Source organism: Alosa sapidissima, chromosome 24 (assembly GCF_018492685.1).
Source record: "Alosa sapidissima isolate fAloSap1 chromosome 24, fAloSap1.pri, whole genome shotgun sequence".
Lineage (NCBI taxonomy): Eukaryota > Metazoa > Chordata > Actinopteri > Clupeiformes > Clupeidae > Alosa > Alosa sapidissima.
Genome location: NC_055980.1, coordinates 17,477,472 through 17,614,442, shown reverse-complemented (window position 1 = coordinate 17,614,442; position 136,971 = coordinate 17,477,472). Strand labels below are relative to the sequence as shown.

The following is a 136,971-nucleotide window of genomic DNA, read 5'->3' as shown; positions in this document are numbered from 1 at the left end:
GAATTCAATGAACCCAGATATTTTTTAGAATGTTCATTTCTCAACATTCCCGTCACACCGGTGTGACGGTACTCCTTTAAGGGTTAACAGACTGCTTACTGGTTTCAACTTTTTGTGTTCACTTGTTTATTCTGTTCTTTTGGTAAATAGAATCATGCCCATATGGACCCTTTCAGGAGAGTTCCATTATCAGCATCATAGTTGGCCCCACAAGACTTCCTTTTTAACATTCCATATGTTATCTTAATGCAGAGGAAGTAGATTGGGGCCCAAATAGAACGTTCAAGCATTGTTTTTGTTTACCTTGTTGAAAGGGTCCATAACATTGTTGTGGTGCTGAGCTTATAATGTTTCAATATTGATAGAGCTAACACAATAGTTACTAAAAAGGTTTCTTATCCAACTATTTACATTTCTCCATCCAATTCTCTCTCTCTCCCTCTCTCTCTCTCCCACTCTGTCTCTCTGACTCTCTCTCTCCCTCTCTCTGTCTCCCTCTCTCTTATTCTCTCTCTCTCTCACCTTGGTCCATCTGTCCCCAGCTTTGGCCACATGATGAGCAAAGAGAAACGCGATAGCATCAGCAAAGAGGACCTGGCCAGAGCCACACTCGTCACCATCACCAACAACATCGGCTCACTGGCGCGCATGTGCGCCGTCAATGAGGTACGAGGAACACCTGTTGTTTGTGTGTGTATGGTCCATTCCATATCTCATCCCGCACTAGAACACTGTGGTAAATCAGACATTCTAAAACAGATAGTTATGGTCAAAGAACCCAGCACAACCCTTCACACTGACCGCATTTCATTTCTATATTACTGCGCTACGACAAATTTATACAAATGTTAGAGTTGTTGCATTTCGACGTTGCTTGGCAACCATTATGATAGAAGAAAAATGTTTCTTGGCGGAAGAATGATTATCAACAATGAACAAATTGTGAAATGTCTTGTTGCTGTGCATTTATTAAAAGGGGGGGGGGGGGGGGGGATTTAGACACTCTGGGTTTAAACATCGTGCCATTGGAACCTATGGTCTCTTGGGGCTTATTGCTTAATTATGTCAAGAATTTCAGGAATTTCCTCTTGCCTCTCACATATTTTTTTTTTATTATTTGAAAAAAATATTAATAGTTTATAATATTATTACAAATTAAAGGCCACTTAACTGGAACACTCTGCAATTTGTGCAGTTTCAAGTCCCTTGTGAGATGCAGTGAATACATACACAATTCAGGCTTTTTGCCTTTTTCCTCTTCATTAAACACGGATATCATGATGTATTGTAGGTGCATCTTTTGTAATGTATTGTAGTACTTCCGAATCACTGAATCGTGATATTATCATTATCATGGACAAAGTATTGTGACAGTTTTGATTTGTGAGTTACTTGGCGATCCTCCCCCCTTATTCCTGGAAGGACAGTCACATCTCTCTTAATGTGAAACAATAGAGTGGTAAAATGCAGAAAAGCAGAAAAGTGAGAAGAGAAATACACGTCATCTATGGCACTGTGAAAAAAGCATTTTGTTTATTTATTATGTTGTGAGCTTTTTCAATTCTGCAGTAAATTTAGATATATGTTTATTGAGTACAGTATATCATAAAAAAAATGCATGCACCGTCTTTATGTTATACCATATCTATTAGTTTTGAACTTCATTGGGAATTGACTTGAGACTGACACAACACTTCGTTAATTACCTTGTGGGAATTTAATGTGCTTTTCTGTAGTAACAAGTAAACACTATTCAAAACTGCAGTTCCTTTGGCAGATTTCCTGTTACCATATCCTCACGTAGACATAGCATTCAAGCTCTTATCATTTGACATAATTGGTGCCAGGGTAGCACAAACGTTTCATTCCGTCACACCAGCGTTCCAACAATCGGGGGTGGGGTGGCAGGGGGCTCCTATTTCTCTGAATGGTGTCTACCTGGAAAAACAGGTTTGCTGTTCCAGCAACACCTGTTCCTGACGTCAGGGCCCGGGGCCGAAGTGGCGGTGTGTGGCCAAGGCCCAGGCCCAGGCCCAGGCAGACAGTCACTCTGTGGGCTTTCAGCTTCTTTACAGTGTTGCCTTGTAGCCATGGAGATCAAGCAGCATTGTACAGGGCTATCAAAGCGCACAGAACCCACAACAGGAGACAAACAAAAAATAATCTAGTTTCTGGAGTTCTTAACTTGTGTGGTGATGTTATAAAGACCAAACGTTTTTTTTTACTCAATTGGTTTCTTTGACACAATGAGTGTGGTTTACATTTTTAAACCTGTTAACGTTTGTGCTATAGTTAAATGCTTTAGAATTGTAAATGTGGTCAGAAGATGCTTCCAAACTCACTTACAGTCAACAATCATATTTAACACTAGGGGGCAGTCAAACCTTTTTTGCTTACTTGCTGTTGTGTTTCAGAGTCAAATTGTGAACCATCTCCCTTGCTGAAATGTGATAAATATGTGACATAAATATTGACAAGTGATATTTTTTATTCCAGAATATTGAAAGAGTTGTTTTTGTGGGCAACTTCTTGCGAATCAATACTGTGTCAACCAAGCTGCTAGCCTATGCTATGGACTTCTGGTCAAAAGGACAGCTTAAAGCCCTCTTTTTGGAACATGAGGTAAAATTAGTACTATTATTTAACTGCTAACTGTTTTTGTTTTGTTTTTTTAAAGCATGACTAATAACTATGACTAATTGTGTTAACGTGTAGCTCAAAAATTCACAAAAATTGTCAAAAACGATTCTTTTGATAATTTCTCTATTTTGCTTTATTTGTTATATACTATACTATATATATTTGTTATATACTATACTATATATATATATATATATTGTTATATACTACACTATAATATACTATTGGTCTAAATATTGTGGGTTTAGTGCTGTAATACAATTAAGATGGCAGATAAATGTTATTTTCAATTTACAGTTCTATCTTACCAATGTATAGTAAGGTGTACATATATTCGGTACATGCATATTTAATGCCATGTGTTCACAGTATGACCATGGCATGGTTACCAGCTGTGCTTTAGGTGAACTGAACGGATTCCTTTCTCACATCTGCAGGGCTATTTTGGGGCTGTCGGCGCTTTTCTTGAGTTACTAAGGATGACCGATGACCTGTAAAACATGAAGGAGAACCAATAGGAACCAGTTTGTGAGGTTCCAAGCCCTAACATGACAAGCTGCTTAAATGGTGTCAGGAAAAGCCACTATCGGGGAGAAGCCATTTTTGAAAATGATGTAACTGTCTAACATCATTGCCTCTTTCCCTCCTCACTATTAGTCGGATTTACTACTAATTAATGTAAACGGTCTCTTAGAGGAGAGAAAAAAAATAATATTTATTTTTTATTTTGCTGCTGAGAAGCACGCCTTCCTGGTACTGCCTGTAGAGAAATAACAATCCATGTGTTTCTTACCAGTGTCCTCGAAAGCCAGAACCTACTGATTCACTTTTGTTTTGTTGTTTTGTTGTTGTTTTGTTTTTGTTTGTTTTTTGTTTTTGTGCTAACTCTCTGACCACTTCGTAGGAAATGGACCTAAAAGTTAATGTACAGTAGTAGGTTTTCATTCCGCTTTTGCGGTCCAACGTGCCGCTTATATGCAGTCTTCAGTCAGAATCAGTTCATCATAAACGATAGAGCTAACTACAGTGCTACCAAACATCTCATCCTAGTCACTCATGCAGGAGACTTTTGCTTGTAAATACTTTTGTGTTTTTATTTAAAGAAAAAAAAGATATTTGCCTCCCTACTTTACCTAGAATGCCGTCTCCATGCACGTCCAATGATTGACATGGACCAAACAGTGACTCTCGATAAGGAACCAAGTTCATGCCCTGAGATGTGACCTCAGTGCAAGTCTCACAAAATCAACTGTCACGTATACAGCGACTCAGTATCCATTAACTCACATGGCAATTTGGCGGTGTATGACTTACAGGCGATGAGCAAAAGACACCGGTCAAAGCCAGACTAACACCAGACTTCAACCGTACTTAACTGTACTTCCATGCCCATATAGTTCCTGAACCCTGTTATGGTTGCTGTCCATGCTGGACTGAGTCTGTTTTAAACTCTAGCCCACTGTAAGATGAATGCAGTCATGGCCTTTAGGGGTGTTTAACTAGGGTTAGAGTTATAGCTTTCGAGTTTAGTGTTGAACTCTCGCCAAAAGATTCAGAAACAAACGTCTATGGTGAGAAATGAGATGCTGCTTGTTGCATGGCCTGTAAAGAGCTAATCTGCATTTTTTTGTTTTAAACTGACCTGTTAAACCCTTCTTCATAATGCCTTCCCCCCTCCTTCTCAACCACCTTGTCCCATAAAGCCAAATGTATTCTGTGCAGGGTGAAATGCATTGGAGTGGGACGCAAACGTATTTTTAATGTTTTTAGAGTTGACTCGGAAGAGAGAAATGCCTTTGCCAGTCTTGAGCAAAGCTGTGCACAAATGCTTTATCATATAAACTGGGCAGTGATTCCAAAATGTTATATAAACTACTATAATCAACCAATGTTAAATCAACCGGAAAATCTCCGAGAACAAATGAAAAGCTGCAAGTCACTGGAGTAGTGCATAAAAAAATGTGTTTTGTAGATCTGGATTCGCAGAAACAAATCCTAATTTCAGTGATTTCATAATCTGCCTAAAATGCTTATAGTCAAAAAACCAAAATGGCATTATTCTTCTCCCTACCTCAGTCTTCTACGACCCTGAAGTGCACCCCTTCACACTGTGGCTGGGGTGACTCCAAATTGTCTTGTTCTATGCCAGTCTACAAGCCTAGTTTGGGTTTTCCAAACTGACATTACAGCTAAAATCTGGTTAATATACATGATATACATACAAAAATGGTTGGCATGAAGTATATCTTACAGGACTTTTATAAAATGACAGGATCATGGGAATGGCCCGGTAGCAATTCTAAGTCACTGAATCTAAATGTTGCCTTTCTGGTGTAAATCAGAAAAGAATTCAAGCATATTGTAAATAGCTTCACCCCAGCAATTGAAAACAAACATTAAGCCATTAAATATGAATATATAAATGGCCAATATCCATCATCCCAGTCAAAATCACTCCAACAGGATTGTTCTAAGCAATATATGAAAACAATCACTTTGTTGGTTTATTCCACCTACATGAAAAAGTAATATATGAAGAAGATATAACTGAAGAATCTTAAGCTGTCACCCAAGTGTTTTACACTCCTTACAGGATGTCTTAGTGACCATACGAAACCTGCGTATCCTTTCCTTTGACACTCTTTGGTGTCAAAAAAACAACCAAGCCAGTCAAACTCTACATCTGCTGGAGTGAGACTAGCCAAACACTATGAATATGTCAGTGAAAGTATTTTTGTCTTACTTGTAAATAGAACCAGGTCCCTCTTTCCTTCGCTATCTCTCGCTACCTCTATCAAACTTTCTATATATCCATTTAACTTTCTTCTCTTTCTCTTACTGTCTATCTATTTTTTCTTCCTTTACTGTCTATGTCTGTTAGTCTCCATTTCTGTTTCTCTATGGCCAGTCCCCTTTATTGCCTTATGCAGCTTTATATAATGTTGAAGTTGGTTTAATTGTGTAACACAATAGCAACAGTCTTTCTTTTTTTTTTTTAAAGCTTTAGTTTCATAATTGCTGTGATGCTACTGCTTATGTTTCTGACTTATCCATGATTTTCTAATCATAAAATAACTGGCACGTTTGTACAATCTTTCTTTGCAAATGCAGATAAACTAATGATAAATAGAGTAGCTATGCTGCTAATTATTTAGTTATTGATCATTTCGAAAGATCGACTGAAAAATGTCATATATGGTAGTTTTTAATGTGCAGGTATATTTATCAGATATGTATAATCTGTGTTTTTTTTATTAAGGAAAATGGCTTTGAACATCTTGTTGGCTGTTGTTATTATGGAGTGGTACAAATTCTTGCATATATGCAACTGCATAGAGTCAAACATTAACTCTTTGAGACACTCTTCCAGCTTTTAAACGGGGTGCCTTCGTTCATTCAGCTTGAACTGTATTTTTCTTCATGTTGTGTCTTCCTTCACAATACACAACACAGACGTCACAATATCCCCTTCTGCTGTCCTAGCCACTGTCCCGATGTCAGTCCCAGATGTCTTACTCACGTTCCTTTGCCTTGTTGCATGTGCCCTTGTTTGTGTTCCTGCGTAAGACACGGCGGCCCTGTGATGGGCACGAGTTAAAAGCAGTGTTTAGCACGTCACACTGAAACCATATCGGTGGGAGCAGTATAAACCCCTCAGCATCAAACCAGAGGCTTAAACTTAATTACGTCTGTAACTTAACCCCGAGGTGGAGTGGGGTTGGGGTGGGATGGATCATGAAAATGGTGAGGAATGTGGCTTTGCACACTGTCTTCTGTGGTTACAGTGTTTGTGTTGTCATTCATCACTGTCCAGGCTGTTAGTGAGGTTTTCGTTTTACCCACAAGAGCGGTCTGCGATATGGCTGAAAACCAGACCATAAGGCACTGGACAGTGGCTCGCGGGTCTGCCGGGCCTCCCCCAGGGCAAATGGTTTTTTGTTTACTTTAGTTCGGCATGAATGAATATGGCCGCTCATCCTGGCGGCAAACATTAGCCTCAGAAGTGCAGCGGCTTTGCAGTTTTCTTGCTGATGGGGTTTATTCCAGTTACTTTTTTTTTTTTTTTCATGTGATCAGAGGCACTCTAACCCGGCTTCAAAAAAAAGTAAAAGTGCTGCTTTGTACTCCCTCTGCTCATGCACTACAATGCAAATTAGGATCAGCCACTGAAGTGACTGGTTGGGACAAACATGTGATAGGACTTTTATTTCCTGAAGCCGGGATGTCTCCACCTCTGCTCACGATTAGTTGATGCACAGAAATCACGGCAGGTTTTCCTGTTATCTGGAAAGCTGTCGTGAAGCAGCAGTCTCACACTGTAACCTCACTCAGAGCCAGACATGCAGTACTGTGCAAAGTTTGGTGTGTACTTTTCCATGGCCTGAAGGCCAGGCACCTTTCCAAAAAACAAAAACAAAACAAGACAACAATAACGGTGCCTGAGTAAACAGGTGTTGGTTATAAAGCCCTTTAGTGTTGGGACACACCGGCCTACTTAAGTATCCTGATGTTTGATGGGTGTTTACATGATAAAACAGATTTTGTGGTGTAATACCATGAGGAATGAAGTGTTTATTAATGTATTTTTTAATCATCAATGTCATGATTTTCTTTTCTTCCTCTTTAAGTCTATTGCTCTGCTCTCTCTGTCTGTCTGAACATGTTGTATATTTTCATTAAATGCATCATAACTCACCTGTGTTGTGCTTGAATGGTCTTTTACGTAGTTTGACCATCGACTAGTTTGATAATACAACATGATTGCTTAATAAAACATAAAGATATATCCTCACAAATGTGCAAGGCAAAATCATTGTTTTATAATGTGTGTTAAAATTAAGGCCAGAATTGGTGGTGCTCTATTATTTTTTACACACTTGCACATGGACTGTACACACACTGCACTTTTTATTCTCTCTTGCTATTTATTAAAATATTTCTTGATCTTTCTTTCTTCATACTTGCACAGAAAAAGCTGAACACCAAATGAAATGTCACTACATGCTTTACGTTAGTATTGCGATATATGTGACAAATGACAAAATATGTGACACCTCCTTGTATCAAGGCCCATATTGTGGTGGTGGTCTAGAGGTTAGGGGGGTATTCCAAGTACGTGGTTTAGTGACAAACCTGTTAATTCAGAGTAAGTGGTAAACCTAATAGAAGAGCTGTATGGCTTCATTCTCATAACAAAACAATGTCATAGGGCTCTTGCTGTAGGAGTTTTACCACTTAGTCTGAGTTAACTTACATAAGTCCAACAGTGCAACAGTGAAGGTATAAAGTCTAGGGATCAGCATTAAATATGGACAATATAAGAGACCAGCATTAAATATGGACAATATAAGAGAGAAATGTAAGGATAGTAAAATAATAATTATAGTATAATTATATGGACAGTATAAGAGAAACCTAGTAATATAAGAGTTATAACAGCAGTACAATAATAGGTTTGAAAACATAGTAATAATAAATAGGTTTGAAGTAATAAGGTATCAGCCATTGGTCAAGTATGAAGTTAGATCACAGTCCAGACTGGGGGATGGAGGGAGGGGTTTTGCATGTGGGCTAATATAGCCAGTAAAAATAGTGTAGACAGTGTAAGCAGTAAAACAGTGGACAGCCACTACATCAACATTGTTATAGGAGCTTGTGGAAGTGTATGAGAGGGTGGAGAGGCAGACAGACTATGCAGAGAAGGCTGGAGAGGCAGATAGACTATTCAGAGAAGTCTATCTCTCCTCTTCCCTTTGGTGAAGCGTTGTATGGCCCTGGGGACAAATCACTTACTCAGTCTGTCAGGCGTGCATGGCAGTGAGAGTAGTCTCCAACTGGTCAAACTCTTCTGCGTTATGATAGTGCTGTTGAGCGTATGACAGTCATTGTCTAAGATGTTGATTAGTTTGTTCAGTCTCCTTTAGTCTGATATTGAAGTGATGCACTCCAGTTCAGCACCCACAACAGAGCCAGCTAAAATCCTGGCGCGCCGGCGAGATCTACGCCATTTTGATGTCACATTGTCGCGCTGCAGGTCGCATATGTAACACGTTTAAGCAGCCTTGGACACAGTCTGTTTGGTTCATCTAGCATACATTCTGATTTAGGTTAGATGAAACTCATAATATTGTTATATGTGACATCTAAACATACAAACATCCAATAATGAATTCTGAAACAAACAGAGGTGGAAAAAGTATGAAAATATTGTACTCAAGTAAAAGTACCAATACCTTGATGAAATATTACTCAAGTACAAGTTAAAATACCGATCTGAAAATGTACTCAAGTAAAAGTAAAAAGTAATTCATTTAAAATGTACTTTAAGTAAAAGTTACTTAGTTACTGTTTTTTACCAGAGACTTTCTAATGAGGAGATACAGCACTCAAAAAATCCTCCATAGTAATGCATGGGGTTAGTTTGTAACGCCAATATGGCAGTTGTATACACATATCACAACCCTTCCGCGGCAAAACGTTGACATGTGAATACATTGAGCCAATCATGTGGTGTGCTGTGAAGACATCGTGCCAATCATCTGTTGTGATCTCACTGCTGGAGCAAGATTGGTGTCGTGAAGCCTTACGCACACGCATTTCTGCCGAAATAGATGCACGATAAGTGCCCAAAAAGTGTTGCAATATGGCCGCCGAGTGGAGGTACTTGCCTGATAAGGATGTTGAGAAATGGAGATCTATGTGAAAAATCTCCTTTAAGTTTGAGCAGTAGTTGATTTTCAAAAACTCATCCTTGGGTCGCTTTGCAGTGAACAGTAATCCAGCACAACTGAAAAGCCCCTCACAGGCAGCTGAGGCAGGCAGGCCAATGTTGAGTTGCAGAGAGTTTTTTTTATATTTGGAAACGAGCAGAAGGTTCAGCAGATTAAAGGGCATCGAACTGGGGGGGAAAGTGGAAAGTATAGGGCAATGGAGGAGAGGGCCCTTGAAAAGTGGAATACAGGGGGCACAACATTTTCATCAGGCATTAGTAATATAAGTATAAGTATATATACTTTTTTGATCCCGTGAGGGAAATTTGGTCTCTGCATTTATCCCAATCTGTGAATTAGTGAAACACACACAGCACACAGTGTACACACAGTGAGGTGAAGCACACACTAATCCCGGCGCAGTGAGCTGCCTGCATCAACAGCGGCGCTCAGGGAGCAGTGAGGGGTTAGGTGCCTTGCTCAAGGGCACTTCAGCCGTGCCTACTGGTCGGGGTTCGAACCGGCAACCCTCCGGTTACAGGTCCGAAGTGCTAACCAGTAGGCTAACGGCTGCCCTAATAACTCAGGTAATCCACACATAAAAAATCCAAACAACTCCATAAGTAGAGTCATGTGTAATGAAGTGGAATAACAGGTAACAAAAAGTATTGAACACGCTATGAAAAAGCACTAAGGCAAGGAAAGGGAAGGAACGAGCTGGAATCTGTAAGTAGTTAGAGAGTAGTTATCCTTTCTATCTGCGCAAATTAATATAAGCTTGGTTAGTAGCCTACATATTGATGGGCTATAAAAAGGTTTTTCATTACCAAGGTGTCACACAAGAAACATTTCATGATGGATAAAAGCAAAAAGTTCTCCCAAGACCTTTGCAACCTTATTGTTGCAAAACATATCAATGAAACTGGTTACAGATGCATTTCAAAACTTCAGAATCTTCCAGTAAGCAGCATGGGAGCCATTATCTGCAAGTGGAAGAAACATCACTGCATCATCAACCGGCCTTGCACAGGATCTCCTCGCAATATTTCTGACCAGGGAGTCAGAAGGATAGTCAATTCCAAGAGCCAAGGACCACTCGGAGAAAGCTCCAGAAAGTCTGGAAGGCAGCCAATTCAATTAAATTCAATTAAACAGTTCTGGAAGTAACTAAAGATCAGGATTCACAAGAGGGACCCCTGGAATCTGTTTAGAACAATGGACCAAAATCACACCTGATACTGCGACTAATAAGTTTTGTCATACAGGAAATGTCTTGAAGCTGTCTTTACAAACAAAGGCTTTTCCACAAAGTATTAAAGAAATTTCAGTATGCACGTTCAATACTTTTTTCCTGTGTCATTCCACTTTAATACACAAAACTCTTATGTTTGGATTTTTTTATATGTGTTAATATAATGTGTGGTGAAAATTCCGAATAGACTCACTGGAAGTTTAGGCTAATTACTGAAAAAAAAAATTAAGCGTTCAATAGGCTTATTTCCATCATATATTTATTTTACCTGAATATTTTAACTTCCAAATTAAATGTCAAAATGAATGTCAGACGAAATGTAAAGTTTGACTGACTGGATTTTGTATACAAAACATAGTGAAAACTGTCTAAGGTCACTCTTACTCTCCCTTGCTAAAGAGCTAAATGGTTCAGTCCGCCTGCACGATTCATAAGGTAGTCTATCTTTTGTTTATTTAGTTGAGCATTGCTAGTAGTGGACCGCTAATTGTTGTGCTGCTGGAGCAATGTCTTTCTCTAAGAAAGCCAAGTCAGGTTACTAAAAACAAAGGCCAAAACAGGAAAAAGAGAGACATCAAAATGAGGGGAAACAACTGCTAATAAACTTCTTTCCAAAGAAAGGTGAGCACAAACATCAAAACACGAAATCCCATGGTGTTTGCTTGAATATATCCACAATCATTGGTGCTAAAACGAACTGAGACAACCCATTGGAATAGCGGAAAATACACTTTCATAGGTTAGGCTAAGCTGAACAACGGCCCTCACCATTTGAAATCTCTCCATATCGAGTCCTGTGGCACAGGCATCTACTGGACTGCATCCATAATTAAGGGGGTGTCATATCTCTTTTTGTCTTGGTGTATACCAGCCAATCAGAGCAAAGCACATCAACATAATTAATGTGACACAATGTAGTTATGTTTTCCTTGAAATTATGGCTTCAAACTCATTTTTATGATACTGAGACTGTAATAAGCTGAATTGTGTCTCTCTCCATATGGATAGATGCCCTGGAACTCCTAGTTTTGCACTATGCTTTGTTACGCAAACGAACATGACCCTTTTTGTTCTGTTATCAATGAATTGTTTGGAAATTGACAAAATGGGGAATTCTGTGTTAGTGTAATAAGCCAACAAAAGGGGAAATTAACTTGTTTTATATTAGGGCCAAGTCATATAGGGTTGCAAATAATGTCCCTGGACAAGATGGCGGCAGCCCCCTGACCTTCTTGGGATTCTGGCTTTAATGTTCTGTTTGAGCCTTTAGATTCTGGGTTTGCTTTGCTATGTTATTGGCTTGCCCAGCTCTTGTTCAGGTCACCCAAGGCGTACTGTACAGCATAGGCACAACATTACACACACATTAGATTATTCTCGCACGAGACTGGATGAAGTGGGGGTGCTCTGGAGCTCGTAACACGTCGGGGTACACGTGCCCACTGCACTGGCTACATTCCTAAAACGAATGTGCTGAAAACAACACAACTTGTACTAACAGGATCAGTAAATCTGTCCCCACTTACAGACAGGTAGGACAGGTTTAGGTGTGGTGTGTTTAGGTGTGTTTTTTTCAACACAGTCTCACTCCCTACTCGTCAAAGCCTACTTCAGTCCATCAGCCCGACCATCGCACCAGCTATCACACATGTGATCAATGCCTCACTAACCTCCGGCACATTTCCAACAGCGTTCAAAATGGCCCGGGTAACACCGTTACTTAAGAAAGCTTCTCTCAACCCTACTCAAGTCGAGAACTACCGCCCTGTCTCACTCCTGCCTTTCCTATCCAAAGGCATTGAACGAGCAGTCTCCAAACAGGTCTCTGACTTCCTTTCACAGAACAACCTTCTGGATCCAAATCAGTCTGGGTTCAAAAGTGGCCACCCGAAACGGCTCTGCTGTTAACAGAAGCCTTAAAAGAAGCCAGGGCGACCGCTCGGTCATCAGTACTCATTCTGCTGGACTTATCGGCTGCCTTTGACACGGTTAATCACCGCATCCTTCTCTCTATACTCACTAACATGGGAATCTCCGGTTCTGCTCTCTCCTGGTTTGAATCCTACCTCACAGGACGCTCGTTTAACGTATCATGGCTTGGTCAGCTATCTGCACCTCACCATCTCACCACAGGGGTCCCCCAGGGTTTAGTGCTGGGCCCCCTTCTCTTTTGCTATCTACACCACCTCCTTGGCACAGATTATCCGTTCGCATGGCTTCTCATACCACTGCTATGCAGACGACACACAGCTCTATCTGTCCTTTCCACCTGATGACCCCTTGGTTTCAGCGCGGATCTCAGATTGCCTCTCAGACATAGCTACATGGATGAAGGCACACCACCTCCAGCTGAACCTCTCAAAGACTGAACTGCTGGTCCTCCCAGCTAAACCTACCATACACCACGACATCCACATCAAATTTGACTCCCTGTTTCACCTACCAGGACTGCAAGAAATCTAGGAGTTGTTCTCGACAACCAACTAAACTTCTCAGATCATGTTGCCTCAGTCGCCCGTTCATGCCGTTTCACACTCTACAACATACGGAAAATCAGGACTTATTTGACTCAAGATGCTACCCAACTTCTGGTTCAGGCAATAGTCACCTCACGACTCGACTACTGCAACGCCCTCCTGACAGGTCTCCCAGCCTGCGCAGTGAAACCACTTCAGATGATCCAGAGCGCGGCGGCGCGCCTGGTCTACAACCAACCCAAAAGGGCACATGTTACCCCGCTGCTCATCCAGCTACACTGGCTACCTATGGCGGCCCGCATCAAATTCAAGGCTCTAACGCTTGCCTACAAAGTAGTCTCCGGTTCTGCTCCCACCTACTTGAATGCCCTCATACAGACATATGCTACCTCCAGGCCGTTGCGCTCCTCAGACGAACGACGTCTAGCTCTACCACCGGTACGCTCAGGCCAATCCAAACTTTTCTCATCTGTTGTTCCTCGTTGGTGGAACACACTACCAGTTCCTACAAGGGCAGGGACATCCCTCTCCATTTTCAAAAAACTCCTGAAGACCCAGCTCTTTAGAGAATATCTCCTCTCATAGCAACACTTACAACAAGTCGTGCTGATCCTAGCACTCACCAGCCGTCTTAAACTGACAAGTAACTATTAAAAACAGCACTCACTGATGCACTTATTCTTACTGTACTCTAATGTTTTTTTAAATTGTCCTAAAATTGTTGAGAATTAAGTTAAGTTAAGTTACAGTATGCAATCAAGCAGTATCTCAAAGCTAATGTTAGAATACTGTTTGGATGTCAAGTTTAGCATGCTTACTTACAGCTGCTTGTATTTCGTTACTCATGCAGGGCTCATTTTATTGACTCTGAATGTTTGCAAAATCCCGATGTAAATGGAAAGGTGTTTTCCAAGACTCAAAAGTGCTTGTCCCAAGGTACCGAACCGTTATTATGACCGCCGCGCAGCGAAGCGGCGGTCATATAGGTTTAGTCAGATTTTTTATTTTAATTTTTTTTCTTTTTTTTTTTTGTTTGTTTTTTTTTTCTTTTTCTTTTTTTGTTTTTTTTTCTTTTTCGCATGCCCAATTTCTAAAAATGAGGTGGTGTAATTGAAGGTATCTGTGACCTAACATAGTCAAAACTGCACGAAATTGGAAGTGTAGGATCATTATGACACCCTCTGTATGCACGCCAAGTTTTGTGGAATTCCGTTAATGGGGGGCCACACAATAAATTAATTTATGTTACTATACACCAACTGGCCTGTAGGTGGCCGGAGACAGTTTTCTGTGAATATCTCGAGAACCGTAGGGCCTAGGAGGTCCACCTTTTTTTTGTATGTTGGTCTTAAGGGGGCATGTCAACCCATCCCATTACCACTTATTTCATGTAGAGCGCCACCTAGTTAAAAATTAAAAAGCAAAAAATTAGGTGTTTTCATCTCAATATCTCTGGCTGACAAGGTCAAAACTGCACGAAATTAAAAGTGTAGGATCATTATGACACCCTCTGAATGCATGCCAAGTTTTGTGTACTTTCGTTCATGGGGGGCCTTACAATAAAATAATTTATGTGTACATTTAGTGACGTACACCAACAAGGATTCCCGGGACACTGAAAGACCGGGGTACACAAAACTTGGTGGGCATGTACCCCCACATGGATAGCATGGAACCGTCATTTTTCGTTTTCATCTGCAGCCCCCCCGCTGGACTGGACCCCCCGAAAGGAGGGTAGGGCAGACACAGTTCTCTGTGAATCTTTTATGGTATGTTGGTCTCAAGGGCCCACATCAACCTGGCTCATAATCACTCATTTGTGATTTGCCCCCCGCCCCAGTCAAAAATGAAAATGCAATATTATTCTGCTTTAATCGCCCCTATCTTCAGTTAAGATGTTCAGAACTGCACCAAATTTTATGTGTATGATTGACCTGGCATTCTCTGGGGGTCTGGGGTTATGCCAAGTTTCGTAGAATTTCATCCATGGGGGGGGCTAAAAAAATTAGGTTATGTGTACATTTAGTGACTGTACACTCATTGGCCTGTAAATGGCGGTGCACACATATAAACATGCACACACACAGGCACCCACATACTATCGGTATTAGAACGGCCGATACATAATTACAAATTCAATAGGATCAAAAGAAAGCCAAAATATTCATCATCATCATCATGGCTGCATTTTCAGTATTGGCGATAAGTAGTCGTTTGTCCACTAGATGGCGCATCGTTGCAGTGAGACGTAATTTTTTTGGAAGTTAAAAGTGGGTTGAAAAAATAATGGACACTTCCTACAAGGACTGTAATTTACCGCAGCGAACATCTAATAAGGACAGGACGATGTTCACATGAAGTGTAAGTGAGGATGAAGTGAGGATGTTTATCGGACATGCTTGGTTTTTACTGCAGGTACGTTAATCTTGTAATATCAATAAGGACCTAGGTAATGTTACCGTTAGCGTTGGTTGAGTGATGGAGGCCCATTTGATTGATTGCATTTGTAGAAAACTATAAATGCGGTTATACCAAGCAAATTGATAGCAGCACTGTTTGTATCTTTCGACTGTCATTTATTGCACGTGCTACAAAATCATTCTGTGCAATGGAAGATTTACCAACGTTACACCGGTCTGATACAGTTTTGCCTATACATGCGTGAGACTGAGACGCCTGTTTATTTTGTTTTAAGTGCGTGCAGGGTGTGAGAGGGGAATCGATGTGCTTTGATTCCAGCTTGGTAGTTGTAGTCTGTGAAATTAAAAAGCACGTGTGTGTGAAGTATCCAAACAATGACACCTTCATTTCATTATGGCTGCTTTAGCAACACACCTTAAGCTACTGTGTAGTGGGTCCCATTTAGAAGTGGCTACTTCATTCGCGCTTTCCTTGACTCATGGAGCCGCGTGAATGTTATTACAACTTTTCGCCACGATATGGCAGTTTAAGTCCGCTTGATACTGTAAGTCGTAAGCCATTGGTTTCCAAAGGAGATTTTATTTGTGTCGCCAGCATAGCCTATTGACAATTTATGTTGTAAATAGGCCTACCTTATAATCCTACCTGTAGCTTAGGGAAGCTAACAGCTTTCTATTAGGATCTAGTTTGTTAGTTACAGTTTTGTCATAACTCCCTAATGCATTTTTGCATTTAGAATAGCCAGAGCGTGTATATCGCAATCTGAAAATTAAACAATATCGGGTGCCTATGGACTAGGCTGGGTGAACCCAGCCTGATCTGCCCGCTATTTATTTTTTGATTTCTTAAAAGATTGAGCTTGGTCTGATGAAAGCCAGACTAGCCATGGACCTCAGTTACACAATGCAAGGGAACATGAATCAGCCTATATTTGCACGAACAATAACGGACAAAAGCTCTTCAACTTTGGCCCGTTAAAATGTGTATGAACAGTCTAGCGACGCATTTCATCAAGGCCCATTTGGACATGTCAGTTATTTGCACCACTGGTTAGATGTAAAACAGCATTTCGTTTCAGACTAGGCTACTGTTACTTAATTTGTGCATTAACAATAACGTTTCAGACTACTGTTACTTAATTTGTGCATTGACAATAAAGTATTACATGAACTAAAGATGACTAAAATCTTATGTAGAAGAAGAAACATTCACAAAAAATCCATCCATCCAAAAATGACCGTTGTTTTTGATAGCTGTTGAAAACGGCATGGAACTGACAGAGATGTTTTTGTTTAAAAATACATAAAAAATAAATAAATAAATAAATAACATTATGCTGATACCTTTTGCTTTTCCCAAATACAATGTAGCCTACAGGTGTAAGTGACCTTTCATCAATCCAGTTGCAATGGATGAACTGTGATGACCTCCCCTACTTGTGATTGTTTAGAGATTTTAAAGGTTTTATAACAATGCTACATCTTCTTTGGCTATTCTACAATCTATTCACCTTTTCAGCACAAGTAGGCTACTTTCTGTGCAGCCGCACACACACACTCAGGCATGCCAAACAAGCATACACAAAAGTTTCAAGAGTGGGGGATGGAGTAAAAGATGGAGACAAATTGAAGTGTGATTTATTTTCGCGGAATGGATGTACAGGACTGAGCGGCGGTCATATTTTGTACCGCTATGCGGTACATCTAGTTTGAACTAACTACGTTATGAATTGCATAAACACATCAGCAGCCTTTTAACTGTGTTAATGTTAATTGCAAGACGTCTTACAGTGACAGTCAGAGGTAGCATTCAATAAAGTTCAGTAGTGTATAGATCTAATCGAGTGCCTAAGAATGCATTACTTTTCACTTGTATAGTCTTTTATTTTGGAATCTTAAGTGCAATAAACATATATTGCAATGTTAAAGAATTCATGTTTAATTCATTCAGATATGTAAATAAACATGTATAAGTTGCTATTAGCCAATAAATGAGGAGATAATCGATAATCGAATCGAAATCTAATCGGACTGAAAAAATGAATCGTTAGATTAAAGGAGAATTCCGGTGTGATATTGATCTAAAGTGTGTTGAAACATGATACCGAGTGTGAACGTATGTCTCATAGCCCATCTCGGCTTGTCCCCTGCACTCCAAAATCTGGCGCTAGTTAGCCGATGCTACCAACAGCTTTTTCAATGGTGGTGCTTCGGCATCTGGCTAGCCATGCAAATAAATCACTGTTTTACACCATTTACGAGGCTCAATGTATCTCCACACTTCATTGGTAGACTTCCTAGGGCCCTGACATTTAAAACGAGACATTGAGAACTTTGAAAAAGCACTGGTAGTTTACTTACAAGACGATTTATGCAGACCGTATCTTCACGAAGTTTAGCGTTTGCAGCCATCTTGAATTTAGTCACGATGACAAGTAAGAATACAATAAACAATAATGTCTAATAATACTTTTTTTCTCATCTTCTTGTGCCATTTTATCTTATGCCATTGAAGGTTCAACAAATTACAACCACAACTATAATCGTATGAACATAAATGCATTGGCATGTCCCCCTCAAAGTATATTATAATTACAGCCTTGCTGTGATTTCTAATATTCATACAGCATGTGATTTCTGTCTGGTTTGAGTAACTTTGTGAGGTCCATGCCCTAATAGATAGGATTAATAGTTGATGACAAATTGACAAATGTCTTAGTATTCTAAAACATGGCAGATGGCGGGTGATATATATATATATATATATATAGTTCTGGAAATAATTAAGAGACCATATTTGAATATGACCGTCAACTCATTTGGGCTTACTCACAATGACAATATTAACAGCTTCTGGTTATTTGTCTTCACTTCAGTGAGCTGAGTAACATCTAAAGATAAACTTGTGTAGGGCAAATTCTCCAAAGCCAAAAAAAGGAGGGCACCTCATCAAAAATATAATCGGAGCGATCCGATATTTTGTAAACTTCAAATAATCTATTAGGCCTAATTTCAAAATCAATTTAAAACGTCTAAAGCATTTTAAACTACCTAATGTATGCCTGCATTCTACAGGACCTTTAAAGCTATTAATTTCAGCATATGTGAAATTACCTATTGATTGTTGTTGTTTGTTTATTATCTGCCTGAGCTTAGGCCTACCACTGACAGAAAGCCATAGACCAGCTAAATAATAGCCTATTTGCTATTTGACCTTGTCTTTACTTGATTCATGATATCCACAATAACATAATGGGATACTTTAACTGGAATAACAATGTAAGTACACCGCCCTAAAGTGCGCGCAAACTGGAAAGCCTCACGGTTCACAGTCATGCATAATTGCATAATTTTGTTTCACGTGTTGGGGGGGGGGGGGAGTGGAAAAAGAGCTAGGTAAATCCATTGGTTGTAGGCTCAAATGCTTTCATGAACCCCGGGGTTCGCACAACTTGTGCTTGCCAACACGCCAACGGGAAATGTGCGGTGATACTTCGGCATAAAGTCTCAGCATGGACTGAAAGTTTCGTTGGTGTCACTGAGGTCGTTCATTAAGACTGCACGGGAAGTAGCCTACGGCTGATTACAGAAAAATGTGGGGACAACAAGGGGTTTATAAGCCTATGTGAAAATGGTAAGTTCCTTTGAATAATTATCGTTCTTGCGTAGTTTTGACTGCGAAAATCAGTTTGCAATCTACTAGTAATTAGGCTAGAGAATGACGACGCAAAAGGTAAACATTGAGGAAGAAAATGTGGAAACCTATATGGCAACATGTTTGGGTTTCTAATACTGGTTCAATGTATGTGATGTACAAAAATGGCTCGGGCTCAGTACTACATATAGGTGACAAAGAGGGACTTGCAGCTCTATGCGAAGGGACATAGCGCAAAAAAGATGCACATCTGTCGCAACTGGTTGTTTTCATTTGGAGCTCTTTGCAGGTTTAGATATAGTTAAAATCATAACGACTTTTAAAGATATGTGTTAGAGATAGCCTACGTTATTGTTAGGCTTACCAGTGCACCATGGTTTAACACCCAGGCGATCACAAACAGGGCTTGTATCGTCCGTTTTCTAGTGTTTTGTCGCGTTAATTTCTGTAAAGTTTGACCATAACAAGACTTAAGGTTCCAATTAAGTTCATATCGCTGGTGTTCTCAAAGAAGCGCCAAGGAGTTGTGTAGCCACGTGTTAGACTGGGAATTCTTGACTGAATGGACAACAGATTACTCTCGTACATTTGTTAGGGTTTTCATTCATCTTTGTTTTTCTTAAGTTTCCTGACTTATGTAAGTATATATAGAGAGAGGGTTATCAGGTTGTTATTGAGAACACCAGTTAAAAGTAGATGTCTGAACATAGAATTGAATTCTTCTTACTAGTTCAAGCATGAAATCTGTATAATTAAAATACATAGACCTATTAACAATAAATACCCTCATTTCACTCTTAACAATAGGCTGCTGCAATCTGGCATCATATTGTATTAGCGTATTCAGATAATTGGATAGTAGTTAAGGGCCGTTATTGTGTTGTGGGGGCAACTTCACATGTTTTCTGTAGAATGCACTGAAGGAGTCTCCCCTGCTGTGGACCATTGTTTTCGAATCTTCTTCTGCAAGTAGCTCATGGCCTGAAATAATTTAGTCTGACTGTTAGTTGAGCATTTAGAGTGAACTTCCATTTTAAGTCCCCTATTAGTATGTCTGGTCAGTGACATCTGTGTGGCAGGTGCATGGATAGGGTGATTCTCAAACTGTAAGAGTTGATTAGGCTGACTGCAACAGATCTTCATTCAGTTAGTGAGCGTGCATGGAATCTGAAATGCAATATACTGTTTATTTGTAGACTTTATATTATAATGTACCAAGTGGATTAGTCTACAGCCACTCTCTGGTCGAATGCAAATAATGGATGGTGAGTTGTTGGTGACTAAAATGTTTTCACAGCTTTTCTGTGGACCATTTCTTTTCTAAAGTAAAGGGGGCGGAAGGGTAGTTAAATCAAGTCAAAGGTACGTCAGGCCGTGAGAGAAGGAGGGGTTTGTGTGAGCCTTGCAGTGGGGTCATAGATGTCTAGCCAGCTGTAAACGGCAGTAAACACCTCCCTGAAGCTGCAACCACCCTCACACCCCCCCAAACACACACGCACATACCCCCCAACACACACGCACATACACACACACCATCACCATACTGTATGCCAGTGGGACTGCCCTCCCTCACCCTCCACCCCACCCTTTTTAAACCCTTGATGAAAATCTAAACTTTAACAGATTGGAGGTTGGCCAGTAGTTAGCCAGTAAACTTATTCGCACTAGGTCCAACTGAAAAAAAGTGCTGATTGGTTCTGAAGAGAAGATCAGTAACATAGTGTTAGTTGTGAGGATGAATTTACGGTAGGTGTGCGTTCTGTGAATGAATGAATGAAACAGTGTCATCACCTTTGGGTTTTGTTCATTAACCCCCCTCCCCCTCCTTGCCTCCCTTGCCTCTCTAAATACAGGAAAACCACTGACTGACAGTCAGTCAGTTGTCAGTCTCTGCTTGGTCCTCCATTGTCAGCATTGGGCAAGGCCTGCCAGAGTGCTTCCTGTAATCTGGAGCAAGACGGTGAGCTGGAGGACCAAAGAAGAGTGGGTGCAAACTGTGGAGCAAGAAAAGTGGGATAGTGTGTGTGTGTGAGAGAGAGAGAGAGAGAGAGAGAGAGAGAGAGGAACCACTGTATCAGCTACTGCAGAGCCATGTCCCAGGAGAAGAGGAAACCGAGGACCGTGGATGTGCTGCCATCGGACGGCGGCTGGGGTTGGGTCATCGTGGCCGGCTGCTTCATGGTCACCATCTGCACGCGTGCCGTGACCAGGTGAGCTCCGGCAACATAACACGGTGCCGCTGGCACACCGAACAGACACTAACGTGCACAGGAGTTCATTAAACTGGCAACAGTTGATAAGAGTACTGTAGATTTATGAGCTGCCATTTTGGGAGTATGGAACACCATGACTTCTAGCAACTTGGCTGCAATCTTGAGTTTACGCTTACGTGGGAATGTTAAATTCACCTTTGCTAAACATCAACATTTCAAGTCTGTATAATGATTTAAAAACCGTTGAACCTTATATGGATTAAGCAAGGGTGTTCTGACAGAAGCAGCTACAGTATTGAGTATTACACTGATGTTGACAGGAGTTGAAGGAATATTGAGTATTAGACTGATAACTAGTGTGCTAGTGCCAGTTGTACACACGAGTACATTTTAAAGGTCCCATACCATGTCTGGTGAATGTATGTCTAACCAGGTCAAAAACATATGACTATATTTAGGTGTTGTTTGACCCAGAATTACTAAAGAGTAAGACAGCGCTTTACGTTGTTGGGGAGTGGGCGACCTTGTCTGGCTAGCCTCCAGATCAGGTTTCACATGCCATTCGGTAAACAACTTATGTTTCCTGAGTAGGAACAGAAAGCACGTTCTTCTCTTTTGAGCTTCCTCTTTTTCAAAAAAGCTGTTGTCATCTCCAATATTCACAGAGCTAGTCATTTAATGTTCTGGAAGAGTTTCTAAAGGCCACATTTGTGTGTATCTTTGTAGAGCAGAAAACAGTCCACGTCTCTCCAGCTGCGATGTGTGAAGCATCATGCCTTAATCAATAGCTTTCTGGCTTGTGAGCCGAGTCAGCACGCGCCTTATCTTAAAGACACCATAATGCCCTCCGTCAGTTATGTAATTTACTTCTCAGCATCAGCTGTACTGTGAGTTATTGCGACGTTATCTGCCAATAGCGGCCATAAAGATATTCAGACAGAGAGTCAGTATGTGGAGGGTCGCCCGGGATGCCTACTTGTGCACCTCCTGCTATAGCTGTTTCCTAGTGTGCTAATTTGGTGACATTTGAGTCATTTGTTGTGGTTGTTGGTAATGATGAAGACGAAGGTGTCAATTTTCCCTTCTTAAGGGTGTGAAGGATTCTGATGTCCCGGAACAAGTTATCAGGTGTCAAAATCAGGCTGTTCGAGCCTTAGGCCTGGTCTTTTTTTTTTTTTTTTTTAAGATAGGTGACCTGTTGTTGTGTGAGACTCTCTGGTGAAAGAAGTGAAGGCATTTGTGAGCACAAGTCTTAGCTCTTACCTCAGAACGTTTTGTTTTTTGTATAAGTTAAGTGTAGTACTATATGGTTAAGTACTGTATGGTTATGTTATCTCAAAGATTGTGCAGATTGTGTGTGTGTGTGTGTGTGTGTGTATGTGTGTGTGTGTGTGTGTGTGTGTGTGTGTGTGTGTGTGTGTGTGTGCTTTGTGAATCACATTTTGTACTGTCCCAGTGTTTATGATATTTTAGTTCTCATCAGTGCTCATGGGTACATGTTTGCTTGTCAATGATTTTACCAAGGTTTGTGTATGTGCTTTGTGAATCATGTGCTTGTATGTGATTGTATGTGTGTGTGTGTGTGTGTGTGTGTGTGTGCGTATGTATGCGCACGAGCAAGTGTCTGTGTGTTTGTGTGTGAGCATGTGAGTGTGTGTGTGTGTGTCTGTGTTTGTATGTGAGTCTGTGAGTCTGTGTCTGTGTGTGAGGGTGCATGTGTGGGTATGTGCGTGCGTGCATGAGTGTGTCTGACACTATGCCCACATGAGTACTTTCTCAAACATAAGGACATTTCCCTGGAAAGTACGGGCACATGCTTGGCCCTGTGTGTGTGTGTGTGTGTGTGTGTGTGTGTGTGTGTGTGTGTGTGTGTGTGTGTGTGTGTGTTGTCCCAGCACTGACGTGGCAGGGATATGTACTAGAGGGAGGCTGCTTGTCCATCCGTGTTTGACCTCAGTGCCCCCCCCACCCTCAATGCTCCCTCTGGCCTGGCACCGATGCTATTGTTTGCACAGGTGCAGAGCCAGCGCAGGATAGCCCTCAACCCCCCTCCCCAACACACACACACACAGGCACAGACACACACACTCACACGCTCCCACCCAGCAGTCAGCATGGATCTTTAAACAGACCCAAAAGCTGCTGTCACCCCTCGCCCAACACCCATACTCCCATCCCAGTCTACCCCCAGTCTCCAGCTGCTAGTTAGGTAACAGTGTTTCTGTCAAGCTCTTTGTTAAGCTCCTGCAGGTCAAGCAGTAGAGGGTCCTAGTAATGACAGTGCTGGGGCTGAAGTTTTGCGTTCCTCTCGTTGTTCAACTGGGAGCCCAAGATGCTACTATGTCAAGATCAGGTGTAGGATATCGAGTGGGAATGCATTCTGAATATGAGGGAAGAAATGTATCTTTGCTCTATGTCACATTGTGAAAAAGCATGTGTGAAGTTGACAAATGAAATGAAGTCAGCTAGTTAAACTTGGTGGCAGCAATAACAGTTAAATCAAGATTAATTTTATCCAATTATAATGAGAATATTCATGTGATGATTGCATCATATCTGTGTCACTGCATAGGCCTATTTTAAGTGCATTCGTGAAAATTCAGCTAAAGGAAACTTTTGTGTTTGAAAGTCTGCTGTGTGTGTCCATTGTCTTTAACTGTTCCTTATTAGTTCACCAAATTAAATGGTGTGAACAACTGCGAGTTCAAACTTGAGCTTGTCAGGGCAGTTTAAACTGAAACTCCCAATAAAACCACAACGAATTATATCTGCTGCCGAAGCTAGCATGCATTATTACATTTTATACTAATATTATGCATATCCTCTCAGGAAATTTGCACTAAAGCGTTGGATGGAAATTTGACTTGTCGATGAATTGCAATCAAAACAGTTATAGGCTGATACAGTTATATAGTCTAATACTTGGGATTGGAACTTAGAACCTTGACTTTACCAACATCCCGCCGTCACCCTTGCTGTTCCCCAATCCGCTCAGCTAAGAAATCAATTACTGCGTCAATTTATTCATTCCACGGCTATCTTTATGCCGTGTCAGCTCACAAAGCAAGCCAAGTCTGGAATTTTACTATGGATTGAGTGCAACCAGGAAAACAACTTGAGATGTCAAAGGTAATTATGAATCTTGAGTTTGCATAAAATTCTCTCTGTGTTGCAGGTGTATCTCCATTTTCTTTGTGGAGTTTCAGATGCACTTTGGCCATGACTACTCAGGGACAGCATGGATTCACTCTTTAGTTGACTGCACAACTATGCTTTGTGGTAAGAGAAGGAAAAACATGTATTTTTGTTTACTATTTTATTTGTTTTTGTGTATTATTAAGACTGTTGTAAGTGAGACATTCACTTGTTCCTAGGTTCTTGTTTTTTTAAGTTAAAGTTATTGAGATGTCAATATGATAAAGGTAATCTCTAGCTTATCAGGGACTTGCAACATCTATAGGAAATACTGTATGTGAAAAGACTGCTGAACAGGCAAACATATAAGGCCTAGCAGGTCAGTGTTCCTTAACACCGTAACGGTTCAAGCTTTGGTTCAAGCCTACATAGGAAGCATCCAGGGTCAGTTGTGCAGCCTCTGTTTCAGTGTTTCTTAACCAGGTGTTGGGTCAGCCTGTGAAATATGTTTGTTTGCAAGTTAGCTTTTTGTTGTGAAGTAAATAACAACAGGTAGTGGCTAAATTAATGATCAGCTAACATAATTATTGGTTAGAGATATCTACAGATTTCCTTGTTTGTTTTATAAACATTGCTAAGATGGGTCTATAGAGTTTAGCTGTGTATACCTGCTCTGTAGAATGCTTATTACTGTGCAGCTGCTAGAGATTTTGTGTCATCAAAGCAGTCGAGTGATGTTGTTACAATGCATTCCTCCCCAGACCTATTAAGTCACTCTGCAAGAAGTGTGTCAGCTAATAAACCACTAACATTGAAACGGAAGATTGCAACCTCAGGCATAAAATCAACGCTTGTTTAGTTGTATTTGTCAAGGACTAAAGGCAATGATGTGAATAGATTCATCCAATTTCATCCATTGCAACAGTCTTTGAAGCCATGCTCCCCCTGTTTTAAAATGTGTGTGCCGTAACACGCAGGCACGTGTGTGTGTGTGTTTGTGTGTGTGTGTGTGTGTGTGTGTGTGTGTGTGTGTGTGTGTGTGAGAAAGAGAGAGAGGATTGAATAAGACTTGCAAACGAACAGCTGGAGGGAGGCCAGTGTTCCCACTGCTCCTCCTCTGTCTCTCACACAGCGCACATCTTGAGAGAACACGTCCGTGTCGCCACACAGTGACCCCCGGAGAGCTAGTCTGTTTGTTGACCTCTCGTCTTTGTGCTTGCTGATCTTGGAGAGGGCTAGAGAGAATAAGGAAAATAATATATAAATATTTTTTTTTAAAAATGTATGGCTCTTCAAAGACTAGATGCTCTAATTGACTTCCTTGAAATATGACAAAATTTTCTGTTTTGGTTTAAGCCAAAACTATTTGCCTGTAGCTGTCCCGCCTGGTTGATGTTTTTGCATGTTTATGGCTAAACGGCCACAGGCACAGTGCCGGAATTCAGGGGCGGGCCTGGTCATGCTGTTTAAGATTTGAGAATAGATAATTATTTTTATACAAGGCTTAGAAATAACTTCTCTGCTTTAAGCCCTGCTTGTCAAGTCAAGTCAATGTATAGGCCTAGCGCATTTCATAAACAGAGGTCATTCAACGTGCTTTACTTAACAAAAGCAAACAGTAATAGCTAATGAAAGCATAAAAGAGCACTAGTCAAAGAGTAGTTTAAACTGTAAAGTATAAGAAAGAGAACATAACACACATGGTAATAGTACACAATAGTTTAAAAAAGTGTTCAAAAAGTAATAATTAAAAGACATAAAACAACATAGAATGATTACTCAGTGACAGTGATACTAATCAACTACCCAGTGAACAGCAGCACTCTATGGATATACTTGAAGTAGTCCCAAACTGTGCGCGCACACATATTATTTCCTTTCAGGGCAAAAATGTCCGACCATAGGGCTCGATAGTCCCCCTCGTGGAGTATTAACACCCAAATAGGTAACACTCAGAGTTTCAGAGAAACCCGGTAAAGCTGTAACTCTCAAGCCGTTACACTCTGACTATGCCCAATCTGTCTATTCTGTTAGAATGACAGGGCAATTTCTTTACATAATCCCCCTTTGCCCAACTAAGGACAGCAATAGTACTACAACCAACACTCACCCCAAACAGTGCACTGAGTAATGAGGATCTTACCACAAACAGCACTCAGACATGTTACAAAGATTGCCTTTAACAGACAATCACAAAGCAGTACAAAATCACATCCAGGATGACGCTACACACATACTGTAACCCACGGGTCAGAATGCCTTCTCTTCATTGCATTGCTTTGCTAGAAATGGCACAAGTAAGACCAAGGCTGTGGGAGCAGGGGTGTAAGAGAGTAGGGGTGTAACGGTTCACAGAAATCATGGTTCGGTGTGTGTACCTGTTTGTTCGTTACTGTTTGTTTTTTGTTTTGTTTTCTGTATGGTAAGCCTGTAGGTACCGCAAGCCTAAATTTCACTGACAATATTGCTGATGCGGAATGGGAATAGTATTTTGTAAAGGCGTCAAATGCTTTTTTGCAATTAAAGCTGCAGTTGGCAAGTCTGACAGATTGAGGGGACTTAGCCAAAATTTTGCACTACCAACGAGCACCGTCTCATTGAGTTTGTGCTCGTCGGTGCGTACCAGACTGTACCAGACTGTGATTGACAGTCAGATCTCACACAGCCCTGCTCTGATTGGACCAGAAGAACCTAAAGCTGTGGATTTAGGTGGAGGTAGAAGTGTTTTTTTTTTCTAAAACCGGCTGATTTATGTTGTTCTGTCAGAGCATAGTGTCGGTTTTTTGTGAATATGATCAAAAAAATCTTGCAACTGCAGCTTTAATTGACTAAACTGACATATGATCCGTTATTTAATATGTTTTGTGTGGGAAACATGGTCCAAAGGCAAAAAGGCCTACTCTTAATACCTGTTAGACTGCATTCGGTACACATCTGTATTGAACCTAACGTCCTGTACCAAACGGTTTGGTACGAACACATGTACCTTTACACCTATTAAAGAGAGCACACTGTACACCATACTGATTAAATGTCTGGGATGCATTGATAACACTTTTTTTGGACTGAGTTTGAGTACTTACATTTTAGTATGAGTACCTTTGTGTTATCCACGATACCAAGTACCATAACAAAATTATCGTCAAATTGCAAATAATTTTGACGACGGGTTTGATTTTCATCAGATGCACTCTGGCTATTACAAAATACAATAAATTATTAACTAATTCCATGTTGTTTATTAATGTAATGTTGCCATGAACTAGTATTGGTACATGGTATCAGATTTTTTTTATTTTATTGATGTGATTATATGAATACCCAATACCCACTATCCAATACCGGTTTCGTTATCAGTGCATCTTCATGAAAAGTATTCTTGTACTGTATGGTAAGCTACTTAAAATGGAAAGCCTATGAAGTCTGTGAATGTACCTGTTGCATTTATTTGTCAATCTTTATTCTCTACAGCTGATAAACCACTAACATTGACACTGAATATTGTAACCTCAGGCATAACATCAGCACATGTTTAGTTCCTGGCAATGTTGTGACTCATGTGAATAAATTCATCCTATTTCATACATTTCAATAGTCTTTGAAGCCATGCTCTACCTATAAATGTAGTTTCATTCATTATTTCTTTCTTAATTTCTTTCTCATGGAAGCACCTCTTGGCAGCTTCATTGGGAACAGGTTCTCGTGTCGCGTGGCCGTGATTCTGGGCGGGCTCCTGGCGTCCACTGGCCTGGTGCTCAGCTCCCTTGCCACTAGCCTCGAGTTCCTGTACCTCAGCCTGGGGGTCCTGACAGGTGAGCCCACTGACATGCCTGTCCAATGCCTGTTGTAATATTGAAAAACTGAAAAACATAGTATGCAAAAGAAAAAACATTCACAAACCCACTTTTGACATGGCTGAACTCATCCTCACTACTTTTGTGAGTTTCTAAAAATATATTTTGATGATGCGTATGATATGTTTATGTTTTGCCATGAATTTTCCAAGTTATAAGACCTGAGAGCAAAAAACGGCCTGGGGCGTGTTACCCAAAACCAGTTGGTTGGCAATGGGAAATTGCATTTTGCAACTTACTTATTAACAAGTTACTTAGTTAGCGACTATGGTTTTGGGAAACACACCCCTGGCTAAACTGGAAGCGCAACTGAACACGACTGCTCTGATTCAGTTGCACTTTCAGTGTTGCCCAGGGATGATGATATCACCCCTTTACCTAAATGAATGACTAAGAATTGAATACCGGTATTTAGAAAGTAACCTCTCATTATTTTGTTTGTTTGTCTCCCAAATGCATGTTTCGTGACAGGCGTTGGGTTCGCTCTGTCTTACACACCGGCCATTTCCATGGTGGGGGCGTACTTCTCCGAGAGGAAAGCCCTGGCCTTCGGTATTGCCATGTCAGGGAGCGGCATTGGCACCTTCATCCTGGCGCCCGTTGTCCAGCTCCTGATTGACTACTATTCGTGGCGCGGTGCGCTGCTTATCCTGGGCGGATTTGTGTCCAATCTGTGCGTCTGCGGGGCCCTTCTCCGACCCATCGTCCTCAAAGAGGACGAGGACGAGGCATGTCCACTTGCCAGGGACTCAGAGTGTGGCTTCAAAGCCCCGACGGAGAAAGAAGTGCTTCAGACCAAGATGGACAGTGAGCGTTGCTCTTCCTCCTCATCGTCCTTCTCCTCCTGTTCTGTCTCGTCCCTGTCTTGCTTCCAGTCCCTACAAGAGTACAGCTTCCTGCTCATGCCGGACTTCCTGGTGCTGGCTGGCTCCTTTCTGTTCCTGGCCAATGGCTGCAGCCTGCCCTTCGTCTACCTGGTGCCGTACGCACTGGATGTTGGGGTCAGCCACCACCAGGCTGCGTTCCTCATGTCTATCTTAGGCATTGTTGACATCATCGGAAACATCACTTTCGGATGGCTCACTGACCGGAGGTATGTAATAAATTAAATTATATTACCGTATATTATATTATATTATATTATATTATATTATATGTTGATGAATTTGATAAATAGACCCTACATATACAAACTAAATATTGTGTTCAATAATTATCAATGATTATCATGGACGATGTCATTGAGACAAAGAATTAGGCATAACTGGTCTTGTGTTCTTAAAGGCCGGTCACAGGAAAATAATTAAGACTAACCCTCAAAGGTTTTGATTTACAGTCAGTGTCTAATACAATGTACCTAGCTGTTTTGCAACCTCACTGCTAAGTTATCTAAGGTCATCTCATGGACAGTGACATTATGTTCTTAGCCAACTATCTTAACTTGCACGAAAGCATTTTTTTTTTTTTATGGAGTATGGTTAGGAAAGATGTTTAGTAGTTTATTTATATCTTTGGACGACCGAGATTTAATGTGTACAAAGTAAATTACTTTCTTGCATTTATGGTATTGCATATTGATGCTCTGATAATGAGTGTATCTTTCTTGACACTCTGTTTGACCTTGCGTCTAACCCTAGATATCGCCATAATGCGTGACTTTTACTTTGAAGCTTTTACTGTTTTACTGTCAGCTCTTCCAATCACATACAGTAAAGCCAGAGAGATTCTAATGAGGGGACACAGCACTCAAAAATCCTCCATAGAAAGGCATGGGGTTAGTTTGGTTTTGTGAAGTCTTGCGCACGCGCAGTTCTGCCCGAAATAGATGCCCGATAAGTGCCCAAAATGTGTTGCAATATGGGACTTCAAAAGGAAAAGGACTTTGATAAAGATGACACCCTTCTTTATGGTGGCATCTAGACGTACATTTTTAAAGTTCAGGTCAAGTTCTAATTGCAGTTCTAATACAAACACTACGGGGCAAAATGTGGATGCCAAATGTGTCTTGGATGTGTTTTTCATGAATAAATGTTTGTGTTGATCTTATGTGTGGGGTTGAAAACTATGTCTTCTTTAAAATTCCATATATTAAAAAGACTTTTACTAGACTTCAGCTTAGTTATTTTAAACTGAAGTATATGGAAGAATACAGTTTGGCCTCAGTAGAGGAGGTCTATATTCTACAAATGTGTTTTCTGCCCAGATTTATTTTAATGGGCCATGGTCCCATCTGCCTATGTGCCGAATTCAGGCAGGTTAATCTCTTCTCTTGAAGTGACCGATTGGCAAAGCCTCGCTTGCCTCAGGAATATCACAACTGTTTGTTTGTTTTCCCTCACAGTCAATTGACTATCACTGTGTCCACTTGATAAGCATGGGTCAGACCAGGGAGCCAAGGGAAGGTTATGGACTGAGACCTAGTTCTGCCAAAATTGTTGACTGATTTGCCAATGCGTGTGTGCGTGCGTGCTTGCGTGTGTGCGTGCGAGTGTGTGTTTGTGACTGTGTGTGTTTGTATGAGAGAGAGAGGGAGAAGAAACAGTCTCTATTGAGTCTCTTGTATCTATTTGCATTTGCAGGGTTGGGAAGTAACTAGTCACCTGTTATGGATTATTTACAAAATAAATGTAATTGTACAGAACATATTTGTGCAGTTGTCGCCTACTGGTTAGGGCTTCGGGCTTGGAACAGAAGGGTTGCCGGTTTGATCCCCGACCAGTGGGAAAGGCCAAAGTGCCCTTGAGCAAGGCATCTAACCCGTCACTGCTCCCCGAGCACCGCTGTAGCAAGGCAGCTCACTGCCCCGGGATTAGTGTGTGCTTCACCTCACTGTGTAATGATAGTAAATTACGGTTAAGGTGTACAAGATGTATTCAAATCTTGGTGATTACAAGGATGGTTACATTTTAACAAGATAACAAATAAACTTGCATTTCAAAAATAATTGTGTATTTGTGTGTGTGTGTGTGTGTGTGTGTGTGTGCGCGTTCTGGTGTATTTGTCCTTGCATGTGTATGTTTGTGTGAGCGTGTGTGTGTGTGTGTGTGTGTGTGTGTGTGTGTGTGTGTGTGTGTGTGTGCGCGCGTTCTGGTGTATTTGTCCTTGCATGTGTGTGTGTGTGTGTGTGTGTGTGTGTGTGTGTGTGTGTGTGTGTGTGTGCGTTCTGGTGTATTTGTCCTTGCATGTGTGTGTGTGTGTGTGTGTGTGTGTGTGTGTGTGTGTGCGCGCGTTCTGGTGTATTTGTCCTTGCGTGTGTGTGTGTGTGTGTGTGTGTGTGTGTGTGTGCGTGCGTGCGTGCGTGCGTGCGTGCGTGCGTGTGTGTGTGCGTGTGTGTGTGTGTGCGTGTGTGTGTGTGCGTGTGTGTGTGTGCATACTTTATGCTGACTTCAATCTCTTTTCCCTTTCCCTCTCTCAGGTGGTTGAAGAGGCACCGCAAGCTGTGCTACATGTTCGCCTTGGGCATGGAGGGTCTGTGCTGCCTCTTCATCCCCCTCCTCCGCACCTTTGCCCTCCTGGTGCCGTTCTCCGTGCTCTACGGCTACTTCGATGGCGCTTACGTGGCACTCATACCCGTGGTGACCTCCGACGTGGTGGGCACATCGCAGCTGTCGTCGGCCCTGGGAGTGGCCTACTTCTTGCACGCCATTCCGTATCTTCTCAGCCCGCCAATCGGAGGTGAGGGTCAACGAGGTCGTCAGATGATCAATGGTGCAGCGAAACGCTGCATGGTCAAGATGGTGTTCTAAGCTTTCACCTCTTTTTACCAGAAGTGACCATCAACAGTACCATCAACTATTTAGTCGTAGTCGAAAAGAAAAAGGATTGACGAATTCAGTTAGTTAACAGGACCTGCCAGGAATTCTCCAAAATAGCACTGGTAAATGACTGACAGGTGTTTCCGTTCCCTTGGATTTATCAGGGAAATGTTACTGCAACGGCTGCAGATTCTACCATACAGTTGCCCAATCATTGTAAGAGCAGGTGTTAAAAAAACTCAAGGATTGCATTGTATAAGCATGACACAGGTCAGTGTTATTAGAGTCACCTCAGGTCCATTATTACATCACAAATTAGGCCTTGTATCAAGGGCAGTTGATACCAGGCACCACCAGTATTAATAAAAAAAAAATGATAAAGAAAGTACAGTATTAAGGTCCAATCAATGTCACAAAATGCGATAAGGCTTATATTTATTACATATTATTACACTTTATTAAGAACATTGGTAACACTTTATTTTAATGTGTCGCTGTTACAGTGTACTTACCTAATTAGGTACAGTGGTACATGTACATGTACTATCAGGTACTATCATTGTACTTGCATAATCTATTTGTGGGTACCTACATTGTAATACTGAGTGCTTTTACAAAACTTTGCCAATTTGCCTAAATTTTCATCAGAGGCAAAGAGCTGACCTGAGACCTGCTGGATGGGGTAAATCGGGTCATGATCGATTTGATATACAAAGCATGCTTAGCTCCAGTCAAGGCCTCATTGTCTTCAGTGTACATGTAACAGCTGTGCTGCTACAACCTTGTTACTCTTTGATACAGTGGAATAAACTGGAACAGGTCTTGTCTCGGAACAGGTCTACTAATTCACATGTACTGTGTGGTGTAACAGCAGACACGTTTCAACACATCAATTACAGGATGCATAACATCATTGACAGGATGTATATATGTAGATGTAAGTACTTAACTGGTACACTTCATTTTAATGGGTTTATGCCACTGTATCAAAGAGCAATAAGTGTGTACCAACACAGTTGATATATGTACTATGTAGTGAATTAGTAGACCTGTTCCAAGACATCGAAGACATAACATACATGTCATATGTACATGTAAGTAATTAACTGGTACATTGAATCAAAGAGTAACAAGGTTGAAGCAGCACAGCTGTTACATGTACACTGAAGACAATGAGGCCTTGACTGGAGCTAAGAATGCATTGTATATCAAATCTATCATGACCAGATTTACCCCATTCAGCAGGTCTCAGGTCAGCTCTTTGCCTCTGATGAAAATTTAGGCAAATTGGCAAAGTTTTGTAAAAGCACTCAGTATTACAATGTAACAACTATATGTAGGTACCCCAAATACATAATGCAAGTACAATGATAGTACCTGATAGTACATGTTGTTACACAGGTTGTACCACTGTACCTAATTAGGTAAGTACACTGTAACAGCGACACATTAAAATAAAGTGTTACCAGAACATTACCTTAAAGGTATAGTCCAAAATAAAAAAGATTTTTTTTCTGTCCAATTCAGCAAATATATCTTCACAGTCTATCTTCACAAAAACTGGTGTTTGTATACACTCCTGACTCTCCAAATAGGAAGCATATAGGGCTGTGCTCAAGGAATTGATATAGGTATTGATAATTGATGACATTGTATGATGTATCAATATAGCATCAAAAAACTAAAAGCTTAAGAGGCAGTAGAAAAGGTTGTTTTTTAAAAGATAAAATAAAATAAAAATAACTCTTGGAATTAGAAACAGAATGTATTCATCGCCAAGTGCCTGAATTTGAAGTGTTTTTAAGTTGTACGGCAAAGAATTAGTAGGTGAGATGGGGCCGGTTCCAAGCATAGGCGTAGGCAATAGTGTTTTGAATGGATTTGAGTGTCTAAATGCTCGTGTAAATGATCATTTTGGTGGTGTAATTTGAGGTTCAGGCTTGTATGTCTATACAATTAGTTATAGGCCCTCTTTGAATTGGATACCGCCTAGGGCTCCAGCACAGTCAGAACCGTCCCTGACATAGACTGCATAGTCTATGGTCCCTGAGGTGAGGACGAGGACTTTGTAAGAGATGTGGGACTTGACCAGAAGTCGGGACATCAGATGTATAAAATGTTTATTTTAATGCATCACTTATAAACTCTTGTTTCGGTTAAATACCCTGGTTTATTTGTAAACAGTTTTATTGTGCTAACAAAGCAATGATGTGGTGAGATGTTTTTTTTTTTTTTATCATTAAGCACCCAAACGCACACACAAAGATAAATAGAGTGAAGAAAGATCATGCACACAAAGAACCTCTCTTTATCTTTCTCCTTCTTGCTCTCTCGCTTTCTCTCTCACACATTATCACAAAATTGTCTTGCACAGATAGTTTTCACTATACTGCTCTCTAGTGGAGGAAAATGCACAGTACACCTTTCATTTGGTCTCTTTAACAAGGTATTTACATGTTTTTTGATTTCCCGCTGTCCATTCCCCACTCATTCCTTCTTCTTTGCTGGACTCTACCTTCCTCAATACCACAACTCTCTCTCCCTCTCTCCCTTCACCCCTCCCTCCCTCCCTCTCTCCCTTCACCCCTCCCTCCCTCCCTCCCTCTCTCTATTTCTCTCTTTCTCCCACCCCCCCATCCCAGGCTGGTTGGTGGACACCACAGGCAGCTACACGGCCACCTTCTTCCTGAGTGGCTTCTCGCTCATTGCCAGCTCGCTGTTGCTCTTCACGGCCGCGGTCGTCCGCCGCTGCCACCAGAGACAGCCCCGCCACGGGGACGCCAACGGAGCCCAGGCGTCCCCCACGGGAGACCCCTGCTGTAAGAGCAAACAGGCGGACTTTTATAGCCCCAAAAACAAGGACATGATGATCACGAACACGCCGGCCACCACCTCCTAGCAGCGTGGAACATTTCAAAACTATGTGTCTTTTTTTATTTTAAAATCACGAAAATCCCAAAAGTGTATTTCTGTTGTTGTTGGAATTTGACAATAACATTTTGAAATGAAAACAAAAAATATAGTACATTCAGACGACACCAAACTACTCGTTACTCTTCCAGCCTACTCAGAAAAAGGACTCCAAAGAAGGGTTTTGTACTTATAAAAGACACACATTGATGCACGTTGCATCAAAGGCCAGTGGTCCTTGTGTATCATATCACACGAATAATTAATTCACTTTCACTTTCGTCAGTGAAATCTATTGCTGATTAATTGCCATTGCATTAAATAAACAATGATGTGTGCTTATTTTAAAATCTGGAAAGCACCGTTTCTGCACAGAAGTGTCCTTGTGCAGCTCAGGGTACAAATGAAAGTCTATAAATAATAACTTTTAATTGTATTTTTATAATTGCTTAAGGATAAGATTACACACAGTCATATTCTTTCTTGACACCAAATGCATGCAATACCAAACTTAAATGTGTACATGATACAAACAACTGACCTTTCAGATGATGCTAATTTTGACATTTCAATGCAATGCATTTGCAGTTTATATAAAGGTGTACCGTCACACCGGTGTGATGGGAATGTTGGAAGATTAACGTTCTAAAGTATATCTGGATTCACTGAATTCAACATTATAGAACCTTGAATTGTTGCGGAACGGAATCTTATGTTAGAATGTTCAAAAAACCACACCTTTGGGTTAGGCTAACACCACTACAGCTCCTGCTGCCTGTCTGGATGGAACATTTTAGATGACATGAATTCACATGGTAACTGTGTTTGAAAATGGCATAATTTGTAATTCACATACAGGGGATTTTGCAAACAGGACAATTTTTCATTGCAATAAATGTAAATTAAATTTTCTAGCACATTTTCTATTTGTAATATAGCCTCTGTTTAATATTGTTTTTGAATTTGAAAAATAAAATACTGGAAACATCCATGTGTCTTATTTACTTTGGCTATTTGGCTGAATCTAGTTAGAGGGCTCATGCCGCAGGAAACCATTGTTTCTTATTGGCTTTGAAATAACATAACATTATGACCACCAGTTAAGGGAATAACACTGATTATCTGCTTATCATGACATCTGTCAATGGGATGGGATATATTAGGGAGTAAGGGGTGTTCCAGGGGTGTCTGCAGAAGTCAGTACTAGGGTTAGGCGATAATACCCCCCCACAAACTACAAACGACAAAACAGTTGACTTCGTTTTGTTTTAATTTTCCCTCTGGGATTTTAGCCTATCTAGTTTGGTAGTAGACCTAATAATCCTTTGGTAGTAACAGACAAGTTGGATGGGGGGATATAGTGTAGATATCCTACTCCGATTACCATAAAAACAAATAGATTTTAATAATAATAAAAAAAAATTGATTCAGTCAGTACCCAAGGAAGGAAAAGCGTTGAACAGTCAACAGGGTCATGGGTGGCTAAGGCTCATTGATGCACATGGTGAGCGAAAGTCCATATGGCCCGATCCAACAGACGAGTTACTGTAGCTCAAATTGCTGAAAAAGTAGAAAGGAATAGTGCATCACAAATGAATGTTGCTTCTGATAGAAAGGCATCAGAACACATAGTGCATCACAAATGTAACTAGGTTACTAGGCTACCAGGCTTTTCATATTTGACAGTTTTTCTTTGCTGTCTGTAATGACCATACTGTAGATAGGAAATGGCCACAGAGCATGGGTGAATTAGAAAAGCATATTGTTTCTGCATCATCATATTGGTTTCATTCACAGTATTATGCTGTCTCCTCTGGTATCGATCAAGCAATACACTTGAAAGATACTTAAGGATGTTGGCCAATCAGAATGAAGCCAATTATTCATGTTTCTATTTAGAACATGTTTTGACATCAAACCACTGATATTATTTCAACAACAAAAAACCTGGCATGTGAGGTGTTGTCCATTATGCTGAGCAACACATCCGCTCCGCTGGACCGCTCCAGCTCCAATGGCGGTGGTCTGTCCACCATCCCCCAGCCCCCACCCCCACACCCCCTCAATACCAGTGCAACACTCACCTCCATCATCACAGGCTATCGTACCCCCACCATCACTGGATTTTGCACCCCTCCCCCACATGGCGATCCCGAACAATGAGGTGACAACGACCTCAGTCAACAGCCATCAGACACACAGATCCCAGATGCATCCCTCCCCCTCCCCCTCCACCCCTCACCATTACAACAGATCAAGTGACAGTCCAACTAAAGAAATTGCGCAGCAATAAAGCAGCGGGGCCTGACAGACTGTGTCCAAGGCTACTCAAGGCCTGTGCTGCTGAACCGGGGGAGCCACTGAAGCACATCTTCAATTTGAGCCTACGCCTTGGACAAGTTCCAACACTGTGGAAGACATCATGTCTTACCCCTGTCCCTAAGAAGCCACACCCTAGTGAGCTTAATGACTACAGACCTGTTGCTTTTACATCACATGTGATGAAGACAATGGAGCAATTGGTCTTAGGTATGCTCAGACCCCAGGTACGCCATGCACTAGACCCGTTACAGTTTGCATACCAGGAGAAAGTGGGCGTGGACGATGCCATCACTTATCTTCTACACAGGACACATTCCCACCTAGACAAGGGGAAAAGTGCTGTGAGAATCATGTTCTTTGATTTCTCAAGTGCTTTTAACACCATCCAGCCCCTCAGATTGGGAGACAAGCTCTTGCAGATGGGTGTGGACGCTCACCTGGTAACCTGGATTACAGATTACCTGACCGAGCGACCACAGTTCGTCAGACTGAAGAACTGTCTCTCTGACACTGTGATCAGCAGCACCGGAGCGCCAAAGGGAACTGTGCTCTCTCCCGTCCTGTTCACCCTGTACACATCTGACTTCTGCTACAACACCGAGTCATGCCACATGCAGAAGTTTTCTGATGATACTGCAATTGTGGGGTGTATCAGGAACGGGCAGGAGGAGGAATACAGGAGCCTGGTGGAGGACTTTGTGCAATGGTGCAAACTCAATCATCTTCAACTCAACACTTCAAAGACCAAGGAGAAGGTGGTGGATTTCCGCAGGTCTAAGCCCACTCTGCTACCAGTCCACATTGATGGGGTCAATGTGGAGGTGGTGAGCACCTACAAGTATCTGGGTCTCCACCTGGACAATAAACTGGACTGGTCAGCCAACACTGAAGCACTCTACAAGAAAGGGCAGAGCAGGCTGTACTTCCTAAGGAGGCTGCGGTCCTTCAATGTGTGCAGTAAGCTCCTCAGGATGTTCTACCAGTCTGTTGTGGCCAGCGTCCTCTTCTATGCAGTAGTATGTTGGGGAGGAAGCACAAGGAAGAAGGATGCGGGGCGAATTGACAGGCTGGTAAGGAAAGCTGGCTCTGTAGTGGGAGCTGAACTGGAGTGCATCACTTCAATATCTGACAAAAGGACCCTGAACAAAATGATCAACATCTTGGACAATGAGTGTCACCCACTCCACAGCACTATTGTTAAGCAGCAGAGCCTGATCAGCTGGAGACTTCGCTCACTGCCTTGCACAACTGACAGACTGAGAAAGTCATTTGTCCCCAGGGCCATTGAACTGTTCAATGCCTCACTTAAGGGAAGAGGAGAGATAGACTTCTCTGCATAGTCTGTCTGCTTCTTCACCCCCTCTATGTTTGGATACTAGCTGTCCACTAGCCACTTTTACCACTGTCTTTCTGCCTCACTTCAGCACACAGAGCACCTTACCTTACCTTACTATGCACAGAGAATCACAGGCACGGTGACATAAGACATGACACTACGTGTAAGACAGGACAATAAGAAAGAACAGGGCACACGGGTGTAAAGCAAGTGTTGGGAATTAGTCTCAGGAAAGGGAGGAGGATGGGACTGGGAGCATATTGAAGTTCTGAAGGTGAATAGCTAAGTAAAGCTATTAGTCCTAGCCTAAGGACAGTGAAGACGCCTGCCAGAGGCCAGCCATTCAAAAGCTGTGTAGGACCTACTGTAGGTAGGGTCTTCTAAAATGCAGTTGGCTTTCTGTAATGTTGCCTTGTCGTGCAGTGATATCAGAGACTCCTTAGCGCACCAATCAGAGATAAGGGTCAACCAGGTTGTTCGATGATCACTGGAGCAGCAAAATGCAGCATGGACAAGATGTTCTAGTCCTAAGATAGTGTTTTCACCTGAGATGTTCTAGGCCTAAGATATTGTTTTCACCTCTTTTTACCAGATTTGACCACTAACAGTCAATAAGTAATAATACAAGAGGGACAAAAAGACATTATGACTCATCCAGTTAGATAACAGGACATGCCGGTTATCTACAAAATGACATTAGTAAATGACTGACAGATGGTTTCTTTCCAGTGGATTTACCAGGGAAGTGCCACTGCTACTGTTGACCAATTACTCTGCCTGATACAACTAAGCATTTTCATTGAGTGGATCAGGGAAGGCGTTTGGTTACAATGTACCAAGGCATCACAGTATAGTGTTAGAGCGACCTCAGGTACTTTATTTAATCACAAATCAGGCATTATATAAATGGCAATTACAGTGCAATAAAATACATCTCTATCTGTTACAGTAATGAATAAGATGAGAAAAAAAGTTCAGAATGTCAAATTATTGTTAGTTATGTAAAGACACAAAATGTGGGCTTGCTCTACCTTATATGTATTACAGTAATAGGCCTGGTTGAAAGGACATAAAATACAGTCATGCCTAAAATGTAATAGCAAGTCTTTCCCAAGTTCTGGTAATCTTAACTTTTAACTGTACAACTTTTAACTCTATAATTTCTGAAGAATAAGATTATGCACAGTCATCTTTCTTGAAACCAAATGCAATACCAAACGTTAGTGGATTTGCCCATATACCACAAAGTGGTTCGCCAGTTCCCTGTATCTAGTCTGCAGTAAAACACCAATAGAGGAAAGGTGAGAGTACACCTGTGCTGCTGACCACCTGCTTAGACACAAATCCCCTCCGTCACACAAAACTGTAGTTTGTTGTTTAAGAATGTATCAAATTGAACAATTCCTCAAGAACCTGGCCATTAAGGAAAACAAAAAAAAATGTTTTGAAAGTGAATAAGTGCATTTGTAGAGAAAACACTTTAAGTGTTGAGAGAAATATCATGTATGTGTATCCATTCATTCAGCCTTTCTTCTTAATGTGACATGAAAGCAGAATTACTGCAAAGACAACTGTTCAAGTTCAGAAAGGGCATTGAGATACTCCTCGTTGTTTTAATCAAATTCCAGGGCTTTCGCGTAGTACTCAATGGCCTCACTTTTCTTCCCCTTTGCCTTAAAATGTATCTATTTATCTATCTATCTAAAAAAATAAATTAATTAAATAAATAAAACCTGAATTTCCCCTCGGGGATCAATAAAGTATCTATCTATCTATCTATCTATCTTATGGATGAATCCCAAGATCCCAAGAGCCTCTCCATCACTGGGATCCCTAATGAGGCGTTTTGATGCCATCTTCTTCAGCTGGTAGGCACTCTGCTTCCCATAATGTGTGTCTTGCCCAAGTCTCATACACTCTGTGTAGTGGTGGACAGCCTGTGTCTCAGATTTGTTTTGGTAATGGTGAAATTCGCCACAGTAATGGTGTATAATCTGAAGCATGTCAGTTTTCTCGCCACCTAGTTAAAAATTAAAAAGCAAAAAATTAGAAACATCTCTGGCTGACAAGGTCAAAACTGCACGAAATTAAAAGTGTAGGATCATTATGACACCCTCTGAATGCATGCCAAGTTTTGTGTACTTTCGTTCATGGGGGGCCTTACAATAAAATAATATATGTGTACATTTAGTGACGTACACCAACAAGGATTCCCGGGACACTGAAAGACCGGGGTACACAAAACTTGGTGGGCATGTACCCCCACATGGATAGCATGGAACCGTCATTTTTCGTTTTGATCTGCAGCCCCCCCGCTGGACTGGCCCCCCAGAAAGGAGGGTAGGGCAGACACAGTTCTCTGTGAATCTTTTATGGTATGTTGGTCTCAAGGGCCCACATCAACCTGGCTCATAATCACTCATTTGTGATTTGCCCCCCCCCCCCCCCCCCCGGTAAAAAATGAAAATGCAATATTATTCTGCTTTAATCGCCCCTATCTTCAGTTAAGATGTTCAGAACTGCACCATTTTTACATACAATTTTATGTGTATGATTGACCTGGCATTCTCTGGGAGTATGCCAAGTTTCGTAGAATTTCATCCATGGGGGGGGCTAAAAAAATTAGGTTATGTGTACATTTAGTGACTGTACACTCATTGGCCTGTAAATGGCGGTGCACACATATAAACATGCACACACACAGGCACCCACATACTATCGGTATTAGAACGGCCGATACATAATTGCAAATTCAGTAGGATCAAAAGAAAGCCAAAATATTCATCATCATCATGGCTGCATTTTCAGTATTGGCGATAAGTAGTCGTTTGTCCACTAGATGGCGCATCGTTGCAGTGAGACGTAATTTTGTTGGAAGTTAAAAGTGGGTTGGAAAAACAATGGACACTTCCTACAAGGACTGTAATTTACCGCAGCGAACATCTAATAAGGACAGGACGATGTTCACATGAAGTGTAAGTGAGGATGAAGTGAGGATGTTTATCGGACATGCTTGGTTTTTACTGCAGGTACGTTAATCTTGTAATATCAATAAGGACCTAGGTAATGTTACCGTTAGCGTTGGTTGAGTGATGGAGGCCCATTTGATTGATTGCATTTGTAGAAAACTATAAATGCGGTTATACCAAGCAAATTGATAGCAGCACTGTTTGTATCTTTCGACTGTCATTTATTGCACGTGCTACAAAATCATTCTGTGCAATGGAAGATTTACCAATGTTACACCGGTCTGATACAGTTTTGCCTATGCATGCGTGAGACTGAGACGCCTGTTTATTTTGTTTTAAGTGCGTGCAGGGTGTGAGAGGGGAATCGATGTGCTTTGATTCCAGCTTGGTAGTTGTAGTCTGTGAAATTAAAAAGCACGTGTGTGTGAAGTATCCAAACAATGACACCTTCATTTCATTATGGCTGCTTTAGCAACACGCCTTAAGCTACTGTGTAGTGGGTCCCATTTAGAAGTGGCTACTTCATTCTCGCTTTCCTTGACTCATGGAGCTGCGTGAATGTTATTACAACTTTTCGCCACGATATGGCATTTTAAGTCCACTTAAGTCCGCTAAAGTCGTAAGCCATTGGTTTCCAAAGGAGATTTTATTTGTGTCGCCAGCATAGCCTATTGACAATTTATGTTGTAAATAGGCCTATAATCCTACCTGTAGCTTAGGGAAGCTAACAGCTTTCTATTAGGATCTAGTTTGTTAGTTACAGTTTTGTCATAACTCCCTAATGCATTTTTGCATTTAGAATAGCCAGAACGTGTATATCTCAATCTGAAAATTAAACAATATCGGGTGCCTATGGACTAGGCTGGGTGAACCCAGCCTGATCTGCCCGCTATTTATTTTTTGATTTCTTAAAAGATTGAGCTTGGTCTGATGAAAGCCAGACTAGCCATGGACCTCAGTTACACAATGCAAGGGAACATGAATCAGCCTATATTTGCACGAACAATAACGGACAAAAGCTCTTCAACTTTGGCCCGTTAAAATGTGTATGAACAGTCTAGCGACGCATTTCATCAAGGCCCATTTGGACATGTCAGTTATTTGCACCACTGGTTAGATGTAAAACAGCATTTCATTTCAGACTACTGTTACTTAATTTGTGCATTAACAATAACGTTTCAGACTGCTGTTACTTAATTTGTGCATTGACAATAAAGTATTACATGAACTAAAGATGACTAAAATCTTATGTAGAAGAAGAAACATTCACAAAAAATCCATCCATCCAAAAATGACCTTTGTTTTTGATAGCTGTTGAAAACGGCATGGAACTGACAGAGATGTTTTTGTTTATAAATACATAAAAAATAAATAAATAAATAACATTATGCTGATACCTTTTGCTTTTCCCAAATACAATGTAGCCTACAGGTGTAAGTGACCTTTCATCAATCCAGTTGCAATGGATGAACTGTGATGACCTGCCCTACTTGTGATTGTTTAGAGATTTTAAAGGTTTTATAACAATGCTACATCTTCTTTGGCTATTCTACAATCTATTCACCTTTTCAGCACCAGTAGGCTACTTTCTGTGCAGCTGCACACACACACTCAGGCATGCCAAACAAGCATACACAAAAGTTTCAAGAGTGGGGGATGGAGTAAAAGATGGAGACAAATTGAAGTGTGATTTATTTTCGCGGAATGGATGTACAGGACTGAGCGGCGGTCATATTTTGTACCGCTATGCGGTACATCTAGTTAACAATGATCTTAGGCATCTTGCATGTTTTTTACTGCAGTAACAGTCTCTAGATTGTTAGGGGTGCAGGTGTGTGTTCCAATCCATGGTGAATGAGTGACATGTAGTGGAGTGCGAGTGCCAGACACCACCTGACTTTGAGATATCACTATATTATATTATCCTATACTTCACTGCCAAACCAGATCCATTCACATCCGTTCAGCATAGCAGTGGTGAGATGTCCATGAAAAAGAGTTACTGCAAAGACAAACGAAGCTCACACAGTGCACTGAGATACTCATCATTGTTAAAATCAAACAGTAGAGCTTTCTCATAGCACTCCAATGCCCGGCACTTCTCTCCCTTTGCCATGTGGACGAATCCCAGAATTCCAAAGGCTTCTCCATCTCTGGGGTCTCTGGCCAGACGTTTCTCAGCCATCTTCTTCAGGGAACGGGCACTCTCCCTCCCCTCAACTGTATCCAGCCCAAGTGTCAAACACTCCTTGTAGTGCTTGGCAGCTAGTGTTTCGGATTTGTTCTGGTACTGCTGGAACTCACCATAGTACAGGTGTACTACCTGCACATTGTCGTGTTTCTCCTTTGCTGCTTTAAAGGTGTCCTGAAACATCTTTTCGGCCCGGGGAATTTCTTTATTCTGACCGTAGTGCAGAGCAAGATCAGCCATGGCTAGTATGAAGTTAGACTTCAGTGTTGTGGCCACTTGCAGGTGATGGATGCACTGTCCGATAAGCTGTTTGACCTCATGACCTTTGCCCCTGGCACCTCCTTTACAGAACAGATCTGTTTTCTTCTTCTTGTAGCACAGAGCTAGCTGATGGTGAAGGAAGCCTGAATTAGGGGTACGGTCCACAGCCCTCTTTAGCAGTGCAATGGACCGGTCTACAGAGCCACCTTGGCGGAAGTATTTCCCGACATAGCGAATCACATGGGGGTTGCGAGAATCCATCTCAAGAGCCTCCTCAATCAGCCTCTCAGCCTCATCGTGCTTTTTGAACACCTTCAGTCTCAGGCCTAGCAACACCATTAGAACAGCATCTTCTGGGCTTATCGCGATGGCTCGTCTGAGTTGCTTTACCGCCAGCGAGTCTTCTAAAGTTGACTTGTTGTTTTCTGTGCGGTATAGAGCGATGCCATAGCCAGCGTTCCACTCACTCTCATCTGGCTCCTGCTCCAAGGCTTTTTCGAAACATTGCTTTGCCCGCTCATAGTACTTGTGAGCGAACTTGAGGTAGGTCCAGGCCTTCTGACCATAGACTTCTGGGTGAAGCACAGTCGGGGACCCAGTGGGGAACTTCTCTTTTATGCTCACCAGCTTTTCCAAGTAACTCTCACACTCCGAGTATGATCCTAGGTGATGGTGTAACCAGGCAAGGTTGCCATAGGTGACAATGAGAAATCGCTCACGATCATCACATTGGTATTCCCTTGTAAACTCTTCTGATTTGACCAGGTTTGTGAGGGCATCATCTGGGAAACCTTGTAGGTACCTGACATAGGCCAAAAAACAATATGATCGGATTGCCCCAGCTTTCTTGCCTACATCCAGCTCTATTTGGTCCTCCAGCCTGGTCTGAAGATCTGACAGGTCTGCACTTTCTTTGGTCAGATCCCAGGTGAAGTGACACTCCAGCTGCTGTAGCTTGGTTTCCAAAGGTATGTCATCAGAAGGACTGAAACGAGATAAGACACCAGCTCTGTGTAATAACACGATCATAGACTTCAGCTTTGAACTGCAATCAATAGCATTTATTTTTGGATTACTTTGTCTGCATGCTTAGTTTTCAGTGCTATGTCAGAATGACTGAAAACAGATAGGACATGAACGTGTAAGCATTTATTAAAATATGTGTCCTAGCTGGCAGAAATCTGTATCATTAGCAAATATGAAATTCCTTCACAGTGTTTGTGAAAGACCGAGGTGGTTATCCCATGTTTCACAGAGGTGTGCCACTGGATGAGGAGATGGTGAGAGATAAGATGGCTGTCCAATACAAACATAGATGTAGAGTTTTACAGTTTTTACTGAATGCTTAAAAACTAACAGTGATTCTTGTAGCACAATAATGCAAATAGCAACACAGAGAGTGGTTGTTGATTGAATAATTGTGCAAAGGTGTTTCACACAGACATTACACAAACAATATCTGATAACTGTGAGTAGATTTTTACCATTTGTTCAACACAGTTAATCCAATAGAGTATTTCTATGATAGCTATACTGTATGTTAAATGCTTTGAAAAAAAGTGTAAAAAATGTGTGAAGCCAATGATAGTGTTAACACAATGGCTACAGATGACTTCTGCTGTTCTAAGGAGGTGAAGATGAAGACAAATTGGATCCCAGTTTCATTAAATGCATCTTAGCAATTGAAGAAAACTGTATTTTTTAATTTTTTAATACATTTATTGTGCAATACCTACAGTAGTGTCCATTTGGTAGCTGGGGTAGCCTAGTGTAGGCTACTTAAGTTTTTTATTGATTTCCAAAGATGCACTTAGTGAAACAGATGCACCTGATCTTTATCTTTGCCCATACAAAAATAGATTTTCATTATTACAGGTTTTACTGAATGCTTAAAAAACTAACAGTGAACAGTGAAGCACAATTTCTGAAAATGTTGACACTTGTAGCCAATTCATTCACCACGTTTGCCAAACTTATTGCCATTCACTGCTTGACACTGAGTTTATATATTTTTTATAGCATATCTTTTTGCAAATCTGCAAACACAACTGACTGGTTTATACCCAGTTTGCAATTTCATAGTACACTTCTAGCAAAACTGTATGTATTTGTGTGAGTTCTGCAAAGCAGCTTGAGCACTATAAATAAGCCACAGGTGAGTACTTGGTCTGGATTACAAAGTAGGATAATATTGGACAGAGAGTCAGGGCCTGTGTCCACCAATTGCGTTTTTGCGGCAACGATGACTATTTTTTACAGAAGCGTTTTGCTGCCACACTAAAAAAAAGGCTCAGTATCACGTAATTACGGGAAAAGTTTCTTGTCATAACAATATCTTTTTCACGTTTTATCAAGATATGTATCACGTTATTACATGAAATGATCGTGTTATTTATGAACGCCGCGCAGCGAAGCAGCATTCATATAGGTTTAGTCAGAGTTTTTTTTCTTCAGCGAATTTTTTTTCTTCAGTAATTTTGTGTCATTGATTCCCGGGACACTGAAAAACCGGGGTAAATGATACTTGTTGGCCATGTACAGTAGCCCCACAATGATGACACAGAACCATTGTTTTTCGCTTTGATCTGTCAATGCTCACTGTGGCTGCAGATGATGACTAGGTCTATGACAACGAACAGGTTGCCCAAAACAACTAGACATTAGTGAGGAGATATTTGCTGAATATTACAAAAAGTTGCATTTGTGATTAAAAATCGCTTAGCATCACTTTAATTTATTCAAAATGCTCTACTGAACTACTAGTAATTTATGAAGAGAATGCATGATTGACCATCAAACAGACAACAGTGGAGAAATAATCTCGAATACGCAAAAACAAACAGCAGTCAACTCTTAAACCACATTTTCCAAACAATGATCACACAGAAGCGCTCTGGCCAAAAGGACACATTTTGTTTGCAAATGTCTCTAATGCTTACAAAACATTAAACGTTAAAAATGAAACAAGTACATTTCCTTTGTGGTCAAATCAGTGTGTGCATTCAATCAATCATTATGTAAAACACAATTTAAAATTTAGTTATCAATATTGGGAGGTTCAATCTCAATTGTTGCAATGACTGTGCTATTTGTTGATAATTTACATAGTTATGTATAATGTATAATATAATATGTGAAAAAAGGCAAATAAGCATTAATTGTATTATTTCCTACCAAGATGTCATTGACATGTAAGGCCTACAGTAAGTAATGGGACTAGTCAACTTCTGTACTGCCTTCTTCATCCAAATATCCAATGCAACTTTCATCATTACTCTACCTGTGCCTCTCGCCTTTGATCTATGCAGAGATGGCATCTTTTTTAGACAAAGAGTGATTGTTGATTGAAGAGTCTTGCAAAGGAGTTTCACACAGAGACATTTCATATCAATAATTATGCAAACAATATCTGATGTGAATATGTTTACCATTTGTACAACACAGTTGAATAGTCTTTCTATGAGAGCTATGTAGAGCTGTATGTTTTGAAAAAAGTGTAAAAAATGTGAAAATTTAAGAAAAACTGTAATTTACTGTGCTAATTACAGCTTGCCCCATCTGTCCAATAGTCTCTCCAGATGTAACTAGGACATTCTCTAGTGCTCTAATTTTTTTTTTCCGATTTCCACAAATGCACTTTGTGAAACTGAAATCCACCTGATCTTCATCGTTGCCTTCTTAGCACAGCAGAAGTTATCGCTCATAAATTTGTGTTAACACTTTTTCATTGTTTTCAGACATTTTCAAATATGGTTCTCATAGAAAGACTGCAGACTCTGACAGATATTACTTGCACAATTATGAACTTCTAAAGTCACTGTGTGAAGCTCCTTTGCACAATGGTTCATTCATTATCCATAAGAGATACCATCTCTGTTCTGTGTTACGATTTGGGATCAAAGAGGCCAAATGCACAAAGAAAAACTATATCGGCTATTTGGTGAACAAGGCAGTACACAAGCTGACAAGTACAGGTGCTATACTGTAGGTCATCGTCATCTTACATCATGCTCTGATATGCTTGTTTTTTTTTTAGCCTAATAGATATGAAAAGAAATCAAGAAATGACACAGGCATGGCAAAAACTACAGCTGAACCTCATTATTCAAACATGTATTTCATTCTCCGTTGTGTACTGATTGATTCAAAGCACACACTAATTTGACCACAACTTATGTTATTTGAAGGAAAGATTTGCTTTTGTTGCATGTTTGTTTAAATGTCACTGTGTCACTCACTGTGCAAAGAAAATGTGCCATTTTGGCTATAGTGCTTCTAGCCAGGCCTAATAATTGTTTTGAAAGGGTGATGTCAGAGTTGACAGAACCAAGGAGGGACTTAGCAAGAACAGCCAAGTACACTTTTGCCAACTGGCAACTGAGCTTTGGTAAAATCATTATACTGGTAATAAGGAACATTTTCATCTATAACATTTTACAGTTAAATGTAGCCTTAACCGCTAACATACACTCTGCCATATAGGTCATATTCGTATGATGACTGATGTCAAACAAAAAGGCCACAACAGAATTCAAAAACTGAACAACATCCCATTAGTTCAACAGTGATTGCAGCTGACAAGTCACAGTCGACTCGTGGGACTGTAATGGGCAGGGGAAATACTAGCCTAGGCCTTGTCAGCGCACGGGATGGAACGCTGTAAGGCTGGAGCGCACGAACTTTTTAATGAATGATAAATCGCAGTGCGAATAGCCTACACGTAGCCTACCATTCCACCCCTGTTGTAAACATTGATTAAAACACTGCTTTTAACTTCACTCTAAAGTAGGTCTATGTATACTCACTTCATCCTGGAAATTCAGTTCGGTAAACGTTGTATCTCCGTTGTGTTGGTTAGCCTACATTCGAAGGACAGGTACTGTATCCTAAACCTTCTACTCCACAAAATTACTTGCACAAAATTGCCAGCCATTCAGTTTCTGGTGTTTGGTGAAATGAAACCGAAACTGTTGCGTTTGAGTGACTAGCTTTCCGCTGTCCTGGTGCCATGTACTTGGGTGCCATGGGGGAGGGCGGGGAATCGGGGTTGTTAATGTATTAGTTTGCCAATAGTGGAAAATTACCAGATCGTATTCTGTCCCTCTTATGTTTGTGATTGAATAGGGTAAACTTCAGTCTGAACTCCATATTCTAAAGCCTACTTAGCCTAGCCTATGTAAATTTGATCGACAGACCCAGAATGGGGACCAGTAATTTAATTTTAAAAAAAAAGGCCTAATCTAAAATCTGTATTCCATAACAAATCAACAACATGAGGTCAAACCTTCATGGATTTGATTAGTAGACTATAAGAGTAAATGCATCAGGGTTTAGGACCAGCTGTAGTCCTCCTAATTCACTTCTGTGTGCACCTGTCGTGGAAAAAAGCACCGACTCTTAACTTTAATTTAGCATTCTGAACAGGGGCGCAGCTACCCATTTTTTGAGGGGTATGCAACAACAATATCCCCCCCCCCCCCCCCACAAACAACTAAAGCAAAACAAAATTTACACTATTACTGTGCATTAGTGTCTATTGAATATGTTTTTAAAGAAATGCTGACAATTTGATGTTTAACTTGATGTTATTCTTGATAAGTATTGATAAATGGTGCATTGCCACTTTAAGAGAGTCTAAACGGTTCTCATAACGTCCTTTTGCCAGCTATTGCTCACAATGGATAAGTCTGATAGGCACTCTAGCCTTGTTTGTTTGCACCACATTGACAACACAATATTAAGTTATTACAAGGAGCCTTCATTATTAGGATATGGAAACATGTAATGAGTTCCTGCTAGCATGACATTTCTGTTTGCAGTTGGCCGTTAAAAGTGCAGTATGAGCATGGTAGCCACCTAGCTATCTGATTGGAATAGGCTATATTTCAATCGGCATTATGCTTAACAAACGCTAGTTAGTTAACATTCATATTTGCAAGCCTCCAAGTACAGACGTCATCACTTTAAATCCTACCTGTTGCCTTTCACCGACCACTTATTTAACTGCTGTTGCATCCCTTGACATGCCATCTCCTTTCCCTCTTTCTTTTTCTATTTTTAGCCGCCAACAGCTTTTTTTGCTGTATCCATCTTTTTCCATAGACGGCAACTCGTAGGCCTATCTGCTTGCCCAGCGCTCACGGCGCCCCCACTCCCTCTTCTATGTCAAAATTCTATGATGGAATCTTATGATAGGGCGCCTCTAGCCTGTTAGTCCTCTAAAATGTTATAAAACATTGAGAAAATGTTGAAATGATTCAGAAACGGACAGCAGTAGCTACATATAGAAAATACCAAATATATTATTTATTTATTTTTTACCATCGCTTTGGCGCCCCCATGGAGCTGCGCCATATGCGCCGCATAAAGCGCATACCCACTTTTTGCGCCACTGATTCTGAAGCTTAAGTAAACACCTCCTTTTTTACTTATGGCCAACCCTGCGGTGTCTGCCCCCTATGTAAACGGCAGACCCTTTTTCAACCAATTAATGTATATTCAATAAATCATATAGGTGGATGAGCTCACTGAGATGCCACAAAAAATATTAAATAATCCCCAGTAGGCCTGTATCGTGTTTGCGCACGTGAATGACATCCTGCTCCAGCCTCTGCCTGGCCTCTGCCTGGCCACCTGGCCACACATGAACTCTTCATGAACTTTATATCACTTGGCTGCTGCCTGACCACACATGACAGCTTCATGAAAATTTACCACACACCAACCATGGTTATTCTACCTGTTGTTGACAAATACAACATGTATCTCATCTCGTTGTTTCTTGCTAGTTTATGTTGTTTGGACATAGTTAGGCTACTTGGGTTGAAATATTACCAAAAAAACTCTATAGGACTGTTTCTATTGGAATCCTATTGGATTTTTTGACAAGGGCCCATTTAAAAAGCTTGGAAATGTGTGTTCACAGTGTTTTTATTCTCCCTCTTGGGTGATAGGGCCTAGGGCCATTACTAACAAGGAGTTTCTAAACCTTTTTAATGCCAAACCAGAATACCAAGGCACCCTGATTTATACAAGGATACAAGGAAGTTTATTGTCACATGCATATAGTTACTGGAAGTCTGGTGTCAGCCTATTTGTGCATTTATGGGGGGGGGGGGGGGGGGGGTAAAAAGTGCAGTAGAAGGGGTTTAGTAGAATCTATAGTTACTGGTTAAAAACTACTGGCCAAGGCTAGTCCAAATGTGTCTGTTTTCAAATTAGAATGTATTAGATGCAGAAATTGTGAAATTATAGGCCATATTTTGCATATTATATCCAAATGCCTATAGCCCATTTAACACTTCCATCTAATATTTTGATATTAGGAATATATAGGTGTTAAAGTAATGCCTGTCTGTGTATTTGTGTACCTATGTGGGAAGTTCACATGGGGATTGTCATGAGCTCTCTCTCTGCCTGGTAACACGTGCTGATTGAAGCCTGATGACCTCCACCTGTTCCTGCTCTGCTCTGCCTCACCCTCGTTACCTACCAGCTGCACTGCATTCACCACTCATCATGCCCTCTATATAAAGCCTTGCTTTTCAGTCCACACTTGTCAGATCGTCTGCAACCAGCACCAGTTACCTGCCTGTTTATTGAAAACGCCTCTGACTCTTTGCCTGTGATCCCGGACCCGCTCGACTACTTCTATGTTCTCCAGCCCCGGTAATCTTGACCTGCCTTCCGTCCCTCTTCTACGAATACCGCCTAGTCCTTGACTGTACTGCTGCTTCGTTTCAATTGCTGTTGTGTGTGTGTTTCCCCCAGGACTTCCCGGATCATCCAGCTCCTGCCTTCGCTGTTCGGCTACTGGGGGAACACACACACGCAGACTCTTGGAACTCCTGTACCCCCCCCGGAACCCCTGAAACCCCCAACCCTTAAATAAACTTGTGAACGTGACGCAATTGTGGTCCTCGTCCTGTTTGGTGTCTGACAGTACGATCTGACCAAACATGGACCCAGCGCACGGTCGAACCAGCATGGAAACCGACGAACCAGAACCACCCACCGCCATGCAACGCCTGGAAGAGACAGAGAGAGAGGTAAACCGCAACACTGCTGACATTGCCTCCCTACTTCAAGCCGGCTTGAGCCAGCGTCAGCAGTTCCAGCAGCAACAGCAACAACTTGCAATGATCATTCAACTTCTCACCAACCTTTCTCCTCTGCCTGCTCCCACCGGCCCAGCCCCAGCCAGCCTGCTCACCGGCCCAGCACCCGAGTCTCCTGCCCAGTCCACTGCTACCGTGGCTGCCGGAGCCCCAGAACCCAGGATCGGCAATCCAGAGCGGTTCAGCGGCGACCCAACCCAGGTACGGGCGTTCCTGACGAGCTGCCGTGTCCAGTTTACCCTGCAACCCAGGACTTTTGCCACTGAAGGGGCGAGGGTCGGTTACGTGATCACTCACCTGACGGGCCGAGCTCGACTCTGGGGAACGGCGGAGTTCGAGCGCCAGACCCCAGCATGTGCAACCTTCAACCTATTCGCAGAGGAGATGCTAAAGGTATTCGATTTGGAATCCACAATAGCCGAGGCATCTCGGATCCTGATGAGTATTCGCCAAGGCAGAAGGACTGTTGCGGATTACTCCATCGACTTTCGAACCGTGGCAAGTCGGAGCTCCTGGAACATGGAAGCATTGGTGGATGCTTTCCTCCACAGCCTGGCGGACTACATAAAGGACGAGCTGGTTTCCCATGATCAACCCCCCACTCTTGATGAAGCCATTGCTCTGGCTGTCCGCATCGACCGCAGGATCCAGGCCCGCCGTCATGAGAGAGGGCGCCAGAGTCCATCCACCAGCACACGGAGTGTCCCAACTGCCCTTCTGTCCGCACCTGCCACACCATCTAGCCAGCCGGACCAGTCTGAACCGATGGAGATCGGCCGCACCTCCCTAACCCCTGCAGAGCGCCAGCGACGCATCACCTCCAACTTGTGCCTGTACTGTGGTGGTGATGGTCATCGAGTCGCCACCTGTCCAGCAAAAGCCGGAGCTCACCAGATGTAGGAGGAATCCGGATGAGCTCAATGAACATTCAGCCCTCCATCAGCCGTAAACCCCTCATCCAAGTCTGTCTTCACCTGTCTGATTCCACCCACACCCTGGCAGCCCTGGTGGACTCTGGCGCAGAAGCAAACATTATTGACACAGGACTTGCTCGTCAGCTGGGCTTGGAAAGCCATCGCTTGTCCACTCCTGTTCCAGCCCGGGCCCTGGACGGTCACGCAATTGGCACAGTTACCAGCATCACAGCCCCCATATCAATGATGGTGTCAGGAAACCACCGAGAGACCATCCGCTTCCACCTGCTCAGCTCTCCAGGCCAACCCCTAATCCTGGGCTACCCTTGGCTCCGTCTCCACAATCCTCACCTCGATTGGGCCTCCGGAACTGTGAAAGAGTGGGGAAATGCCTGCCACCTGACCTGTTTGCGTGCTGCCTCGCTGCCCCCCGGCTCAGTACCCCCCAGCATTGCCCACGACATTTCTAATGTCCCTGAATGTTACCATGGCCTCCGAGAGGTGTTCAACAAGACCAAAGCCACATCTCTGCCCCCACACCGTCCGTACGACTGTGCCATTGATCTCCTCCCTGGGACTGCTCCACCCAAAGGTCACCTCTACTCACTATCCCCTCCTGAAAGAAAAACTATGGAGGATTACATCAGGGACTCCCTGGCAGCTGGACTCATCCGCCCGTCTTCCTCTCCTGCTGGTGCCGGGTTCTTCTTTGTGGGAAAGAAAGATGGTTCTCTTCGCCCCTGCATTGATTATCGAGGTCTGAATGATGTCACAGTGAAGAACCGGTACCCTCTGCCTTTACTCACCTCTGCTTTTGAATTGCTCCAGGGATCCACTATTTTCACCAAACTGGACCTTAGAAATGCTTACCACCTAGTGCGAGTAAGGGAGGGTGACGAGTGGAAGACAGCATTCAACACCCACACCGGCCATTATGAGTACCTGGTAATGCCATTTGGCCTCACCAACGCCCCAGCGGTATTCCAGGCGCTGGTGAATGATGTGCTGCGGGACATGCTGAATAAATTCGTCTTCGTGTACCTGGACGACATCTTAATTTTCTCCAGAACTCTGTCCGAACACACCCGTCATGTCCAGCTGGTTCTTCGACGGCTCCTGGAGAACTCTCTCTATGTCAAGGCGGAGAAATGCGAGTTCCATGCTCAGACTGTGTCATTCCTGGGATACATCGTCGCTGAAGGCAATATCCAGATGGACCCCGCAAAGGTCTCGGCAGTTACCTCCTGGCCAGTTCCGGGGAATAGGAAGAAGCTGCAGCAATTCCTCGGTTTTGCCAATTTCTACCGGAAATTCATCCGGAACTACAGCTCCGTCGCCGCTCCCCTCACAGCTCTGACCAGCATCAAACACCCCTTTTCCTGGACCCCAGAGGCCAACACAGCCTTTCATACCCTCAAGGCCCGGTTCACCACTGCCCCCATCCTCCAGATGCCGGATTCAGACCGGCAGTTCGTTGTCGAGGTGGATGCCTCAGACGTGGGAGTCGGGGCCATACTCTCTCAACGGGCAGAGGAGGACAACAAGTTGCACCCCTGTGCATTTTTCTCTCGCCGGCTTTCACCTGCAGAGCGCAATTATGATGTTGGAAACCGTGAGCTGTTGGCTGTCAAGCTTGCCCTGGAGGAGTGGCGTCACTGGCTGAAGGGGTCCACAGTTCCGTTCCTGGTCTGGACCGATCACAAAAACCTCGAATACATCCGCAATGCCAAACGTCTTAACCCCAGACAGTCCCGCTGGGCCTTGTTTTTCACCAGATTCAACTTCACCCTGTCATACCGCCCAGGTTCTCGGAACACCAAGCCGGACGCTCTCTCCCGTCAGTTTCATAAGGATGACGCCCCTTCCCAGGAACCTGCATCAATTCTGCCCGATCCCTGCGTCGTAGCTGCCCTGACCTGGGATATCGAGGAGGAAATTCAAGAGGCCCTCCGTGACCATCCCAGTCCCAGTGCATGCCCAGACGGTCGTCTCTTCGTCCCAGATAATTTGAGGTCCCGGGTCATACAGTGGGGACACAACTCCCGCCTTGCCTGCCACCCGGGCTCCGCCCGCACCTGCCATCTCCTTGCCCAGCGCTTTTGGTGGTCGTCTTTGAGAAGGGATGTCCGAGAATTCGTCCGTGCCTGCCCCACCTGCAATCAGAACAAGTCCTCCACTCGGCCCCCCGCTGGTTTACTCCAGCCCTTGCCTGTGCCCACACGACCCTGGTCCCACGTCTCCTTGGACTTTGTAACTGGCCTCCCACCATCAGGTGGGATGACTGTCATTCTCACTGTGGTTGACCGGTTTAGCAAGATGGCACACTTCATTCCCCTCCCTAAACTGCCATCTGCCAGAGAGACTGCCCAGGCTGTTCTTGATCATGTCTTCCGTCTACACGGGCTGCCCAGGGATGTTGTCTCTGACCGAGGCCCGCAATTTACCTCTACATTCTGGAAGGAGTTCTGCCGTCTTCTAGGGGCCACAGTGAGTCTCACCTCTGGGTTCCACCCCCAGTCCAATGGTCAATCCGAGCGGGCAAACCAGGAGCTGGAGAAGGCGCTGCGGTGCATGGTTTCTCGCAAACCCCAGGCTTGGGCACAACAACTGATGTGGATAGAGTATGCTCACAACTCCCTCACCTGCTCTGCCACTGGTATGTCACCTTTCCAGTGTGTGTATGGCTACCAGCCCCCCCTGTTCCCCAGCCAGGAAGGAGATGTGTCCTGCCCGTCTGCCCTCGCCTATGCCCGCCGTTGCCGTCGTACCTGGTCACAAGCTCGTGCCACGCTACTCAAGTCAGCTGTCAGCTATGCCACTGGGGCTAACCGCCGAAGATCGCCGGCACCCGCCTACCGTGTTGGCCAGAAGGTGTGGCTGTCAGCCAAGGATCTCCCACTGCGGGTGGAATCGCGTAAACTGGCACCTCGATTCCTCGGCCCGTTCCCTATCCAGAGGGTCATCAGCCCAACCGCAGTCCGGCTCCAGTTGCCAACCTCCATGAGGGTGCACCCTACTTTCCATGTTTCGAAAGTCAAGCCGACGCATGAAAGCCCGCTGGTCCCCGTGCCGCTTCCTCCTCCTCCTCCTCGCCTCGTTGACGGTGGGCTGGTGTACACCGTTCGACGCCTGCTTCGGTCCAGACGGCGAGGTAGGGGCCTCCAGTATCTCGTCGACTGGGAGGGCTATGGACCTGAGGAGAGAACCTGGGTGCCAGCCAGTCGGATTGTGGACCGGACACTCATCGCCGACTTCCACCGTCTGCATCCTGATCAACCTGCAATCCGTAGGGGCCGCCCCAGAGGGGTCCCTAACCGTCCTGCCCGCCCGGCTTCCTGTCATGTGCCTGACCCTGTCTCGGTACCTGTCCCGTCTTCTGTCCACGACCCTCCAGCTCCCTCCGAGGATGAGGATGTTCACTCGGACCGCTCGGAGGAATTCTAGCCCTCCACCGGCTCCCCTCCGCCCTCCCGACGTGGTGTCACTCTTGGGGACTTCTGGGGCCGTCCCTTAGGGGGGGGGTTCTGTCATGAGCTCTCTCTCTGCCTGGTAACACGTGCTGATTGAAGCCTGATGACCTCCACCTGTTCCTGCTCTGCTCTGCCTCACCCTCGTTACCTACCAGCTGCACTGCATTCACCACTCATCATGCCCTCTATATAAAGCCTTGCTTTTCAGTCCACACTTGTCAGATCGTCTGCAACCAGCACCAGTTACCTGCCTGTTTATTGAAAACGCCTCTGACTCTTTGCCTGTGATCCCGGACCCGCTCGACTACTTCTATGTTCTCCAGCCCCGGTAATCTTGACCTGCCTTCCGTCCCTCTTCTACGAATACCGCCTAGTCCTTGACTGTACTGCTGCTTCGTTTCAATTGCTGTTGTGTGTGTGTTTCCCCCAGGACTTCCCGGATCATCCAGCTCCTGCCTTCGCTGTTCGGCTACTGGGGGAACACACACACGCAGACTCTTGGAACTCCTGTACCCCCCCCGGAACCCCTGAAACCCCCAACCCTTAAATAAACTTGTGAACGTGACGCAATTGTGGTCCTCGTCCTGTTTGGTGTCTGACAGGGATTATCACATGATCATATTGATGATCATATAAATTAGTTATTGACTTAATTTTGAAAATCACAATCACTTTTAATGCATGTGTAGAATAATCAATGGATTAGAAAAAAAAACAGAATACGATTGCACATGGCCAAAACATTGAAGAGCAATATAAGCCTGAGAAATATTCAGTGATCCAGAGCTGGACCATTTATTTATTGTATTGCGTAAATTGTGATGGCTAAATTGTGGTATAATTGAGTTAATGTAATCAGTTAGGCTACCAACATGTTCAACCAGCAGGCATTTGGCAGACTTGGTACAAGACTGTCGGTTTATTGAAAACAGTGGTATTTCACACAACGTGTCAGTGCCATTAAAAGAATAAGTACTCTTTTGATCCGGAAATTTAGTCTCTGCATTTAATATGTGAAATAGTGAAACACACCCAGCACACAGTGAACACACAGTGAGATGAAGCACATATTAATCGCGACGCAGTGAGCTGCCTGCTACAGCGGTGCTCGGGGAGCAGCGTGGGGTTATGTGCCTTGCTCAAGGGCACTTCAGCCGTTCCTACTGGTCGGGGTTCGAACCGGCAACCCTCCTTCCAAAGCACTAACCAGTAGGCCACAGCTCCCCCCAAGAATGACCAAACTTAACATTGTTGATAACAGCTGTTCATCGCTCTGAGGCATTGTTAGTTAAAAAAAAAAAACTTCTCATGGGAATACACAATAGGTATCTATCTAGTCAAAGTATTGACATTACACTAAGGATTAAGATTCAATTAACATAGATGAACCCCTGGGCTAACGTAAGAAAATGTAAATAAAGTCATTTTCAATAGTTCAGGAGGTTGAATGCTCAGACACATTCCCTCATAGCAGTATAGGTTGGATCCTCACATGTTGCCAGCTTTGTTCAGGTGACAGTGGGCTCGCTGAAGCAGGTGATGGCATCCTGACTAACCATCTCGGAGGCATCAGGCAAACTGCAGCAGATCCAAGGAGGTGGTCAGCTGAGGTCTGTGGTGGGCCAGAACCAGTCGCTGTCCTGGACTTCAATTTCATGAAGTGTGATATGAAGGACAAGTAAACGCTGTAGAGTACGGCAAGTGTGTTTGTGAGTTGTTGTGTGTTTCATGCCGACTTTGACCACTTTTCTTTTTCCCTCTCTCAGGTGGTTGAAGAGGCACCGTAAGCGGTAGCGGTCAGTGCTACATGTTCGCCTTGCGCATGGAGGGTCTGTTCTGTTTCTTCATCCCCCTCCTCCGCACCTTCACCCTCCTGCTCTGCACAGTTCTGTCTGGTCTGTACAGTCCTTGAATTTCCTCTTGGGGATTAATAAAGTATCTATCTATCTATCTATCTATCTATCTATCTATCTGGTCACCATTCAAAACCTGTGTGCAGGACATAGGTAGTCTTCTAAAACGCAGTTGGCTTTCCGTAGTGTTGCCTTGTCGTGCAGTGATATCAGAAACTCCTTAGTGCACCAATCAGAGGTGAGGGTCAACAAGGTTGTTCGATGATCACAGCAAAATGCAGCATGGAAAAGATGCTGTTCTAAGACTTAGATATTGTTTTCACGTCTTTTTACCAGAAGTGACCACCAACAGTCATTAAGTAATAACAGAAGAGGACAAAAAGACATTATAGATGACTCATCCAGTTAGATAACAGGACCTGCTGGGAATCTAAGAAATGACACTGGTAAATGACTGACAGATGGTTCCAGGGAAATGCGACCGCTGCTGTTTACCAATTACTCTGCCTGATACAACTACGCATTTTTTGTATGGAGTGGAGCAGGGAAGGCATTTGGTTACAGTGTACCTGGGCATCAGAGTTCAGTGTTAACGTTTAGAGCCACCTCACATACTTTATTTAATCACAAATCAGGCATTATATCAATGGTAATTACAGTTGCTCATTGCACTTTTGATGAGGGACAACATGTCCGAAACGCCATGCTAAATAAATCCACGTTTGGAAGCTTCAATCAGTGTGCGGACCTTTATTATTTCTTCTCAATTACAGTACAATAAAATCTATCTCTATGTATTACAGTGATGACTGAGATGAGAAAGAAAGTTCAGAATGTCAAATCATTGTCAGGTGTGTAAAAACACAAAATGTGATAAGGCTTGCACTACTAAAATGTATTAGCAAATCGTTTTTTGTCTTTTCCAAGTTCCAGTATGTTTACTTCTAACTGTAAAACGTTTAACTGTATAATTTCTCAAACATAAGATTATATTCTATCATGAAATCAAATGCATGTAATACTAAACCTTAGTGGATTTGCTAACCACCTGCTTGAACACTCAAATCCCCTCACAATTTATCAAATTGAATGATTTCTCAAGAACTAGGCCATGTATGGCCACATTAAAAAAAAATGTTTGTGTCTATCGGAATGAAAAACAATAAATAAATTAAATGAATCAAAATCACTTTTGATGCACACGTCGGTCAAAAAAGCACTTTTATTTCATTTTGATCAGCATTTTTATCAGCTTCAAAAGTCCTACAGAAGACAGCAGTAAGCAATCACACAACAAGAATTTAAAGGGAAAGCTAGAATATACTGTAATCTTCCTGAAATGTAATGGCCAGACTAAAAAAATCCAAATTCATCCAAAGTCACAGACAGAAAGAGGGCAGTGTTGCACTTTTCTGGAGTGGGCACAAACTTTATAAAATGACACTGACAAGTTATTGTGCAAATTTTATTATGGACTTTAGGTTTCTATAAAACATACTTAGCAAATCTTTCTAGCAAAACTATTTAAATTCTTTTGAAGTGAAGAATGATTGCAATTGTCATCTTAATGCTACAAGCATCGTTCACATCGCTACAAGCATGAGCACCTTCCCTTTCATTGTGTTCCATTCTGTGTTTTTACAATCATTAACCTATACTTAAAATACTTTTTCTGGCATCCTTCAGTCCAGACATGGACTGCATCTTGAAAGGCTGATTCGTGAATTTGGTGTTCTTTTTGTTGGTCTTGTGGTGGCTTCCGCACCATGACAACCATGAATAAGGAAAACAAAAAAAGCAGTTTTGAAAGTGAATACTTGCGTTTGAAGAGAAAACACTTTAATTAAAGTGGGGGCCGCGACGGGGTGCCAGGGGGGCCTCAGCAAGTTGGAAGGAAAAATAAAAGTGACAAATAAATACATTTGAAAATTTTAAAATATACCTATTGTAATATTTGCACACCGGCTAAATACTTTAATGCTATTATTGTAAATAGCAATAACTGAGGCGCATATGGTGACTGGTAGTTTATTCCGCCATTCAGATCACACGCAAATCTCGCGTGAGTACCGTGAGAGTGCCCTGGGGCTACGGTGTCCCTTAGGGGACATACAGTCAGGATGTTACATCTCCCTTCTTAAATGGCATCTCATAAACACACACTATTCATTTTGTAAATGGAACTCTTGTGCTTACAAACACTTAAAACATATGACATTCAATAACTTCATGAACAAGCTGTGCTTACAAACACTTAAAACATATGGCATTCAATAACTTCATGAGCAAGGTGATTGTGCTTAAGGCACTCACAAGGAGTCTGAAAAGTACATTCTTTGGTCTTTGGTCATTAGTGCATTATGTAAACAAATATGCAGTAGACATAAGGTAGATTCGGTAGTGTTCTAGTTAAGGAGTGAAGTGTAACTTTCTTCTAAGACTCAGGTCACAGGTAAGTATACTCAGGTAGGTGAATTCATTTTTCCAAGTAACAGGTACAGTAAACCAGGTGGATTCAGGTAAGTGAACACATTTTCAGGTAACAGGTAAGTGATTACATTTCTCTTTTTTTTTTTTTTTTTAAATTTTAAGTAATAGGTACAGTAAACCAGGTGGATTCAGGTAAGTGAACACATTGTTTTGGTAACAGGTAAGTGATTACATTTCTCTTTTTTTTTTTTTTTTTTTTAATTTTAGGGCAGCGATCCGCCTACACCCTTTACATTACAGGTCGAGAGTTAGCTTTGGTGTGGAGATGCGTCCAGACCTTGTCATGTAACCAGGCTGCTGTTGGTCTGTGGGTCGCAGGTGGTTGGCAGGTGCAGGGTGAGGGGGCTGTGTGTTGTTGTGCGTGTCTGCGTGTTGCATACCTGTATGTTGTGTGTCCCTGGTGTCTGGGGCGTCTCTGGGGTTGGCACGGAGGTGCCAGCGGTTTCTCCGCAAAGTCTGTCCGTCTCCTGTCTGTACGTGGTAGCTTCTGTGTGTGTGTGCATGTTTTGTTACCGTTGCGGGTCTCCATGATCTGTCTTCCTGGCGAATGAGGACAGGTGTGCCAACAGGTAAGTGAGGCAGTAGCTTGGTGCCTCTGTTGAAGTACACTTGTTGACGATGTTGACATGCTTGTCGCCTATCTTGGACCGCTGTCTGGGATACAACCTGTGGCTGCAGTCGCCTGCTGGTAACTGGGAGTATGGAGCGTAGACGTCGACTCATCAGAAGCTGTGCAGGTGATCGGAGGTTGTCCACTGGAGTGTTCCTGTATTCCAGCAGAGCGAGGTAGGGGTCTTTGTTTGAAGCTTTTGCTTTGTCCAGCCTGCGCTTTGCTGTCTGGACAGTCTTTTTGGCGAGGCCGTTGCTCTGGGGGTAACGTGGACTTGTGGTGGTGTGGGTGAAACCCAACGCGTCGGCGAAGCGGCGGAAGGTCTCTCGCTCTGTGTTTACTTTTCTCGACGCCCATGTGTCCGGTGTGTATGCGCTGAATCATGTCTCCTCTCAGACTCAGGGGGACTATTATCTTCTCACCTTTGCAAAGTATGCCTTCCATCTCAGAAATCTCATCCCGGTGGTTCCAGTATTCCTGGATGCAGGGCGGGCATTTCTTCCTCTCGTCAGGCCATCCGTGCTGTGTGGCTCTTTTCAGCGCAGTGAGCTGTGGATCACGTGCTGTAGCGTCTTTGATCTCCAGTAGTCTGCTATCACTCACTGGCATGGTGCTCATGAGTGTGTGTACCTGTGCTTCCATGGTCTCCATGAGGCTGCGGTCATGGTGCTCAATAGACTTCCGGGACAACGTGTCAGCAACCGGAATGTCCTTACCAGGGCGGTGGATGATGTGGATGTCATATTTCTGAAGCTGTAGTATCATCCTCTGTAGCCGCGGTGGTGCTGCAGCCAGCGGTTTTCAGAGGATCGCCTCTAGCGGTTTGTGATCAGACACTACAATCACCCTCCGTCCATACATGTATTCGTGGAACCGCTTGCAGCCGAACAGCACTGCATACAGATCTTTTTCTATCTGTGCATACTTCACTTCGGTACTGTTGAGTGACTTGGAAGCATATGGGCTTTTCATCCTGGTGCATGACGGCCACATTTTGAAGCATCTACCTGGAGTCTCAGTTGTTTGTGAGGGTCAAAGTACGCTAGCACGGGGTGATTTGTTATCAGTTCTTTAATCTGCGTGAACGTTTTGTCGTGTTTTTTTGTCCCATATGAACTCGCTGTCTTGCTTTAATAGTTGACGCAGTGGTGCATTTACCTCAGAGAGACGTGGTGCTAACTGGGCCAGATAGTTGATCATTCCGAGGATGGTCTCTAACTCCCCTCTGCTTGTGGGCGGCTGCATTTCTTTAATCGCCTTCACCTTCACCGGGTCTGGCTTGACGCCCTCGCTTGAGAGCGTATGCCCGAAGTAGCTGACCTCTTGCACGCATATCTGACACTTGTCAGGGTTCAGCCTTAAACGTTCCACATACTCGACGCACCCGATTGGTAGCGCGACAATGTGACGTCACAGAAGCGCCGTAACCATTTATGGTCTCGCGCGTCGTGGTCACGACACTAGTTGCAATATTCTCCTGAACAGAGGTGTCGCTGTTGTGAAAAGATTAACGCTAACTACGTTACACAGCAGAAGAAGCTGCATTAAGAAACACTAGTAGCAGAGAATGTAAACGGGCTCTGCTATTATCTAGCCTCTGTGATGGTACTTCAGACTTTGGTTGCTACTATTCACAACTACCACCATCATTATCATCTAGTTTCCAAGGTGTGCGCACAGGTAGATAGATAGATGGATATATAGATAGATAATTTAGTCATCCCAAATTTAATAATTTAAACAGTTTAGTTAGCTGGCTAGCTAGCTAGCAGCTGGATGAGTTTGTGCAATTTCCTGAAGTGGAAAGAGATTTTGTTCAGGCCTTAATAGATATCCTTTGTTTGAAAATAAATCGTTTCTATTCTTTCGTCTTAATTCCATGTGTTGCAACTCTCGCTGGTAACTTTGTTAACTTATCCAGCAAACTATTAAAAATTCACGACTGTAACAAAACACTGCAACTCTCGCTTGCCCTCGAACTAGTCCATCTTCCTGTTTCCGCTTTGTCGCGCTCGTCTGAAAAAAAATGAGTGGTGCGCTACCTCGCGCTACCTGGCTAAAATTCTGGCGCGCCAGCAAGATTTACGTCATTTTGACGTCACGGTGTCGCGCTACCGGTCGGGTGCGTCGAGTATGTAGAAGCCCTTACTCCTCTCTCTCTCGTGCGTCTCAGCATGGCTCTGAGGTTGTTGTCGTGCTCAAGCTTTGTTTTGCCAAAAACAAGGATGTCATCAACTATGGCAGCTACACCTGGGAGGCCTTCGTACGTTTCGTCTACCCGTCTTTGAAATTCGTCCTGGGCGGAATGTTAGCAACGAAGACTGTTTACTTAACTTGATGGCCCAGTAGCCAGACCTGGCGTCTAGGACGCTGAAGTACCTTGCTCCAGCGAGCTTTGTCGTTACATCCTCCAGCGTCGGCAGCGGGTAGTGGGGCCTCTGGATGGCCTTGTTGAGGGCCCTGGGGTCCAGGCAGACCCTCAGCTTGCCGGTCTGGGGCTTTTCCACAACTACGAGGGCGTTGACCCACTCTGTGGGCTCAGTCATTTTACGGATCACGTTGCACTCCTCCATCTTATCCAGCTCTCGCTTCAGCCTCTCCCGTAAAGCTAGTGGTACTCTTCGTGGGGGGTATACTACTGGCGCTGCATGCGGGTCGATGTGGAGGTTGCACTCACCAGGGAACTCACCTATGCCTTGGAAGACGTCGGCGTATTCCTGGAGAAGGCTGTCTGTGTGTGTGCTCGCCGGTTCCAGTCCATTTTCACCCATGGCCAGTATCAGCTTGATGAGCTTTAGGTCCACACTCGCTCTCATTCTCAGGATTGGAGGTGCTTTGGTGTCGACCACTTAGAAGTCAAGCGTGATGGAGGTGTTCTTGTGCTTGCATTTTAAACGACAGATGCCCTTCACTTTGAGGAACTCTCCTCCATAACTGGTGAGTTTTTGAGTAGCTGGTTTCAAAGCAGTATTGCTTAACAGTCTATCGTGTGTACGGGTATTACGTTGGTCTGAGCACCAGTGTCTATTTTAAATTTGACTTTTGACTTGTGAATTCCGACTTCAATTTCGGCATAAGCCTGTTCGTTCTGTTCTCCTGTGTGTTCAGTTGTAAGTCCATCAATAAACAGTTCTGTATGTTCGTTGTCCGAGTCTTCTTCTACTGTGTGAATGGCTTTCCTTGTATACGTGTTTGTGTGTGTATGTTGCTTCGATTTACAAACCTTTGCAAAGTGATTTAATTTTCTGCACTTCATGCATTGTTTGCCTTTTGCTGGGCAGCTCCCATCTTTAGTGGTGTGCTGGCCTCCGCAACGGTCACATACACGGTCTTTGTTACTGTCTTTGTGTGCTGTGGATAACTCTCTCGGCTTTGCTTTGTAGCTCGTGTGTGTTTGTTTGTGTTCGTAGTCTGTGTGTGTTCGCCTGGGTTCCCGTCTTCTGCCTATGGCATGTATCGCGTCGTTATTGAGGTCCTTGCCTCCGATCATCTCCTTGAGCTGCGTTTGCGCTAGCTCGTGAGAACGTGTGATGTCAATAGAGCTGCACAGTCCATTTCAATTCAATGCAATTTCTCCATTGACAATTGCGGTATAAGCCATAAAAACTTAACTGCACGTGGTAGACTTAAAACCAGCTACGGCTGTACTAAGTGATTGTATATGCTCCTATAGACACCAAGAGTTCATGGGGCACTAACCTTGTTTTGAGATAAATGCCTTTTATTCGCAATCTCTTGGATAAGTACTTCATTGCCCACAATCCTGAACAATCCCACAATCCCACAGTGATGCCTCTGATTGGTGGAATGGTCATAGTTTGAAACTTTCTCAGCGAAAAATATTGACAAAGATGGCGGAGTCTTTTACTGCCTATGGCGAAAATCTTAATGTGATTAAAAACTTTCTTGACGAATATTGGTACTTGTATCAACAAGGATTGGGGTTTATACATCACACGAACTTAGTCAGGGCCAATACACTATCAAATAGACCACTGTAAATGTTAGTTTAAACACACAAACTTTTCAGGTAGCCGACAGGCTAACCTTTAGCATTTTCGACATTGTATGTCATTACATAATGCAGCTAACATTAGCCTACATGCTGCAACACAGGTATGAAATATATTATGTAGGGATGCACGATATATCGGCGGCCGATATATTATTAGCCGATAAGTGAAAAAATGAAAATATTATTATCGGACCGATAACAGAATTCTGGCCGATAATTTGCGCCGATATTTTTTAAAGTCCTAATTTAGGCCTACGTAAGGTCCGTCCTGCTACACTGAGCTACTTGAGCTTGGTTGGCTATAATTTTTTCTTCAATATAATGTTAGCGGTGTGAATGTATTTCACCACTCTAAAAAAATCTGTGGATATGCGTTCATTTGGGAATCTGTGCATCTCAAAATCCTCTCGTGAATGATCCGCCATTTAACCTTAACAGAGCGGAGCTCAGCCCTATCTAGAGCCGTCTTGTGCTGGTGTGTTTGCACTTTACCGCGCTGGTCGGGGAAACAAATAAACAAACTCGTTAGTGGGACGAGTACATAAGTAGGCCTAGTTCTAAGTTGTGTTTTAGTATTATATTTGCATTACTTTAGCTTGGGTTTTGTATTATTATCTAGAAATATGCTAACCATTCGTGCTTCAGTTCTAGACAGGTCATCATAATAATAAGTTATTAAAACCTTCGGGGCTAACGCCTTTCATTTCTGCTGCAGCAGGTTGTGCGCAACAGAGTAGACGGACATAAGATACAGTCTGAGGAGTTGCAGCTTTATTCAGTTACCCGCAGTTGAAACTAAACCTAAGTTTCCCTCACAAACTCTGATTTGGTCGCTATACTGTAGCTTATTCCAAGCTGAGCCGTTTATGAGCGTTTAGTCCTAACTGAAAATGATTCAAACTCTCTAGCCACTCACTCGCAATTCACTGACGACAGGTTCACTTAAAGGAGCCACACATACTGTAGGGCTAGGCTACTGTTATGTTGTTGACTGCCATACTATTGAGGACTATTATGAGTTCTGTCCATCATTTGGTGGTAGGTAAAATTACTGCAATAAAATTATGCTTATTAAATGCTTTCCCCAAATCACTTTTCACAATTTTTTTTCAAGAGTAATATTATCGTATCGGTATCGGCCACAACAAACCAATAAATATCGGTTATCGTTATCGGCCCTAAAATTCCATATCGGTGCATCTCTAATATTATGTTTTAGTGAGTGTTCAAAGGGGTGAAAGCCACTTCAAATCGGGTCACATTATTGACTGTTGTGTGTCCGAGAGTCAGTTTGTGGGTTTTGTAAGGGCCAGCATGAGGGACAAGACCTACAAAGTTGTGGTGAGTTAAGCAGGGAGGTTGGTAACGTTAATGCTGCTAGCAGTGCTAGTTAACATTAGCTAGGCTACTGTAGCCTTCATACTGTTGGATTCATATCAATCATTAACCTAGGAATACTTTGTGCATTTAATGAACATTTTGTGTAATAATTCACGGCAAATTAATAAACTGAATATGGTGGTCCAAGAGCAGACCATGCACCAGTCCATGCATCAGCCCGACTGAGCAGTGATGACAGCATAGGATGAGTCAGGTAACGTTACGAAGCACTGCCGTTAACGTTAACCGCTTTCACACACACACACACACGATATAAAATACACGATGATAAATATAAAATTCAATATCAAAACACTATTATTTACACGATTACTCCTGAAATAACTGCTATTAACTGCACATTCACTATATAAAAATCACTGTTTGGAGGAAAGGGTTCGCGTGCTGTCGCCGGTTGGAGATGGCCAAATAAATCGCGTCGATTTTGCCTATATTATTCAGTGAGGCGCGGTGGTTTATGGGATGAGTAGTTCCTTCACTCGGAAATGAAAATATGTACACAGTCTTGTACCTTTGACTTTTTTTTTGGATTTTCTCTTCGTTTTTTCACTCAAAATGATATGTTGTATGCTTATGAGTTATGCCGTAGCTGGTTAGCCTAAGACATGCTGTAAAACTCTTTAGATACGGATTTTTCCAAACGTCAATGGGACAAATGAATGGGAATCTTACATCCTAACCGCATTTTGGCTGTGGGCGGGACTGTTAGCTCCGTGCCATGGATAAGTAGTTTTTCCCGCACTCGCGGTGAGTTTGTTGCGAAAACGATGCGGTCTCGCACCATCTCCTCACTATTGGGATACCCACAGTCTTTGACTAACAACTTTAAGTCGGTGACGAACTGTTCGAACGTTTCCCCGGTCCCTTGCATTTTCTCATGAAAACGATACCTTGCATATATCGGATTTGACTTTGGTGTGAGATATTCATTGTACTTATCGTAATATGTTTTGAGTTTTTTGGTGTCCTCAGTGTCCAGTGTCCATGTGTTATAAATGTCCCGTCCTTTCTCTCCAATCCATAAGAGAAGGTAGCTGCACTTGTCTTGTTCGCGTTTCTCACGCAGGGGTCCGGAGAACATCAGCTCCGCGTGCTGTTTGAAACGTCGCCACGCTTCAGGCAAGTTCGGTGAATCCCAGTCCATCTTAGGTGCTGGAACGCCGAAACTGTCCATCTTAAATGAAGGGTACTTATTCGAGCCTCTACTCTGACACCATGTAATATTTGCACACCGGCTAAATACTTTAACGCTATTAAATAGCAATAACTGAGACTCATACGGCACTGGTGACTGGTAGTTTATTCCACCATTCAGATCACACGCAAATCTCGCGTGAGTACCGTGAGAGTGCCCTGGGGCTACGGTGTCCCTTAGGGGACATACAGTCAGGATGTTACACCTATTACTATGACGATTGTTATACAATGCCATTATAATAATGTGTCGCATATCTGAACATTATATTTTCTATGATAATGACTGGGAATAATAGTAGATTGATACAATCTACAATCAATACAATTTTTACACACTGTATGCTCCATCGCAAAGTGCAAAGTGGCTAAAATAAGTATTAGGATTAGCGTAATGTATTTTTATATTTGCCGTAGTATTGTCGATAAATTTAATGACACATGAAGGGGGTCCTTGGCCAGAACCTAGTGGTATTTGGGGGGCCTTGTCGTGGAAAAGGTTGGGAACCCCTGGTTTAGAGAAATATCATGTATGTGTATCCATTCATTCAGCCTTTCTTCTTAATGTGACATGAGAGCAGAATTACTGCAAAGACAACTGTTCAAGTTCAGAAAGGGCATTGAGATACTCCTCGATGTTTTGATCAAATTCCAGGGCTTTCTCGTAGTACTCAATGGCCTCACTTTTCTTCCCCTTTGCCTTATGGATGAATCCCAAGATCCCAAGAGCCTCTCCATCACTGGGATCCCTGTTGAGGCAATTTGATGCAATTTTCTTCAGCTGGTAGGCACTCTGCTTCCCAAAATGTGTGTCTTGCCCAAGTCTCATACACTCTGTGTAGTGGTGGACAGCCTGTGTCTCAGATTTGTTTTGGTAATGGTGTAATTCGCCACAGAAATGGTTAGTTAGTTAGTTAGTTCGTTTATTTGTCCTTACATAGGAAATTTGTTTTCACATACCGTACAAGCCTCACAAACATGAAATACATAGGTACACACAGCTACGGTGCTTCACCCACCACCCTGTCACCACATACCCCACCCACATAGATGTTAACAGCATATGTACAGCACATATATCACAACAGCACATATACAGCACATATACATCACATTACACAGATACAAACAGGAAAACCATCACCAGTTGGCATTACAGAGGAATGAGGGCGGCACAGTGATCCATCACCGCTGTGACCTGTTGTTCAGTGCTGCTATTGCAGAGGGCACAAAGCTTTTCCCAAAGCGTACACGTAATGGTGTATAATCTGAAGCATGTCAGTTTTCTCCTCAGCCTCTTTTAATATGGTCTTGAACATCTCCTTATTCTTCCCATAGAGGAGTGCAAGTTCAGCCTTGGCTAAAAGGAAGTCTGACTTCAGAGTGATGGGCTGTCTGATGAGCTGTTTGACCTCTTGCCCTCTGCCCCTTGCGTCTCCACGGAGCAGGTCCGTCTTCTTCCTCTTGTAGCACAGAGCCAGCTGATGGTGTAGAAAGGCAGAGTTCTCAGTACAATCTATGGCCCTTTTCAGCAGTCCAGGTGTTACGTTTTTATGTGTCGGATGGTGGGGGTATGCAAGCTCTTTTTGCCCCAAACATAGGCTATCGTTGTTAGGCATGTTTCAATCAAGACATTACACAAGCTATTTTTATTGTTGTAGGCCTAATACTAAATGATTGAATGATAAAGTGTTGAAAAGATGTATGCACAGTAGAGTATTACGTCTGGCGGCGCCAATGACTCAATGAGCCATGTGAGTTGAGTCCATACCTCTGTTTACTGTTAATTTATATTGTATTGTTTTATTTTATAAATCGCTTTGAACAAAAGTGTCAGTTCAGAGGAGCACCATCAAGCTTCTGGTGCATGTTTCTTTCCACCTTATAGAGTGTAGTTCATGTTTCCTCTCAGCACCAAGTAGCCCTGGACAGAGCAATAACAGGTTGTATTTCAGCAATATTACATAAATGGGGAGGTGGTTTGGTAAAGGATATCGCTACAGCTGTGATTTTACTGTGGAAATAAGGTCAGAGGCCTTAACACTCTGAAGATATGTAGTAACATGTAACAGATAATGAGGGTAGAAACATATTGTAACTGCTAATATCAGATAGTGTCAGGTTGTAGAATGTTAAAACAACAAGTGTCAGCTAAATATTGGTGTAGTATCAGGACGCAAAGTACCAATGTAGAGTCAGGTGGAAGGGGTACAAATAGTATCATGAATATATGTCATAGCATTTAGTGCAGTAAATCTATGTTAAATATCTAACAGTGCTGTGATAAAAAAAATCATATTGATTGCATGGACATTTCTTTACTCATATTTGACAAAAGCCTTTAGTGAACTATGTTATGTATGAATAAAGTATATACTGTAACATTAACTGTTTTGAAACAAGTATAGTAAACTAGTTAAGTTGACATAAAATCGATCTGATAGCGTTAGTAAATATCTAGAGATGTTTAGTGTAAAGTATAACTAATTCAAGATGTTTTCTTAACTTACATCATGATATTCAATATTTGTCGCAGTGAAGCTCATTCCTTCAGGTAGAGGTATTGGTAGTCCTCCATCAAACAAGCAAACACACACACACACACACACACACACACACACACACAAATTATAATCCAATTCAAGCTGTCTGTTAACTATCAGACAAGTAAATTTACCATTTCCATTGTTTTTGCTTACTGTCCAAGTAGTTTCTAAGCCCCCGTGTCACGCCATAATTTACCTTGCACAGACAAAACAGTCACTGTTATTACTATTGTTATTACTTAGAAATGTTTCTAAAATAGATAGTTCCCCTCCTTGATAATGATAAACGTATAAATCAAGTTTGAAGCCATTGTAAAACATTACACAACCCTTCACATTATTGTGGCGTGAATTTATACAAAAATGCTGTGAGTTGCGTCTCTGCATTGCTTGGCAACCTTCCACTATGAAACCTTGTCAGGTATAGTACCATTTACTTACAATTATCCGAGACCAGCCAGATTGAACATCACACCTGAAAAAGTTTTACAGCAAGTTATTACCAATACCAGTGCAGCATGTACAATACCATACAGTACTACACAGGATGTTAGTGTTGTACTTGACATCTGTAGAGACCAGAACCAGGCGGTTTCCCTCAAATTCAATCTTCATAGCAATGTCAAAGCTCTGTAAGTGACAGTGAGAGTATTATTAGTCATATTTATTGCAGAAGAGGGAACAATTCTGTGTGGGAATGTGCCATTTTACAGCCAAATCACACAGAATCTTCACACAGCTTGGTTCATCGTTTGAACATTGAAACAGGATTTAATGCAGAAACAGCCCATCAGTCAGCCACTTTCACATGCAAGTACTGCATTGACTTTTTTTCTGTTTTTTTAAATCTGACTGATGGAACCGACTTATGACTCAGAGAACTAAACTCTGAACTCTATCTATTGTACAGAACAGACAACAAAAGATTGGTGATGTTACTGTAAAATAAAGTATATTTGTTTTGTGAGACAGTATCAAAGGTATTGCAGACATGGCTTTTTTAGTCATTGTGTGTGTGTGTGTGTGTCTGTGTGTGAGTGTGTCTTACTGCAGAAAGAAAGTTGTTGCCTTGTTTTACTCTGACATTCAGTTTAAAAGAGAGTCCATTTTCTTCTGTGATGGCAATGGTTGCCTCGTGGAGCTCCACCTGAATCCTACCCTTTTTCAATCAATATATCAACACATAAATTACCACAACGAGATAACAAATGACTACAAAGGCCCATTAATTGACCACAGAGACACAATAGAGACGGAAACAGCCATAAAGACTGAAATGACTAGAGACACAAGACAATGACCAATGACAATTATGACATTTTTGAGAGCAACAGAAATATAATGACCCTTTCTACTAGAAATGTTTTATAATGTTTCTTACCTGAGTAAACGGAATTCCCAAAACAGTCAAGAGACCACTAAACCAAATATTTCCCATAACGTTGTATTGAAGTTTCATGTAATGTAAAGTATGACACAAGACAACTATCTGCTATGTTTGTACATTTATTGTTAACTTAAGTTAGATGCGTAAGCTTGAGTAAAACAAGAATGGTGATCAGACATAAGAGTTACCATAAGAGTTATCTTTTAAGATTGAACATTGGTCTGGGGAGCTATGTATCTTCTATTGCACAAGAGGCGTGATCAACGGGCATAGTTCAAATGACTCTGTACGCAACTGGATTGTCATCAGATACACCGATGTGATTGGCTCCCCGCGATACAAGTGGCAAAAGTAACATGCATCATTACTCCTAGCCAGAGTCTGGCAGAGACAATTCAAATCATGCTCTTGTGAGAACTCTGGATTTTCCAGGGTAAAATAACCACAAACATAGAGAGGGTAATAAAAGTGGGGTAATGGGGTACGCGCAAATGGGAGAATTTGGCCCCATGTGCTGTATGAAATAAATACGACTGCGTTTAGGACCTGATTAGAATTATTATGACTATTATGTACTAACACAGATTCAATACATTGAGGACAATGCCAAGTTTGGCGACTTGATTGAGTTCTCTTATCCTGTTGGATATTCACACTGGGGTGTTTATGATGGAGAAGGCCATGTCGTCCATTTTTCTGTTACAGACAGGTAAGACTATTCATAAGCCTACAGAACTTGACCTTAAATCTGAAAGATGACATAGAATGGATGAATGGAGTATTTTATCTTGTTCTCTGATGTTAACATAGAAGGTAACTTTGGTCTGTCAAAAACATGCTCAGGTGGTAATTTACAACCCAATAATTAGACTGGGGAATAAGCAGATACTGTATCTAGTGCCCCTCAGGCTTATCTGGCACCTATGGACCCTTTCAAAAGAGTTCCATTATCAGCATCATAGTTGGCCCCACAAGACTTCCTTTTTAACATTCCATATGTTATCTTAATGCAGAGGAAGTAGATTGGGGCCCAAATAGAACGTTCAAGCATTGTTTTTGTTTTTATTGTTGAAAGGGTCTATATGAATAATGAGGTGAGATCTACGCTGATTGGCTGCCTTGCAGCCAAAGACCGTTCACAATAGGCTTCAGTAACGTCTACCTGCATCTCCAACTCAACATGGTAATGGTTTTCCATTCCATGTCTGGTTTAACACTGGAAAAGACTCAGAATAAGGGAATCTCTCATATCCATGGCCTAGTTCTGGAATCAGACATGTGACTGAAGGGTGGCCAGTTCAATCCCTGACTGGTAGGAAAAATGTGGGTGGGGGGAAGTGATTAAAACAGCTCTCCCACATCCACATCCATGGCATGGGCAAGGCACCTAACCCCCAACTGCTCCCCAGGCGCTGGATTAAGGGCTGCCCACTGCTCAGTGTAGGTGTGCTCCTAGTGTGTGTGGGCTCCCAGCTCACTGCTCCAAGTGTGTATGAATGTATGCACAATGGCATTTTGTCTCTTTATACAGTAGATGCAGCTGTAGTGCTTTTGATTCCCATTGAATCCATGTACTACCTTAGTTTTGGAATGTACATTAATAAACAAAAAATAAGTTGAGAATGTGTGACAGTGGTGCTTATGTTGCCTCTATAGAGTTTATTCATTTATGAATTATGTTATTCCCAGATGAAGGAAACTTGATGAAACAGTTCTGTGTGTTCCTGCAAAGGCTGTTCCGTCTGTGGAGTGGAAACATACTGCTGGGGGAAACAAAAATAAGTCAGGAGCACATAGCTGACATCAATGTACCGAGCGGAACCCGTGTCACCATCAGCAACAATCTCCATGGCCACAGGCCATCCGACAGTGCCGAACCGCTCTTCTGGGCCACATCCTGCCCTACAGATTGTTTTCTCTGAACTGTGAACACTTTGCCACATTCGTACGATATGGAGTCGCTATTTGTAGCCAGGTAATGCAGAAAATGCATCAAAATGAAAGTAATTATGTATCTCCTGTTATTTATATCATCCATTGCATTTTTGTCAGCATAACTTTTTCATCCCATTTCTCCGTCGTATTTTATCTCCCAACAGATCCCTGGTAGACCCAAGAATGAGGAATGTCAAGAGGCAACGGAAACCTTCCAGACATTAATGTCATGACAGCGCAAACATGATGGAAATATGTTTCATAGGTGTATATGTTTTGTAATATATATAGGCCTACATTTTTCCACATTGTGTCTCATTCTTCTCTAAACATTTAAATGAAACATAATAGATTAATAATAGAAAAAAAAAAATATATAATACATCTTTTTACTGAAAAGAGTCAAGTCAGTTTAGTAGTCAATTTTTATTGAAAGCAACATGAAATACACAGTATTGTTTTTTATCCAGCAATTGACAAATGGAAAAAAGTGCAGCAAACATCACAGGGAGAGGAGGGAGAGGAGAAAGATAAAGGAGTGAGAGAGGGAGAAGAGAGAGAGAAGGGGAGAGAGAAGGGGGAAGAGAGAGAGGGAGAGAAGAGAAAGAAAGAGAGAGATCAGGCCTGAAGACTGATGGACCAGATTCAAAGATGACTGACCAAAAGGTGACATTTCTAGTTCCTAAAATAAAGATAATGAATAAATAATAATAATAAAAACATCCACAAAAAGATTCCATGACCCGTGGTCACTCAGCCATTGATTGTCCTTTCAGGTTTCAACATAGTAAAAACAGTATTTCTTTTTCAAAAAATAAAAATGGAAAGTCATTCACTGAAACAGATTGTTCTTTAACCAACCTTGGGAGTTTGCCTTCATCCAGCTCCATGAAGATTTTTTGCAATGCCTGTCAAAACTTTATTCCTTGGAGTACAACCCCAATGTCCTCTAGTTCACTTGACTCATGTTCTCTCAGGACATGAACCCCAACAGTTGTCTTCAATGACATCAACTTCATCCATGCCCTGAATTAGGCAGACAAATGCACATAACAGTAAGAAAACTAGATGTACCGCAGAGCGGTACAAAATATGCCCAGTCCAGCACATTTTTTCCACAAAAATAAATCACGCTGAAAGGCCTATATGATTCTAACTGTCTCTCTAAATTGCATTATCCACACTCAATTCTCACTGGTATCTGCTAGACAACAAGTACCAAAACATGATTAGTTCATAGATTTCACATGTAAAATTTATTTTATACAACCCCACCTCCATCTTGCCTGTTCATAATTCTGAGAAATTCTTGATTGTTTATGTTATGTGTGTGGGTGTGTGTGTGTGTGAGTGTGTGTGTGTGTGTGTGCCTGCGTATGTGCCTGTGCATGCAAGCGTACATATGTCTACTGTGTGAGTATGTGTCATACGTATGATTACTGTGAATGTATGTGTGTGTGTGTGTGTGTGTGTATCTGTTTGTGCACATGTGTGCACATGAAATGGGTTAACATGACCCCTGGAGGCAAACACACGGAAAAAAATGGTCATCCTAGGCCCTACAGTTCTCAAGATATTCACAGAGAACTGTGTCTGCCCTACCCTACTTTCAGGGGGTCCAGTCCAGCGAGGGGGCTACAGATCAAAACGAAAAATGACGGTTCCATGCTATCAATGTGGGGGTACATGCCCACCAAGTTTTGTGTACCCCGGTCTTTCAGTGTCCCGGGAATCCTTGTTGGTGTACGTCACTAAATGTACACATAAATTATTTTATTGTAAGGCCCCCCATGAACGAAAGTACACAAAACTTGGCATGCATTCGGAGGGTGTCATGATGATCCTACACTTTTAATTTCGTGCAGTTTTGACCTTGTCAGCCAGAGATATTGTGATGAAAAGACCTAATTTTTTGCTTTATAATTTTTAACTAGTAGTACTCTCAGTTACTGTTTTTGATGTCACACACACATAAACAACAGCTGCAGAAGGGTTTGCCTGGAACGCTACTAAGTTGTGAGTCGTGACTTGAAGTCGTAACTTACGGGCTAAAAATTGTGTCTGCAGCATATGTAAGGGGTAGCGGACCCCGAGGTGTCCTGTTATACGGAATTAATGGACGAGGGCGAGAGGCAAAAAATTGCCTTTGCCCAAGTCCATTAATTCCGTATAACAGGACACACCTCGAAGGTTGTTATCCCGCTTATCACCCGGTTGCCACAGTCAGGCCTTTATAGCACGCAAAGGAAACAAGCGGTTCTTTTTAAAAAGAAGCCGACTTGTTCAGTTTGTTGTACAACTTTCTTTGGTCCTTGGTCCTTGCAGAAGTTGCAGCCCATGTCCACACAGGATGGTGGCAACAAGGATACACTGAGGTTGGGTGGTGATGGGGTGAAGACACAGCAAACAGCAAACGTGGATTGTGGTGAAAAGTGCAGGTTTATTTACAGTGCTAAAAAAATATGTGTTCCGGAACAATGGCAACAAAAAAAGACTTTTCCGAAAAACAAACAAAATCAAAATTAACCGACCGGTTTCTTACTTCCAATTGCGCGATGAATTCAACACTCCGTATACAACCTCACACCCCTCAGACTCTCTCACCTCAAGGCAGAAAAACCTTGCTTTAAATAAAGCCAACCAATTAGGGGCCAATTGGTTGATACCACTGACGGGGGGAATCTGCTCAGCACATTTACAATCAAACACTTATCACACACATACATAGAAACAATAAAGCAACATTTCACCATTAATAACAACATTATATATCCCTAATAAAATAATAGTAGCACTGCTATACATACAATTATTTAAAATGGGGATGCAAAATACCCCGCACTATCACACAGTTAAATTTTCCAATCAGGGAACAAGCTACATTTTCAATCCCTGTAATTGGGTGTGTGTAAGGGTTTTTCAGTGTCTGTGTGTAAGAGAAAAATAGTTAGTTTAAATGTTCCAGGAAGGATTGGGGAAAAGGAGGGACTACCTTTTCACAGTCCTATAACAGCAATAGCATGGACAGTTAGCTTGTTTACAGTTGATTCCATTGTTGCGATGCCTGCTTCCAGGCTCAACCGTCATCCTACTATGGTTGATATAGTTATAGTTAAAAAATTATATATGGTATATATAATTAAACTTTTTTTTACCAGATCTACTTCATAGGTGTCCCGTTATTCAGAATTAATAGCCACCCCACCAGCCAATCAGAAAAGAGTATTTCTTCTCTCCGGGTGATAAAATAAATTAATATATGTGTACATTTGGTGACACTACGCATTTACACACACATGCACTCATGAATACACACACACACACAAACACACATAAACACACACACACACACAAACACACACAGGTATGCACACCCTCACGCACACACACATACACACACAGTAAGCAAACATACGCACATGCACACACACAGGCACGCACACGCAGACTCACATGCATACACGCACACATGCACAAACACGCGCACACACACACACCATTATCCCCACACACACACTCACAAGCGAAAACACACAGACACAGAGAAGCACACATATACACAAAAGCAAATGAACACAAGCACACACTCATTTACATACATAGTCATACTTTACCGCTTTACGGTACATCTAGTTTAGAATAGGGATGCACTGATTGTGAAATTCTGGGTTCATGTCAATGTTTAAATTAACAATTTTGGCTGATTATTGATATTTTTTTGTCTGTTTGTTTGTTTGTTTTTTGTTTGTTTGTTTTTGTTGTTAATCATGCCCTTTAGTCACTGAGAAACTAAAATACTATTTTTTTTTTTTCATTTCTAAAGTACATAATTGGATTGAATTGCAATGTTATCATTCATTTTACACAGTAGATGACTGTATGTCTAGTCCATGAAACTACAGTAATTAATGCAATGGAAAAATAAATGTGTTTATTAAAATACAATAATAAATGTGTGGGAGAGAATACATTTGTTCCATCCTCACTGTAAAGCATGTTGTGGGTTGTTGTTGACATTAGCTATGGATCTTGCAACTTCACATAACTGTTTTATCCACTGATAATACAATGTAATACAATGTTGATGTAATTCAAAGTATTCAGAATACGTTATTCACTTTGAGTAATATGGGGATAGGGGGATGTATTCTGTGATCTGTAGTGGAATCATTGCCTCAATATCAACAAATCAGGATGAAGGCTATGAATCTGATTAAATTTAGTATTGGCCATCCCCAAAATGCACCAGAATACAGGAAATCACATCAAAAAAATTGAAAACCCCCCCTCCCACATATACGACAATTAGTGGGGGGCCTTTAATACATCTGGGCCCAGGGGCCCGAAAGTTCATAATCCGCCCATGGAAACGCACCCCAGAATATGAGTCTGGAACTGATGCACTGGGACGTGATTATGGGGCGTGTTTCAACCAATACAGGGGTAAAATGCATCTGCACACAATTTGATCGACCTAACCAATCAGTGCAACAAAATAGCCTACTGTGAATCCTGGAGAACGGGTAAAAACATCCTTCTTCTCGACAAATGCCTTAATCACTGTTTTATGCTAAAGTTGTTTTTTAAAGTTATTGCACTGTCAATATCTTGTACAACAGATTTGATAGCGAAATCTAATGTATTGCTTCTCTGCGTCAGGCTTTTTGTTGTAAACGGGTATTTTGTTGGAGCAACATTATGTTAGATATTTAATAGGGTGGTGGTGTGTGTTTAATGTTTTGCAAAGCACTGGTTGTAGTATAATTATTTTGTATTTTGTAGATTCTAAAGAAAAAAGGCATGAACCTTCTCTGTGCACAACACATTGTTTGTAAAACCTGGAAAAACTGCTGAAATTTGTTTAAGTACAGTATTTATGTTATGTTTTTGTTTATTATAACTGTACTGAAGTGTACTGAAGCACTGTAAGTGCAAAATGCCTAACAAAGACCATTTTAGATGTCTCACACTGGTCCAGGGTTACTCACTGAGTGGTTAGCAAGCCTCATATGGCTCACTAAAAAACTAATGCTTTTTACTGTGTGATGACAACACACATATGAAAAACATACATTACTGACAGTCAAAATAGTCCATGAGCTATTACTAAAAGACTGTATTCTCCCATACGTCATCATGGTAGGCACATTCTTCTGGTATTTTTTGACTATGGATATAAATATATAGTTCACATGTTTGTATGATAACCATTGTGAACTAGTAGCTTTATGGTAGTGCACAGAATAGACCCCTAGCAGAAGATGATTGTGTACAGTGCATTTCAGTATTAGGAGGCTTGATGACAACAGAGGGGTGTCTAAATCCATTCGATGTACATGTTTTCTTGTATCCAGATTCCAAAATTCAGACAAACCTCATTTGAGATTGAGAGTGGGTCTAACAGGTTTGTCTGTGACTGGGTTCTGGCTAATGGTTTTCCATTGTGACTGTCAAAAAAAGGGTAAGGAGAAGACTGAAAGTAACTTTGAATGCTAGTCTGCAACTACAACTTCTCAGGCGCAATATCACTGATATTATGCATATAATAGTAAAATAAATAATATTTATTTAGGTCATTATGCTGACAGAGTTGTAACACACATGACATAATATCAGTTTATTTCTCTCCTTCTTGATCAAGTTCTCTCTCTTGCTCTCTATCTCTCTCTCTCAAAATGAACTAATGAGTTTTTTCCCTTATGTCCCAGAGAATTTACATATAAAGACCGCTGTGCGTCTGGGGCCTGTTTGTGTTGAGTCATTATGACCTTGCCTATCATTCAAATTAGGGCTATATACAGTAACAGTCTAATGTCTTTGAAAATCTTTGCTGTACATGACACCAATATTACACATCAGCAGTTGCTTGGGTATTCAATGCTGAAACATTAATTAGGCATAAACAAAACTTAAAGCTTAAAGCATTAATGTGAATAAAGTTGAAATCATAATGCTTTTTTATTTCATACAGAGCACCATCATTATTACAGTAACAGTCAAAATCAATGATTAAGCTGATAATGCAAAAAAGGCCTGTAGACATTGTGGGCAAGACCTTAACTGCAAACATTCCTCCAACATGCCACACGATAGCTAGAGTTGCATTCACAAGAACTTTGCTTGTTGATACTTTGCCTGCCATTGAAATTAGGGCCCTGTGAGTGTATTTTTGAGCTGGCTTGATATTGCCATCTTTCTTTTGAAGCTGTCATTAAGGTCATTAAGATCACTTTCTGCAGCTCTTGCAGCTCTGGTTAGCTGTCTGTCCTGCTGGTCAACTTCAGACAGAAAAGCCAAAATGCCGTCATCCTCCTGGGCTCTCCATGATTTAGCCATGTCGATCCCAATCTGCCGGAGATTCTCTCGAGCCTCCTGCCGGTCTCTGCTGTCGATCCTGATCCTGTACGCCATCTTAAACTGATCCACTGCCTGGGTGTTGCTCTTCATCTGGTGCCTCAGGAAACTGCCGTACTTGTTGTGGCAGTGCTGTCGCTCCGTGTCGCTCAGGGAGTCATCTGAAAGCAGCTTGGTGAAAATGGCCTTGGCGTCCTCCAGTTGTCGGTTTTCTGCGTAGGCTATTGCCAAGTGCACCCAGGCATATGTGTTAGACGGCTTCAGCTCCACGGTCTTGATGAAGTTGCGGATGCTTTCAGTGATGGCGGCCTTGACCTGCACAGAGTCTGCCCTCCACTTTCCAGACTTCTTCATCGTAACCACTTCCTGCCAATGGCATTGTCCCATCTGGTGATATAGGAAAGAGGAATTGGGAGCTCTCTTGACAGCCCCTTCAAGGATTTTTAAGGCTTCTACTATGGAGCTGTCTCTCCTGAAGTATCTCCCAGCATTCCTGGTTACATGGGGTACATCTGGACACACTGTCAGGGCCTTGCACATCAGCGAAGACCTCTCCTGCCTCCTGCCGGTCTCTGCTGTCGATCCTGATCCTGTACGCCATCTTAAACTGATCCACTGCCTGGGTGTTGCTCTTCATCTGGTGCCTCAGGAAACTGCCGTACTTGTTGTGGCAGTGCTGTCGCTCCGTGTCGCTCAGGGAGTCATCTGAAAGCAGCTTGGTGAAAATGGCCTTGGCGTCCTCCAGTTGTCGGTTTTCTGCGTAGGCTATTGCCAAGTGCACCCAGGCATATGTGTTAGACGGCTTCAGCTCCACGGTCTTGATGAAGTTGCGGATGCTTTCAGTGATGGCGGCCTTGACCTGCACAGAGTCTGCCCTCCACTTTCCAGACTTCTTCATCGTAACCACTTCCTGCCAATGGCATTGTCCCATCTGGTGATATAGGAAAGAGGAATTGGGAGCTCTCTTGACAGCCTCTTCAAGGATTTTTAAGGCTTCTACTATGGAGCTGTCTCTCCTGAAGTATCTCCCAGCATTCCTGGTTACATGGGGTACATCTGGACACACTGTCAGGGCCTTGCACATCAGCGAAGACCTCTCCTGGACCACCAACACTGCATCACTGGCGAAGAGAGCTCAGCGCCGCCTGTACTTCCTGCGGAAACTCAGGCGAGCAAGTGCTCCACCAGCCATCATGACCACATTCTACCGAGGCACCATTGAGAGCATCCTCTCCAGCTGTATCGCTGTGTGGGGTGGAAGCTGCACTGAATACAACAGGAAAGCCCTGCAGCGCATAGTGAACACAGCTGGAAGGATTATTGGTGCTTCACTCCCCTCCCTGAAGGACATTTACACCACCCACCTCACCCGCAAGGCGACCAAAATTGTGAGTGATGCAAGTCACCCCGCTCACAATCTGTTCGATCTACTGCCCTCTGGGAAGAGGTACAGAAGCCTGCGCTCCCGCACTACCAGACTCACCAACAGCTTCATACACCAAGCTGTAAGGATGCTGAACTCTCTCCCTCCTCTCCCCCCTCCACCCTCAGCTACATAACATCCTGGACATTGGACCCACAATGGCCGCGTGCACTACTCCACTTGCACACTTGCACACTTGTACACTTTACAACTTGTTGTTGTCCTGAAAACACAACACATCTGCTGCTCTTACATAACTTGCACCACTATGTCACTTTCTTTCTTACTTAGGTCAAACAGAACTACACAAGCCTTTTATTGGCCTGACTTTGCACTAGTATTTTATTGACTGTCTATGCACAATTTCAACCAAATTTTGCTGCTCTTATTTTTTTCATTATTATATGTGCCCTCTTATTTACTTACTTTTTTGTTTACTTGAATGTTATGTTTGTCTGTGGACTTAAATTGGTAAAATATGTCTTGTCTTCACCGTGGGATAGTGAGAAACGTAATTTCGATCTCTTTGTATGTCTGGAACATGTGAAGAAATTGACAATAAAGCTGACTTTGACTTTGACTTTGACTTTGACTTTGCTGATCAGCTCCCTGCATTTTGAAGAGTCAAAGCCTTGGAGTTTCAGGGCTAAGAGGACCATCACTTCAGCATCTGTGGGGTCGAGATTCAAGGCTCTCTGTAGTTGTCTGGCTGCAGGGCTGTCCTTAGGCATGTCGTTAACATCCTTTCTGACAAGCTCCTCCAACCGATAAAGGACTATGGCATAGCCCACATTGTAGGACACACTGTCAGGCTTGGCTTCCAGAGCCTTCTGGAAGCTCTCCTTGGCCCTTGGATAGAACTTAGCCCCCATCCTTAAGAAGCTCCACCCTTTCTCTGCTTCCACGGCGGTCTCTCCACCCTCACCTACTCTCTTCACCTTGCCCAGGTAAGTCTCCATGTCTTCCATGTTACCCAGGTGATGGTGCAGCCATGCAAAGCTGGAGTAGGTGACCAGGAAGTCCGCCTCGTCTTGCTTCTCCTCCTTCAGCACAGCTTCGGACTTGGCCAGGTATTCAAGGGCAGTGTCGTTCCTACCCTGCAGGTGGCTCACAAAGGCCAGGATGTTGAAGTAGGTGGCGTGGTACGTGCGGGGACAGTACTTGACGCGGTCCAGGAGCTTCTCTGGGATGCCCTTCAAGTCATTGATGTCATCTTTGTCCACGTCCCATGTGAAGAGGCACTCCAGATTCTTTACCTTATCATCTCTTGTCATTTTCTCTGCACTAGGGCAAAATGAAAACACATGTAATTACAGCGGTTACACTTTCCTTGACAGTATTGACATAAGAGTGACATGACGTCATGAACGTGTCGTAAACAAGTCATAAACATTTATGACATAACACTTCTGTTATTAAGTGACATTCGTTTTTTGTCATAACAAGTTAGGGTTAGGATTAGGGTTAAGGTTAGGGTTAAAGTTAGGGTTAGGGTGATGTTAGGATTAGGGTTAGGGTTCATGTGTTATGACAGTGTCATGTGTTCATGACAGTGTCATGTCACTGTTATGTCGATACTGTCAAGTAAAGTGTTACTATTAGATCTAGTAAAGACATGCAGAGATTTAAGCTATTACTATTATATTTACATTTAGCAGACACTTTTATTCAAAGTGACTTACAGCAAGAGAACAACATTCAAGGAACATTGCAGAGGAGACCTTAGAATTACTTCTGCATCTGTCAATACTAGTACTAGAGGATAGGAGTGGCAACATTATAAGTACTACTCAAAGTGTGGTAGGAGGAGAAAGAAGGATGCCCAGGCAGCGGCGGTTCCTCATAACAACTAGACATTAGTGAGGAGATTGCTGATTGCTATTACAAAAAGTTGCATATTAAAAATCGCTAAGCATCACTTCTCCTACCATTAATTTATTAAAATTGCTTTACTGAACTACTTGTAATTTAAGAAAAGAATGCATGTTTGATCATTAAACAGCCAACAGTGGAGAAATAATCTCTAATACGCAAACAAACAGCAGGCTACACTTTCCCTTTATGAAAGTAAAATATGCTGATTTAAGTTTCCTAGTGCATGTTTTAACAGCTGCAAGACATAAAGGTTTCAACTGTATCACCCATGTTCTGGTTCATATACTTTCATGTACTTTCACAAAAACTCACTGATCACTGCATAGTGTTAAAAAAGGATGCAAACGGTGTTTTATTCAGGGCAAACATATCTGACGGTTTCAGCAGCCAAGCAACAATGGCTCAATCAAGTGTCTTTGTTATTTAGGGGAAGACAAAACGTTCGAAAAAACAATCCCCCCCCCCCCTTTTTCTTTGCAAATCACACCCTGCATTACCATGCTGTATGTATTTGTGTGTTTGTGTGTGTGTGTGTGTGTGTGTGTATGCATGTATGATTAAGCAGAGGTGTAATATATATAATATATATATATATTGGGCCTACCTCATTTTGTCTTGTGTTTGGGGTTCAGCTCAAACAGTATTCTGAAGTGATGCAGTGGCACAGTGGGGAACTGCTCACATGTCCGTCCAGACCACCAGCCTACGCAGGAAATCATAACTGAAACTTAACATCAATGCTTTGCATTCACCTTGTGGGGCTTAGTATTGCTTCACCACCACATATGCGTGTCTGGTCTTGCATAGACTTTGCGCTGCGCCTTTTGGTTTAGTAGGCCTATCCGAAATGCAAAGAGGAAAATAAGGGGAAAAACAGGTTTTAGTCTGCTGGAGATAAATGCATGAATGTGTTTTTCTAAATCATGTTTTGATATCATGTCTATGATTAACAATGTTTCTATGAGGTAAAAAAATGATTTAGTTATTGCTTTCATTTGTGGTTGTTGAACACTTAGATCACTTTCAACTAAGACCACAAGGTTTTTAGCAGTGTCCTTTTGTGTCACAGAGAGTGGCAAGTCTTTCCTCCTTTTTTACCATACAGTATATAATTACACACACACACAAACACACACACACACACCACTTAGTTCGACCACTTAGTCATCAGGGCGGTTTGGGTGCTGGTCTAACAGTGACTTCGAAGAAGGTGACTCATCATGCCAATTTGAGCTTGGAAGGTCCTGGGATAATGGGGGTAGGGGATGATGCGCTCTTGCTTGGCTTTCCTCCGCTTTTCTGCTGCCTCTGCCCTGGACATTTCAAAGGCTGCTGCTCCTATTTTAAGGGATGATCGCCACAGTGTACAGTCCTGGGCAGTGGCCTCTCAGGTGTCAGGGCTAATGTTAAAAAGTGTAAAAGTGTTTTGAGTGAGCACTTTAGAGAGTCTTTGAAGCATCTGAGCAGGACAAGCCTACAGGATGAAAACCATTTAAGGAAACAAAAGGGGGCCCTACTGTAGCCCTAGCAGAGCCTATCATTTTACATTTACTGATTTTAGCCAAAGTGACTTACAGAAATATAACATTTAAGCTCCAGTGTAGAGCAGACCTTAGCTAGGAATTACCACTGCATCTGTTAATACTAGTACTATAGGAGTGTCTACATTAGAAGTGCTAGTCAAAGTGTGGTGGGAGGAGAAAGTGGTAGAAGGAGGAGGTAGAGGAGAGAAGAGAGGGAGATAGAGGAGGGAAGAGAGGGAGGAGGATAGGAGGGAAGAGAGGGAGGTGGAGAAAAGAGAGGTAGAGAAGGAGGTGGAGAGGGAGGAGTGGGAGGTAGAAGGAGGAGGTAGAGAAGGAAAGAGAGGGAGGTGGAGGAGGGAAAAGCATGGTAAGTATGCATCAGGTGTGTCATGTTGTCAGAAGAGCTAAGAGAGGAGGCACATGCTGTGCCTCCTCTGCATGCACATACACCAACCCACACACGCACACACACACACACGCACAAACACCATGAACCAAACAGGAAATTCCGCCCCACAGGATGTAAGCCTTATAAGGAAATGGGGGGGGGGCCGGCTCTAGGAAAGCACACTCTAGTTGCATGCTCACACTGAGAGAGCTTCATACTTCTCTCGTGCACCGACACGAACAGACATGTCTACACGGCTGCTCCAGAGTCTCTGGGACTGGGTCCTGACGCACGACGCATGGCTGCACTCCCCCTTCTTCCCTGTGCTCTTCTCCCTGGGCACCTACCTGCTCTGCTGCCTGCCCTACGTGGCCCTGGACCTCCTGTCGCCACATGCGGGGCTTCTTGTTCCGTGTGGGTGCACACTGCACTGTGGTGTCCTAGATTACAAGGTTCCCCACATGTTGCACAAGGTGCAAATTCAGCAAGACTTCAACTGAGTCGCAATTTAGTTTTTTGCATTTATTTTGAAGGGATAGTAATGTTTCTTTTTATTTATAAAAAAGACCCTGTGTGTTATTCCTTTGTGAAACATTATTCCTTTGTGGAACATCCCCCCATTGGTTATACCTTATCTGATTTCTTCCCTAAGTGTGTGTATACATTTCCTTGTCACAAGGGATCACACTCCATAAATCAAGCAGGGAGATCTGCCTGACAGGATGAAGGCCATTTAAGGAGACAAATATAGGGCTGGTCTTAGCAGAGCCACCCTCTATCTCCATGCCCTGACTGGCGTAAGGTGCCCTGGCTGTACTGCACGTTCCACATGGTGCAAATTCAGCTAGGCTGCCATTCTGTCTCCATGTCGGTTCTAGCTGTACTGCATGTTCCACGTACAGTATGTTGGACGTGCAACATTCCACATAGCTGTAATTGTGTTTCTATGTCACAGAAGCAGAAGCACTCCACTAACATTGAGAGATGCCTATTTGTACAGTACCTCCTGCGGATAATGTTTGGCTAAATGAAACTGAAACCGGTGTGTGACTTTAGGTTTGTATTCTCTCTCTCTGTTTACACGTAGCACAGTCATAAGGGTGAGGCATTTTACTCCTAAATCCTTTACTACAGTTTAAATCCCACCATGGTTTTTTTGGTGGGGTCACACAAATGAACTATGAAGAAAGAATTTAGAGCACATATTTACATGGACTTAAACGAGTGCTTGATATAATTTGATTTGAATTTATTTAAAATGTGCCAGTTATAAACACATATGTCATCAATTGGCAGAAAATAAATAAATAGACTAATCTCTTTTTAAACACATTTGAAAGGGAGTGGGAAGAAGTGAACACTTATTTAATCCCACCCCCTGTCAATAAATCCTACAACTAAAAAGTACCTGTTTCCTTTTGTTACAGTTTTACTCAGTCGCTTTGGTGTTTTTCTCACATCACTATTAACATTTGCACAGCAGTTAGTGCATTTCTCAAAACAATTAGTGCAAACTGCAAAACCTAGTGGATAACCTGCAAAAGCACGTCACTTGCTCAAAATGGATAGTCCACTCCTCAAAAGCAAGTATTTATGTCAATGAAACTGCCAGTGTCATCAAAATGAGAAGTCTTGACACCATCGTTTATGAACAAGATAGTCAAATGGCTTTGTCATTTTTTCATTACGACAGTTTATGCTCTCAGTGTTTTCCCATGCAAAAAAAGGTCAGAACTCGGTGACACTACCTGAAAATGCTCAAGACAGCACTATACAGTACTTGCAGCCATTTGAAAACTACAGTAAATTTACAAATTGCTGTAATTAGGGGAGTAAGTGAGTACAAGACATTGAATATGTATGTTTCACAGTTTTACTGTGTATGCTCTTTGCAATTACAGCATTATAACAGAATTTGATAACTAGTTCACCAATTTTGTATGTAATGACTCAAACAATAAAATGAAGACTATTAGTTTTATTGGGAACGACTATTCAGCATCCATAAGTATAGTTCATTTTGACTGACATGACAAAGCAACTGATACATGTTCAAAAGCATTTGCAATTTGTTCAGATGAAGGAGAAATGTGCACAAATTACTAAATGTTGTGGAGGTTGAACTAATAGTTATGAGAATTTTCATTCTGATCTGAGAAAAGCACCAAAGCGACTGAGAAAAACTGTAAATGAAACATGAATGAATGCAATTTATACCTGACAATAATATTATTAAAGTTGTCCCCTGGGAAGCACGAAACATATTTCCTAACAGTACATGCGTCCACATGAATTCATACACATATTATACATGTACACACAGCCACATCACCACCCCCATTTATCATGGGAGTGGCATCATGCCACTGTAGCAACGCCCACCATGTAAGTTGACGCCGTCGCCACAAAATTACCACCAATTTTTTTTTTTTTTAAATCAGTCACCACTAAGGATTTTTTTGTTTTGTTTCGCATAACATAATATGATTTCCCAAAATTACACACCAGCAGTCAGGTAATCAGACCAGATATATTTTCTGAGCATAAACAAAACAAAAAAGGGTAATATTCCACATACATATATATTAAATTGCTTAATGCGTATTAATTAGCTTAGCTAATTATATTCTGTTAAATTCACAATTGGTGAAAAAAAGATGTGCTGACCTAAAACATTAAATGAGTAAGTGTATTTTTATGACCCTTTTATAACGCCATCTTTGTTCTGAAGCTGTCAGCAAGCCCACTGACATTTGCTGCTGCTGCTGCAGCCCTTGTGGCGCTCTCCCGCCTGTCCTGGTCATCTACTTCGGACAGGAAAGCCGAGATGTCATCACTCTCCCGGCCTCTCCGCCCAGACCTGCGGTTCCCAATCTTCTTGAGTTTGTCCCGAGCCTGACTGCGGTCTTTTGTGTCGACCCTGATCCTGTAGGCCTTCTTGAACTGCTCCACGGCCCGGGTGTCGTCCTTCCTGTGGTACATCAGGAAGACCCCGTACTTGGTGTGGCAGTGCTGCCTCTCCGTGTCGGTCAGGCGCTCATCCGAGATCAGACGGGTGAAAATGGGCTCGGCCTTCTCCAGCTGCCGGCTCTCTGCGTACGCCTCTGCCAGGTGGACCCAGGCGTGTGTGTTGGACGGCTTCAGCTCCACGGTCTTGCGGAAGAGGCGGATGCTTTTGGCGGCGGCGTCATTGACTTGCGCAGAGCCGGCCCGCCACTCGCCGGATGTCTTCATGTTGATCATCTCTTGCCAGTGGCAGAGCCCCATCTGGTGGTAGAGGAAGGAGGAGTTGGGAGCTCTCTTAGCCGCCTCCTCGAGCATCTCTAACGACTCAGTGGTAGAGTTTTCTCTCCTGAAGTATGTACCAGCGTACCTGATGACCTGAGGCATGTCAGCACACTTCTCAAGGGCCATGAGGACCAGCTCTCTGCTCTTCGGCGCATTAAAGTCTTGATGTTTCAGGGCTAAGAGGACCATCACTTCAGCATCTGTGGGGTCGAGATCCAAGGCTCTCTGTAGCTGTCTGGCTGCAGGGCTGTCCTTAGGCTTGACTCCAACATCCTTTCTGACAAGTTCCTCCAACCGATAAAGGACTATGGCATAGCCCACATTGTAGGACACGCTGTCAGGCTTGGCTTCCAGAGCCTTCTGGAAGCTCTCCTTGGCCCTTGGATAGAACTTAGCCCCCATCCTTAAGAAGCTCCACCCTTTCTCTGCTTCCACGGCAGACTCTCCACCCTCACCTACTCTCTTCACCTTGCCCAGGTAAGTCTCCATGTCTTTCATGTTACCCAGGTGATGGTGCAGCCATGCAAAGCTGGAGTAGGTGACCAGGAATTCCGCCTCATCTTGCTTCTCCTCCTTCAGCACGGCTTCGGACTTGGCCAGGTATTCAAGGGCAGTGTCGTTCCTACCCTGCAGGTGGCTCACAAAGGCCAGGATGTTGAAGTAAGTGGCGTGGTACCTGCGGGGACAGTACTTGACACGGTCCAGGAGCTTCTCTGGGATGCCCTTCAAGTCATTGATGTCATCTTTGTCCACGTCCCATGTGAAGAGGCACTCCAGATTCTTTAGTTGTCCCTTACTTGTCACTTTGTCTGAACTACAGGGAAAAGTGAATGCATTTATAATTACAGTAATAAAGTAAAACAGATTAGGCATATATAATTACAGCAATAAAGTAAAAAAGATTAGGCTATACAAAACGAGCAATAGCCTACATAAATATAGTTTTGGCTTGATGCATAGACAGGCTTAGGCTCCACACTATAGGCTCAGCATTACAGAAACATATAGTGAGATAATTAAAACCATAAGCAATTACACAAATGAATGATCATACATTACTATGATATATACTTATACTCTATTAGTCTCTCTCTCTCTCTCTCTCTCTCTCCTACCTCATTTCGTCTTGTGAATGGTTTTCAGTGTTTTCAGTGTGAAGGATATTCCAGAGTGACAGCAAAGACTGTAGCTAGGCAGGTATTTATAGCCTACTCTTTGGTGATACCGACCTAGGCTAAAGTTGCATTTCCTCAAAATCAATAGTCAGTTTACTGGGGAAATCAAAACCGAAACTTAGCCTACTTCACTTTCTGGCTCTGCGCCTCTTATGCAATCATAGAGGGTAACTGTTGCACCCTTCATGAGCTGAACCCACGCAAAAAGTGAACGTTTTTTAATTCTTATTATCTTGGCGATCAGGGCGAAACAAGTTCGGGGGACTTATTTTCCCATAATGACCGGCGTTCTATACATTATCCCGCTTATTACACGGCTACTTGCCAAAACGAAAAAAATAAACTCCATGATATGTCTCTTTACACTTGTTACCGTTTCGTCGTGGCTTTTGCTGAGAAACAAATAGTTCGCAACACACGCTGAACTTGAATCAAACATTCTTTAGAACACAGCTGATCAACCGTCTGCTTTCACTTTTGAATGAAATTCCAAGCGCAAACTCCGTTGCCATTGACAGCGGTCATTCTTGTTTTCAGAGGTCCTTTCACAAGAAATAATGACCGCTAGAACTTTCGGAAATTCCATTCAAGTCAATGGAGCATCCTACTTGCATTGTGAAGAGCCGTATAATAATGCTTTTTTAATGTTCTGCAACAAATCTACTATTTAAATAAAGCTTCTATGAGTTTGATGCCTGGGTGACATCGAACCGTTCAGTTATGCGAACCGTTCAATATGCGTCACTAGGCTACTACCAATCAAAGATTCTAGAACAGAGCAGAGAATCTTTGCTACTAATATTCACAAGTGATCATGAAATATCATATTATTTGCTCTGACCAATGAGTAGGCCTATAGGCTACACCAAACGAAGCCCTATAGATAAATATGCTTACACACGAAGTGTGGAAAATGTGTCTTTATGAAAAATAGCCTCTAGGCCTTCTACAATTTTGCGTTTATGACAACCTCTGCCAAGCACTAAGCTGAAACGAAAGTAACCCTGGAAATTGATTATTAGGCCTAGTCCTTGGGCCAGAGGGGTTGGTCGGTACCATGTGAGGGGAATCATAGTGATTTTTGGTAAGATATACCACCCTAGAATTAGGAAAAAAAAGATAGCATTGGATAGGTAGTAGCTTTCTGTGTGTTATCATATCACCCTGAATGTCAAGGCTATTACAGCCTACATGAGGCCTACTAGCCTACCTATGCTCTATACTGACAGAAAACCGAGGGAGGCCAAACTATATTGCAGGACTAGCATAATAAGTGGCATCATTTCACTTCTTTATTTATGTAGCCTATTGCTTGTTTGTTGGATACTTGATCATTGTTCATTAGCCTATGGCAATGTTTATGTGTTCATGACCCAGCAGAAAATAAAATGTAATTAAAAATATAGCCAGAAGATGGCAGCCTTACCTAAGGACCACATGAAGGCACAGATGAAGTGCTGGTAAAAGCTACAAAAGCTTTGACTTTGGAAGTTGTTCAGTAGTGAGGGATTTTCATTGATATATTTGGACATTAAAAATAATGCAACTGGCAGTGATTTAAATTGAAATAAATACCGAACTTTCATTGGCCTGATCCTGCTGTGAATTTGACCTCTTTAATAAAACAGTGTTTTGATTTAGGCTACAATTTACCATATGATAGTGCCTTGTAATTGTGAGGTTAATCGAGGAGATACTAATCAGGGGTAGGCTAGGCTACATAGAATAAAAGTAAAACTAATGGATTATAGCTAATACTGATGAACTACAGTAGAACTACAATATTTTTGCAAGCAATTCCTGTCGGCATACCAGTAGCCTACACTTGAGAGCTTTACAATGTCATGCCTCAAATTCACCCATCCAAACACACACACACACAAACTGATGGCGGAGGCTATTTAAGAGAATGCATAAGCTATGACTTAAACAAAGAGCTGCCCCGTGTGCAGGCCGATCTGGTCTACCCCACACTGTCTTACAGTGTTTCAGAACTGTTGTATCGCAACTCCAGATACTATTTTTGAATGGCCGGGAGATTAATTTCCATTCACCACAAAGCAGGGCACTTAATCCCAAACTGCTGCAATGTCCTGCAATTTCTTGACTTCTATAAGCTGCTTTGGATAAAAGTGTCAGCCACATAAATGAAGACAAAGACAAAGAGGGGTCTATTGACATTTGACAGATTCAACCTGACGTTTGTCAGATATCCTTTCACAGATTTATTCAGAGGAGAAAAAACATTCTGTGATCCTATAAGAAAAGTGAATGAGACACGTCCAAAGCATTCTATAGACACGTTCAAAGCATTCTATAGTCATTGGCATTTAAAGAGATATGACAGCAATTCAAATATTTGTTTTTACAGATTACACCAACACAATCACAATCATACATTAATGATTTTGTATAAATCACCTCAGATCAACAATGAATAGCATAAATATCATGGCTTTCATTCATTACATTTCATGAGTAGGCTAATAACAATTATATCAGGGAGGGACTTTATGGTTATATAATGTAGTGGTTGTCATTGAAGGTTGAAGGCCAGCCAGTTTCGAAGTTTCTTTGAATTCCTCTTCCTCATTCACCACAGGGTGGCACAGTACACGTCAACATCAAGTATTTATATACTAGTCATACGCATCAGACAAACTCTTCTGGGGTGGTTCAAGCAACAGTTTCAAACACTTTTGCTGCTCTTTACCCTTATTAAGACCTCCGCGCAGAGACTTATTTCATGTATAGCGCCACCTAGTTAAAATTAAAAAGCAAAAAATTAGGTGTTTTCATCACAATATCTCTGGCTGACAAGGTCAAAACTGCATGAAATTAAAAGTGTAGGATCATTATGACACCCTCCGAATGCATGCCAAGTTTTGTGTACTTTCGTTCATGGGGGGCCTTACAATAAAATAATGTATGTGTACATTTAGTGACGTACACCAACAAGGATTCCCGGGACACTGAAAGACCGGGGTACACAAAACTTGGTGGGCATGTAACCCCACATGGATAGCATGGAACCGTCGTTTTTCGTTTTGATCTGTAGCCCCCCCGCTGGACTGGACCCCCCGAAAGGAGGGTAGGGCAGACACAGTTCTCTTTGAATATCTTGAGAACTGTAGGGACTAGGATGACCATTTTTTTCCGTATGTTTGCCTCCAGGGGTCATGTTAACCCATTTCATGTGCACACATGTGCACAAACAGATACACTCACAACACAGACATTCACAGTAATCATACGTATGACACATACTCACACAGTAGACATACGTACGCTTGCATGCACAGGCACATACGCAGGCACACACACAAGCACGCACACACACACACACACACACACACCCACACACATAACATAAACATGTACATGCACACATGCACACAATTCAAGAATTTCTCAGAATTATGAACAGGCAAGATGGAGGTGGGGTTGTATAAAATTAATTTTACATGTGAAATCTATGAACTAATCATGTTTTGGTACTTGTTGTCTAGCAGATACCAGTGAGAATTGAGTGTGGATAATGCAATTTAGTGAGACAGTTAGAATCATATAGGCCTTTCAGCGTGGAAAAAATGTGCTGGAGTGGGCGGCGGTCATATTTTGTACCGCTCTGTGGTACATCTAGTTTCCTACATTCCTTTGATCTTTGTCACATTCAAATAATGTAACAGTAATATCTAAATAGACCATTAAATGTTTATTATTTACCTTAGCATGCACAAATAAATTACCGGTCATTCAGATTTCTATGTCTTGGAAAGTGTTAAGATGCTTTATCTGCTTTCTTCATTGTTCTGATTATGAGGCCTACTTCTTTGGCTGCTTCCATTTACACTGTCATTCTTTCACTTGGGTTTTTGTTCACTGTGAGTACCTATAAACTTGTTGTATGTGTGTATGATCCAGTAGCGTAGCCAGCAATGTTTGAATGGGTGGGCAGAGAAAAAAGAACAGGTGGGCAAAGCCAATTTGATTGAACATAAGAGAAGCCTTGATGAGATACACCATACAAACATTAATCAGCATGTTATATTTATGACATAGTGGAATTGAACGCATTTGATCACAGCTGACAAATTAGGCCTACGCAGAAACATTTTCGACTGGAGCAAAACAATGCATGAATGTAGGCCTAGCTTCGGTGCGTCACATGAAACACAATTGAGACAATAGATTGACCTTACCGTCGCCTATGACTACGTGACTACGCCTATGGTATGATCTGTGTCTATGATCACAAAGCGATAGCTATTATCAGTTACATGTAAAACACCAACTTTGTCTAGGCAGGATTGCCATCCTCTATGCTAGTAGACGCCTCCCTGTGTTTAGAGGTCAAAAGGTTGCAGCTACTACAGAATTCTCAATTTTTTTTAGCACCAATGTGCCTTTTTTCTAGGAGCAGATTAATTTATAAGGAGACTATATGCAAACCATGACCGCATGTTATTTGTTTGTAGAATATGCCTGCAATTCTACCACTGGCAGATTGTTCACTTATTCCCTGCGTGTGTAAACATTCCCCTGTGCCAATGGGTCACGTGACTAGAGATAACAGAGAGCAACTCGGTCATTACCTATGAGAGCCATTAAGGGGGATTTCTAGGGCGTTGATGGTGTTACAGGATAGATGAGGACAATCTGCTGTGTCATGCTGATATTTGTTTATGGAAAAGCATACAAATGTGAAATGCATAGAAATGTGAATCCTCTTTCTCATCTCTTTCTAGGTCATCTTGACCCCTTGGACCTCTTGATCTCTCAGTCCTCTTGATCTCTGTCAGTCCACACTCCCACCTCTCTCTCATCTCAGCTGGACTCTCCTTATTACAGTAGTTTGGGTTTTATATTGTGTTCAGTTTGCTTGAAAAACAATTGTTTCAAATATAGTTGCATTGCTTTATTTGGTATTTCCACGTGTCACACTAGTTAGGTTCAGCATGTAGTTAGGTTCATCATGTAGAAGCAAGAGGACAATCTCACTTCATAAGAGAATCGAACTTACAACGTTCTAGCCCTATCCAAGAATTCCTCCACTTTCTCCACTGTTCTAGTAGCAGATAACCTAACTTTCTCATTCTGCTGCAAATGATAATTGAGGAAGTAACTAAGGACCTGCTGTTTAGAAAGCAGCTTTGCTCCTGTAATATTATCCTGAGTGGTTATCAAATACAACTTACAGGATACAGAAATACAGGAATGACCACTGAACACTCGGTGAACAGTTGTCTGAGTCAGTATGCAATACTATTCATGTGCTCAACCATGCTTCTTCTTTAATGAGAAAGCTTAACAGTTGTAACTCAGGTTAGGACTTCAGAAAGATATCATACAAACCTTGAGAAGACTTGGTAGCCTAAACTACATGTTTCGGATACATCGCATTGCGCCTGGTATTCATAATTGAATGTCAGTCGTGCTATAACGTGGTTACCGCAACATATTCATAACTTCAATAATTGTTCACAATTAATACAGGCTAAAGACAACCACCGCCTCTCAAAAATAAAAGAACAGTCAGCTGCAAATACTGTACATAGAAAGCAGAATTTAAAGCCTTCTCGAGGTGACATATAGAGCTGCAGAGCTGGAGTCTCTGATGCACAGGGGGGCATTACGCTTAACTCAGGAACTTTAGATGGACTTACTTTGCCTACAACACTTTCACTTTACAATCCTTTTTGTTAAAATAATGACATAACAAATCCAAACCATATTAAGATTTATTAAATTAACATCCACCCACTTGAGGAGGCAGTGAAACTAAAAGGGCGAGGAACTTTGCATTCATGCTTTATGGAGAAAAACGGTCACCAAGAATGCGTCCAAAGTGTATGCCTAACCTATTGGAATATCTAACGACAGATCCCCACCGACATCACCATTTGTCTGCTCGAAGAAACAAAGAATTAGACAAAAGACGGGCTAGTTTGACATTGTTAAGGTTAACTTCTCACTCCATTTTTGATACATCATGTTGTTGGTCATTATGATAATCTGATGGGGCAAAAGTGTGTGTGTGTGGTGGGGGGGGGGTGGCATTGGCCCCTTGGACCCCCTGCTCCCGGTGCCCATGTTCCTTGTACTTTAATGAGAGAGCTGCATACTTCTCTCACGCACCGACACGGACATGTTTACAGAGTCTTTAGGACTGGGTCCTGACGCACGATGCATGGCTGCACTTGGCCGTGTATGCCGTTCACATGGCCGTGTGGTCACACGCTGCACGCTGCAATAGGTGCCCTACATCACCTGTTGCACAAGGTGCAAATTCAGCAAGACTTCACCTGTATTCAGCAAATTCAGCAAGACTTCACATTTCTTTGCTTTTTTTAAAGGGTAGTAATGCTTTTGCTTGTTTTTTTTTTATAAAAAAAACTGTGTTATTCCTTTGTGAAACATACTGGTAATTGTAACCCCCCCCCCATTGGTTGTATATTCCTCATGATACATGATATTATTTCGTCCCTATGTGTGTTTACATTTCCCTGTCACAAGGGATCACACAAATAAAGCAGGGAAATCTGCCTCACAGGATGAAAGCCATTTAAGGAGATAAATAGTCTGAAACTGGTGTGTGACTTAAAGGAGAATTCCGGTGTGATATTGACCAAAAGTGTATTGAAACATGATACCGAGTGTGAACGTATGTCTCATAGGCCATCTCGGCTTGTCTCCTGCACTCCAAAATCTGGCGCTAGTTAGCCGATGCTACCAACAGCTTTTTCAATAGTGGTGCTTCGGCATCGGGCTAGCCATGCAAATAAATCACTGTTTTACACCCATTTACGAGGCTCAATGCATCTCCACACTTCATTGGTAGACTTCCGAGGGCCCTGACATTTAAAACGAGACATTGAGAACTTTGAAAAAGCACTGATAGTTTACTTACAAGACGATTTATACATATAAAATATACATATATTTTTGGAATCTGATCCCTTATCATACCTGTTCATTCTTACTCGTTGCTCGACTTATCGTGACTAAATTCAAGATGGCTGCAAACGCTAAATTTCGTGAAGATACTGTCTATATAAATCGTCTTGTAAGTAAACTACCAGTGCTTTTTCAAAGTTCTCAATGTCTCGTTTTAAATGTCAGGGCCCTCGGAAGTCTACCAATGAAGTGTGGAGATGCATTGAGCCTCGTAAATGGGTGTAAAACAGTGATTTATTTGCATGGCTAGCCCGATGCCGAAGCACCACTATTGAAAAAGCTGTTGGTAGCATCGGCTAACTAGCGCCAGATTTTGGAGTGCAGGGGACAAGCCGAGATGGGCTATGAGACATACGTTCACAGTCGGTATCATGTTTCAATACACTTTAGGTCAATATCACACCGGAATTCTCCTTTAAGGTCTGCTATTCTCTCTCTGTTTACAATGTAACTCAGGGTTAGACATTTTACTCCTAAAGCCTTTAGGTCCCATCATGTTTTTTGGTAAGGTCACACAAATGAACCGTGATAGAAACAATTTAGGGCACAAATTTACATGGACTTAAATGAGTGCTTGACTTAGCTTTTAAAATAACCACCAAAGTCTTTTTTTAAATCAAAACCACCAAGGATTTTTTATTTATTTTTTTGCATTACAGAATATGATTTTACTTCACATAACCATTGAAATAGAGTTTATGGTTTGAGACACCAAAATTAAACACCAGCAGTCAGTTAATTTTCTGAGCATAAACAAAACAAAAAAGGGTAATATCCCACATACATATACATATTAAATTACGTAATGCTGATTTATATAATTTCTAAACTGCCAAATATGATTTTAAAACATATCTACCTTACTTCAGTAACAAAGCTTACACCAGCTAATTATATTCTATAAAAAATCACAATTGGTGAAAAAAAGTTGTGCTGACCTAAAACATTCAAAGTCAGATAGCTTATGAGTAAGTGTATTTTTATGACCCTTTTATAATGTCATCTTTGTTTTGAAGCTGTCAGCAAGTCCAATGACATTTGTTGCTGCTGCTGCAGCCTTGGTGGCGCTGTCCTGCCTGTCCTGGTCGTCTACTGCGGACAGGAAAGCCGAGATGTCATCACTCTTCCGGCCTCTCTGTCCAGACTTGCGTCTCCCAATCGTCTTGAGTTTGTCCCGAGCCTGGCTCCGGTCTTGGCTGTCGACCCTGATCCTGTACGCCTTCTTGAACTGCTCCACGGCCCGGGTGTCGTCCTTCCTGTGGTACATCAGGAAGACCCCGTACTTGGTGTGGCAGTGCTGCCGCTCCGCGTCAGTCAGGCGCGCATCCGAGACCAGCCGGGCAAAAATGGGCTCGGCCTTCTCCAGCTGCCGGCTCTCTGCGTACGCCTTCGCTAGTTGGACCCAAGCGAGAGTGTGTGATGGCTTCAGCTCCACGGTCTTGCGGAAGAGGCGGATACTTTCAGCGCTGGCGGCTTTGACTTGCGCAGAGCCGGCCTGCCACTCTCCAGATGTCTTCATCTTTATCATCTCTTGCCAGTGGAGGAGCCCCATCTGGTGGTAGAGGAAGGAGGAGTTGGGAGCTCTCTTAGCCGCCTCCTCGAGTATCTTTAACGATTCTGCTTTGGAGTTGTCTATCCTGAAGTATATACCAGCGTACTTGATGACCTGAGGCATGTCAGCACACTTCTCAAGGGCCGTGAGGACCAGCTCTCTGCTCTTCGGCGGATTATACCTCTGATGTTTCAAGGCTAAGAGGACCATCACTTCAGCATCAGTGGGGTCGAGATCCAAGGCTCTTTGTAGCTGTTTGGCTGCAGGGCTGTCCTTTGGTTTGACTCTAACATCCTTCCTGACAAGCCCCTCCAACCGATAAAGGACTATGGCATAGCCCACATTGTAGGACACACTGTCAGGCTTGGCTTCCAGAGCCTTCTGGAAGCTCTCCTTGGCCCTTGGATAGAACTTAGCCCCCATCCTTAAGAAGCTCCACCCTTTCTCTGCTTCCACGGCGGTCTCTCCACCCTCACCTACTCTCTTCACCTTGCCCAGGTAAGTCTCCATGTCTTCCATGTTACCCAGGTGATGGTGCAGCCATGCAAAGCTGGAGTAGGTGACCAGGAAGTCCGCCTCGTCTTGCTTCTCCTCCTTCAGCACAGCTTCGGACTTGGCCAGGTATTCAAGGGCAGTGTCGTTCCTACCCTGCAGGTGGCTCACAAAGGCCAGGATGTTGAAGTAGGTGGCGTGGTACCTGCGGGGACAGTACTCGACACGGTCCAGGAGCTTCTCTGGGATGCCCTTCAAGTCATTGATGTCATCTTTGTCCACGTCCCATGTGAAGAGGCACTCCAGATTCTTTAGTTTGCCATCACTTGCCACTTTGTCTGCACTACAGGGATAAATAAATGCATACATGATTACAGCAATAAAGTGAAAAAGATTAGGCATATATGTAATATATATATATATATATATATATATATATATATATATATATATATATATATATATAATTACAGCAATAAAGTGAAAAAGATTAGGCTATACAAAATTAGCAATAGCCTACATAAATATAGTTTTGGCTTGATAGCCTACATAGACAGGCTCAGGCTCCATACTCAGGTAGGCTAACATTACAGAAGCATAGTGAGATAATTAAACCATAAGCAACTACACGAATTAATGATCATACATTTCTACAATACTGTAGATATACTAATGTGTTACTATATTATTCTCTCTCTCTCTCTCTCTCTCTCTCTCTTTTGCCCCTTTTTTGACATGAGTGACTCATGACCTGTTATTGTTTTTGTTTTTTCTGTTTGTTTGTTGTTTTTTGTAGACTGATCTGTTAGTGGTGCTTATGGTTATTGTACAATAAAGCTTGTTAAAATTCAAAAAAAAAAAAAATTCTCTCTCTCTGTGTGTGTGTGTTTAAGCAAAACGGATGTTATAATTTAGCCTACCTCATTTCCTCTTGTGAATGGTTTTCAGTGTTTCCAAATTCAATGTGAAGGATATACCAGAATGACAGGAAAGACTGTAGCTAGGCAGGTATTTATAGGCTACTCTTGGGTGATATCGATCAAGGTGATAAGGACCTAGGCTAAAGTTGCATTTCCTCAACGTCACTGGTCACTTTACTCGGGAAATCGAAACCGAAATTTACTGTAGCCTCATTCACTTTCTGGCTATGCGCCTGTTATGCAATCACTTAGGCCTACTATTGCACCCTTCATGAGCTGAACCCACGCAAAAAGTGAATTTGTTTTAATTCTTCTAATCCTGCGTGTTGTAGCGACCTGTGTGTTTGGTGTGTTTATGGTGAGTTCTTCGTAGTTGTGTCTGTTATGTCTGACTGACCTGCTGGCAGCCGGGTTGCACATTAAAGTCATACAGTGTTTGCGGTGGTTGGAAGAGCAGCGATTCTAAACGGGGTCCATTGAATAATGCCTTTTTATGTTCTGCAATAAATCTGCTATTTAAATAAAGCTTCTGTGAGTTTGATGCCTGCGTGACATTGAACCGTTTAGTAGCCTGCAAAGGCATACAGTATGCGTCAACTAGGCCTACTACCAATATTCATAAGTGATCATGAAATATCATATTTTACCGTGTCCACCAAGAGTAGGTCTAACGGCTACACCAAACGAAACCCTATACAAATTCTTACACAGGAAGTGAGGAAAATGTGTCTTCATGAAAAAGTAGCCTTTCTATACTTAGTACTAAAGGCCTGCTGCAGTTTTGCGTTTGCGACTGCCTCTGTCTGCCACACTATAAGCTGAAACGAAAGTGGCCTACCTGGAAATGGATTATTATAGGCCTAGTCCCTTGCGCCAGATGGTTGGTCGGTACAATCTGAGGGGAATAATAGGTAGCATGGTGATTTTTGTTATTATCTATTGAAATACATTTCAAATACAGAAATCTTAATATTGATGCGCAGTTCTACCCTTAACATCAAGAATTTTGAGCATGACCTTATCCAGTGTTAAGGTTTCTGTAAAATGTCCATACAAATCTGTATTTCAGCAGATGATGGCTCATTTACATACTGTATTCATTCAGAAAAGTTTCAATCCAAAAAAATATTTACTTACTGTAATGTAAATAATCAGCTGTGAAGGTATTGTGGGGATATGTATTAGTGAAAAATGTTAGCCTACTCACCTGTAAGACACCCTCCATAGACATACAGTGGACATAAAGAGGCCGATGAAACACAAAAAGCTACCCCAAATGCAATGCTATCACATATTTCCTAATTCTAGGGTAGTATACCTTGTGGAAAATCACCATGAGACTTTTTCTCCTTGAATGGTACCAACTAACCAAGATTAGGGGGTCTGGCTCAAGGAGGCCTACTTCCTATGCTCTACATTACTGACAGAAAACCGAAGGAGGCCAAACTAAATTGCAGGCCTAGCATAATAACTGGCATCATTTTATTTCTTTATTTAGTTGTTATTTTGTTGGTTACTTTCTTATTGTTCATTGTTAGCCTAATGTCGTGTTTTGTTCAGGTCGCTATGTGTTCATGACCCAGCAGAAAATAACATGTAATTAAAAATATAGCCAGGAGATGGCAGCCTTAGCTTAGCTAAAAGGACCATACGAAGGCACAGATGACGTACTGGGAAAAGCTACAAAAGCATTGACTTTGGAAGTAATACCTATCGGCATATAACAGTACACTTAAGATTAAATGATAATGGTAAATGGACCAAATGGACCAGAGTGTAATACTTGTAGGTGTTATGTACCTTTACTGTGTCCTCTTCCTAACTGGGCCTGCTGTGTGTGTGTGAGTGCATGTGAGTGTGTTTTTTTTATATTGTTTATAATTGAATTTCCTCATTTTCTCACGAAACAATCAGTCATATGATCATAAATGTTATCTTACTGGGGTAAATGGCAATTATGAACCATAAATGACGTCTATATCCTTGGTAATTGAGCTAGAGTAAACATCTGATATGTATGTTATTTATATAAATATATATATATATTGTTATGGCTGTATTGATTTAAAAGCCTAACAATGTGATGGGTCCATCAGACCCAGGAACATTGGCTGAGTAACAAAAATATGAACTCCTTACAAGGGTTAAGGTTGAAGGCCGTTTTGAAGTTTCTTTGAATTCCTCTTCCTCATTCTCCACAGGGTGGCACGGTACACGTCAACATCAAGTGTTTATATACTAGTCATACGCATAATTTTAAGCTCTTCTGGGGTGGTTTAAGCTACAGTTTTAAACACTTCTGTTCTTTAACCTTATTTCCTATATTCCTTTGATCTATTTTACATTACATTACATTACATTTGGCTGACACATTTTTAACCAGAGCGACTAACAACATGGTAACAGTTTAAACTTTTTCAAGCAATTTAATCAACAATTCTAGGACAATTTAAAAAATGTGTAGTACAAGAGTAAGTGCATCAGTGAGTGCTGTTTTTAAACAATCGAGAGTCAGTTCTAGTCAGGTGGTAAGTGCTAGGATCAGCAAGACTAGTTGTAAGTACTGTAGTGCTACGAGAGGAGATGTTCTCTGAAGAGCTGGGTCTTCAGGAGTTTTTTGAAGATGGAGAGCGATGTCCCTGCTCTAGTAAGAACTGGTGGTGCGTTCCACCAATGAGGAACAACAGATGAAAAAAGTTCATTTATAAGTAGAATATGCAAACCATGACCTCCTGTTATTTGTTTGTATCTAATGCAGTACAGTACTACTAGATAGATAGATAGATAGATAGATAGATAGATACTTTATTGATCCCCAGGGGAAATTCAAGAGTTATACTACTGTTACTACACAGTAAAAAAGCCTACACCAGCTATTTATATGGTCAAATTCATAATTAGTGAATAAGAGATGTGTTGACCTAAAACTTTAAAAGTCAGATAGCTTTAACAAAATAATAGCTTAGGACACAATAGCTTATGACCCTTTTATAACGCCATCTTTGTTCTGAAGCTGTCAGCAAGCCCACTGACATTTGCTGCTGCTGCTGCAGCCCTTGTGGCGCTCTCCCGCCTGTCCTGGTCATCTATTTGGACAGGAAAGTCGAGATGTCATCACTCTCCCGGCCTCTCTGCCCAGACCTGCGGTTCCCAATCTTCTTGAGTTTGTCCCGAGCCTGACTCCGTTCTTTGCTGTTGACCCTGATCCTGTACGCCTTTTTGAACTGCTCCACAGCCTGAACATCATCCTTCCTCTGGAACATCAGAAAGACCCCGTACTCGGCATGGCAGTTCTGCCGCTCTGTGACGGTCAGACGTTCATCCGAGACCAGCCGGGCGAAAATGGGTTCAGCTTCCTCCAGCCGTCGGCTCTCTGCATACGCCTTCGCCAAGTTTACCCAGGCATACACGTTGGACGGCTTCAGCTCCACAGCCTTGTGAAAGAGGCGGATGCTTTCAGCGGATGCTTTCGGCATTACTTGCACAGAGCAGACCCTCCGCATGCCGGATGTCTTCATGTTGATTATCTCTTGCCAGTGGAGGAGCCCCATCTGGTGGTAGAGGAAGGAGGAGTTGGGAGCTCTCTTAGCAGCCTTCTCCAGTATCTCTAAAGATTTTGCGGTACAGTTTTCTCTTCTAAAGTATGTACCAGCGTACCTGATGACTTGAGGCATGTCAGCACACTTCTCAAGGGCCGTGAGGACCAGCTCTCTGCTCTTCGGCGCATTAAAGTCTTGATGTTTCAGGCCTAAGAGAACCATCACTTCAGCATCTGTGGGGTCGATATCCAAGGCTCTCTGTAGCTGTTTGGCTGCAGGGCTGTCCTCAGGCTGGACTCTAACATCCTTTCTGACAAGCTCCTCCAACCGATAAAGGACTATGGCATAGCCCACATTTTAGGACACGCTGTCAGGCTTGGCTTCCAGAGCCTTCTGGAAGCTCTCCTTGGCCCTTGGATAGAGCTTAGCCCCCATCCTTAAGAAGCTCCACCCTTTCTCTGCTTCCACGGCGGTCTCTCCACCCTCACCTACTCTCTTCACCTTGCCCAGGTAAGTCTCCATGTCTTTCATGTTACCCAGGTGATGGTGCAGCCATGCAAAGCTGGAGTAGGTGACCAGGAAGTCTGCCTCGTCTTGCTTGGCCAGGTATTCAAGGGCAGTGTCGTTCCTACCCTGCAGGTGGCTCACAAAGGCCAGGATGTTGAAGTAGGTGGCGTGGTACCTGCGGGGACAGTACTTGACGCGGTCCAGGAGCTTCTCTGGGATGCCCTTCAAGTCATTGATGTCATCTTTGTCCACGTCCCATGTGAAGAGGCACTCCAGATTCTTTAGTTTGTCATCACTTGTCACTTTGTCTGCACTACAGGGAAAAAATAATGCATATATAATTACAGCAATAAAGTAAAAAAAAAGATTAGGCTATAGTCCCCTTCAATATTTGTTATCATCCAGAACCTGTGCTTGTAATCATCCAGAGTTGGGTGTGCAAGCAGCATGGGGTCAGAGAAATGGCGCAGCTAATAGACCAGCATGTTGAGCTGTCAAGGTATGCACGATTATGGACAAAAGTGATAATCACGATTATTTATCACGATTATTAATTAATTTTAGTGACAAAAATATTTTTTCCCTTAAACATATTGGACTTGCTATCTGGCTCACCCAAATTCTTCCCCTCACATTTACTCCCCAAAATTACTGCAAATATAGATTGACTGCGACTTCCAAACTTCCAGCTTGCTACTTTGTTAATATTTGGGGAAACGTTAACGGCAACACAGTAATTACAAAGTATTAAGAAATACTGTTAATTTGATGCTTTTTAATTCATTTATAAATGGTGCACTGTCAATTTAAGACCCTTTGCCAGATCCACTCAAATAGCCTATGGCTAGTGCTGTGCCCACTCAGTTTGTAAATGGTCAGTAGGGGCCTAATGGGAACTGTTGCCATTGCGCTCTCTCTCGTGCACGCTCAAATGCGTTCCCAATTAAATGGAGTAGCATAACGTAGTTAGATCTGCTGCAATGGAGATACTATGTATCTCGATGTAACAAGCTGTTTTGACATTGACATTGTAAACTTCTTTAGGAAGAGTGTAAAGCAGTTTGCAGTAGCCTGAAGTTAATCACAACGTCGTCTATCGCTGGGAAAAAAATAGCGAGCTATGATAACCTAATTATATGCTTGGCAGGCCGGATTAAAGTGTGGCGGGGTGGATCTATGATAAACTAATAAATGCTCGGCGGGCCGGATTAAAGTGCGTGGCGGGCCGCAGTTTGGACACCCCTGGTTTAGTCATTCGTTGATATGTAAAACACTCACGTGTAGGCTACAATTTCATTATTGTTCACTCGTTTTGAGTAGGCTGTGTCTTGAAACGCATATGCATTGTAGGTTGCACATGTAGCTTATAAAATACATGAATATAATTCACGGATCCCGTCGTTAGCTTAACTCTTATTATAGGCTATATCGGAGGAAGCAAACAAGGACTAAAAGTTAACGTGATAAAAAGGCATGTGTGGTTTCATGTGATGTGTTTCACGGTATGAGTTGAGAGCCCTGCTTTGCTTAAGTTTTTGGTTAACTCCACTTGCCTGAAATCCGAAATATTTTCAAACAACGGATGATCCGTTTCGAGGGACAAGCTCTTGGCCTGCTGTGCCACACATTTGATTTTTGATCGTCGTTTTTTTGTATAGTCTAACTAGCCTACTAATAGTTAACATAATGCTACTAGTCCACAGTGCATCCAAACTGAGCATTGCATCAGGCTGAGCAGTGCAGGGAACAGTTGTCATTGGTAGGCTGCATGCAGGCACATTGTTTTGTAGCGGAGTGTTCTATGGTTGCCAGGTTGGTTCAATGGGTAGAGCACGCATTTTTAATATCGCTCGATCACGCAAATTTGATCGTGGGAAGACAAAATCGTGATCGTGATTAAAATTCGGTTAATTGTGCAGCCCTAACTGTTGTTGTCACCCAAGGACTGCGAAGTATTCTTAGCTAATGGCGATTATCTGCCTGACGTGGACCGTGAAAGGGAGGTATACAAAATGAGCAATAGCCTATATAAATATAGCTTTGGCTTGATGCATACAGTACTGTATGAGGCTTAGCATTACAGAAACATGCAGTGAGCTAAAATCAAAACCATAACAGCAACTACACAAATGAATGATCATACATTATCACAATACCGTACATATATTTGGGTGATTCCTGTTTTGGATCAAATTTCCATGTCCCAATGATTTCCTTACTCTTATTCTTTAATAAAATTAGACAAATATTTATAATAAATCAATTTTATTATGTGTTTAGTTGTTTTCTATTGCTTTAACTTAAACTACAGTATAAAATTGTTATAACTTCAACTTATTCTTTATTGTTTTGATAGGCTACGGTACACTTCCTTTTGTCAAGGATGTAAATCTGGTGAAACTACATTTGTTTTCTGTAGTTATATAATGCATTATATGTCCTTGCAGTCCTTTTCCACCCTGTCTGTTCCAGTCTGTATTTTCTTGCCTCCCAAATAAGACTACAAATCCATATAGCCATTTGAAGGAAGTGACAACATTTGCTTTTGAGGGGAATTCAACTGGAAAACAGAGGAAAGCTCCAACAGTCACTCTCTCCTTTATTTTTCTCAATTTCATATGACACACAGGAACCCTTAAAGTTCCACCCTGTTAGTGTATCTTATGGAACATGTTTGAAAAAATATGAAATATGTTTAAAACATGTTATTTATGCTCACTCAAAGAGTTAGAGCTAACTTACCTAAAAAATCCACCCTGTTTAGCTATGTAGGCCTATGCCTACAATATATGATAGCCTACATAATATTTTCAGCCCCTGAGCTTGGCCAACATGCATTCCTCTATCTAAGCATGGCACTGTTCTAACAAAATCATAAAAACATCATAAAAACATCAAATACAATAACAGAAAATTGTAAGCCAAAAATCGCATCCAAAACAGGAATCACTCATTTAGCTTTCCAATAGTTCCAACACTAGGCCTATAGGCTACTGCAGTTTTGCGTTTGCGACTGCCTCTGCCACGCAGTTGAGAAAGCTGAAACGAAAGTAGACTAGACCTAACCCACCTGGAAATGGAATAGGTTAGCCTAGGCCAGGGTTCCCAAACTTTTCCTTGACAAGGCCCCCCAAATACCACTAGGTTCTGGCCAAGGACCCCTTGATGTGTTATTAAACCCATCGACAATACTACAGCAAATTTAAAAATACATTAAGCTAATCCTAATAATTATTTTAGCCACAAGCACTTTGTGATGGAGCTTACAGTGTGTAAAATTACATTTGGGGCTTTCTGCTATATTTATAGGGCAGCCGCAGCCCACTGGTTAGAACTCTGGACTTGCAACCGGAGGGTTGCCGGTTCGAGCCCCGACCAGTGGGCCGTGGCTGAAGTGCCCTTGAGCAAGGCACCTAACCCCTCACTGCTCCCCGAGCGCCGCCGTTGTAGCAGGCAGCTCACTGCGCCGGGATTAGTGTGTGCTTCACCTCACTGTGTGTTCACTGTGTGCTGTTTGTGTTTCACTAATTCACCGATTGGGTTAAATGCAGAGACCAAATTTCCCTCACGGGATCAAAAAAGTATATATACTATACTATACTATATGAGAGTTATCACTCTACTATTATTCCCAGTCATTATCATGGAAAATAATGTTCAGATATGCGACAAATTATTATAATGGCATTGTATAACAACCCTCATAGTAATGGGTATATTTAAAAAAATTCAAATGTATTTATTTGATGCTTTTATTTTTCTTTCCAACTTGCTGAGGCCCCCCTGGCACCCCCTCGCGGCCCCCACTTTGAAAACCACTGGCCTAGGCTATGCTCTACATTCCTGAGGGAATTATGCCAAACAATATTGCAGGCCCAGCAAAATCAGTGTCGTAATTTTATTTGTTTATTTATTGTTTGTTGGTTGGTTGGTTACTTGCTTATTGTGCATTGTTATGGTACCGATCCACTTGCACGACACTTCATTTTGTCGTGTCGCATTCCACTCTAGTCCTATGGGTGACGTCAAGCGACTTTAACGCGCCCGCAAAGCATTCCGGGAAGGCAGCGCTGCATTGGAAAATATGTCGCGCGTCAAAAAGCTGGGCGAAGCCCATCTTTATGCAAATGAATCCGATCCACCGCACAACACTTCATTTTGTCGTGTCGCATAGATGTCGTGCTGCCTCCCCACGTTCAGTCGTGTGTGGGCGTTTTGTTTAAAATGTCAGTTACCAGCTCATACTCAGTTCGTTTTAACGTATCTTAAGTGTTTTTCCACAAATGGACCACAATTTTAGGCATGTACTTAACAGTATACAACACATTAATAGCCTAAACAAACTATGCAAGCCATTTGGAAATCTTGTTTTATTTAAACTACTCAATGCAATCTCAAATCCTTACCAGAAACACCAACAGTCAATATATTCATCCAAATCCTAGTTTCGTTTGTTTTATGGACTACTAGGTGGTCGTGGAAGAGATCGTTAAAACATTATTTGTCTTGTAAGCGGAACCAAAGTTTCACAGGCACCGTTGTGGTAGAACAAAGGACCTACAACCTCGTCCTTTCATTGGAGAGTCGCCTCGCGTTCAACGGATTCATTTGCATAAAGATGGGCTTTGCCCAGCTTTTTGACGCGCGACATATTTTCAAATGCAGCGCTGCCTTCCCGGAATGCTTTGCGGTGGCGTTAAAGTCGCTTGACATCACCCATAGGACTAGAGTGGAACAAAGATTGTTAAGGCGGAGCAGGATACTTTGTCGTAGTTCATGTCTATGGGCGCGAAATGGGGATCGAATCCTGTCTGCATAAAGAGGCGTGTCGATGACGTATTGACGAGCGTACGTTGCAACCGGCCAACAGCAGCTGCATAAATAACTGGCGCACACCTGATATAAGGTTGATTTTCTCCAGACTGGAATGCTCAAAAATGCTACAAATGTACCTGAAATGTTCAGAAGGGTTTGAGGATCATGAAAACGTGCCCGAAATTCACATTCCTAACTCTATAGAACCAAGACCTTAGCATATGTGGTGAAATTCTGAGCTATGCCCATAGACTTCAATGGAGCAGTCGCTGCCTCTGTTCTGCATAAAGGGGGATTTTGACCCCCCCCCTCGTGCGATCCGGGTTCCCGGAAGTGGCTACTGATGAAACATCTTGCTCCGCCTTAACAATCTTTGAGTGGAATGCGACACGACAAAATGAAGTGTCGTGCAAGTGGATCGGTACCGTTACAGCTCTCACACGCAGCTGCGTGCATCGCGTTGCTGGAGACGCATCCCATTCACTTTAAATGGGCTCACGTGATCCGTTGCCGAACTGAATTGTGGGTCCGTCGCGTTTCTCCCGCTGCTCGCGTTGAGGAGTTCAGCTGTTGCTGCACCGACAGACGGCACCGGCCAATCAAGCCAATCTACGGACAGCACCAACCAATCACATTACGGTTTTACTTCAAGTCATTTGCATAGCTACCGTCGGGAACACCCACTGGAATGCGTTGATGGAACGCAGCTGTGTGTGGGAGCCGTTAGCCTACGGTCGTGTTTAGGTTGCGCTACAGTATGTGTTCACGACCCAGCAGAAAACCACGTGTAATTTCAAATGAAGCCAGAAGATGGCAGCCTTACCTTATCTTAGCTAAAAGGATCACATGAAAGCACCTAAAGCACAGAGGACATGTACTACATGTATGTGCCCTTACAAAAATGAAATGTTTGCGGAAGATTTGCCGCAAACTTGTGGGTGATTTGTGGGAGACAAATTAGTTCACTAGAAAATATCTCCAGAAGTTTGCCAGTGTTGGCCGCTAGAGGCAAACACAAAGTTTGGCAACAATGACAAGTTTGCCACTATGGCAAATGTGTTCGCCAGTGATTTGTCAATAATGGCAACTTCCTGTGAACTTCTGGTGACAACCCTAATTTGCATAATGACATTGCTGCAAATAGGGCCTATGCTGCAACATTACCAAAAGTTGGCCACAACTGTTTGCCATAACCTAATTTGCATGTGAAAATATTACCTTAAAGGTAGGCTATTGCTGGTAAAAGCTACAACAATAATTATTTATAGATAGATAGATAGATAGATAGATAGATAGATCCGCATTGACTTTAGAGGGGGATTTTCATATAAAAATAATACAATTGGCAGTGAGTTAAAGAGAGTACAATTTAGTATGGTAAATTTAGCATGTGCAACAATTCCTTGTAATTGTGGAGTTAATCGAGGAGTTAACAATCAGAGGTAGGCTACATGGATTAATTGTAAAACTAGTGTATTATAGCTAATACTGAGTAATTATTTTGCAAGCAAATGCACCTGTCAGCATATAGGGCCTACCGGTACATTTAAGATTAAAGAGAATAGCCTACATAAGCTATATGACAACTAAAAACAAAGATCTGGAATTCAGGTAGGCAGATCTAGTTTGGATAGGCCTACCCCAGTCTTTCAAAGCTGTTCTATCTCACTCAAGATTGTTTGATTATTTTTTGATCATTTTGTGATACCAATGACTGTTTTACTGTGAGTGCTAAAGTGGTAACATAGTGGCTAAGCAGTCGCAGTTTAGGTTTGCTTACAGAAGTCTGAAAGGCTAAGTGTTCGATTTCCAGCTGCCACCAAGCAGGGCACTTAACCCAAAGCTGCTGCAATGTCCTGCAATTACTTTTGGATGAAAGTGTCAGTCACATAAATAAATGAGACAAAGACAAAGAGGGGTCATGATGACATTCACTCATGTGGCATACTCAGATCAACAATGCATAATGGTTTTCATCAATCTTATGTAAAGTAGTAAAACATTACAGGTATATCAGGGAATTCTTCTTCCACCACAGGGTGGTGCAAAAATGTTTGCTGCTCTTTACCTTTATTTCCCATATTTCTTTCATCTCTGTCACAATCAAATCATGTAACAGTAACATCTAAATAGACCATTATGTTTATTAGTTCACCTTAGAATGCACAAACACATCACCATAAGAATCATTCAGATTTCTATGTCATGTCTTGGAAAGTGTTAAGATGCTTCATCTGCTTTCTTCATTGTTGTCATTATGAGGCCTACTTCTTTGGCTGCTTCCATTTACACCGTCATTCCTTCACTTGGGTTTTTGTTCACTGTGAGTAGCTATAAACATTGTCTGTGTGGATGATCTATATCTATGACAATGTTATTCGAATGTTAGAACACTTTCTTCATTTTTAGAGTCAGAGATGACAAATAGACCTGTGTATGTGTCATTTTCACTGATGATATAAAAAAAGAGGAACAAAGTAATAGCTATTATCAGTTAGATATAAAAACAACCACTCTGCCAAGGCGGGATTGCTTAGGCATGCGTTATGAGCAGTAGACAATTCCCTGTGTTCAGAGGTCAAAATGTTACAGAATTCTTTAATTATTTTGTACTACACTACTCCTTTTTTCTAGGAACATATTCATTTTTAAGGAGACTATATGTGATAAGATCTAGGAAAACCCTTCACATGGTGCACTCAAAAATCCTTATTTTTGCTTCATTTCGACCCTCTTTTGTGAAATTTCACCAATTTAAGATTCTGATACCATCCTGGCAACATTCTGGACAGTCCCCTAATAAAATCCTGGATGCCATCCTCCCAAAAACTTGGATGTTGCTAGGATGGCATCAGAATGAAAGTTGGTAAAATTGCACCATGTGAAGGGGTTTCCCAAATCACATCACAAATGCAAACCATGACCTTCTATTATTTGTTCGAAGCATATGCCTGCAATTCTACCACTGGTAGATTGTTAACTTAATCCCTGTGTGTGTTGACACCAATGGCTCAGTCATAAACTGGCCATTAAGGGGGATTTCTAGTGAGCTGATGACTCTCCAGAATGTGTGGGTATCTTGCTGTCACATCCCGATACTTGTTTAGGAAATAGCGTCTATATAAGTAAGTATAAGTATATATACTCTTTTGATCCCGTGAGGGAAATTTGAAATGCATATAAATGTGAAATGCATAGAATTTCTCGTCTCTTGCTAGGTCATCTTGACCCCTGTGACCTCTTGATCTCTTAGTCCTCTTGATCTCTTTCAGTCCACACTCCCACCTCTCTCTCATCTCAGTTATACTCTCCTTACTTGTTTGGGTTTCATATATTGTGTTCTGTTTGCTTGTTCTTTGTACATGTGATCATCATTTAAACGTATGTTATTGATTGATATGCTTTTACAGAGTAAATATCCAAATCTATGCTGCTCCAAAATGGTCATGGTCTTTTTTCTATCTCTCCGATATGCATTACACTAGCTAACACACACACACACACACACACACACACACACACACACACACACACACACAGTGTCCTGAGTGGAGCATCAGAGGGGGACAGGTGAGAGCAGGGTTGATGTTCAGAGGCTTCTAAAAGATCTATCCTTTTGGGTCTCATCTGCAGGAAAACATGAACCCAAGAAAACAAGGGAGCAGTAGTGCCCCCCCCCCCCCCCCCCCCCCACATAAGATTAATAAGATTTATAAGATAGCCACTTGCATAATTTTGATCAAACATAACTGTGTGTGTGTGTGTGTGTGTGTGTGTATGAACATTGCTGCTCCTTTTTTTCTTCGACTCCCACACAAACTGGAAATTCCACAGGATGTAAGCCTTATAAGGCGGGGGGCCGGCTCTATCGTAGGGAAAGCACACTCTAGCTGCATGCTCACGCTGAGAGAGCTTCATACTTCTCTCGTGCACCGACACGAGCAGACATGTCTACACGGCTGCTCCAGAGTCTCTGGGACTGGGTCCTGACGCACGACACATGGCTGCACTCCCCCTTCTTCCCCGTGCTCTTCTCCCTGGGCACCTACCTGCTCTGCTGCCTGCCCTACGTGGCCCTGGACCTCTTGTCGCCGCACGTCGAGCTGATCCGCCGCTACAAGATCCAGGAGAGGAGCCACGTCTCGTGGAAGGTGATGTGGAGCTGCCTGGTCCACTCGCTGTACAACCACGTTGTGTTCATCTTCCCGCTGACTGTCTTACACTGGTACTGGAGGCGGGTGAGCTTGCCGGCCGAGGCGCCGGGCGCGCTGAAGGTGGCGGGGGACGCCGTGGCGTGCCTGCTGCTTTTCGATTTCCAGTACTTCATCTGGCACACGCTGCATCACAAGGTGCCCTGGCTGTACCGCACGTTCCACAAGGTGCACCACAAGTACACGTCCACGTTCGTGCTGAGCACGGAGTACTCAGGGGCCTGGGAGACCCTCTCGCTGGGCTTCTTCGCCGCCATCAACCCCATGATCCTGGGATGCCACCCGCTCACTGAGCTGCTCTTCTTTGTGCTCAACATCGCACTGTCTGTGGAGGACCACTGTGGATACGACCTCCCCTGGGCCACACACCGCTTGGTGCCGTTTGGACTTTACGGAGGCGCGCCGCATCACGACCTCCATCACCTCAAGTTCAAGTCTAACTATGCGCCGTACTTCACACACTGGGACAGGCTGTTTGGGACTCTACACGAGGACTAAAAGGAATTAAAGACTCAAAAGAAAAGAAGGACACTTTATGCATTGGCCTAAATGCTTTTATTCTTTTACATTAAAAGGAATTACATTGTGCTGGCACAATTATGAACTCTAAGAACTCATACAACCACATGCACAAACCAAATATTGTATTTATTGAAAATGACTTATTGATCAGTTGTTTGCTATTATCAAATAATATATTTTTATATGCTGTTAAATTGCTTATTTAACAAAATATATTCTAATGTCCTGCAGATTTGCCAAGAATGTTAATTACCCAATTGGTTATGTTAATGATAACCAACGGGCCATATGATTGTGCACATTTGCTTTTATTTAATCTGCATATGAATGAAGTAGAGCTGAATTTAATAAAACAAAGGTCAAAACAAAGTTTACATTATGAGCTTCCTCTTGCAATGTGTTCAAACTGCACGTGTGACACTGGGAAAATTACAGGTGGATAAACTAGAGTGAGTTTATGACTGACGGATGTAAAGCATGTGGCAATGACAAAGCTTTAGGGCATGCAAGTAAGCTCCTACTTCCTTATTACAGAGACAGCTACTCACTTCACTGTGCTGTTTAGGTGGTGGGTGGTGATGAAATTTTGTTATTATCCAATACCCTAAGGGATGGGTAACAATGACCTGGGTGACCTAGAACATTATGAATGTGTTGAAAAAAGCAGAACTTGTGTTGTTGTTTTTTTTTTAACACATCTCTGTGTCCAGATAAGGACAACACAGTTTGTCAACCAGGTCAGAAGGGGACTGACAGACTGACAGGGGGAAAATCAAAGTAAAGTCACCGTAAATATCCAAAATGTCAAAAACTAGTCATGATTTTCAGAGTATCATCGCCCAGCTTAAATCAGCCATAGGGTCGACTAGGGTGCTCTGCTTTGCATCTTACTGCACAGCATTTTGACCCTTTGTCTTGTTTCCCACAAATTCTGCTCTCCCTAATTTCAATGGGCAATTTGGAGTTTAATTAGAAATAAGAACACAAGAATGTTTTTTTTTAGCGCTACATCAAAATCAGCAACCTGGCACATACAAATGTAACATAGCCAAACTTTTCCAAAAAGCCTGTCTCTCATCCAGTGACAGAGATGAGCTTTGAAGTCTATGTCACCCATCAATCAAGCAGTACAGATGGGGGGAAAACACTAAAAAAGACGTATTATGTCACAAAAATCAAACCAAACGAAAAGACAAAAAAATATTGTTTAGTTTATAGATACACATTAAATCAAAGTTGTTTTTTTTATCAACTTTTTATTAGCATTGTCCCATATTTGGTCTACCTCTATCTGTTGACTTATCAATGTCAAGTGCTTAATGGACAGCATCAGGTGGTTTATCTACTGTATGAGAATCATAGGAGTTCAGAAGATACTTTTATCATTAGTTTATATAAGGAGATTAGTTATCGCAGGAGGCTATTTTGGTTTGTCAAAAATAGCACTTCAGGATTAGAACAGGTGCGGCTTGGGTGCATTATCATTATCATTGTCTAAGTACATACCTGAATACCACCATATAACCCCAGTCAAAATGGTTGTGGTTAACCAGACTTTACTTTAAGCCTGTCTCCTCTCCCCTAAAGCCAAATTGTCACAGGTGCATTAGGTCTGTGACCTGTCTACAACTGTTACTAGGTTGGTACCAGCTGTCTGTATAAGTCATCACTGTCAGTGACTGTGTGACAGTTATGTTAATGTTTACTTAGCAGATACTTTTTTCCCCACATATGATATATACATATACACTTTACAGAGCCCATCTTGACTCTGGTCCCCCTAGAGCAAATACTAAGAGCACAAAAAGCCTCAATCTAAAGGAGAAATCCGGCATTTTTTTAGATTTCCATTTCTCGATGTCAAGTAGTGTCGGTACGGGGGAAAAAAACCTCAAAACAATATTTTTTTACCTAGCTTGAGTTGGTGAACCATGACTAAAAATGTGCTCCCAAGAGTATATTTCATCCATGTGTATCTCTTTTTCATCTTAAAACCTTTGACAAGCATTCCTTCTTTCTCCTTTGTTAAGCGTTCATGTGTTGCTGCATTACTTTCATTCATTGCTATCACTGTAACTTCTTTAGAAGATGAACATAATAGATAGATTGAGAGAGAGAGAGATCATAATAAGGAGAGAGAGATTTCATAACAATAAATCTAGTCACAGGTATAACCAGATAGACTCCTCTTTTATTCAATGCTTAAGCAGTTGACAAAAGGATGGGCACAATTACAGTAGCTGTAATTAAACAAACACCTGTAAAGATAAATATCTATGCACTGGAGGAGACAGATAGGTGAATTTCAAGCACTCAGTGCCTGTGAATCGTTGCCGATTATAATCTAATGTATTTTCCCATAGCAGAAACCAATACAAACCCATATGCATGGTGTTAGTGAATCACTGTAACTTCTGTTATCACTCTTAAATCAATTGTTTTCACTTCTGGCAGCAAAAGATTGGTGCCTCTCACATGGTATGGTATGTGAGCAGAAGGAGGAAAGTTGTTGTTTTTTTCTTTTTCTATTTTCCATTCTCCATTTCCATATCCATTTCCATTTTAAATGTTCTCCTGGAAAGCCCAGCTTCCCCCAGGGCGGGTGTGTAACAGGAAACGGGGAAAAGGAAAGATGGTGGGGGCTAATCTCTACTATTCAAAGCTCCCTGAAGCTGACTCCTACTGTTTCAGTCTCTTAAATAAGCACCTCAACAATAATGCTTGACATGGGGACTTCTGACGGATGCGCCAATCGAGAGGGCGACACTGAACTTCGATCAGATGTTGAAGCAGATGCTTCCTGTTTGCCTGGCGCAAGGAAGTCTCTCGACTCCTGAAATTAAGTGAAGTGCCGGGAAGTCATGTTCATTTGTCCATCTAGAGGTGCAGTTAATATATAACTCCCCAAAGTCACTGAACCTTTGTAAGCCCAAATTTCAACGAATAATAATAATAAAAAAAATGTTGAGGAGTTGATAGGCCTATCAAGGACAGATTGTTACACCCCACCTTTAGGTGGCCCTTTAGAGGTGAACAAAAACCCACCATTGACCCCAAATCCTACTAAATAACAATAACACCTTTTAAATTGTACCCAACTAGTCGGATTTATTACATCAAGACAAACATTGACACAACACAAAGTCTAAATCAAAAGATGAGACAAAATCCCAGGCTGAGAGGCAGCAAGACAGCCAGCAGTCCCCACCACAAAGGTATGGTAAGGGTTCTGGGATGAGGTGGGGTGGGTGGGGTAGGTGGGGTTGGGGTTAGAGGTACAGTATGGTAAGGGTTCTGGGATGGGGTGGGGCGGGTGGGGTAGGTGGAGTTGGGGTTAGAGGTACAGTATGGTAAGGGTTGTGGGATGGGGTGGGGTGGGTGGGGTTGGGGTTAGAGGTATGGTAAGTGGGCAGACAAGAACAGGTCACAGGTGTTTGTGCACCTAATGCGTGAAACTGGAAGGTTATACTGTGGAATCCCACAAGAGAACTAGACTGCCTGAGGACATGTAGGACCAAAGTAGCCTTTTCAAAAGCAAAGTTGATGTATCTATTTCTTGATTTATTTACATATTGTACTTACTGGATCATAAAGACATTTTTTTTATTAATTCAACTACTTTCGTTAACGTGTTATGTGTGACTTATGTCCTGTGTCTTGTGTGTGTGTGTGTGTGTGTGTGTGTGTGTGTGTGTGTGTGCAGTCCTGTGTAAAACTGGGCTGCTTGTCTTTCCCGGCGTGTGTCTCTGTCCTTCCAGACAGATTATTGTTGCCAGATCAAAATAAAGATACTCACAGGACCCATTCACAGAGATAGTGGGCAATCGTCGCTCAGACGCCCCAGTAGGAAGCAAGGCCACTCCGGAGCAAACCCAGCACAAAGGGTCTACCTTCCCGAAACCCCTAACTTTCCCGTAAGCGTTGTCCACTCACCTCCCTTTTGTTTTACTTTTTTATTTTTATGGCTATGTGAAAACACATGATGTGCTCAAACACACACATACACACACACACACACACACACACACACACACACACACACACATTCTCATACTACTCTAGGTTATTTATACAGTCCAAGGACAGTTGAAAATGAATGGCAGCACATTGCTGTCACACCAGAAAATAAAAACAGATAGTATCATGTTATAACATAAAAGTATCTCATCTGGTTAAAATGAGAAAATGTTGATGACATAATGTAAATGTATTATGTTGTAACAAGAACATGTCATAACAGGAAATAATGTGACAATATCGAGTTAAAATGATGGCAAGACACTTTCAAAACATACAGTAGTAATACTGATCCATTTGTATTTTTTGGCGTGACAGCAATAGGCCTCCAGAAATATGTGAAATCATGGAAAGATTTTATGGGAGGATATTATGTTCATTAGAGCATCTCTTTATTTCTTATGACAGGCTGTGAGCTGTGAGTCACACTTCTTACAAACTGATCATGCTCTATGATGGGTCATGTTGGATATGAATTACTCTGAAAGGTGTGGATGCATACCAATCCAAGCCCATATCCCTGAAAAGGAAGTGGATGTGTTATGACACTGAGTTATGAGTGTAAGTTATGACACACACACACACTCACACACACACACACACACACACACACACACACACACACACACACACACACAAACACACATACACACACACACACACACACACACATACACAAACCCTTGTTTTCAAGGATTTAATATCCTTATGTCGGTTCTTTGGGTCCTTAAAGGTATCCTAAGCGATGTTACACAGGTTCCTCTAAGCTTAAACATCTCTGAAGACAGCCCAGGCTCCAAAAACGAAAACAAATTGGTCCAGCCTGGACCATAAAAACATAACAAACTGTTCCAGCCAATCTCCAACAAGATGCACTTTTGTTTGAACATATCTCTGTTTTGTTTAAACGTCAATAGAAGTGACATTGCCCAACATCGCTTAGAGTACCTTTAAGGTTTGCATTCTGCCTTTTCTAGACCATTATCATCATCTCTGTTTATTAAAAAGAACTGTACATTTTCTTTTCTTGCTTTGTTAATGAAAAGATAGCTTTGCTATTTGGATTCCTGGTTCTGTGAGATGTTCTACCTAACTGTAGTCTCAGTGAGGAACACAATAAGAGCCTCTCCACTGCAGGCGGCAGGCAGTAAACTGACCATACTCAAGGACAGCCACCAAAACAAGTCAGCCATATCAGTCATAAAACTTCACCCTCCAATCACACGTTTTACCCTTCATAACAAAAGTCCCCATTCAAAATTAAATATCTTCTTTTATGTATTAAAATCCTTTCTACAAGCAGAAGAGATTATTTTTAATAAACACTAATGCATACATATATCATTTTGATTCTTTGTGGGCCCTTTTGAGTACCATATTCAGGTCTTATTCAAAACTACTCTGATTGCTCATTTTGGTCCCCAAGTTGACCCAACAAAAATGTACACTCGTTATCATCTTAGGTTGTTCTTAGACCGGACTACTCAGACTGTTAAGCTTGGATTGTTGCCACATGGTCATTGGGATTTAGCCCTGCCCTCCCACATTCTCCTCCCACCACTGCAGGGGAATTTCAGTCACGTTCTACCGTCTGCAACAGTGACAGATCTGTGAGAGTGATGACTCAACTAGTCACATTGTCTCTGATAACACTTCACTCCTACGGCTGTACACCCTTTACTTAATGAGAATATTTGCTTTTATTAAAGCTACACGTGAATGATCTACCTGGGTGTTATATGTTATTTCAGTTAGAGAATGACGAGACAGACTCAATAAAAGCTCTTTAGAACAGGGTCGTAAGGGTGTTATCCACCTGGAATTTGTCCAATTTCTTGAACAAAGAGTTGCTGTCGGCCTTGATTTGATAGGCTTTTACTTGTGTGGTATTTACACTGCACTTTGTTTTGACATTGTTTGTGTTTTAAGTGGAGTAATCTGAGTGCAGTTAGTATTGTGAATGAGAAGGACTATGGCTGACACATACATCTGTAACATCTGGCAGAAATATCCAAACATTAAATACCATAAATAAAGTTATGTGTCATTAAGTGGAATGAAAAAAGTACTCAACATGCCAGTGTGAATTAATTTAATACTTAGTGGAGAAGCCTTTGTTTGTGATGACAGCTTTGACACATTTCCTCTAAGAAGAAACTAATCCGCTGCAGTATCCAGCTGTGATTTTGACCCATTCTTCTGAACAGATTGTCTTTAAATCTTGAAGATCCTGAGGGCCCGTCCACACGGAGACACTTTTTGGGTTAAACGCAGAGGTTTTGCTTTGTCTTGGCCGAGCGTCCAAACGAATCCTGTAAACGCACTGCCTGAAACTGCACTTTTTTGAAACCTGGTCCCAGAGTGGAGAAATCTGAAACCGTAGCCCGTTTGAGTTCCTTTAGACAGCGAAACCGAACATCCTGCTTGCGTATCGATGATGTCATCGCCACACCTCAGCTGCCCTGGACTTGCACTTATTGCCTAACAATACTAGTTTTCATACATGACATTACCTACGATTACACTCCGTTAAGATAAATATCAACTGATGCTGCGCAGCGCCGATAGCTTATGACTTGGTGGACTGAACACTGTTTTTCCCGGTGTTTTTTTATGCATTCTAGCTACTGTCAGTGACGTGAGAGAACTTAAGTTATTAGGGAAGTGCGGTGTAAGTTTACATTAATTTGTGCGTAGTGCCGGTGTCATTCATTTATTTTACATGTCTTACAACATAAATAAATGCATTCATAGTGAAGTCAGATATGAGCATACAAAGACGCTTAGAACTCATGTTAAGCCTATAGATGCGCACTAAATGCGAATGCGCGATTTGATGCAAGCAAAAGTATCGACTGTTACTAACAAAGGTATTATAGCAATATTATAAATGTGGCGACGGAATAGCCTAGAACTTGGGTACGCCTAGCTTTAGTAGCCTATGCACTTTAGTCAAACTATGCAATTTAGTCAAAACTAATGTGAATTGCGGACTATCCTACAACCAAAGAAAGTAAAGGAGATTATGTGTACCTGCGTTAGCCAAATAAAGGATGGGACTGCATCCTTCACAAACCGTAAAAATGAAGTGTATTAGTTTTACAGTTCACTACAGTTGACAGTTCACTATAAGTCCACACAAACAATTCTGGTTTCCTTGCACTAGCCATTTTCGTTGTAGACTACTCTGTCTGTTTATATGGCCTACACAGCGCACAAGCTTTGGTCAATTTCTGTAACAAACAGTGCCACCTATAGGCCTGGGATATGAAATAATGTGTTGAGTCGTGTTGAGATGGATCCGTTTGGACGCAAATATTCTTGATACGGTTCCAGGGAAGACGGAGGGAAAAAAGATCGGTTTGGTACGTGTGGACTAGGCCTGACTCTCTTGTGAACCCTGATCTTTCGCTCATTCCACAAATGTTCAATTAAGTCAGGTGAATGACCGGGTCATTCTAACACCTTGTTTTTCTTTCGCTAAAATCAATTAAGATTTTTCTTTTGCTGTATGATTTAGATCATTGTCTTGCTGAAAGGTGTACCCACGTCTCATCCTCATCATCCTGGTGGATGGCAAGATTCTCCCAAAAAATAGAGCCATTCATCATTCCTTCAATTATATTAACAGTCCCTTCAATTATAATAACAGTCCCACACCATGATGCCTACTAAACTTCACTGTTGTTATAGTATTTTTATGGTGATGTGCAGTGTGCTAGTGGCTCTCAGGCTTGTATTCTGACTATCCTACTAACTCCAAGGACAGGAATCTTGCAAGCAGCTTCTGCTAGATTGTGAAGTTTTTAAATACAGTAAGTCTGTATCCAGTTCCATTGATATATGTTTTGCAACAATAAGGTTGTGGTCCTGGGAAAACTCTTTGCTTTTAGCCATCATGAGATGTTTCTTGATGGGATGAGATGTTACTTCTTCTAGACTCTACCTTCTCATTTGAATCTCACATCAATAAAACCCAGCCTTCCTCCATCATGGCCTCCCCACTATCCCCCAAACCAGACTCTGCTCCATGGGTGACAGAGCCTTCTCCTCAGCAACCCCCCACCTGTGGAACGCTCTCAACACGTCAGATCTGCTGCCAGTGTTGACTGCTTTAAGTCTCTCCTCAAAACCCACTTGTTTAGGAAAGCTTTTAATCCATAGCTCTATACTTTTTAATCACTTTTTAATTGAATTGGCATGTCTGTTATTTCCACACTTGCATTTGCCTGTATTCTTTTATATGTGCCTCTTAATTTTTTGATCTCATTTGACTTTTTCTTACCTTTTACTTTTAATCCTGTCTTGCCTCCCTCTTTTATCCAACAATGTACAGCATTTAGAGTATATGATAAAGTGCTCTAAATAAAATGTATTATTATTATTATTATTATTATTATTATTGTGTAACACCTTGGTAAGGATATTAATTTGCAAAGATCGCCGAGATGATTACTTTCTACAGATTTCAGCTTAATACTAATGTCTGGTGAAAAGGTTTTGCTTAGGGCCCCCAAAATCTTAGCAGCGGCCCTGGTTACCCTCAACTACACAGTGAAGGTTAATCGGCAGCTGTCTTGACTTTTTCTTTCTGAAACCAAATGCTTCTTTACAAAGAACTCAGGTGGAACCAATGAGAACGGTGAAATAAACCAAATCTATTCCCAGCAGAGCAGAGTTAAAATTGTTGAGTCTATGTAAATATTTAATTTTGTCTCTACAGCATCTCAAATAAACATGAAGTGAATACAATGGGCAGAAAACAAATCTGGGGCACAACTGATACATACAGATGAGCCTGCATTGTGCTGTCTAGACCAGTGGTGTAGCCTAATTTGCTGTCGTGGGTAACCTGTGATATTGCTTAGGTAGCCTGTAGTGCTTAAGGTGATAAGTGTGAGTGCTACCTTATTGGACAGCAGTGTTTTTTTTTTTCATCCAGTGTTGAAATGAACGCTGTATCTCATACACTATACCACTGGTGTAGATGAAACACAAACAGGCTTTTTTTGTTTTTACTGGAAACTTGTGCCCTAAAAGTAGAGCAAAAAAGAGAAGACAGCGAAAGTTTACAGATTTAGATTCCTCTTCCACAAGAAAAAAAAGGAAAGGGAGAAAAGCATGACTATGGTGAAGGTGATGTTGGTTGGCTTGGGATGTCAAGTATTGTTTAGTTGTACCTTATATAGCCATATGATTTCAGTTTATTGTTCAAATGTCAATTGGTTTGTTTGTGAGTTGGGATCTGTACTGATTTACCTCATTTCACTGATTACTCCATTTTCTGTTTGTTTCCTCTTTGATGCAGCACACATACAAGTAAAGAACAAAAGAACAGATGAATTGAAACTCAAATAAAGTTCACTTGTGTTGCACCGAAACCTGCCATCTCCGTGTCATCACTCCATACCATTGAGCCTTCTGACCGAGGCTCTGCCTGCTCGCCACACACTCACTCTACCTCGACCCACATTGCCCCCTACAGTTCCTTCAGTTGGGTTGTGGAGGTTAGCATACTAGAATAGAATACTGTTAAGAATACTGTTGGGTTGTGGAGGTTAGCACACTATAACGTTACAGCTACTTGTCAGGACTTGTCGTGCAAGGCAAGTATAACTGCATAATTATAGACTGTTCATCTTATTGACTCCAACACAGAACCCACCCCCACCCCCCTTCACCTACCACCACAAATACAATTCCATTCTGTGGGAAACACTGCCTTCCATTATCAGACCCTTCATCTTATCCATGACAAATGCATATTCCTGTAGAATAGAGTATTGTTAGAATACTATTGAGTTGTGGAGATTAGTGCACTAGAATACTACTGTTAGAATACTGTTGGGTTGTGGAGGTTAGCACACTAGAATAGGGTATTGTTAGAATACTATTAGGTAGTGGAGGTTAGCACACTATAATGTTACAGCACAGGGTAATCCTAATTTTATGCATCAAATTTATTCCAATCCAACACAAAAGTTTTGGACAACACAAAGTGAAGGTTTTATCCAGATCAAAACCAAGAATAGATTATGTGATCTAATCCAATTTCAGGACCCTTGTTTCCCTTTGAACAACCCATTTTCAAGATTTGATCCAATCCGATAGCCGAAATCCGGTAACTGAAATCCGATAACCGAAATCCGATCACATTTCTTTTGAACAATTGGGCCCAAACAATCAAAGCATATGTAAAACTAAAAAGCTATGCTACCTCATGTTCGTTTTGCTTGGACCCCGTAAATCACCGCTTGCGGTTATATTTATTATTATTATTATTATTATTGTGTAACACCTTGGTAAGGATATTAATTTGCAAAGATCGCCGAGATGATTACTTTCTAATTTTTTTGATCTCATTTGACTTTTTCTTACCTTTTACTTTTAATCCTGTCTTGCCTCCCTCTTTTATCCAACAATGTACAGCATTTAGAGTATATGATAAAGTGCTCTAAATAAAATGTATTATTATTATTATTATTATTATTATTATTGTGTAACACCTTGGTAAGGATATTAATTTGCAAAGATCGCCGAGATGATTACTTTCTACAGATTTCAGCTTAATACTAATGTCTGGTGAAAAGGTTTTGCTTAGGGCCCCCAAAATCTTAGCAGCGGCCCTGGTTACCCTCAACTACACAGTGAAGGTTAATCGGCAGCTGTCTTGACTTTTTCTTTCTGAAACCAAATGCTTCTTTACAAAGAACTCAGGTGGAACCAATGAGAACGGTGAAATAAACCAAATCTATTCCCAGTCACTTTTTATTATTTATTTTTCAAAATACAAAGCAGAGTTAAAATTGTTGAGTCTATGTAAATATTTAATTTTGTCTCTACAGCATCTCAAATAAACATGAAGTGAATACAATGGGCAGAAAACAAATCTGGGGCACAACTGATACATACAGATGAGCCTGCATTGTGCTGTCTAGACCAGTGGTGTAGCCTAATTTGCTGTCGTGGGTAACCTGTGATATTGCTTAGGTAGCCTGTAGTGCTTAAGGTGATAAGTGTGAGTGCTACCTTATTGGACAGCAGTGTTTTTTTTTTCATCCAGTGTTGAAATGAACGCTGTATCTGATACACTATACCACTGGTGTAGATGAAACACAAACAGGCTTTTTTTGTTTTTACTGGAAACTTGTGCCCTAAAAGTAGAGCAAAAAAGAGAAGACAGCGAAAGTTTACAGATTTAGATTCCTCTTCCACAAGAAAAAAAAGGAAAGGGAGAAAAGCATGACTAAAGAGGAACTGAGGCAAGACAAGAAGGCACAGACAAGCTCACATTTTTATCTGTTAGTGCATGACATACAGCACAGGTTTAAAATGCCAGCTTTACATTTACAGTAAACATTGCTGCGCTGACAGATTCATTGAAACTTCCCTCTAACTAACATTTATTTTATAACATTATTTTATAACAATATAAGTGTCATTCTCATTTGATCTTTTCCCACCTGTTGGCCCTGACGCAACCTGTAGCCTGCTTTGGAGTATGAATCACCTCTTTCCTGTGTCATGCAATGGCGGCTGCTGGTCTTTCAAAGAGGGGAAGCTCATTTTCGGCCTACATCGTAGAAATTGTCCATTTATTTATACGTAAATTCTGCCCTACGTTCCTTTTCAAGAAAATGGTCGGTAACCCTGTCGTAGCAACAAGGCGTCTTATCCAGATACTTGACCAGTGTCCTTTCAATGGCCAGCAGAGTTAGGCTGCTTAAACGACCTTGGGTCATTGTGTTACAGGTGTAGGACTTGAGTTGCTTTAAACAGGAGAAGCTCTTTGCCAGCATTGTGTATAATATGATTGTCACTTGGAGGAGACTTACTAACATTAGCATAGTTAGCTTTAAACAGGAGAAGCTCCTTTCTACACTGCAGATGTAGCTACAATTGGGACACTAATGAGAACAGTTTGTAAAGCTGAGGCATTGCACTGTCCAACTCCATGTCTTTAAGGAACACCAAAGATCCTTTCTCAACTGACTCTGGGAACACCAAGTAGTCACACAGAGTCATATTTAGTTCATGTTTCTGTGAACTGCCAGTAATTCCCCTTGTTGGATGATTCACTACTCTCATCATGTCAGGATCAGAATCAGCTTTATTGGCCAGGTTTGCGTAAAGTAAACAAACAGGAAATTTGACTCTATACATTAGAGTAATAAGTGTAGGTGCAGGATGAATAGTATGAAGAGCAGTAGAATATGGCTATGTATAAGTATAAATACAGTATGTACATTTGTAAATATTGCTGGGGATGTCCGCCTCTTTGTCCCTGTCAAGGTGCTCATGGACACCTCAACAGGCACAGGCAAGGTACAATATACAATATACAAATATAAAAATACAATATAAAAATATACAATAACAATTGAAGAGAGGGAAGGAATAGTGCAATATCAGTATAGTTTGAGATTTAAGATTATAATAATCTTATACCTATAGATATATAGGACTACAGAAGTCAAAACTCTTTATGCATCACTATATGCATTTAGCAGAGATAAGTAGTTCTGATGCATCATAAAACTGACAAGTGAGTAGGCAGATCTTGACATATTTATAATGCATTATTCAGATTAAAATTATAATCATTCATAATTAGCTGTCATAATGCATCATAAAGTTGGTTAAGACGACTTGTGAATACATATAGATGGTGATAATGAGCATTACAATGCTTTATAGACATTCAGAGGGCGTTATAAATACAACCTTCATAGAAAGTGTTACCCAATATGGTAATTGTAAGATTGAAGCATACATGAGGTAGATGAGCAGAACAGTGTTGATTGACTTTGTTCAGTGTAAGGGTCGGGGCTTTTTCTGAGCGTTCAACAGAGTGACTGCTTGGGGAAAAAAGCTGTCTTTGTGTCAGCTGGTTTTGACGAACATTGCCCTGTATCGCCTACCAGAAGGAAAGAAGGTTGAACAGTTTGTGACCAGGATGTGAGGGGTCTGCAGAGATTTTTGCTGCCCTTTCTCCTAAATGACAGCTCCTGCTGGCCAAGCAAGGATGTCACATCAATAAGGCGGTTTAGGTAGGTCCTGTTTTGTTTGACTGTTTCATTATGTTTAGTCACTTGAGTGTGAGCACCCTCATTGATTCCATGTGTGGCAAGTGGTAGAGATTTTACACAATAGCTGACTACGCCACGATGGGACTTTCACCCAAAGATATAATTCAGAGATTAATATCCTTAACCCAGTAAGGCACTCAGGTTCGTAGAACTGACAGAGACATGGTTCCATAAAAACAATTATTTATTTTTACACTGTAAATTCACATACACATAAAACAGGAAGAGGGCTGAGGCTTACCGGTGGGAGGGCAGTGGATAATAATGAGTATCCGAAGGAGGCACCCAATCACACGTGCTTGGTCACACACACACACACACACACACACACACACCCGGCAATGATACACTCAGTGAGAGACAAATGTCACAGCACACAAAGATGGGAACCCATCACCACCAGGAACTGCTCCCACTTTCGGCTCTCAGCACCTAAACAGAGGGGACGGACAAGGATTACAGACAGCTCACATAAAGTGTAACAAAGTAAATCAAACAACCAATAAAACAAACAGTCACACTAAGGATCCGCAGCTTCACAGCCTCCCCTTAGTGAGGACAAAACAAATTAACAAAGATTAGTGCAAACAGAAAGACAAATCACAAAACAAAGGTCAACACTTTGGCGATCAACAGCACTAGGAGAAACGGCCTCCAGTCAAGTGTATAAGAAACAAAGAAACAGACAGACAAACGTAGGCTACAAACAAGACAGACAATAACAGGATGCAACGCAGAACAGAGAAAAACAATCAATAAAATGGGGTCCGTTCGTCAAGCACCCATTCCTTCCTAACAAGCGCTATAGAACCCAAATGAGTTCCAGTGGCTTTCTAGTCCAAGGCCTCTATGCATAGTCCCACTAGCGTAGGCTACGACAAGCTAGCTGCAGGCCACGTTAACCGCGGGACCAGTGGTGCTGATTAGACGGGCACATGAAGAAGTCGTAGGCTAAAAATTACGTAGGCAAAGCAGCAGAGTTCTTATCAATGTAGCCAATTGACAGCCACTCCCCTGCTACATATTGATCCCTGGAACACACAAAATACTCACTTAAAACAGGAACTACTTGAGTACTTCACTTCGTACAAATGGATATAACATACCTGGGGACTGCACTGGACGCACATCCAGCCAGCGGGAGGCCAATGCCGCACAGGGAGGGGGAGACTCGACGACAAAGCACTAAGTGTGAGTAACAATATAAAAAGACTTTACCAGTAAAATAGCACAGGAAGCGTGATCATACCTGCGGCGATGGCAATTGTCAGGGCGGTAAAAAGGGGCGGGCCTTTGACGTCTGGCGTAACACAATGAGGGTCCTTGAATAGAGGCACTGTTGTACTGATTGGCCCATATCTGGCTACCGAGAGCCACTCACAATGCCGCCACCTGTGCTTGAATGAAAAGTGGGCACTGCACCACTTCATTCTGCTACAATCTACCCCACACTTTATGCATCGTCGCCCCGGCGATGAACCTAAAAGAGCATCAAAGCCCATACGTGGCTGAGAGCAAACTACATTTCCCTCTATTGACGGGGTTGTGCCTTACAATCTGAGCAAAACCAGGAGAGGGACGTTGCCCAGTCAGTAGACCAGGCGTTTGGTACATAAAAAAAAATAGGATGCACAGTTTGGATGGCAAGCCACCACTGCTAGCCGAACAAAACAGGGAGGGCTTGCAGTTTGGTCATTAGACCAACGCTGCTACCGGACAAGACACATAGGGGGAGGGCTTGCAGTTTGGTCTCAATACCAACGCTGCTACCAGGACAAACACAGGGAGGGCGTGCAGTTTGGTCTCTATACCAACGCTTCTACCAGGACAAACACAGGGAGGGCGTGCAGTTTGGTCTCAATACCAACGCTGCTACCAGGACAAACACAGGGAAGGCGTGCAGTTTGGTCTCTATACCAACGCTGCTACCAGGACAAACACAGGGAGGGCGTGCAGTTTGTTCTCTATACCAACACTGCTACCAGGACAAGACACAAATAGGGTGAGGGATGACTGTCTGGCCAGTGGGACAGACTGCAAAACACCAGCAGAGTGGTCAGTAGGCCAACCTCTGCAACTGAGGCAAGTTACAAGAAAACAAGCCAAATAATCCAAACATCTTTTTGCTGGACACCCTGAGCAAAATGACGCTCATCCCCAAATGAATAGGGAGCGCCGACAGGCCACCAAGAGGGCCTCCATACAAGATCCCGCTAATGGACCTCACCTGGCCACACAGCTTCCCCTTCCGCTTCACACAGCGCACCCAGAGGATTACCAACCTGTTAGCTGTGGCCCTTAACGGGACTGCCGGTGATCCATGACCCAAAGATTTCAACTGGAGACACTCTTGGTTACCTTTGGACACCCTGGACCTAGTGCCAGTCCTAAAAACACAACCTCATCCCCAAGTTACCAGGGAGAGAAAACAAAACATGAAAACTAGCCTTCACCATTTGGGTCCCTTGGCGGGAGGTCACCTCGCACACAGCACCACATCAGGCTCCAACAGCGGATGTGTGGGGTGGTAAAACCCCTTACTTGTGGCCCTTGACGGGGACTGAGCATGACCATAACACCAAACAGCTTCAAACGGAAAGCCCTAGTAAACATGGACGCCAGGCCATGATGGCGTTACCCGTCCCCACCGCTAGTTACCCGTTCCCAAAAGAACAACTGCTGCTTTGCCTTTAAACCAACACAAAAAAACATTTACAACACAAACTTTGCTCAACGTCATACACAGAAAACAAAATACAGATTACAACACAGCCAACACCCCAAAAAAAAAAAAAAATAGAACGCATGTCTGATATGCAGTCCATCCTGCCGACTACGCCAAATGTGGCAAGTGGTAGAGATTTTACACAATAGCTGACTACGCCACGATGGGACTTTCACCCAAAGATATAATTCAGAGATTAATATCCTTAACCCAGTAAGGCACTCAGGTTCGTAGAACCGACAGAGACATGGTTCCATAAAAACAATTATTTATTTTTACACTGTAAATTCACATACACATAAAACAGGAAGAGGGCTGAGGCTTACCGGTGGGAGGGCAGTGGGTAATAATGAGTATCCGAAGGAGGCACCCAATCACACATGCTTGGTCACACACACACACACACACACACACACACACACACACACACACACACACACGCGGCAATGATACACTCAGTGAGAGACAAATGTCACAGCACACAAAGATGGGAACCCATCACCATCAGGAACTGCTCCCACTTTCGGCTCTCAGCACCTAAACAGAGGGGACGGACAAGGATTACAGACAGCTCACATAAAGTGTAACAAAGTAAATAAAACAACAACCAATAAAACAAACAGTCACACTAAGGATCCGCAGCTTCACAGCCTCCCCTTAGTGAGGACAAAACAAATTAACAAAGATTAGTGCAAACAGAAAGACAAATCACAAAACAAAGGTCAACACTTTGGCGATCAACAGCACTAGGAGAAACGGCCTCCAGTCAAGTGTATAAGAAACAAAGAAACAGACAGACAAACGTAGGCTACAAACAAGACAGACAATAACAGGATGCAACGCAGAACAGAGAAAAACAATCAATAAAATGGGGTCCGTTCGTCAAGCACCCATTCCTTCCTAACAAGCGCTATAGAACCCAAATGAGTTCCAGTGGCTTTCTAGTCCAAGGCCTCTATGCATAGTCCCACTAGCGTAGGCTACGACAAGCTAGCTGCAGGCCACGTTAACCGCGGGACCAGTGGTGCTGATTAGACGGGCACATGAAGAAGTCGTAGGCTAAAAATTACGTAGGCAAAGCAGCAGAGTTCTTATCAATGTAGCCAATTGACAGCCACTCCCCTGCTACATATTGATCCCTGGAACACACAAAATACTCACTTAAAACAGGAACTACTTGAGTACTTCACTTCGTACAAATGGATATAACATACCTGGGGACTGCACTGGACGCACATCCAGCCAGCGGGAGGCCAATGCCGCACAGGGAGGGGGAGACTCTACGACAAAGCACTAAGTGTGAGTAACAATATAAAAAGACTTTACCAGTAAAATAGCACAGGAAGCGTGATCATACCTGCGGCGATGGCAATTGTCAGGGCGGTAAAAAGGGGTGGGCCTTTGACGTCTGGCGTAACACAATGAGGGTCCTTGAATAGAGGCACTGTTGTACTGATTGGCCCATATCTGGCTACCGAGAGCCACTCACGATGCCGCCACCTGTGCTTGAATGAAAAGTGGGCACTGCACCACTTCATTCTGCTACAATCTACCCCACACTTTATGCATCGTCGCCCCGGCGATGAACCTAAAAGAGCATCAAAGCCCATACGTGGCTGAGAGCAAACTACATTTCCCTCTATTGACGGGGTTGTGCCTTACAATCTGAGCAAAACCAGGAGAGGGACGTTGCCCAGTCAGTAGACCAGGCGTTTGGTACATAAAAAAAAATAGGATGCACAGTTTGGATGGCAAGCCACCACTGCTAGCCGAACAAAACAGGGAGGGCTTGCAGTTTGGTCATTAGACCAACGCTGCTACCGGACAAGACACATAGGGGGAGGGCTTGCAGTTTGGTCTCAATACCAACGCTGCTACCAGGACAAACACAGGGAGGGCGTGCAGTTTGGTCTCTATACCAACGCTTCTACCAGGACAAACACAGGGAGGGCGTGCAGTTTGGTCTCAATACCAACGCTGCTACCAGGACAAACACAGGGAAGGCGTGCAGTTTGGTCTCTATACCAACGCTGCTACCAGGACAAACACAGGGAAGGCGTGCAGTTTGGTCTCTATACCAACGCTGCTACCAGGACAAACACAGGGAGGGCGTGCAGTTTGTTCTCTATATCAACACTGCTACCAGGACAAGACACAAATAGGGTGAGGGATGACTGTCTGGCCAGTGGGACAGACTGCAAAACACCAGCAGAGTGGTCAGTAGGCCAACCTCTGCAACTGAGGCAAGTTACAAGAAAACAAGCCAAATAATCCAAACATCTTTTTGCTGGACACCCTGAGCAAAATGACGCTCATCCCCAAATGAATAGGGAGAGCCGACAGGCCACCAAGAGGGCCTCCATACAAGATCCCGCTAATGGACCTCACCTGGCCACACAGCTTCCCCTTCCGCTTCACACAGCGCACCCAGAGGATTACCAACCTGTTAGCTGTGGCCCTTAAACGGACTGCCGGTGATCCATGACCCAAAGATTTCAACTGGAGACACTCTTGGTTACCTTTGGACACCCTGGACCTAGTGCCAGTCCTAAAAACACAACCTCATCCCCAAGTTACCAGGGAGAGAAAACAAAACATGAAAACTAGCCTTCACCATTTGGGTCCCTTGGCGGGAGGTCACCTCGCACACAGCACCACATCAGGCTCCAACAGCGGATGTGTGGGGTGGTAAAACCCCTTACTTGTGGCCCTTGACGGGGACTGAGCATGACCATAACACCAAACAGCTTCAAACGGAAAGCCCTAGTAAACATGGACGCCAGGCCATGATGGCGTTACCCGTCCCCACCGCTAGTTACCCGTTCCCAAAAGAACAACTGCTGCTTTGCCTTTAAACCAACACAAAAAAACATTTACAACACAAACTTTGCTCAACGTCATACACAGAAAACAAAATACAGATTACAACACAGCCAACACCCCAAAAAAAAAAAAAAATAGAACGCATGTCTGATATGCAGTCCATCCTGCCGACTACGCCAAATGTGGCAAGTGGTAGAGATTTTACACAATAGCTGACTACGCCACGATGGGACTTTCACCCAAAGATATAATTCAGAGATTAATATCCTTAACCCAGTAAGGCACTCAGGTTCGTAGAACCGACAGAGACATGGTTCCATAAAAACAATTATTTATTTTTACACTGTAAATTCACATACACATAAAACAGGAAGAGGGCTGAGGCTTACCGGTGGGAGGGCAGTGGGTAATAATGAGTATCCGAAGGAGGCACCCAATCACACATGCTTGGTCACACACACACACACACACACACACACACACACACACACACACACGCGGCAATGATACACTCAGTGAGAGACAAATGTCACAGCACACAAAGATGGGAACCCATCACCATCAGGAACTGCTCCCACTTTCGGCTCTCAGCACCTAAACAGAGGGGACGGACAAGGATTACAGACAGCTCACATAAAGTGTAACAAAGTAAATAAAACAACAACCAATAAAACAAACAGTCACACTAAGGATCCGCAGCTTCACAGCCTCCCCTTAGTGAGGACAAAACAAATTAACAAAGATTAGTGCAAACAGAAAGACAAATCACAAAACAAAGGTCAACACTTTGGCGATCAACAGCACTAGGAGAAACGGCCTCCAGTCAAGTGTATAAGAAACAAAGAAACAGACAGACAAACGTAGGCTACAAACACAGACAATAACAGGATGCAACGCAGAACAGAGAAAAACAATCAATAAAATGGGGTCCGTTCGTCAAGCACCCATTCCTTCCTAACGAGCGCTATAGCACCCGAATGAGTTCCAGTGGCTTTCTAGTCCAAGGCCTCTATGCGTAGTCCCACTAGCGTAGGCTACGACAAGCTAGCTGCAGGCCATGTTAACCGCGGGACCAGTGGTGCTGATTAGACGGGCACATGAAGAAGTCGTAGGCTAAAAATTACGTAGGCAAAGCAGCAGAGTTCTTATCAATGTAGCCAATTGACAGCTGCTCCCCTGCTACATAGTGATCCCTGGAACACACAAAATACTCACTTAAAACGGGAACTACTTGAGTACTTCACTTCGTACAAATGGATATAACATACCCGGGGACTGCACTGGACGCACATCCAGCCAGCGGGAGGCCAATGCCGCACAGGGAGGGGGAGACTCTACGACAAAGCACTAAGTGTGAGTAACAATATAAAAAGACTTTACCAGTAAAATAGCACAGGAAGCGTGATCATACCTGCGGCGATGGCAATTGTCAGGGCGGTAAAAAGGGGCGGGCCTTTGACGTCTGGCATAACACAATGAGGGTCCTTGAATTTAAATAGAGGCACTGTTGTACTGATTGGCCCATATCTGGCTACCGAGAGCCACTCACGATGCCGCCACCTGTGCTTGAATGAAAAGTGGGCACTGCACCACTTCATTCTGCTACAATCTACCCCACACTTTATGCATCGTCGCCCCGGCGATGAACCTAAAAGAGCATCAAAGCCCATACGTGGCTGAGAGCAAACTACATTTCCCTCTATTGACGGGGTTGTGCCTTACAATCTGAGCAAAACCAGGAGAGGGACGTTGCCCAGTCAGTAGACCAGGCGTTTGGTACATAAAAAAAAATAGGATGCACAGTTTGGATGGCAAGCCACCACTGCTAGCCGAACAAAACAGGGAGGGCTTGCAGTTTGGTCATTAGACCAACGCTGCTACCGGACAAGACACATAGGGGGAGGGCTTGCAGTTTGGTCTCAATACCAACGCTGCTACCAGGACAAACACAGGGAAGGCGTGCAGTTTGGTCTCTATACCAACGCTGCTACCAGGACAAACACAGGGAGGGCGTGCAGTTTGGTCTCAATACCAACGCTGCTACCAGGACAAACACAGGGAAGGCGTGCAGTTTGGTCTCTATACCAACGCTGCTACCAGGACAAACACAGGGAAGGCGTGCAGTTTGGTCTCTATACCAACGCTGCTACCAGGACAAACACAGGGAGGGCGTGCAGTTTGGTCTCAATACCAACGCTGCTACCAGGACAAACACAGGGAAGGCGTGCAGTTTGGTCTCTATACCAACGCTGCTACCAGGACAAGACACAAATAGGGTGAGGGATGACTGTCTGGCCAGTGGGACAGACTGCAAAACACCAGCAGAGTGGTCAGTAGGCCAACCTCTGCAACTGAGGCAAGTTACAAGAAAACAAGCCAAATAATCCAAACATCTTTTTGCTGGACACCCTGAGCAAAATGCGTGATCATACCTGCGGCGATGGCAATTGTCAGGGCGGTAAAAAGGGGCGGGCCTTTGACGTCTGGCATAACACAATGAGGGTCCTTGAATTTAAATAAGAGGCACTGATGTACTGATTGGCCCATATCTGGCTACCGAGAGCCACTCACGATGCCGCCACCTGTGCTTGAATGAAAAGTGGGCACTGCACCACTTCATTCTGCTACACATGCATAACGTTGATCCTGCCCAAGCAACTTAATCTTACTTTACGCCAAGCAACGTAATCTTACTTTACGTTTTTCAATTGGAAAAAATGGATTATTCAATTGGAATGACTAATTGAACACAATAGTGTTGTGTTTCATTCAAAACTAGACTGTATTATGTAATAGTAATGTAATTTGGTTTATAAATTGGACGCCTGGACTTTTCCTTTCTTTACAGTGACAATGCACATAGAACATTGGAGTTCTTCATATTAGATGCACAGATATGTGTGGGTGCCTGTATGTGTATGTGCAGGGAGGTGGTGGTGGTGGCAGTGGTGTGTGTGTGTGTGTGTGTGTGTGTGTGTGTGTGTGTGTGTGTGTGTGTGTGTGTGTGTGTGTGTGTGTGTGTGTGTGTGTTTGTGCGTGTGCGTGTGTGTGTGTGTGTGGCGAGTGGAAAACATTTACAGGAAGGTTACGGGCTTCGGAGAAGCGGGCCCTTTGTGCTGGGATTGCTCTGGATGGCCGGGCTTCCTACTGGGGATTCTGAGCATCTGAGCAAAGACTGCCCACTGGTGATTATGGGTGAGTGGGTCAAAGACTGCCCACTGGTGATTATGGGTGAGTGGGTCAAGACTGCCCACTGGTGATTATGGGTGAGTGGGTCACGTGAGAGTGTTCCTTTGGTCTGGAAGCAAATTTGAACTCTTAAAATTGTAACATTTCTGTGAGTGATTTTTCTTATGTGAGATATATGTGTGTATGTTTATTGTGTTATGGTTATATAAGCTATTGGATGCCTAAAATTTCCCTCGGGATGAATATCTATCTATCTATCTATCTATCTATCTATCTATCTATCTATCAACACTTCGTCTGGAAGGACAGAGACACACACCCTATCTGTGTGAAAAGACAGGCAGCCAAAGAAAAGAAAAGATACGAAAAATAAGGGAATGTGGCTCTCTTTTCCAGTGCCGCAGGGACTTTGCTTTCAACACCGTATGGGTCTGTGTATTTAGCCATTTAGCCATGCTAATCCTTTGTCTAACAAGCCCAGTTTTACTGTATAGAATCTAATGTTGGCACTGTGGAAATGGTACAGAAGTCACGCAAGAAGGTTAATGAGAATAGTTGAATGAATAAGAAATTGCATTTATAGAGGAGTACAGTATTTATAAATGAATAGACGAATGAATATGTACCCTTTGCTATCGAAAAGGACCCTTTGTCTGCCCAGAGTCTGCCAAATGAAGGGTGACCAGTTTTTCACTTCGAGGCCAAGTACTTGTCTTATCATAGACAAATGTCTCGCCAAATGGATTGAGTGAACTGTCTGACCTAACAGGATGCAGGACTACTACGCAATCAAATCCAAAGTATTCTGTTAACTCTTTAAGAGTTGATTTTAACACTTCTTTGAGTTAATTTGGTTCCATTCGATTAGGTGTGAAATATACTCACAGTACTTAATAAACAATCAAAACAACACAACTGCAATTTGATTGATATTACTTAAAATACACAATTAAATAGCATGACTTTTTGATGTTTTTTTTTTAAATGTTTTAATGGAGATACATTTTGGAACCAAACTCTTCATTTGTAAAATCCCATTCAGAGCCCTAAAATGACATGTGGATTACAGTATACAAACATAATTGGAGGTTTAATAGAGGAGTTAGCTACACACATAACGTTAGCTAAGATATTCACCTGCCCAACAGCAGAAATACTGGCCTCACGTCATCATACTCAATTCTAGTGAGAATTTGAGCCTGATACTGCTCCATTGGGACGTGATTAAGGATTGTGTTTCAACCGATACAGGGGAGAGTTTGCCTCTGCATTCCCTTGGATAAACCTAACCAATCAGAGCAACAAATAGCTTACTGTGAATCCTGTAGGAAAAAACTTCTCCACAAATGCCTTAACATTGTTTTCTGTTTAGTTGTTAAAGTTATTGTACTGTAAATTACTTGTATAATAGACACGATAGCAAAATCTAAATGTAAATTTGATTGGTTCGAACAGCTTTGATTCAGGTATAGTTCCTTCTCAATGGAACAAATCCAGACCAAACTTCCCAATATCAAATTTTGTCAGAAATCAGAAATGTCTAAATGTTCAACTT

The 136,971-nt window shown here is 42.3% G+C and overlaps 9 protein-coding genes and 3 long non-coding RNA genes across 15 annotated transcripts in view; 5 read left to right on the top strand and 7 right to left on the bottom strand.

Moving 5' to 3' along the window:
- The window catches only part of pank1b (pantothenate kinase 1b), a 13,663-nt gene extending 6,328 nt beyond the window's left edge, over window positions 1-7,335 (top strand). For both annotated transcript variants that reach the window (XM_042082905.1, XM_042082906.1), the window contains exons 5-7: window positions 543-666; window positions 2,497-2,622; window positions 3,078-7,335. In XM_042082905.1, the coding sequence (XP_041938839.1) occupies window positions 543-666; window positions 2,497-2,622; window positions 3,078-3,137 (310 nt within the window). In that variant the 3' untranslated portion in view covers window positions 3,138-7,335. The remainder of the gene's footprint in view (window positions 1-542; window positions 667-2,496; window positions 2,623-3,077) is intronic.
- An 11,572-nt stretch (window positions 7,336-18,907) lies between these two features.
- slc16a12b (solute carrier family 16 member 12b) lies at window positions 18,908-36,010 on the top strand. 2 transcript variants are annotated; one of them, XM_042083640.1, is made up of 7 exons: window positions 18,908-19,133; window positions 21,008-21,364; window positions 24,543-24,646; window positions 28,171-28,314; window positions 28,828-29,449; window positions 31,772-32,031; window positions 34,754-36,010. In XM_042083640.1, exons 2-7 carry the CDS (start codon window positions 21,246-21,248, stop codon window positions 35,008-35,010), a joined length of 1,506 nt encoding a protein of 501 aa, XP_041939574.1. In that variant the 5' UTR covers window positions 18,908-19,133; window positions 21,008-21,245; the 3' UTR covers window positions 35,011-36,010. The 2 variants fall into 2 exon arrangements, with proteins under 2 accessions (XP_041939574.1, XP_041939575.1); XM_042083641.1 differs by lacking the exons at window positions 18,908-19,133; window positions 21,008-21,364 and adding an exon at window positions 27,974-28,061 and having other exon boundaries at window positions 24,567-24,646.
- A 3,520-nt stretch (window positions 36,011-39,530) lies between these two features.
- LOC121700567 lies at window positions 39,531-72,778 on the bottom strand. 2 transcript variants are annotated; one of them, XM_042083625.1, is made up of 8 exons: window positions 72,092-72,778; window positions 71,759-71,869; window positions 71,273-71,340; window positions 71,152-71,185; window positions 70,864-70,906; window positions 70,675-70,736; window positions 69,442-69,645; window positions 39,531-40,682 (listed from the first exon to the last, which is right to left on the bottom strand). In XM_042083625.1, the coding sequence occupies exons 1-8, from the start codon at window positions 72,167-72,169 to the stop codon at window positions 40,452-40,454; spliced, it is 831 nt and encodes a 276-aa protein (XP_041939559.1). In that variant the 5' UTR covers window positions 72,170-72,778; the 3' UTR covers window positions 39,531-40,451. The 2 variants fall into 2 exon arrangements, 1 of the variants encoding a protein (XP_041939559.1); XR_006027255.1 differs by lacking the exon at window positions 39,531-40,682 and having other exon boundaries at window positions 69,557-70,088; window positions 71,152-71,340.
- Window positions 43,441-59,047, top strand: LOC121700568. The gene is made up of 3 exons (XR_006027256.1): window positions 43,441-43,527; window positions 46,256-46,259; window positions 59,037-59,047. It is a non-coding gene; the product is annotated as an uncharacterized LOC121700568 (long non-coding RNA).
- LOC121700565 (interferon-induced protein with tetratricopeptide repeats 5-like) lies at window positions 43,480-49,059 on the bottom strand. Its single transcript, XM_042083624.1, has 2 exons — window positions 48,906-49,059; window positions 43,480-45,085 (listed from the first exon to the last, which is right to left on the bottom strand). Exons 1-2 carry the CDS (start codon window positions 48,908-48,910, stop codon window positions 43,648-43,650), a joined length of 1,443 nt encoding a protein of 480 aa, XP_041939558.1. The 5' UTR covers window positions 48,911-49,059; the 3' UTR covers window positions 43,480-43,647.
- Window positions 72,779-74,443: 1,665 nt separating the features above from the next.
- Window positions 74,444-74,942, bottom strand: LOC121700461. The gene is made up of 2 exons (XR_006027236.1): window positions 74,894-74,942; window positions 74,444-74,714 (listed from the first exon to the last, which is right to left on the bottom strand). It is a non-coding gene; the product is annotated as an uncharacterized LOC121700461 (long non-coding RNA).
- Window positions 74,943-79,971: 5,029 nt separating this feature from the next.
- Window positions 79,972-84,415, bottom strand: LOC121699955 (interferon-induced protein with tetratricopeptide repeats 5-like). The gene is given in 4 exon segments (XM_042082529.1): window positions 79,972-80,937; window positions 80,939-81,461; window positions 82,403-83,093; window positions 84,289-84,415. Coding segments are annotated over 4 exon segments (1,977 nt in total). The 5' UTR covers window positions 84,294-84,415; the 3' UTR covers window positions 79,972-80,179.
- Window positions 84,416-88,106: 3,691 nt separating this feature from the next.
- On the bottom strand, window positions 88,107-90,403 carry LOC121699952 (interferon-induced protein with tetratricopeptide repeats 5-like). The gene is made up of 2 exons (XM_042082526.1): window positions 89,999-90,403; window positions 88,107-89,697 (listed from the first exon to the last, which is right to left on the bottom strand). Exons 1-2 carry the CDS (start codon window positions 90,001-90,003, stop codon window positions 88,302-88,304), a joined length of 1,401 nt encoding a protein of 466 aa, XP_041938460.1. The 5' UTR covers window positions 90,004-90,403; the 3' UTR covers window positions 88,107-88,301.
- A 7,263-nt stretch (window positions 90,404-97,666) lies between these two features.
- On the bottom strand, window positions 97,667-100,181 carry LOC121699953 (interferon-induced protein with tetratricopeptide repeats 5-like). The gene is made up of 2 exons (XM_042082527.1): window positions 99,980-100,181; window positions 97,667-99,402 (listed from the first exon to the last, which is right to left on the bottom strand). The coding sequence occupies exons 1-2, from the start codon at window positions 99,982-99,984 to the stop codon at window positions 98,007-98,009; spliced, it is 1,401 nt and encodes a 466-aa protein (XP_041938461.1). The 5' UTR covers window positions 99,985-100,181; the 3' UTR covers window positions 97,667-98,006.
- A 2,782-nt stretch (window positions 100,182-102,963) lies between these two features.
- LOC121700731 (interferon-induced protein with tetratricopeptide repeats 1-like) lies at window positions 102,964-108,803 on the bottom strand. The gene is made up of 2 exons (XM_042083933.1): window positions 108,789-108,803; window positions 102,964-104,397 (listed from the first exon to the last, which is right to left on the bottom strand). The coding sequence occupies exons 1-2, from the start codon at window positions 108,801-108,803 to the stop codon at window positions 103,876-103,878; spliced, it is 537 nt and encodes a 178-aa protein (XP_041939867.1). The 3' UTR covers window positions 102,964-103,875.
- Window positions 108,804-112,736: 3,933 nt separating this feature from the next.
- ch25h (cholesterol 25-hydroxylase) lies at window positions 112,737-113,947 on the top strand. The gene has a single exon (XM_042082528.1). The coding sequence runs from the start codon at window positions 112,788-112,790 to the stop codon at window positions 113,547-113,549; it is 762 nt and encodes a 253-aa protein (XP_041938462.1). The 5' UTR covers window positions 112,737-112,787; the 3' UTR covers window positions 113,550-113,947.
- A 21,330-nt stretch (window positions 113,948-135,277) lies between these two features.
- LOC121700452 overlaps window positions 135,278-136,971 on the top strand; it is a 7,409-nt gene continuing 5,715 nt past the window's right edge. The window contains exon 1 of the long non-coding RNA XR_006027235.1: window positions 135,278-135,422. This is a non-coding gene — a long non-coding RNA (uncharacterized LOC121700452). The remainder of the gene's footprint in view (window positions 135,423-136,971) is intronic.

Bases quoted from the DNA above. Each gene is read 5' to 3' on its own strand.
- LOC121700567 (XM_042083625.1), bottom strand. From the start codon at position 72,169: ATGAAACTTCAATACAACGTTATGGGAAATATTTGGTTTAGTGGTCTC. The intron at 71,186-71,272 runs GTACAACACTAA...AAACTTTTTCAG, and splicing joins CTGGTCTCTACAGATGTCAA to GTGTGATGTTCAATCTGGCT. The intron at 70,737-70,863 runs GTAAGCAAAAAC...TGTTTGATGGAG, and splicing joins GCTTAGAAACTACTTGGACA to GACTACCAATACCTCTACCT.
- ch25h (XM_042082528.1), top strand. From the start codon at position 112,788: ATGTCTACACGGCTGCTCCAGAGTCTCTGGGACTGGGTCCTGACGCAC.
- slc16a12b (XM_042083640.1), top strand. From the start codon at position 21,246: ATGTCCCAGGAGAAGAGGAAACCGAGGACCGTGGATGTGCTGCCATCG. The intron at 21,365-24,542 runs GTGAGCTCCGGC...TCTGTGTTGCAG, and splicing joins TGCACGCGTGCCGTGACCAG to GTGTATCTCCATTTTCTTTG. The intron at 32,032-34,753 runs GTGAGGGTCAAC...CCCCCATCCCAG, and splicing joins TCTCAGCCCGCCAATCGGAG to GCTGGTTGGTGGACACCACA.